The sequence below is a fragment of the Tachypleus tridentatus genome, chromosome 6 (assembly GCF_004210375.1).
Source record: "Tachypleus tridentatus isolate NWPU-2018 chromosome 6, ASM421037v1, whole genome shotgun sequence".
NCBI classification, from domain to species: Eukaryota; Metazoa; Arthropoda; class Merostomata; order Xiphosura; family Limulidae; genus Tachypleus; species Tachypleus tridentatus.
Window position 1 is genome coordinate 94,268,939 of NC_134830.1, and position 132,268 is coordinate 94,401,206.

General features: G+C 35.5%; 3 protein-coding genes and 1 pseudogene across 7 annotated transcripts; 2 read left to right on the top strand and 2 right to left on the bottom strand.

The window, feature by feature from the left end:
* Window positions 1–11,098: 11,098 nt before the first annotated feature.
* On the bottom strand, window positions 11,099–83,355 carry LOC143253072 (uncharacterized). 4 transcript variants are annotated; one of them, XM_076506269.1, is made up of 7 exons: window positions 82,053–83,355; window positions 55,305–55,425; window positions 50,589–50,740; window positions 48,025–48,090; window positions 45,793–45,912; window positions 43,009–43,141; window positions 11,099–20,701 (listed from the first exon to the last, which is right to left on the bottom strand). In XM_076506269.1, the coding sequence occupies exons 1-7, from the start codon at window positions 82,209–82,211 to the stop codon at window positions 14,805–14,807; spliced, it is 6,648 nt and encodes a 2,215-aa protein (XP_076362384.1). In that variant the 5' UTR covers window positions 82,212–83,355; the 3' UTR covers window positions 11,099–14,804. The 4 variants fall into 4 exon arrangements, with proteins under 4 accessions (XP_076362384.1, XP_076362383.1, XP_076362385.1 ...); XM_076506268.1 differs by having other exon boundaries at window positions 11,099–20,704; window positions 82,053–83,354; XM_076506270.1 differs by lacking the exon at window positions 82,053–83,355 and adding an exon at window positions 80,915–81,801 and having other exon boundaries at window positions 11,099–20,704.
* A 4,371-nt stretch (window positions 83,356–87,726) lies between these two features.
* LOC143253073 (uncharacterized) lies at window positions 87,727–94,700 on the bottom strand. 2 transcript variants are annotated; one of them, XM_076506274.1, is made up of 2 exons: window positions 94,286–94,700; window positions 87,727–93,164 (listed from the first exon to the last, which is right to left on the bottom strand). In XM_076506274.1, the coding sequence occupies exon 2, from the start codon at window positions 93,060–93,062 to the stop codon at window positions 92,487–92,489; it is 576 nt and encodes a 191-aa protein (XP_076362389.1). In that variant the 5' UTR covers window positions 93,063–93,164; window positions 94,286–94,700; the 3' UTR covers window positions 87,727–92,486. The 2 variants fall into 2 exon arrangements, with proteins under 2 accessions (XP_076362389.1, XP_076362388.1); XM_076506273.1 differs by having other exon boundaries at window positions 94,011–94,700.
* A 10,553-nt stretch (window positions 94,701–105,253) lies between these two features.
* Window positions 105,254–106,519, top strand: LOC143251669 (glutamate--cysteine ligase catalytic subunit-like). The gene has a single exon (XM_076502925.1). The coding sequence runs from the start codon at window positions 105,254–105,256 to the stop codon at window positions 106,517–106,519; it is 1,266 nt and encodes a 421-aa protein (XP_076359040.1).
* LOC143251670 (glutamate--cysteine ligase catalytic subunit pseudogene) lies at window positions 106,519–107,121 on the top strand (annotated as a pseudogene).
* Window positions 107,122–132,268: the final 25,147 nt, after the last annotated feature.

Here is a 132,268-nt window from a genome sequence, read left to right on the forward strand (position 1 = left end):
ATGAAGTTATTTTTCAAAGGATTTAGTTTACTGAATATGGGGGTGGATATGACACCCCAAATGGATTAAAAGGCCCCTTTTTGTTCTTCACTCTTTTGTGAAAGCAAGTGGGATTCATTCGTACCTATGTATTAGAGTGTGGAATTTATGAAACTAATGGCTTGTTAAATATAAATTTCTTTTCTTTTCACCTAAGGTTGAATATAAAATATGATTTTTGACGTATAATATCGAATAATAAATTAGGTGCTATAGCATAATATTATTTACACACCTAATTTAAGTTTGTTACTATAAAGTGAATAAAAAGAGACTCAAAATCCATGTAATTGTAATGTCTTTGTAACATTTTCTCGTTGTAATTGAGTTAAGCCTTCCGAGTACGTATGTTTTCAAACAATACTCAAACTAAAAACTGCCTAATTTTCAGTTTTAAAATACACACATTTCAATATTAATGAACAATTAAATTTCTTTGCAAATGATTTAATGCCCAGTTTTTCTTTAAAATATAAAAGTTATATTGAATTGCTAGAAGAGGTCTAAATATTGCCTCTAGAATGCTTTACAGTTTGAATGAGATTTTATTTATTTGTTCCAAAGACATATATTCTAGCCTAAAGTAAAAATGAAAAACAAAGCCTCACACATTGAATTTGTACAGTACCATTAATACACCTGATCACAGTACTTCATTTGTGTCTTTCCAAAATATGATATATGTTTTGCGCTTTAAGTCAAATCTCTTTGTTTTCATTGCACTGAAGAAGAAGCTTTCAGCTTAAAAATCATACTTTATCTTTGAAATACCCTATGAAATGAAATTAACTTAATCTTTTATTATATTTTTCAGCATATTTGTATGTTAAAAGTACTCCAAAAAATGCCGTTACCTTATTCTTGAATTTGTTCCAAAATATCAGTGGCATTACAGTTATTTACAATCATTTTAGTATGTAACTTCAGTATTTCTCTTTAGAAGCGGTCTGGCATAGGTGGTTAAGACGTTCGACTCGTAATCTGAGAATCATAGGCTCGAATCCCTGTCACACCAAACATGTTCGCCCTTTCAGTCGTGGTGACGTTATAATGTTACGGTCAATCCCACTATTCGTTTGTAAAAGAGTAGCCCAAGAGTTGGCGGTGAGTGGTGATGACTAGCTGCCTTCCCTCTAGTCTTACACTGCTAAATTAGTGACGGCTAGCTTAGATAGCCCTCAAGTAGCTTTGCGCGAAGTTCAAAACAAACCAAACTCTTTAGAAACATTATGATAAATATGCACAATAATTCCGACATGTAAGTAAACTGAAATAAAAATTTATTTAAAATTAAAATCTATACTGTATATGATCAATAAATAAAGTAAAACCTTTTAAACTGGAAAAGTTATAAATATTCTTTTACAGTTTGTTAATGAATTATAATCCTAGTCGTTTAATATTTGTGTCATTTATACGATTTTGGGAGGAAAGTTATTACACCTTATTTTTATGTAAAGAACATAAATTAATTTCTCGAAACTCTTCCATTTGTAATGTAAACAAATCTATCGCAAATCTTTAATTTTCACTTTTTTCGAAATCGTAAAAGATGCAAGTATTTGAATTCAAAACCAAACGCCTAAAAACTTTGATGTGTGTGTTTTCTTACAGCAAAACCACATCGAGCTATCTACTGAGTCCACCGACGAGAATAGAACCGCTGATTTTAGCGTTGTAAATCTGTAGACTTACTGCTGTACCAGCGGGGGACAAAAACTGTACTATTATAGTTTACAAAAATATTTTGACATCATTTTCCCCATATCTAACGATCTAATTTGAATGTGAAACCTAAAACACTTTAATGTTCTCGTTTTACAAACTCTGAAGTTTTGTTTCCTACTCTCTAGTTCAGGTGAAAATTCTTCTGATTTTAAGTTGGTCACTTATTCATTTTGTTACTTATAATTCCTTTAGTAAAAACCCTTTATCAAACTTCATTTTTTAACTCAAATGTTTTAAATAACTTAATGCTGTCTACTTTTTTCCTTTTTACGTACTTTATATTTTCAAGTTGTATTATGAACATATTGAATTATTGACAGATTTACTGATATTGTAGAATTTCAGGCCAAAGTGATTTACCTACAAGTGTCAGGTAGGTAAACCTGTGTGTGTGTTTTTTTATAGCAAAGCCACATCGGGCTATCTGCTGAGCCCACCTAGGGGAATCAAACCCCTGATTTCAGCGTTGTAAATCCTTAGGGGTACAAACCTGTAAACAATAGCAGATTCGATCAGGAAATAAGGATAATTATCGGTATTGGATAATTCAATTGTGTCTTCTTAGTGTGTGTAAAATGATAAAACTGGACAAAGTTAGTAAAAGAATGAGAGTAATCTAATCTTTACTATAGAACAGACAAAACGAAAACAATCCCTTTATGATTCTATGTTTAGCTTCAAAGCTTTCTGACTATCAGGATTAATCTTTGTAAAACTAAAACACAATGTAATTGATGCATATCTCGTTGACTGTCATGTACAAACAAGTGCTTTAAAAAAGTGCACCGGAATTTAACAGGTAATTTCGTGTTCTTTGTTCAGTCGATTGCGTCGCTTTGTAATCTTTGTTCTTATAACATTGGTCAGCTGTTACATTTTTTCAAAATTAAATTTATCTGACAAAGGATTGACACTTTTATTCGGATGTTATAAGTTACTGCAATATCCTTTCAGACAGAATATATTTTATTTACTACAGAGAACAAATGAACAAACAGCTAGAACAAGATAATCTTAACGGCTTTTTGGACCTCGTGCATGAAAACGAAATAACAGAAACATTTTGCAATTTCTGTATTACTAAAACAGGTATAATTATAGCGAATCGTTTGTGAATGCGTTTCTTTAAAGAATGAAAAAAGTCGTGTACACAATAAAAACACGCCAGCTCAATATTTCAACCTTTAATCTCTCCGAAATGTTTTTATTTCATTAGGAAGGAGCACAACTCATCGACCTAACCATGCTAATAATGGGTAAAAAAAATATTCTTTTTTAGCTGGTGAGAAATTGGTTTTCTTGCATGTCGTGAACTTCTGACGTCCGGGTTGTATAACAAATTGCATAACTACCACTTACTGTCTATGCAGCACGCTATTTCTGGGGTACCGGCCAGAAACACCATTCCACTTTTAATAGAAACTGGGTTTTGATATCCGTGATGGGCAGAGCACTAATAACCCATTGTGTAGCTTTGTGCTTGATTTCAAAGAAAAATATTTGGTGTTTATATGTTCAGTTTAACTGAATATTAATTTATTTTACGTAAAGACGTAGTTTAGAAGTAACCTTAAATGTTTTATTAAATTCCTGAGCCGGACAACTCTAGCAAAAAAAATTCTTGGTTAACATGATTCACTTGATAATACAAGATATTTATATGAATCAATTAGTTTATATTTGATGTTGGATAATTAGTTAAGAAGATCCCAGACATGCACATAAGTATAAACTGCGTTTTATTATATGCATATGTGATAATATCATCTCATATATATTAATATAATGATGCATTATTATTATTGACATAATAAATAATATATATTTATGTTATTATATGTTTATTTTAATATATAATAGTCTTATGTAATTTTGTATTTTGTATTCTGTATAATATATCGTATATAATTATTTTTACATTGCATTTTGCTTACGGAAAAATAGTTAAACATGTTACATGATGCAGTTGCTCATGTAAACTTCTTGCATCACGACTGAACTTGTTCTCTATGGCAGCCAGATGTCATTTCGTTACTTCTCCTTACTCCCGTTTTTCATCCTGTCAAAACAACTTTTAGAATGGTTTGGTTTTTGGAATTTCGCACAAAGCTACTCGAGGGCTATCTGTGCTAGCCGTCCATAATTTAGCAGTGTAAGACTAGAGGGAAACCAGCTAGTCATCACCACCCACCGCCAACTCTTGGGCTACTCTTTTACCAACGAATAGTGGGATTGATCGTAACATTATAACGCCCCCACGGCTGGGAGGGCGGGAATGTTTGGCGCGATTCGGGCGCGAACCCGCGACCCTCAGATTACGAAGCGCACGCCTTAACGCGCTAGGCCATGCCAGGCCCACCAACTTTTAGGAAGAGGTCGCATCGCACGTTCATTAGTTAGTGTCGTAAAATTCGATTTAATAAAGAACAAACAAACGACGTTTCTGTTTAAGAAGCTTTTAAAAGTGAGTCTAATCGGGGAAGTAGATATACTTGGCTTTACATAAGAGATTGTTTTGAATTTGTTGGAAGTGAAAGTACAAGATCTCTCTCTCTTATCGTTGTTTGAGTATTTGTGTACCCAGGAGGGTCAGTTTTCGTCGACCTCTTCTTCCTTCCTTTGCATTAGTATTATCAACTGTCAACCATATTTATAAATGTTACACGAGGGCCAGAGTAACCCGCACTTACTCAGTCCCCTATCAGGGCAATCAATGCCTCTGCTCTAACTACGTATACACTTTGGTATCAAACTGTAGATTATAATCCAGATTTTAGTATTAAAAAGTAGGTAATTTCATTATTTATATGTAAATATTAAGAAAACATACGAAAATATCAATTTGTGAGATATGTGGTTTCATGAATGCAGCAATTATTCAAATTAGATGTTTGTGATGTCAAAATACAAAGCATGTACAAAATAGGAACTCGTGTCACCAACATTGGCAAGGTAGGATATAAAATAAGGACCTCGTATATTTTCTATTTCTTGCAATATGGCTTATTTTCTAAATCAAACACAATGGCCCCATTCATCTTTTTCTATTTTTGGAATTAGTCTCTTATATACACTTATTTCAATACATGACATCTAAATAAATAATTTATTTATTTATTAAAGTGTTTTTGTTTTTTTTTTTGTTTGGTTTTTCGCACAAAGCTACTCGAGGGCTATCTGTGCTAGCCGTCCCTAATTTCGCAATGTAAGACTAGAGGGAAGGCAGCTAGTCATCACCACCCACCGTCAACTCTTGGGCTACTCTTTTACCAACGAATAGTGGGATTGACCGTCACTTTATAAATCCCCTACGGCTGGGAGGGCGAGCATGTTTGGCGCGATGCGGGCGCGAACCCACGACCCTCGGATTACGAGTCGCACGCCTTACGCGCTTGGTAAAATATTAGCGGTGTTGTTTCTACGTATTTATAAATATAGCGATGCTGTTTCTACATATTTATAAATATAGCGGTGCTGTTTCTACATATTTATAAATATAGCGGTGCTGTTCCTACGTATTTGTAAATATAGCAGTGCTGTTTCTACGTATTTATGAACATAGCGGTGCTGTTTCTACACATTTCTAAATATAGCGGTGTTGGTTTTACATATTCATAAGTATAGCGGAGTTGTTCCTACGTGTTTATAAATATGGTGGATAAGGCACTCAACTCGTAATCTGAAGGTCGCGGGTTCGAATCATCGTCACACCAAACATTCCTTTCAGCCATGGAAGTGTTATAATGTTACGGTCAATCCACTCTTCGTTGGTAAAAGAGTAGCCCAAGAGTTGGCAGTTGATGGTGATGACTATCTCCCTTCCTTGTAGTTTTCAAAACAAACCAAACTGTTTTAGAAATGCTGAAGTCCGAAGTTAATTCTTCGTAGTTGAACGGTTCGTCGTGTTGGAAATCTTTAAACATCTCTGGTCAAATATTTGTAGTTTTCCTATCAACAAACGTTTATCATAATTATGGTTTCCTAGATTTCTAGTATAATAATTGTAGCAGACCAACAATATTACTAAACTGTCTCTTGTCGCGTCGGTTTATAGTCTTTACGCGAAATTTTCGAGTAGGCAACAATGAAAAATATATATTGTTGATTTTACCACATGAACATGAACAAGAAAATAAACAATTATATTAAAATAAACATGAATTAGTACATATTTTTCAGTAGCAATAATCAAATAATGTTGTTCCCGAGCGAAGAAATATCTACTTCAAAATATATAGAATCAAGTTTGTTCCCTGCACCGGTTTATTTACTACAGTACCCTCATGCCATTGAGTACAAATGTATAGGGAAAGAAAATCTAATGCCAAAAAGAGATGGATTGAGAGAGAACAATTTCACGAAACTGATGATACTGAAATTAAATATCAAATTCAAACAATAGTAAAACTGAATAACTAATAAACGACATAATATATTCCAACATTATATACTTATTATTTCATGTTAGCTTATTAGATGAGCTATTATTATTACTATCATCATATTTAAGAATTTTTTGATATATTTTTTTTGAGTACTATCATTGAATGTGTCGGAGGCCGTATGGTTATTAGCTGCTTTTTTATCATCATTCACAAATACTGATAGTTTGTTTTGAGAAGTCTGTGCTCTGTTATTGTAATAATATAATATTAACTTTTATCAATGAATTTGCGTTTTTCATTGTTATATTATCTATTAGCAAAAACAATTATAGTGAAAATTTCAGTTTCAAAAGTAGAAACAGCACCTCTATATTTATAAATATGTAGAAACAGCACCTCTATATTTATAAATATGTAGAAACAGCACCATTATATTTATAAATACGTAGAAACAACACCGCTAATATGTTACCAAGAAATAGTAGAAATGACCGTCACATTAAACGCTCCCCACGGCTGAAAGGGCGAACATGTTAGGTGTTACAGGGATTCGAAGCTTCGACCCTCAGATTTTGAGTCTAGTGCCTATATCACTTGGCCATGCCAGGCCAACTGTAAAAAGAAACATTACGTATGATACGATCCTTTCAGAACGTATAATTGCCAAAGTATGTAAACTAATATTTATCTATTGTATAAAAGTTGCCTCATGCAAATAATAGAGAAATGTAGATAGCATGTGTGATAAAAACTGTCAGGTGTAACAGTGTTATAATATCTGTCTTGTTAAAATAATGTCTTCTTAATAACATTATCTGGCTATAGAACCTTAGTAACACATTCCACTATAGAAGCTTAATAACACTTCCTGCCCTGAGTCAGTAGAGTTCTCTGGTGCCACTGTGTTGGACTATAACGTAATCGTCTATACTCTTTTTCCCTTTTCTCTAAGGTAACCGATCAGCGAGTGAGTCCATGTAATCTGATAACTACTATTCTAGCATCTTAAGTCGTAATTTTTGCCGAGAGTAAGAAATGACGAAAAAAACTGGAGACGGATACAACATCACATCCACTTATACAGAGGTTGGTGATACTACTGGTGTTATAGGTTTCAAGGTTACAACGTTCATTTATTCTTTTGCAGATTCTTCTATATTTCATTCATAATATCCTTGATTACTCCTCATTAACTCGTATACCACCAGCAAGATATTCGGTGGATGTTGTTTGTCTTTAAAGAGCCCTTTAACTCCGATTTTGTTTTGAAAGGCTCGTTTTAATTTTAATTGAGCTTTTGGATACAACTCTGTGATATATTTTTAATTATGCATGAAGTAGAGACTGAGTAGGATATAACTAAAGTAATAGTTTCTTCGGGAGACCATACATTAAAACAAATGGTTAGTGTGTTTTTTCAGTATTATGGTGGATTATTCTATCTAAGAAAGACAGTGGAAAACACTTTTTTTTAAGCATTTGTTTAATATACTGATCTTTTTTTCAAAAACGGTTTGATTTCCTGTTATTGCAAACACTCTATACAAAAGGGTTTTAACCAGATTTTATCTAAAACCTGAAAAATCTCAAAATGTGAATAAAGGTCAGTGAAGGTGAGGTTATGATGAACTTTACTAGTGAATATATTCTGGTTGTTTAAGATCTGAATATTTAAGAAAACGAATTTGTCATTTTATTGATTTTCAAATATTTACAGTTTTGGTATATTTGTAAACAATGATTCAATATTATAATTAATACAATAAACGTTATATCTGTCTCTTCTAAGGTACTGTGATTAATATAATATTCATTCTGTAGAATTTCTTTCAAATATTGCTAATGGTTGATTGTTGGTGCCTACGCTAGAAATAGTGGGTATAACTGGCCACCCTTGTTTGTGAACCTTATAGATTTTTTTATAGGCTTTTGATATATATCATCCGTTATTTCGTCCTTTTTTTAACTTTGAAAATGTAACTTGCGAACTTGGCTCCCCTGGTTGTTTTGGGATCACTTTTAATTTGAAGAAACGTATCCGCATTACTTAGAATAACTTCCACTTTTTTATGTAACCCATTTTATTTAAACTAACTGACGAATTAAAAATTGTAAAAAAGAACATTTTCCTTATTATATTTATTTCGCATAGTGATTGCAATGTCCTTAAACTTTTTTAAAAATAAAATAAAATAAAAATAAATCATACACAATAATCCACGTAACTTTATAATTTTTTTTTTTTTTGAAAAGATTGCTTCAGTAAATTCTCTGAATACATATAATTTTTGTGTTTAAGATTAGATACCAAAAAAAATCCAACACCGAATACGAATAACTAGATCAGTTACTTTTCAACACCACGCAATGTTATTTTTTATGACATTCTTCATGAATTTTATTCTTGTGCTAAAATGTGATATCTGAAAATTTTTATAATCTTAGATTCAGTTAGCTTTGTTTTTAACAACTCCTAGTTGCAACGTTTGAAATTCTAAACTTTTGCTTTCAGCTATTCAATTAGTTTTATATATTGGTCCAAGAATTAACGCGTGTCGGAGACAAGGATATATTGTGCTCATTCCTTCCTGATTGGCCAAGCAGTTAAATGCAACGTGTTTGTTGCAAGTCTAGTTTTGGAGGAAAAGTTTACTTTTAATATTTTTCAACAATTATTTACTCCTTGGTCTTGTAGTAAGTATCAGGCTAGGAGAAAACAAGGAATTATTTTTGGTCTCTTAGCTTTAAAGTTCCAAAGATCAGACCCGCTATAAACTGATCATTTAGTGGTTACCATACAAGAGAAAAGCAGCTGCAGTGTTTATGATGTAACACACACAACTTCTTCTGTATGTTGTCAAAGCTAGACAGCTTAACCACTTTTCAAAAATAAATAAAGGTTTTACGCCTGTATTCATGTATGATGGTTCCTTTATCATCAACAATGTGTTACCTTTCATTGCCTAGGGATTATTATCCAGTACTCATGTAATAAAGAAATTATATAGAACATATTTCTTCCTTATTGGCTTTGTTTGAGACTATGTACATATAACAGTTCTCAAGCTAAGTTTGTTGGCCAAGTGTTTTGATTTTGAGACTTAACATAAGATAGAATATTTAACTTTTTATCTCTTAGTTTGCGAGCAAGGTAGAAAACATATGATTTTCTTTTGCTTTTTATGAGAATATAGTTTCAAGGCAATATTGAAATGGAATATCCGCTTACATTGAAAGAGTAAACATTTGTATCTAAGTTATTTGCAGTAAATATCCAAATTCTTTGTGTTCAAGCCAGGATGTCACATTATAAATTTCTTCACCAACATATGTTTTATATGCTATACTTAAACACCTGGTTTTTACTCTTAACATTTTACATTCTGTTATTAGGACATCAAGATTTACACAAAATACTACACTAGCAAAAACTTCTTTGATCCAATTTGTCGTAAACTTCAAAAAATTAATTTTGTTGTATAATATTATTTTACCATGAAAAACAGATGTTATTGTAGAATTTGAAAGATCAAATGTTTTGTTTCTCCTGATTATTATATTTATACGAGTACTTATATTATTCAGTTTCTATTAAACAATGTTGTATTGTTGATTGTGTACTGTCAATTTTAATATTTGATATTTAGTTTGTTTCATATGAATAGCAGACGGAAGAATATAATATCTAAGGAAACAAAAACGAAAATCGATGAACACCTAGGAAACAAGAACTTTATAAAAATATTTTACTCTGAAATAATGAAACAACTATATGTTTCAAAAACTTTATAATGCATAAGTTTATTTGTCTAGAAGGTTAATAAATATCTAAGGAAAATAATAATCAAATAATTTCATAAAATAGAGTTGACAACGTTCTTTGTACTCGAAGCAAAATTCCGTAATGCAAAATAACTTCTGCTTTCTTGCATATGAGGGCTGTTCAAAAAATACGCGGACTGTTTGAATTGCGCGGCTCTAGTTGGTTCCAGGGGAATCCACTTGGTGTCGCTAGGTTCGCACAGATCAGCTGATTACGACGCCATTTCTCGATTGCAGATATCTTCATTTGTGTATTAGCTACGCGGTTTTAAGTGAAGTGCGATTTTTTCGTTTGGCGGATTTCAGAATCAATGACCTGAAGGAGCAACGACTTGCTGTGAAATTTTGTGTTAAACTTGGAAAATCTGCGACTGAAACTTTTGCTATGCTTAACACGGCTTACGGTGATGTTGCTATGAAGCGTACGGCATGTTTCAAGTAACATGAACGTTTTAAGGATGGTCGACAGTCCATTGAAGATGATGAGCGTCCTGGACGTCCTTCCACGTCAACTGACGACCCACACGTCGACAAAATCAACACCCTGGTGCGGGCAAATCGACGTCTGACTGTCAGGGAGCTTGCTGAAGAGTGTGGGATATCAGTTGGATCTTGTTACGAGATTTTGACCGAAAAATTGAAGATGCACCGCGTTGCTGCGAAATTCAGCCCTCAGAACTCGTGAGTTTTTGGCCAAATACTCGATCACTGTTCTTCCCCCCCCCCACACTCACCTGACCTTGCTCCTTACGATTTTTTCTTGTTCCCCAAACTCAAAAGACCCTTGAAAGGAAGAAGATTTGAGACTATTCCCGAGATTAAGGCAAATGCGACGAAGGAGCTGGAGGACATTACAAAAGAAGCGTATCAGGACTGTTTCAACAAGTGGAAACACCGTTGGGATAAGTGTGTGCGTTGGGGAGGAGAGTACTTTGAAGGAATCCCAGACCTGCAACTTCTAAATAAAGTACATTTTGTTCTATGACGTCAGTCCGCGTATTTTTTGAACAGCCCTCGTATTTCGCTTTCCTTTATCTTGCTCTACTTGAATTTTCATTTGCTGTTTATTGTTTGTCAAGCATTAGAGCTTAAAATTTATTTAAATTAACTTTAAAGTTTTGAACTTATTATTTTGTTTATGTATAAGGAGTGTTAACTAGCTTAGCATTTATTCTGTTCAATGCTATTCCCACGTTGAGTTATTTTGTGATCAAAGACACTAAGTTGCAGATGTTGTTAAGTGCTTCTGTGTTTTTAGATTCATACACAGGGAAGATAATGGTCGTTACTTGAGTTTCACATGTATGACATGTCATTTTTAAGCGAAAATAATTATTATAAACAGGGTTTTTATTTCTTATTTTGTACAGAGCTAATTGTCGTAATTATCAGGGCCGTTTAAGTTCATGAATAACTAATGTCGTTGGATAAAAAATTGTCTTCAAAATCTTTCACATAATTTGAAATGAAAGTTTAGAAATCACTAATTAGGTTCGAGTTATTGATATTTCATCGTAATCAAAATACCTGGGACAATTAAAATGTTCCTCGGGGGAACAGCGGTAAATTTACGAACTTGCATCACTGAAATCCGGGGTTTGATTGCTAGTGGTAGACATAGTAGATAGTCTAATGTGTCTTTGCTCTATAAAAATAAAAACAATAATTTGATAACTACAGTCTATAGTACTGTTTAGGTTAGAATCACGAAAAAAAATGGCCTGGTTTGTAACAAGCATTTGTCACTCAGGAAGACTCATGCTTTCTATTTCCAAGATATGTGATATTCTAGGCTCATAAAGTGCATACCACATTTATTTCTATATTTTCGTTTCTCCTCGTTGCTAAATATGACGCTTTATCGTGATTTTCAGGAACAAAATGCAGCAGTATTAGTATTCGAATGCTTTTATACAGTACTTGATCATTGGTGTTAAGAATAAATATTTTTTTTTTGACAAGTTTTGGGAGAGTGGACCCTCTATGTAGCCTTCTAATGAACTGGTGGCATTGTTTATTCTCTGTTGTTTTCTCGATCTTTTTTCAAAAAAGTTTCATAAAGACCCGATTGTTATCCAGATACAGTCTAAACGAAGCATGTCATCGGCGTAGAATAGACTATGCACGCTTTCTGACTGGCCAGTAGGGTGCGTCAGCGGATAAAGGATAAAAATTAAAATGTCCCAATTTTTTTTTTGCTCAGTTGTGCTACTGCATGAGAAAAGAACATAGACAAAGTTTCATTTCAATCGCGAAGTATTTAGGGGTCGCGCATCCCTCGCAAAGTTCACTATTTTCCTTAAATTTACCCTACATTACATTGTTAATGGTAATTAAATTATTTAATATTTATTGATTATACAATTAGCAAAAACATAAAAACTTGAAAGAAAAATTTATTTCATTGAAGTTTTATCTTGCCTGTCCCCTTCGCATTATGTTCGCCGATGTTCTTCTGCCACCTGAATCATATACTGAAATTGATCTTCGTTCTTGGTGCGGCCCTTTACCGTAAACTGTTGAATTAAAGCTACTCCTCTTTCAGCTGCGTCATTTGTCACAAAAAGTTTCTTTACTCTGTCCTTTCCTTGTTTGTACTCTTCGGAGGCGTTCCACTCTTTCGGTGGTAATGATAAAAATGCGCTACTAATATCCAGATGGTAGAAAATTTTCTTCATTGCCAAGGTAAAAAAAACCTGGAAGTTTTCTGGAAACAGCATTGCTTGCAGCATCAACTGTTAAACGTGAAGTTGTCCTAGGAGATCCTTTCACGGTATTCATATTTGAGACCATCTTGAGTTTGTCGCTATTCGTTACATCGTCATCAAAGAGCGCAAACCCAACTGCAACCTCAGATAAATACCATAAATGCCGATTCATTGTCTTTGTACCAACTTCCTTAATCATATGATTTTCATGCAATGCAAGTTCCTTGAGTAGTGTAAGGTCCCTTCGAGCTCCCACGGAAGCATCCTTAGCTGTAAACCATAAGAGCAATAATGTTTAGTTATAAAGACACACAAATCGCCAAGTTTGCTGCAGAAATGTGCGTCAAATGAAACACGAGATGAAGCAGGCCGTGGTTGCAGTCTACCAAACTCCTCTTGGAACATCCAAATTTTTAGAGAATATATTGCTCGAGCCATCCAGAAGTACGGAAAGAAACTGAAGAACGTCCGTGTGGAAGAGAGCCAAGAAAAATGACAGCTAATTCCAAGATCTCTTTATAATCGTCCCGTGGTTGATGAGATTGAAGGAGATTCTGACAAAATTGAATAATATCATCCTTCCAAGGCTGTATTCGGAGTGGCATTGCTTCTACTGCTGTTATGTACTTAGTTTTATTAATTTTAGGCCAACAATCTCTAAAGTTTAAAAACAAAGTAATATCTGGACTTTTTGATGTCTCTATCACGAGAGTAGAGAATACAGCGCTCAGAAGAATCTTCAAAATGTGATGTGTACAGGCAAGGTGCAAGAGCTCACGTTCAAGTAACATTTCAATCCTCAGACAGACGCCAGATTTGGATCCTGTATTGGTCGCCGTGGTGTCAAAGCAAAGCGATTTAATTCTGTCTTTTACATTCCATTCTACTAAAACTGATCCGATCTCAGAAGCTACTGAATTTGCATCCCCACTATCAATCTTGGGCACTGAAAGAATCTTCTCTACACCTTCACCTGAAACTAAAATTGCCAAACGTTCGATCTTCTCTCTGCCAACCAAGTCAGGCATCAGCTTACCATCCCAATGTAATGTCAAAGGAACGTTTGGAGAAAGACTTTCCTTCAATTCAGCTGCTAGAAGAGTACGGTTAGTAATTCGTTTCCTCCTTATGGAACTTGAGCTAATGGCAAGATCCTCGATATTATGTCCAATATGAGCTGCAAAAGGAAGCAAAATTTGCGCGGCTTTTCGGTCACTGATCTGGGTTCTGTCTAAAGCCGAAGCTAGCCTGTCACTAATGCCAACTTTTCGTTTGGTTCCGGAAGCACGTTGTTATTTTGTGCGCATTGCGCAACCCCTAAATATTAATGTATTGTATTGATTTTTACGCTAGCATATTTTTTTCATTGAATGGAATCAAATTATAAGCGAGCGACTGAGTGTCACAACTTTTTGTATTTTGACGCACCCTACTGGCCAGTCTTTAACAGATCTTGAGAAAGGTTAACATCTCTGAAGCTATATAGACATATTTTGCCTTGACAGTTGTCCCTGAACCTAGCATAGAAGTTCTTTGGAAGTATTTTTTCAGTAATAGAATATTCTTCGTTTCTCATAGTTTTTGTTCTTTTTCTTAGCTTGTTAAACTTTATGATATTCATCTGCAAAAGTATTACAAAGTATCTTACTTAATTGATGAATTCATCCTGTTCTGTGTCTTCACTGTGTAGGAACAAACTCAGTGAGACACCACCACTGGAAGTAGAATAATCTGATATCGTTGTTTATTTTCTGTCAAACTAAAGTTTTCTAGTACGGTCTTTTTTATGGAGTGTCTTTTATAGTGCAAATTTCAACGCATGCAAAACATTATTTTTGAAAAGCCTTTGAAGTTTGAGAGTGATTACAATAGGTGAACCAGAACCGGTATTTTGTTTGTATTCTTCCTTTAACTGGTAAAGTCTGAGTTTTCTTTTGTGATTTTCCTGTAATTGAGAGGATCTATCATTTTTTTTGTAAATTTATTTTGATTGAGAGAGCAAGATGTTTTGTTTCACGTTTTTCTCAAAACTTATCATTACTTGGCATGTTTTATGTGATAATCTTGCAAATAATATTGTCACTTTTATTATTTCTCTATGAGATCCACTAAGCAGTCTTTGTTAAATCACATGATGATATCCACTTTGTAGCTGCCAGATTTTACCAAGTGGTTCTTGATTCCTGTTACATTTTGGTGTAAATATTTGATGATCCAACTTTTGCCTCCTGGAAGGAAAGTTCATGAGAAAGATTGGCCTTTCTTGATTCCTGACTAGCAAATGCTCTTCAGTATGATGTTCTTCCTCGTCTGATGCAGTATCTTTATTTACATTTATACTAAGTGGACGTGTATAATGAATATGCTGGTGATTTTTTTGGCAAGATTCTGAAGCAATATTTGAACGTTCCCAAATGAGTGGTTCAAAATTTAAACCTAGAGGGTGATCTGGATAATCATAAACAGACTGGTCTCTATTCAATGTGCTCTTACTCACGTGGTATTCACTTTCTTTTGGAACATTTGATGTTGAAATTTGAAATGTTGTTAGTACCTCATTTTCGTTTTGAAAGTTGCTGCTCTTTTCTGCTTTCTGTTGAATGTCACATAACAGTGTGTTGTTAATGTCCTTACTACAACACTTAACATTCTTGTCATCTTCTCTATTAGTGTTATTATCTTCTTGCCCCGAAGCTGTTCTAGAAAGCCAATCTTCGACTATTTGTCGCCGATATTTTGGCATTTTTAGAGAAGCAAATGGTTGAATGTTATTTTTCTGTAATGATTGGGTAGCGTTGCTGCCAACAGGTAGTTGTACATACGCACCTCTTGAAGAATTTGAATCCAGCTGGTTGGTTTTATGTGTAGCAGATCCATACACTGATGCATTTTTAATAATAATATTATCTTGATTTCTACTTGTTTCTTCTTGAACTTCATCTGGAATATTAATCACTTCCCTGGAAGGTCTCCAGCCGTCTTGAAAATTATTCTCAGTCACATTCTTAACAGTACTGTTATCATTTTGATTTGTTGGATTATCTATATGAGAACTTTTCCTTCCTGACTGATTTTTTCGATGTAATGTCCATAAACTAGGACCGGATTTAAGAGGTCCTGATTCAGCAATGCTAATTATGTGGAAGGGTGCTTGATGACTTCTGCCCATAAAGAGAGTTTCATCAGGTGCTTCTTGATTAACAGAACGTGCTGTACAATTGACTTTAGTATTCGTTTGCTGACATGTTGATGGTACATTAACATAATGTTGCTGGTTGAGTGAAGGGAGACAAATTTCGGAATGATGTTTGAAAGACTCCAAATGATTGGCTGAATCCTTATTTGTTGTCTGTAAAAACTGCCATAAACCTTGCGATCTATACATTACAGCCTTAGTATCTTCAAAGTGAATATCCAAGCAGTCTTCACTGTCTGAAGATTCTTTGTCTTTAGACTGATCACCCAAATGTTTCACACAAAGCAATTGCTTTGCTCCGAGATTATTATCTTTACACGTATGTTTATACTGATCTTTTGTTTTCTTCCAAAGAAATTTATTTTCTACACGCGTCTTTGCTGAAACACTTTTCCAGTTGCCGAATTCTTCTTCAAAAGTATCATTAGAGCTAAAGGAACTTTGACTCTCAAAATTTCGAATATCAGTTGAAACATCTTTTAGTTTGACATGTTCTATATTTTCGAAGCTATCATTACTATTGATTATTTGTTTTTTACTCTTACTTTCTTTTTCCACTTTATTCCAGGTTCTGCCTCCATCTGGTACTTCATGTGTATTAGCTGTTTCTGTAACACAAGAGTCATCGCTGTTGAAGGTTATCTTTCTAAAGCTTCTAGTTACAGACAATGGTCCTTCGTATTCTTTATTGGCATTTCCATTGTCAGTAAATAGGACAACGGATTTTAATAGATTTTCAGAAGCATCTTTTGGACACAAGTTTTTATTGTCTGCGTGAATGGTTTTCTTCCTTGCGTTTATACTTAACACACTGTTAGAAGACAAACTAATACAATTCCTAGGAACCAACAGTTTTGTATTGTTTAAATATTTAGAATTTTCATTAAACTGCGTGTCAACATTTTCTGTTAGTGACTGTTTGCTTGTAACACAATTTGGATTTGTATAGTATGTCTTACGCAACAATTGAGGTGTTACAGGAGTTGAATGGGATATTGGTTTTAATACAACCCCTGTTTTAACTTTAGAAGCCATCCCTGATTCTTCCCGGTAAAACTCAGGGGTGCTGTAGTTGCGTGAAGAAGCTATGTATTTAGATGGTACCTGTTGTTTGCTGATTCCAATTACGTCCTTTTCATTTTTGCAATCAGATATTACTTTCATGCCTGTTACATCGTTTTCTAAATGTTTGTTTTTCAGTGTTTCATTTATAATTCTCTGTTTTCTCTGATTAAGTTCACGTGATGAAAGACCTTCACATAAAACATAAGCCAGCTGTTCTTTCACCGTCGCTTCCATACTTTGAAATGACTCTTGTTGCTCATAGGTTTGTATGTTTTCAACGGGAGAACCTTCAGAAGACAAAGAAGCTTTAATATTTTCCTCGTGATGAAGAATATTGTTTTCTTGTGCTTGAGTGTTCATTGAACATGTTTTTGTTTCTACAAATGTATTATACTTGTCTCCATTAGACGTGGCTTCATCTCGAATTACTTTCGATATCTCTGCATCAATGATGTTTTTTGTTTCTTGTGCAATGCCTGGTATTATCAAATCATTAGAATTATTTCTTCGAATAATCTGAATGTCCATATTTTTTTGAATATCTGTTGAATCATTTGAGTCGACTTCATTTTGTGCCGTTTTTTTAATTATACCTTCTTTATTTTTGTGGGTAATTTTAGCTTCTTGTTTGGTACTATCATTACCAGAAAATAGTAATGTATTTTTCTGACAATTCAACTCAGCAATTTTTTTTTCTCTTGCTTCATTTGTGCTTTTGGTAGAGGTTTTATCACAATGCCTTGCTATGAAATCGCCTTTTTTATGTAAATCCTCAGAAATCTCTATTTTACGTTCCAAGTTTTCGTTAGATTTATATGAATACACAGGAGAAATTTGTTTATTTTTCAGTTGTTCACATGAGTTACTTGATTTTTTAAAAAATATATCTGCATTATCTGATTCTTCGTTTACTTTAAATTCAACACAAAGTTTATCTTTTTCATTTTTCAATACTTCTTTCAAGTGACTTACATTTTGAACAGTATTTTCTGTATATTTCATTTCTTTCTTTGACTGGTTTTCAAAATCATTATCGGTATGTTTTTGAGAGATTTTTATAGTCTGCTTACCTTCATTGATAACACGGGTCTCATGAGTTGATCCCTTATTTTTTTTTGAAAGTTGAGAATTTTGTTTACTTTCAGAAGAACAAGACATCTCAGACCTACTACATCTTTGAAAAGCAGTTTTGAGAGAAGATATATTTTTTGGATATCTACGCGTATGTGAGGATCCATTTGATATAGATCCTCTAATAGGCTTTTCAAAAGATGGTGAAATACTTTTTTTGGTTTTGACAGATAAAGGTTGCGGTAAATTTGAAGATATGGAATATTTCATTCGCGATGGAGATCTAAATGAAGAAGAATCCTTTACTTTTAAAGAACTAGTTTTCACTTCAGCAATATTGGTTGCAATTGTTGAAGGAGTGGAACATTGTTTAATGGAAGTAGTTGTGGATTTATTAGTGGTACTATTAGAGGAAGCAGTTTTTGGATTATTTGTTTTTTTTAAATTATACGTTGGATTCATAATTGGAGAAGTCACTTTTTTCTCAAAGGCCTTCTTTGCATTAGAAATATTCCTGAGAGATGACAATATTTTCGACTCCTGTCCTTGTGGTAAAGAATTTGGCGATTCAAAGTGGGTAGGAGTCATAATTTTACCTGGTCCTCGAACACTGGAAAGCACAGTTTGTCTTTTTATTACAATTGTTTTGTTCTTCACTGAAGGTTTTTGAGTGAAACCTTCAACATTTTGAACAGCTGGTATTTTACTTGAATGTTTTTTTCTAGTTTTTTCTTGTTTAATTGGTTTTTGAAGAGAATAATCGATGCTATTGTTGAGTTGTATAAACAGTTGTTTTTCATGACTATCTATGTGTGATGAATTGTTTTCATTTGACAGTTTTTGCTTATATGATGTGTTTGTATGAGCTATATTGCTGTTACAGCGCCTTGTTGCATGCTTTGTATTCTGGCTACATAAGGCACTCTCATTTTTCGTATTTTTTTCACGTGATACGTCATGTCGAGTAATTATCTGATTTTGTACTTTGCTTTGTATTGCAGTGCTAATTTGATCAGATAGCCTACCTTCATTCTGTATGATCTGCTCAAAAGAGTTGCTGTTTAGTGATATTTCGTTGCTGTGCAAAACGTTTATACGATCCATTGAAGTTTTTGGTCTTGAATTAATGGACGATTTTTCCTTCTTAAAAGTACTTTTAAGAGGTGAATTATCTATTTCTAACTTACCTTTTGAAGGAAAACTATCCCGTTTTGCAAAAGATTTAGTTGAAGTAGGTTTGATGTTTGAACGTTTATGTTTGGAAGGTTTCTTACGTAAAATGTATTCATGTGCCATTTTACAGAAAGTTGGTTTTATAGACCAAGAGGAACTTTTAGTAGGGCTTGTAGAAGTTGTAACATTGTTCTTGGTACTTTGTGTGGATGTGGTAGATAAACTGAAAATTCTAGGGTATTGAAGTGAATTTTTTTTAGTGAATATCATTTCTGTGGGAAAGTCACTTTTTGATGAAGTCATACTCTTTGAATCAGGTTGTTGTTTATAAGTAATAGTTGAAGAACTATCATCAGGTGACGAAACATTCATATTTGAGACTTCTTCACTTACAAGGTCGTTATTAAGTCCAGTTTTATCTACTGTAACTGTGGAAACGTTATTTTCCTCATCAGAAAAATTACTAGATCTCTCAAAATGTGAGGTATTTTCTGAAAGAAAATTTTCACCCTGAAAATTTGCAGGATTTTCAGTTCGATGTTCCTTGTTTGAAAGGTCAAGTTTAACTTTACTTTCCATTATACATTTGTAAATATCTTGTTGTTGTAGTGCCATCATAGGTATTTTTGATAAATTGTCCTTACTATAATTTGCATTTACTTTGCAATTGTTATTCAATGAGGTAGCAATTAAAGCTTCATCTATCTCTTTAGTCGTGATTTCATTTTCAAAAGTTTCGTAAAAATTTGGTTCATTCTGGCAAGATTCTTTACTATCTGATACCCCCTTTTCTGTTTCAATCTTAAATTCTTTGTGAAATATTCCTTGATTTAAATTTTCAGTTTTCCATATTCCATTTTCAGTTGTCTCTGTTGTTGACACCAATTCCTGAGAAGGCATTTTTGTGCAACATTCCCCAAAATATGCACAAGTGAAAGGTGGTTTGTTTTTCATGTTCATAGTTTTCAGTAACATTTGAGGTTCATTGGTGTCAACTACCAAGATGTTTTGTAAACTGTTATTATATGATTCTTCTGACCTTCGTTTCGATCCTACAGTTTCCATGGCAGAAACTTTATGAATGTTTTCGAAAATCTGAGATGGTATGAGATTTCCCTCGGCATCTTTAAAAATATTTTCAGTTGTTTCTGTAGTAACAAAGGCAAAACTGTCAGTTGTGGTCTCACCATCTTCTCCTTCAAACAATTTTTCTGAGTTATCGTCTTCTGAAACAGAAGTGTCACTGGAAGAAGAATAGTCATCTAATCTTTCCCTTGCTGACTGCACATGAATCACAGGAAAGTCTTCTTTCTTGAGTGAATTAGTTGCAGAAGAAGAAGGCACCAGAGCAAGAAGACTGTCAAGTCGCACGGGCATCAGGTTGGACAGATCTTCTGCAATCTGAAGGAGGGAATGGTCATATCCAAGGTTTACCCACGAATCTGTGCAGATATCTACAATAGTTGCTCGTTTAGCAGGACTAACTGTTAGGAGTTGTCGAATTAATCCGGTTGCTTCTGTGAACAAAAATATATATGTGAATGTATACGTAACATTTTCAAGTAACAAAAACGTATTATCAGACAAATATCATGTATATTTTCTGAAGAAGTGATAACTAAGACAATATGGTTTTTAACCATCACTGCTGCTTACTTTACACAACTCAGATGTCAATATCAAATATTGCAAAGCACAGTATTTATTTCATTGTTCTATTAAGTCAATATAACATTACTTCGTTTAGTATTTATTTAGGCACAATCTCAATATATCTTTGCAATAAAGAGTAATATTTTATTTTCGTTATACATTCAGAAGAAACTTTCCAGTAACAGAATATTCATTTCATTCCAAAATTTAAGTTTTTATATGTCAAAGTTTCTTTGATTCTTAAAACATAACCATTTTCGGCATTTTTAATAATTCTAAACTGTTCGAGAATTACTGGGTTATTGCTACAAACTAATGCCTCAGAACCTGCTTAAACCTATCATTAGAATAAGAAAGGAACTATTTTTGTGTTTAAAAACCAGCTATGTAAACCAAACCACTCCAACGTTATCTACGTGTAAAAATTGTCCGATTGTTCTACACTATTTGTAAGATCTGCTTCAAGAAGACTGCTGGATCGAATAAAGGAACAAAGTTTACCAAGGTATGTTAAAGTGTCGAACATTTTAATGCATGTGCAAGTTTGAAGCACTCTACGTGCTTCCTATTATTTAACCTATTAAATTTTTTATTCAAAATATCTGTTCATACAGTATATTTTACTAGTGAAGAAAGCTTGGTAAACAGTTCTCTTTGATTCTATCCACCAGTCTTCTTGAAGTAAATTCTATAGATACTCTAGAACGCTCAGACCACTTGGTTTACTTTTGCTGTATGTAAACACCAAACTGTTTTTAAATATTCTGGCAATTAGTACTTCATGATCAGAATTTAATTCTTGCAAGTTATTATGGAACCCGAAATTTTCTTTCAAGGTCATTTAAACCATTGCTCAAAAGTTTTGCTGATTTATAATTATAACCTTCGATCACGACGTAGTAACTGCTAGTGTTGATGTAACATTGTTAGTCAGTAATATACTATTGGATGAGACCGCTGAACAATACGTAAGTTTGATTTATAATAATGAAGGTGGTTTTGAGGGTATATTAAAAGAAATATTTTGTTCATGTGTGAGAAATAACAACAAAAATCACATGTTTTCTTCATGTTGATGCAGTTAGTGTGGAGCTCAGTTCGGTCTTATACTTGCAAATGTGTTTTGTGTTGCATTTGACTACAGTAATGTCCTAGATGGTTTAAAGCATTAATGTATAAAAGATTTATGAATGATACATTTATTGTACTTAAGAATGAAGCGCAGGTAAACAAATGTCTTGATTATTTAAATAAATAACGTGGAAGTATTAAAGAATGAGAAGTTTGATACTGGAATGTATCATAAACCAATGCAAAGAAAACCACGAGGGAACTCAGAAATATATAATATTACAAACAAAAAACTGGAGAAAGAAAGAAAGAGTGAATAAAACAGCATCAAAATATAAAGTTATAATACATAATATTCCTGGAATGTATAAGGAACCACACCTGACTAAGGAAATACAAAGGTGAAAACCCAAAACAAAATATGTATAAAAAGCGATTAGCCTGAGGAGGCACTTTCACTGTACGGCTGAGGCTTCATATTGTAACTCAGTGTTAAAATTATGGTTACAAGATTCATTTCAGCCATGATATATTAAAATCAACATTCCTGGAAGGGGGTCATAGGTAAAGGCCTTTGTAATAAGAGCATTCACCAGCAAATATAGGTCAAGCAAGTTACGGTGGAACTGATTCTCTCCAAGTAAAATATTCAAAGAAAGAAAAAAAACAGTATTATCACTAACTAAAACAGACACAAATTTCACCAAAACTAAATCAGACAATAAAGAAACTATACATACAGAATGGTATCATACTGTGGTACCTGCATATCACAGGGAAGATGTGTAGGTTGTGGAAGAAATCATAAGATTACCTACATACCAACAACAAATCTAAGTACTGAAACTGTAGTGAAGAATACTGTGCGAAACATAAAGAATAAAAAAATATAAAGTAATAAAAACAACAGAATGTAGCAGTATAAATAACACACAACTACAAAACAGTACAACTAACGATCGCAAATACTATTATACAGGAAACATAAAAATCCAACTACTATCGACAATCAACAACACGCTAGCATAATAACAAAACTGATCCAAACACAATTGCACCTTTTCACTAGTAGCAAGTCATGAAAAGAACAAGGACAACCAAATAAGTAAAAAAAACAACAACAGGAAGCAACACACAACAAGTGAAGATGCTATAGAATATCATTCATGAACAGTAAAAGTATTGAGTAGCATTTTATCTTTAAAAATAAGCAGATCTAACAATACTCAGAACATAATATCATCATAATAACTTAAGAAAAAAAAGGTAAAATTATACAACTTCTTCCAAACATCATCTCTCAAGTTATGAACTACCTACCTCTTCACATAATGAATAATACACACAGTTCTTCACATCATAATGCAAAATGATCTTGTTTCCATGGGATCGAAAACATCATACATTAGAGATAATCTGTTACCAGAGTAGAGAGAAAAACGAGTGAACGGGATATTATGGTTCTTTATAAACAAACTTTGTCAAGTCCAATTCAACACTATCAACGAAAATATATTTATTGATGTATATATCTGGTGATTATATAATATGTGCTAGATTATACCGTTCATCATACATGCAACTACTAGATACAAAGTTATTGTACAGCATTAAAAACATAATAACAAACATATATTAATAAGAGATATAAATAGTATATATGGAATATTTGGATGAGGAACAGCTAGTAACAATGACAAATTATATTCTGAATATCCGGAAGAAACAAAAATGAATCAACCCAAACACATACAAGCGACTGTTATCACATAAAAGATATCCTAGACTTTTCTACGCGTTCATCACTTATTTATAACAACTTTATATCTTTTAATGTAGGGAAAGATTGTAATGACCATTATAATCCGATATGGGATGTCTTCTATTTCAAACCAAAACCAACCTTCCAATTTAAAATACAAAAAATGCATTAGATACGAATTTGACAAAAAGTCACCATAGAAGTAAACAAAATATCACAAATAAAACAAATTTTAGTGCAGATACTGAGTTCCTGATAAACTCAGCTAACACTTGTATACAACTTAAAACACACAATTCAGTTCACCAAAAGTGTGAATCACATAAACAGTTTCTCAACAAAATAGTGGAACGTAGAAAACTGAGAAAATTTTATATAAATACACGAAGCTCGAATTACAAAATTGAAATCAATACACTAAAAATTAAATAACAAACGAAATCAAACACCTAAAATTAGAATATATTTTGTGCACAACAGAAACGGATACAAGAGACCATTGAAACCACTTTATGTACTCCAGGTAACAGCATATATCTGAGGTAACAACACAAATATTCAAGTTTGAAATGTAACAATAAAGTAGCTCAGAGAAGCCCACAGTAACAATTCGAGAAACAATTTAAAACATGGAATGACAATAATATGGACAATAATTTCCTAAACGAAGTTAATAGCTGCATCAAAAACGATAAGCACTTACCTATTCATTCACAAAAGGAAACATAATAATCAAAAATAATAATAAAGACGAATACAAAAAGGATTCACAAATATTATTACAGTCCATCACTTTACCAAAAGCACAGAAAACAATAAGTAAAACACATAGAAATAACGTACCAGGAGAAGACATAATACAAAGCATGATAATAAAAAAGGGCCTTAAATATTGTACGAATATCTCATAGCTTTATCTGGCTTATCTCTAGAATTAGGTTATATACCTAATTGGAGGCATGCAAGTGTTTTTACGTTCCCAAAAAGGAACAAAAATTGACGAATAATTTACAAAATTACAAAGTTATTAGCTTAACCAGTTGCTTGGAAAAGGTATTAGAAAAAATTACCACTAAACTACTTCTGGCATTTGTTGAAACCACATCAAAATTAATAACAGTTCAAAAGGGCTTTCAAAAATCAAGACAAACAACTGACTACCAAATTCGATTTACTGAAACAATAACAGACAGCGTCAACATAAAAAGAGTTTACTGTAGGTTACATTCTCGATGTTGAAAAAGCATCAAATGGTGTATGGCAAAATGGGCTGAAATATCAAGTGTTCAAAACTGGACTTCCACTAGAAGTTATTCGCTAATTATCCTATTTCTTGGATAATAAAAAGACAGGATAAATAAATAAAAAGATTATTCCAAAAAACCTAAAAATATGAATCGTAAAAAAGTAAGGAAACAACGCTGAACATAATGTATACATTATTTATTCAAACTACAAACCCTATTTTGGTCCCATGCTATTACCTAGAATTACATTTGGTTGAGTCAAAATAGGGATTTGTAGTTTGGGTAAATAATGTCTACAGTATCTTCAGTCTTGTTTCGATGTAGAAAACTATAAGTTATCCATATAAAATGGTTTGAATGTTAATTTCTTCAATATTCAACACATTTTAACAATAAAGGATGCTCAGTTAAATATTTATCTTAAAGTTTTTAAGTTTCGGTGTCAGTTTATACGTTACTTTATGATCTGTAGTACATTTTCGGTTACCCTGGATTCAAATAACTGTGACTAGAAGCTCAACTGTATTGTGATTAACAATAGTCATGAGTTTGTTCAGGATGCCCCCAGTAGCGCAGAGGACTTACAACGCTAAAAACTGAGTTTTAATACTTGTGGTGAGAGAACACAAATAGAACTTTGCGCTTAAAAACAAACAAAATTAGTCAGGATTTTAAAAACATAATAATAAACCTTCATAAACTGTTTAAAAGACAAACACATAGAATGCTCTTAATATTAATTTAAGTATCCGATAAAATGACAGTCCTAAGCGTTTGTTAGACTCGTTTCCATCTTCAATGATAAAGAAAAAAGAAAAGACATATTTTTGAGTAAAGTAAAATATCATTTAATGTATTTTATTTCGCAAAATGTTATAATAATGTTCAAATACATAAGCTAACATATATTTCACCTTTCCAAAAATATAACTAATTTATTTTTGTCAATTTATTATTTGTAATACGAGGAAAACCAATACGTAATATAACTATTTGGGCCTGGCATGGCCAAGCGCGTAAGGCGTGCGACTCGTAATCCGAGAGTCGCGGGTTCGCGCCCGCGTCGCGCCAAACATGCTCGCCCTCCCAGCCGTGGGGGCGTTATAATGTTACGGTCAATCCCACTATTCGTTGGTAAAAGAGTAGCCCAAGAGTTGGCGGTGGGTGGTGATGACTAGCTGCCTTCCCTCTAGTCTTACACTACTAAATTAGGGACGGCTCGGTGCAGTGGGCTAACAACCTACTCACTGAAATACCTGTTGAAGAATCCGCAAGCGATTGCGGCCCTATGTTCCGTGATGGAATCAAATAGTGATAACTAACTAATATAACTATTTACTGTACCTTTTTGCATGCTTTGCGTAATGACTAAATGACATTCAATGTTGACGCATAAACGAATAATTAGTCTAAGTTAATTAGTCTGAAGCATCAAATTTAACATAACTAGATAGTAATTATCTCACTCTATTTTATATATGAAATTTATTCATGATGCAAATTTTATAATTTGCTCTAAACTAAATACACGCCATGTTTAATCTAAACATTCGTTGAGGTCAGTTGAGAAGTCCCTATTGCCTAAACGATTGCTCGCAAGGAAGGCAAGTACAACGTACAACCAAGTAATGAAACACGCTGCACAAACAACACTACTTACGTACACACAGACATGGTCACATCTTTCATTAGCGTATTTGTAGATTTACTGATAAAAGTCATTAAGCCAGTCAACACAACGGACCTACTGACTATAAAAAGCTCTCTTATTATAAACACCATAGGTACCCACAAAAAGTATGAATCACTTACTCAGACAATGAACATGTTAACCGTTCTACATACTAGCATACAAAGAATCTTAGTTTTCAAGTGACATGAGATCAAAGACATCCTACGATATCCAAAAGCGGGTTTACTATTTAAATTAGAGAGTGTATTATATAAACACTATAAACGTAACATACCAGATTACCTAAATGAAGCTTCTTTTGGTATATAAATAATGCTTATCAGTTAAGCATTGCAACATATATCGAAATCATTGGCTACAACGTTTTCCAAATGAATAATCAAGTTATGACAATACGTGACTTGTACTGTCCACCAAACAGCCCTCTTGATATAACATTTCTAAATAATATATAACACAACAATAAATACATAATTATACGTGACCTAAATAGTAAAAATACAATATTTGTCTGTAAAATCAATAGTGGACGACAACTTCTTCGCTTTTTTAAAGATTCTAATACCATCTTACTAAATGACAGTACAGTGTGCTAGCTCAGGATACCAAAGTTGCAATATTTTATATATCTGTTTGTGTTCTCTTGCAATATTAAACTCTTTCACTTCATTTGACGTTGGATAGGCCACCGACAGCAGTCATTTTCTAATGTGTGTCTTACCAACTTACAATCATCCAGTATATTCCGAGAACTTCAACTACCAAAACGCTAACTGATCGAATATTTTGTAGATATAGTCTTTTACCAAACATACTAATTAGCACTGTGTAGCTCAGATATCGAGTCTGATAAATACAGCAGACGCACGTATACCAAATTTGCCACTCAGCACAATCCACAATATGTGAAGACCTCATACAAAATTAATACACAGGAACGATGGAAAACAAGAAATCCAAGCCTAAAATCTAAAATAAATTTACCCAAAAAGAAATATAAAATGAAATTAAGAAACTAAAGTATAAAAATTGGGAAAACTTACATACAAAAGTTAAATACAAAAACAGATGCAAAGTATTTTTAGTGTGACCTAAAATGTTCTCTAAAAAATCAGTAAACGCGACTGTCCAATGTTAAAAACACAATTATAAAGAACGATACGCAAATTTACAGGAAACAAAAACTCTCAAAGAACAGTTACACAAAACGTTCAATATACATGGATTGCATATGGACAATTATTTTATAAATAAAGTCAGCTAATACGTTAAAACAAATAAACTCACATACATCATTCTTTAATACTGAAACTACGTAAAGAAAATTTGAACAAGTTCATTTATCACACATCTAATTAAACTCATCACAACATCAGAGGTGAAGCAAACAAAAGACAATTGGAAAACAAAGCTCCTGGGCAGGATAGAATACAACGCATACTTCTCAAAAAAGGGCCTCTGATATTGTACGCACATTTAATAGAGTTATTCAATCTATCATTTAAAATACGCTACAGGCCTGGCATGGCCAAGCGCATAAGGCGTGCGACTCGTAATCCGAGGGTCGCGGGTTCGCGCCCGCGTCGCGCTAAACATGCTCGCCCTCCCAGCAGTGGGGGCGTATAATGTGACGGTCAATCCCACTATTCGTTGGTAAAAGAGTAGCCCAAGAGTTGGCGGTGGGTGGTGATGACTAGCTGCCTTCCCTCTAGTCTTACACTGCTAAATTAGGGACGGCTAGCACAGATAGCCCTCGAGTAGCTTTGTGCGAAATTCCAAAACAAAAAACAAAAACAAAAAAAATACGCTACATACCTATCACTTGAAAACAAGCTGAAGTTCTTACGTTCTTAAAGGAAGAGAAATTGGTAAATAATTCGGAAAACTACAGACCGGTCAGCTTGATCAGTAGTATAGACAAGTTTTAGAAAAAAAATCATAAATAGGAGATGATTAGCTTATCTTGAAAACCCAACAAACTATGGGAAATCTAAGTCGTAAATCAAAACAAACTACAAACAACAGAGCACTTAATTCAGTTCCCAGAAGATATAATTTATAATTTCAACAACAACGAAAAGAAATGCACTGTTGCAATCTTTCTCAACGTCGAGAATGAACTTTACAGTGCTTGGTACAACGGTTTTGCTCCCAGCGGCATAGCTGTATGTCTCCGAACTTACAACGCTACAAATCGGGTTTAGATACCCGTGGTTGGGAGTGAACAGATAATCTGTTATGAAGCTCTGTGCTTAACTACAAACGCAAAACGGTCTAACATACCAAATATCCCAAACAGGTCTTCCGCGCGGAATTATTCGTTGGTTATTCAACTTTTTAGAAGATAGGAATGTTACTGTTAATGTCGTAGACACATACTCGGAGTACTTTACTCCAGAAGGAGGTGCCACATAGGAAGAGTTAGTTAGTCCTATACTGTTCGTCATGAATGCCAGCACCATGACTCTAAAAGATTCAAACGTTAGTTTATTCTCACAATTTGCAGATGATGTTACTATCTCTAAGAGTTCCTTAAAATCAACAACAGCAGCCTGTAAACATAAACCTCTTTTAAAAGAAATTGAAAAATATTGTAACAAATAGGGAATAAAAATCAATACACACAAAATGTAAGTAATATTATTCATCAAATCAACCAAAATTCGAAAGATCATACCAGACTTATACCTAGATTAAACATTTCTCCAAGTAACAACATCCTCAAAATTCCTAGGACTGATATATAACTTAAAAGTAACCTGGTTCCATCATATGAAAATTATTATAAAATCTAGCAACGAGCATGTCATCATAGAAGTTTTACTAACAATAATAAGGTGATATAATTAGAAAACCTACCAAAAATATATAAAATCTAAATACAACCAATGATTCAATACGTTTACTCAGCGTGGATAAATGTAACATAAAACGCCAATATCAAAATTACAAAAGAAAAAAACAGTAACAACACAAAATTACATGCTAATAAAAACGCACAGAGTTAGGAAATCTACGAATACATCATTCTTACACACTTAAGTATCTTATTTGGGTCAGTTAGGTTTCTAACCAACACATTTGAAGGTTTTAAGAAAAACCTGAGTAAAAACGCATTGCTCAGCAGCTTAGACAACTATATCACATATCACGAAAGTAACCCTAAGCAGGCCTTATATGGCGAGATGGTTAGAATGATTAATTACTAATATAAGGGTCGCGAGTTCGAATATCCGCCACACATTTTGCTTATTAGCTTTAACAGTATTCACTCATTAGTACTAATGTTGTATTTAGCTTTGAGAAGATACCCTCTAAACTTAAAATCTCTTTGTTTACAATAAATTCTTTTTTCAATTTAACAGTAACATCGTTTAACAATAACTGTTGGACAGTGAGTTGGTATTAAATGAAGAAACGGTTTATTATACCTATTTCCAATAATTACGTCAGTGCCATGTTATCATTAACGTAATTATATGATGAATATTACGTGTTTCTAATATTTTTATCACTTTTCTGGGTATAATTAGTATCCTTGTTTTACTTTCTTGAGCATTTTGATACAAGGAATGTTGTATATTTTCTTTTAGTTTATCATTTTGTGTTTCAGATAGTTAAAAAGTTTGACTAATACTGGTGACATTTTTCCTAATGTTATGCTATCTTTAGTTGTTTAAGATGTTTTATAACCTCTAGACACGTTTTACAAGTTAATGTGTTAATTTGTTTAACCCAAAATATTTTATAATATATGAAACGACATATTAAGCAAAAAACTGGTGTTTTTGTCACGTCTACATACTTTTCTTTAATTGTCTCTTTTCTATTTAATCTTAAATTACAGAATATTACTCGATCACCGGAACAAATGGACAACAAGTGACTAGAATAGGGACATGAAAATAGTTATACTGATATTTGTTTGTTTTTTGAAATGCTCGAGTATTTAGAAAATAGCAGGTATACATAACTTTATTTTTCCGGTGCAATCTACACCTTGCTAAAAATACAGAAGAAAACAGAATATTTTTATAAGCATTGTTGGAATACTTTTATGAAGGACGTGCTTACAATAACATTATTACATTTTCAGGGTATACGGTTTTGATGGTGTGGCTGTGCAGATATATCTCAACAGTAATATATCAGCACCCTTTCTCATCCAGGCTCATCCAATCCACAGGGGTTCAGTGGCAGACATCATACTATTCCAAAAGAACACCAACGGAAGGTATCGATAGCAGGATAAAATATCTGTTACAATACACCAAGTGATGTGGTGGTGTGTAAGTGAATGTATGGTAACATACAATATTCATTTAACAAGATAAAAGTAAACCCAAAACGAGAAAGATGAAGAGTGAACTAATATCATCGAGCTCAATCCCTACTGGTAAGTCTATTTAGATGACCGTAGTATAATACTAAGTTCTCTCATTAATGTAAGTAAGTAAGAGATGTTTAAATTTAAAGCATAAATAATCCTGTTCAAGTATCTACTAGAAATCCAGATAATGTAAATGCCGGAGATATAAAAAACCTGGATAAAGATCAATATAAAAAACGGTCTTAAAAGAGAGTATTTTGATCATTAGTATACCTATTAATGACAGTGATTTTCAAATGTTGAAATCTGACATGAAGCACACTCGAGACACACAAACACTACAGAACACAAGTACATAAAAAAGTACAAACATGGAAGCATTGTATTGTTTTTTGAATTTCGTGCAAAGCTACACGAGGACTATCTGCACTAGTCGTCCCTAATTTAGCAATGTTAGACTAAAAGGAAGGCAGCTAGTCATCACCACTCACCGCCAACTGTTGGATTAGTATTTTACCAACGAATAGTTGGATTGACCGTCACATAACACCCCCCATGTTTGGTGTGATGGGGATTCGAACCCGCGATCCCCAGATTACGAGTCGAACGCTTTAACCCACCTGTTCATGGTGGGCCGACATGGAAACAAGTGACGATAATAGCCACACGAAAAAATAACAACAAAACTTACTTACAAAAAGGAATGCGCATACAAAAGAACCAGGCACTAACGCACAAACGTCAACATCACTCCAAAACGTTATTATTATAAAAGGCATAGCAAACACCTACAGAGACCCAGAAATGGTTAAAGAAATCATACACTGTAAATAAAATAAATACATACTTTCAGTTGAATGCTTGGCAACAGAGTCCTTATTAAGGAGGGTGAACCCAAAAACGTAAACATTTGTTACAAGAATGGCCTCAGGATGCTTTGAAACCGGGAAACACATGAATCCATCTTCACAGAAGCAACCCTCTGTCTAGAACCTGTCACAAGAGGGATTAATTACTCCATCTAGGTGCATAAGGTAAAAGAGACAGAGACCAAAACTGATAGACACTACACGAAGGTCGAAAGAATCATATCACAAAGATCATAAACGTCACAAATCTAATAAAAGTGGTAGTAAAAAACCAAACATAACGAAGGGCTAAGCCTTTTGTACCAACTATACCACGTGGGAGAAGATAAAATTCTTGCAATCATGGTAAGATGGTGTTACAACTGCCAACGCTATGGACATGTAGCAATGACATTTAAACCACAGCCATGTTATTAAGCCTGAGGTTTAAATCACAACGTAAAACAAAGCTATACTGTTATTATAAATGCTGCAAATGGGAAGAAAGCCAAAATGCTACATCAGTAAAGAAAACTGCTTTACAAGTTGCAAAATTTGCATAAAATAAAACTAATATTTATAACAAAAGACAAAATACAAACACACAAACACAGACAACTAATGCACAAAACCATCAGCCAACAAATACGCACAAAAACTATTGCAAACATAAATGACCACAGTACAATCACCAGTGCAAACTACCAAAAACTACTTCTTCCAACATCTATAATGGTAGAACACAAACAAATTTATAAATCAGTTACTGCAAAAGTAAAAAAAAAAAAGCAGCCAGAGACTAAGAAGTGACGAAACACTGAAAACAACACAAGAAGAATATATAGTCTAATTTGTTAAAATCATAAAAATATATACTACCTAATTTCCTAGAATAAATGAGTAAATCAGAACGTACGGAGAACTTTCTAACTACTATATTCGAAATAACAAGAAAACACTTAACATCAACTATACCAATAGTTTTAATTTCTAATTAGTCAAGATTCATAATCTCACTTTGTTTCATGTCAACATCCAGGGTGACTTAGCTTCCAAATAGCACAAGATCTACAATCTTGTAAACACACCAAATCAGATGTTACATTTATCATAAAAGAAACACCATTACATAAGACACACAGATTTAAATACAAGTTTACAGAACCATTAGAAATGGTAGAAAACTAAAACATATAACATCAACTACTATTTGTTTAAAAAATGGCAGTACTCAAATTCCTAGCAATAAAACCTAATTCGTGTAGCTTGAGAATCCTCACGTGACAATAAACCTAACAAATGGAGAACAGAATTTATGGCATTTATGCTCACAGGCTGTTTGCTAGAAACGATACAAATTAATTGGTAAATAATGTTCTGAATTCGGTCTCAATTTTCCTTCTTCATGATTTGTTTGTTTGTTTGAAATTAAGCAAACCAATCGGCTATCTGTACTTTGCCTACGACTGGTGTCGAAACCTGGTTTCTAGCGGGGTGCTGCTGGGGTTCCTTTTACATGAAATTAATAAATATAGCACATGTTTTCGAAATAGTTCTGTTTTAACTTTTTTATTTTTGAGTGTAGAATCAAATTACAACTTTAAGAGACTCATGAAACAATTTCATGCATTGCAGTTAGATCTTTATATATTTATCATCTTTGTAACAATTTTTTTAATATTCATTCTCATATTGTAAAATGCAAGCACAACACTTGATTTCCATCTCTTTAGTTGATATATATTTTTTCAAAATATATTTAAATTATTGTATGTTTTACTAACTGTTTAAACAAAGTCTAGGTTAAGATAACTGAGATCGTACTTTGCAAAACCTTTTCTGTGAGCCTTCATATACTCTGCAGTTCCCACCTGATTGCTTTTTGGGAAGTTGATTAACTTAAGAATATCACATAGTAAGTTGAAAGGAGAAGATTTGGTGACATTACAACATGATTTGTTTCTTAGAAGTGTCTATTTTCTGTGGATGAATGTATCAGGTCATCCATTAAGTAATGTACGATTTTAGGTTCCGAAAAAGAGATTTCAAACCCTTTTAATGTTATTTAATCAATAATGTATGTTCCATTGTTATTAATAACTTCCTGCTAACGATTCACAAGCTTCTAAATGCCACTTCTATAAAAAATTTTGGGGTTTGGAGGAAAAGAATGTAGAGAGGGTAGTTTTGACATCTTTATGTGTTCCAAGCTCTTTTCCATCTAGATAGTTCTGCAGACTTCATAATAAATGATAATCAGATAGGGCAAAGTCTGGAGAATAAGGAGGACGTGTAAGTTTTCCCAGTCTAGCTCTTCACTCTTTGCACGTGTGATCCTTGCTGTATGGGGCTGTGCATTATCCTGGTGTAACACAACACCTTTGCTACTGATCAAAGCAGACCTATATTCTTTCAGTGCAATATTCATGTGCTCTAACTGTTTACAATAGGAGTCTGATGTAATCGTTACATTGAGTAGCAACAACTCAAAGTGAATCACATTAACAATATTTCACCAACTGCTTAACAAGACTTTCCTTGGGTGGAGGTCCATTTTTGGTTGTGCTTTAGCCATTTTACCTGCACTGACCGATTGTTTGCGGCGCTTAACGTTTTTATAATATATCAATTTTTCATCTATAGTCACTAACCTGTCCAAAAAAGTGAGTTACATTCACGAGAGTGCAGAGAAGTGCAAATGTCTACTCTTGCTTTGAGGTTGGCTTCTGTCAAATTATGGGGGTTCCATTTTCCAAGTTTTTGACCAAGATGCACTATTGTCTTTTTTAAACTCATAAAGTATTAATGCCTAAAGTGATTATCAGACACATCCACCTTCATAAGGGTTTATTTGATTAATGATATGAAAACGTGGAGGTGGGATAGTTTCTTTTATTTGTCTGAACATTTTTATACACGTCCTACTACATATTTCAATCATTAAAGCCTTCTACAAAGACAGAAAGAATGATGCACTTTTTGTATTTAATTTCCTCACATTACATATATCAAATGCAAGGAAGCTACATTTTTCACAAGTTATGGGACTCATAAACAGGTATAAAAGTTAGATATTGAAGAAAATTGGTTGTCAGATAATTATCAGATCTATAAAAGTCCTTTTTTTCCTTTGAAAATTTGACTATCATTGTCTGATGTGTGTGAGATTTGATGAATAAGTACTTACAAAAATCTTAGACAATAGCTGACTAATTTATTTTAACCTTTTATCTGGTTATCGCTACCTGTGATGGCCAATAGATTAAAATTTCTACAGGTGGATAATGTCCACGAGCCAGAACTGTTTTGCTATGAACTTGTGAATATAGTGACCTGTGATTGAGCTTTTATGGTCGTGAGATATATTACAAGAACAGTCACTGGTCAAGGAAAAGCCTGAAGTTGTATTGATGAGTTACCCCCAGTAACTCATCCTTCTGTGGTGAGGGGAAGAGATTTGACAATAATGTAAGTGTTGAGGTCCCTTTGCAAGACTACTGTATTGCCCCTCAATGTTTAATGTATCTCTGTTTGCTGTTAGCCATGAGAAGTTTATATTTAAACTATAGGTAGTTTTGATAAAGTCTAAATAAATATCATCCCGTATATTTATATGCTTCGTAAAACAGAATCTAGATCATTTTCGGAAGCATTTCAGGGAGTTTACTGCTTTCAATGGATTAACTTGGGAACAGACAGTGCAGCATCTAACCTTGCGATTGAACAGTCAAATGCTATTGAGGACTTGAGCAAAGCAGAACCACACGAATAGGATACTGTTGTAACCACATTGCAAAACAGTTTGACTCAGTAGAGAACTTAACAGTCCATCATGTCATATTCAAGGTTCGAAAGAGGAGTCTTCAGAGAACTTAGCCAGTTATGTGGATGATCTGTGCCATTTACATGCAAAATCATCGCATTTGCAGATTGTGAGGATAGCCTCATTGACAAATTTATAGAGGGAGTTCACTGTAAGATATTAAAGCATCACTTGGTTGTAAGATATCATTTTACCTTAATGGAAATAGTTTTTGTGGTGGTAAAGTAAAAAATTATGACTTCAGATAGATTGCAAGAGAAAAAAACCTGTAGTAGCAGATGCTGTGATTGTCCTTCAGACAGACTGCTCTCTTCAAGTGAGTAATAAATGTCTCATATTGATTTCAATATTTGCTGAAAGCAAGAAAGCAGTCAACACATCCTAGTACTATGACTCCTCCCCCGTGATTCTCAATGAATAGGCAGGACCTCCTTAGTTTGCCTGTGATATTTATATTATCTTAAACGTTGATAGCGCCTTTACTCACTGATACCTTTGGAAGAGAGAAATAATGCATTTGTACTGGATGTGGGAAGAAGAGCTACTTCATAATAAATTGAACTTTACATTGTCATTTAGCAAGATAGACGAAACTACCATTATCATTGAAATTAGCATCAGATGGAAGAAAGTCAGCAAGAAGCTGTAACTGTTACTGTTTTCACTGTAGGAAACTAATGGAAACTGAGTTAGGACTGATCAACAATTTTATGGAATGCAGCAGACACTGCCAGGCAACTTGCAGTAAACGTTTGGTGGTCAGCTGGATGGTGCTTGCGAAGATAAATGAAGGAAAGATAGAGTTCTTGGTTGTTATAGGAGATGCCATGATACTGACTTATCGCACCATATATCAGACATAATGAGTGAAATCATCACTTTGACCAATCAATTACGGAGAGACAAGTCTTCAAATTCTAAGTAAAGTCAGCCACAGACAAAGATAATCATCTCTAACCTTTGCATTCTAAGGATGGACATATTGTAGAAGTATTATCAGTCACTTTCCACTATGTAATAAGTTGGCTGTGTTTCCATGAGAAAATCATCTCATGTCAGGTAGACCAGGTTCAGAAACAGGGACTGCATGGTTGCATGTAGTGAAGGGAGTAACAGTACCTAGTACATTGGTACTACATAACGCACTGACAGAGTCAAACACATAATGCATTATTTCCTGTCCATAAAGTAGACATTGTTGTCACAGACACTAATCTACTTAAGGTGTGACAATGTTTTAGTGCTTTTCTGTAATTTTATATAGTTATCCATCTGGATTTTCAATGGAACTTCAACTGACGTGGCAGGCAAAGGAGGAGATGTAACGGAAACTAGTATTACTTTTATCATGGTTGACAAATGAACAGTAACAGTAACTTGTTGGTTGTTTATGCCAATATATTTGTTGGTCTAGGTTTCAGACTAGTTCAAACAGAAATAACTTGCCTTCACATTGACACAAATAATATATTAAACAACTAGTGAACAGGCTTTCTTGGAACACTGTGGATGTAACTAGCATCGAAATTCAGTGGATGTTAAAGGACCAAATTATATAGTCTCCATAGAATGTGTGGTCATCTTTAGTAGTGAATCTCCAAGAGAAAACTATTTATTCTCCTTTCCTAAGAATAAAACTAGCTAATCAATGTATGCTGTTTTTATTAAGCACTGCACCAAATGGGCGGAGTCATATACATTGAACAAAACTTCAGTACAGTCCTTTGCTAATGTTTCGAAACACTACTGAATAACTTGCCTGCTTCAGCACACTTGAAGTGATTCACAGAGCAGAGACCTAATTTCAATAATTAGCTATTCTCTTAGTAGTGCAAAATGTTGTACATGGTAAAAACACCCACTATCCCCTTTTACCTAAGTTTGATATGAATTGCAGAGTGTGTAATTCAAATTATCAACTAGATGTGTACCAAGAAATAAAACAAGGATTGGCTATTTGTTCTCCAAACATAGTCACGTTTGGTTTGAAACTACTGCCTTCTGTAAAATGTATAACTCCCCACGAAAGGTATTGAGCAATGTTATAAAACAAAATGTCATCTGATATTCTTTTAAAGTCTCATACCCTCTCCAGCTGAGTAGAAACCGAATTTCAGTGGAGTAAGCCACACAGAGTTCAATGAACTCATAAGTACAGTTGAAGTAAATATAACGTCTCAACAGGCAGCAAGAATGTGTTTTTTTCTCAGCATACAATATATATCAGACTGCTATGGCTTTAAGTGAAATAGTGTATTTTCACTGGCCTTGTTTCAATTTATTTTTTCTGCAAAGCCAACTAAGGTGAATGGATTGGCTTGCAAATGGTGACATAATACTTTATAAGTTTGGCTATTGGTTTGGGTGGATATATCAAAGAGTGAAAGTATGTTTACTGTGAATTATTCTGTTTAACCTGACTTGGTCTGAGTTCGTATTGATATATGCCATAGTGATAAAGTAAATATTAATTCTGGTAGCAATTATTTTAGGTGAAAAGTATAAGTATGGCTGAATTCTGCTCACAAAAAGTGATCATTTTGTGACGCTAAAAAAAACAGTTATATTCACATCATTGAGCCATCAAACTTTTTATGGCACTCTAGGCTACAATGTTAATAACATACGAGCTATTGGTAGTCTGTCTACACTTTCTACGTATATGCCATTACATATATATATAAAAAAATATGTGTCTAATGGTACACAATTGTATATGAAATTTTACATATTTATGCCATTATATAGGTATGAATGAATATGTATTTGGTTTTGTATCTTTGTGAACTTAAATATTATGCAAAATACCAATAAAAAGTAAATAATTTGATTTACATGTTAAGACTTGAAGATCTGTAATTAATTTTGATAACTGGCTTGAAATCACAGTGTACTGAATATTTTCATTAATGCTTATGGAAGAATATTTCAGTTGTTACATTGAAATATTTGAAGGACAGTGAACTTTTGTGGAGGAGAAAAAATAATGGCTACATTATATTTTCTCCTCCACGAAAATTGGTAGAATTAGCTGCAGACAGTGAATTTAATAAATAATACCTTATGTATCATACCAAAGGTAATATTGATACAGTCAGTACTTTATTTGGTTATGATCAAATATGTCCAATCACATAGGATGAAATATTTTCATAAATACATAGCTTTATAGAATATTTTCTTAATATAATTTCAGTAGAAATTGCAGCTACAATGCATTAAAATGCAGACTGTGATCATGTTGTTAGAGGCAAGAGTGTCGTAAACACGTATCTAAGGCAGTCTAAAAGGTGGTGGTGTTAATAACTTTATATGATCAGAAGACTAAAAGTAGTGCCAATGCAATGGCCGACCAAGTTTTATTTCTTGTGCAGGAGAGTTTGCAGCTCTCCTCCCATTGGACTCAGGGTTCTTTTTGTATAACAACCAGAGAGTAGTGAAAAGAATGTGACTGAGTTTAAAGGTACTATTGTCATGGCACTGGCAACACTGTAATGCCCAGCTGGATCTAGGACAAGCATGAGACCTGATGATGCTGGGAGACTGGGACATCCACAAGCAGAAGATACATTCCCTGAAGACAATATACAGATTGGTAATACGAACGTGCTAAAATGTTTGTTAACTATGACAATAGTTTTAAACTCTACTTCTGCAGAAAATTTAGGGCTGAACATTGTTGTAACTAGATCATTACAGTTTTATTCCACATTTTTAATGAAACATTTGATCAAATAGAATTTGGTTGAATATATGTATTATATAATTACTTTTCTATTTAAGTTGCAGTTCTTATCCCTCCTGTTTGTCGTTACTTAAAAAGCCATTAGGTGTGACTTTCAGTTTCTGAGCCAAATCCATATTCAGATGTATGCAGAAAGCTACCTGTTTAGAGACTTTGCACAGCCGTTGAATTACACTGTAGTCCCAAAATTTTAAGGGGTGACCTGACATTTGAGTAGGTTGAGTAAAAAAACCAATGGATGAAGCCAAGTTACTTGTTGGCTCATAAGACATGTGGGCTTTGACTTAGGACATGGACAGATTAGCACTGTTGTTTTCTAGGGAACTAACACCTCAAACTACCAGCGATTAGATTGTGATCACAACTCCAAGAAACAAAAGACTCATGAGGATTGTGCTACTAACACTGCACAACAATTTGTTTGAAAAGTTTTTGCTAATTGTGACAGGTAGCTGGTGGGTATGCGCAAATATAGTTTTGATTTTGCTTCATCGCTTAGAAACTCTGAGAAATAGACAGTTAACTGTTTACCGGCAATAACGTATTTAATTGCGTTTATGTTTCTAATACGCTATTAAGTTCAACATAATTAAAAGTGTCTTGCTCCTGATTTTCGTTTGTATTCAATGTCCGGTGCATCACGTTGCAGTGTCTAACAGTAGTCAGCAAGCATTAACGGATTCCAGTTGCCCTGATATCGTTTTTCCATTGTAGCAATGTCCTGGTGAAACTAAAGATTTCGATGAAACGGTACGTGATGGGCAAATTTGGATGTGATTTTCGTGATCAGCAGCCAAAAATCTACAAGGAACACCCAACAGTGTTCAAAAAATTAAAATGTTGTTGTGCAGTGTAATCATTGACACTACCACAGTCAAGCCCAACAGCTTACTTGAGGAAAACTAGTATAGAACCTACATTGACCCTCAGTAACCCGATGCCAGCCAAACCCATAAGACTCATATCCATAATTGTCCTGTTGGTGGTTGTCAGGTACAGAAACATCATTGATGCCAATATGCATCTATCTGTTCTGGAGACATAATATTTTAAAGACATCTTCCTAGAACACAGATCATCACAGATGTCTTTCAAATATTGGGAAGGTTAAACTACAGCAGAGACCACTCATCAGGTAATGATATCTCAATCATTGACAGAGATAACTATCACAATGTTGTAGATCAATTGTGGAACATATACATCAATTGTCGTACTCCACCAAAAAGTCCAGGATGGTAGATTTGCCAAAAGTGCCTTCAAATACAATCAAAGAATCACATATGCTTCAGCATTAAATTGGCATTCTAAAGAAGAAATAGCCATGTGAATAAAGATCGGATGCTTTATAGCAGGAAGACCCTCTCTTAAAGTGTAAAAATCCTCCTTTAGATGGAGGAAAAGATACACTGTTTGTGGTTAAATATAGTGCACCCTAAGAAGGCTTTTGTGATAACTTAAGAGTTTATATGTTACACAACCATATTTCACCCAAAATCAACAGTTGCTTTGGTGAATCTGTTGCAAGGGCTCTAGTGAAGTTAGAATGTTCTGATTTTTTATAAGCGTGTTTATTTATTATTTTCTTAATCTTTTTATTTTTAGTGTGAATATGTTAAGTAAGTAAACATTTCTTGTGCATACATTTTGCATTTTTTTATCATTATTCATTGGATTTCGTTTTTTAATTAGCTTTATTGCGTATTTGCACATACTCAGTTATGCTTTTACAGGTATTTTGTACATGTTTTTTATTACATATTTTAGTTTTAAATAGGTGAGATTTTCTTGTATTATTTATAAAAGTTTTTGCTCTTATTTGGTTGTTTTTTAATACTTCTGTATGATTTAATTTATGCTTTATGTAATTTCATACTTTTATGGTAGAATCTTTCAACTGTTTTATGTTATTTTCTGTTTTAGTATTTGTTGCTTAAATAAAAAGTTTTTATTTTGTACTTTTGAGTATATTTCAGTTTACTTTTATTTTTATTGTTTCTTATATGTATTTTGTAAAGGATTTGTTAAAATATTTTCTAGTATCTATTTGCTTTTTATGCAGTGGTTCTGCATTTTTTCTTCAAAAAATTTTTATGCTCTGGTTTTTACTTTTGCGCATGTTTTATTTTCATTTTTATTTTATTATATTTTTGTGAGATGATAAAAAATTAATTTAACTTAGATTACTCTATGCCATTATTGTATACTAATAAGTTTGTTTACTTTTGTGTTTTAATGTGTTGTATCTTGTATTATTTAAAGTTGTATTTTCGGCTATATTTCTTTGTATTGTTGGGCAGTTTTTTTTTGTAGGTGAGAATAAATTACACAAACTTTCTTGATTGATACACAAGATATATTTTGTTTTTAAAGTCTAAAGTTATGGTCAGTCTGAAAATAAAGAAGAGAAGAGAACTGTGTGCTGCAAGCATACCGTTTGTTTCGTAATCCTTACTTATACTCAAATTGTTCACAACATTATTTTCGTATTATACGAGATCCTTTCGTTCACTTAGTTAACGAACGAAGTCAGCCAATTAGTATGTCGCGTGTCCTTTCTCATGGGATAGAATGTTGTAAACGGTGATATTTTCCATTCGTAAGTCATATAATACTCCAGGGATACAATATCCTTGATTGACAGTGAGAACTACCGTCAGAAGACCGCGATTCTTTTTTCTAATATAAAATGTATGTTTTTTTTTCAACATGTAACAATGTGATTTAATCTAAACAAAATGATGTTTTGTGATCACACTGAGAACCACATAAGGTACTACTAACTGCATTTTGCCTTCACATTTCGATTGCGTGTTGAAACAAAGATTGTTTCAATTGTAACAGTCTCCTACAAAATATGGTGAAGTCAATATTCGACCTCGCATTTTGATAAATTGTCTTTAGTGGATAACGATTTCCAAGATCAAGTTTACGCAGACGAAAAGCCCAAAAATCCATTAAAGCTATATCATGGGAGTAGGTGGGGGAATTAAATTTCTGTGCTTCAGTTTCGAAGTCTGTCTTTCTTCAAAACAGCCATGAGGTTGAAGGCTTGCTACATTGTTAACAATATCAGAGATATGTTCAGCTTTCTAAAAGCATATTTTATAGTTACAGAGTTATGGCGCTTCAGGTAAATTTGGGACACGGATTCAGAGTTCACTGCTGTTCTAAATATTCTCTTATATGAATTTCTTCAATTTCTTGGGAAAAACTGACGGATATCTTCTTTAAAATGTTGTTAACAATCTCGTTATACTAATATTTCTTTTTCTGCAAAGGCTTTTATTTCTCCTAATATGAACAGTTTTATAAAACCGTCTTGTTTAATAGAAATTTTTCTATAATCAAATGAAGTAGTTCATGCCATAATTCACAGGAAAACCAAGAGCAAAAAAATCACACTGCCACTTTTCCTTTGTAACATAAGCTTCTGAACAAGTTTGAATGAAGCTGTATTGGTACTGGACTACAAAGTATTGATGTTAATGTAATAATATTTGGTTGTTTTATTGGTGAATATGTTTCTCTTAAACAAATAATTCCATATAAAAACAACTAATGGATATTAACAATTATTACATAAATAACATAGTACTCGTGGTTCACTGTGTTACAGAATAGATTGCTTTAGCTGAAAAGTACATACCAGATTTCTTTATGGGTTCATGATAATCACCCTCACAAATCTGTCGAACAAGGCGTTTGAAATTACCACCATCAAAAGGCATGGTTCCGTATACTAATGTGTACAGTAGAACACCCAGACTCCAACAGTCTACCTGAAAGACAAAATATTTTTTAATTCATTCTGAGCACCACTCTAATGAAACCATGTAAGATAATCAGAGCATTATTATAAATAAACAATAATATTAACTTTATAAATCACATAAAACATTGTAACTAATTTTGGTCGTCATTCTTAACAAATAACATAAAATAATATGATCACAATTATAAACGCACGCTACTATTCGTTACAAATATAATTTTGTTTGTTTGTAGTTTAAGCACAAAGCTACATAATAGGCTATTTGTACTCTGCTCATTGCGGTAGGCCTGGCATGGCCAAGCGAGTAAGGAGTGCGACTCGTAATCCGAGGGTCGCGGGTTCGCGCCCGCGTCGCGCTAAACATGCTCGCCCTCTCAGCCGTGGGGGTGTATAATGTGACGGTCAATCCCACTATTCGTTGGTAAAAGAGTAGCCCAAGAATTGGCGGTGGGTGGTGATGACTAGCTGCCTTCCCTCTAGTCTTACACTGCTAAATTAGGGACGGCTAGCATAGATAGCCCTCGAGTAGCTTTGTGCGAAATTCCAAAACAAACAAACTCATTACGGTATCGAAACCTGGTTTCCATACTTCTGTACCACTGGGGGCCCTTCTAAATAAACTCAAATGGGCGTTCACATGTCAAACACGTTTTTACTGAGGGTTGTGGAAAATTTTCCCTATATATGACTATACTGATGTTACACGTTTTTAACGAACATTAAATCTATGGTAGTAACTGAAGCTAACAGCAAGTGTTTGAGTGTTCCGTAACTAAGAGATTTTCTATTCTTTCTTTAGTGATACTTTCATTTACAATAAAGGTTAGAATGTTCACATATCTAGTTTCATTATGCTGATTGTTTTATCCATTCTAATAACGTCTGAGAGAAACACTACAGAGATTGTTCTGTACTGTTATCTAAGTATAAAGATTTAGTATTACCCTAAATCTCCTAAGCTGGCCAAATTTTGTGAGCTGTTATTAAGATTACAGGCAAAAATATTGTCAACAGGAGGGTACACAACTTGTGAAACAGTGGCTTGTAGGCTTTATAAGCAAGAAAATACACTCAATTAACTATTCTTATTACCATATGATTTTTAGTTTGTATATAAGTAAGTTGCTTGATCTATTCGGTAGTTAACATTACTGTAGAAACTATATTTTATCCTGAAAACCACTGTCAATACACTTTACAGAGGTTGAACATGTTGTATTAAAACAAATTTGGAGCTTCACCACAGCCTTATAGTCTATTTCACCACTTGGGGTTATACACTTGGTGATTGCCTTATGTAAGGCTTACATGTTCAAAACATGCCAATACTCTCTGCATCGTTTTCGTAATCTATCTAGTGTATGAGGACAATGGCTTTACAATGCTCATTTTGACAGTCCGATCATACGGAAGGAAATCTAAAATCTGTAGACTTGACCAACACGTTTTCGTATGGAATGGTATCAGTACCCATTTCATTTTTTAGCTCTTTTAAGTGGGCAATGTTTTGTTGGACAGATATATCGCGAAAGTAGCTTATTTACAAGTGACCTGAATGGCTTTTCCAAGAGCTCTTTCTTGGGGCACGTGGACGGCTTTTGATGCTGACCGCATTATTTGCGAAATCTCACCGGTTACAAGACGCCGTACCATGCCTGCAGGCCTGTTTCAGAATATTCCTGATGCCTCAAGTGAAATTCCTTTGTTTGCCAGTACAAGATACAAGGTATGTAAAAAGTCCCAGAATTGAACACAAAAGCAATCGCGGTAATTACGCAACTCCAAACAATGTTGAAATATATTCTTAACTTTGTTTAACGTAAAATGGAATTTATTGTGAGAAATTCTATAAACGTAAATAAAATCACGAACTATATATTCAAAACGTAACTTTATTAGCTCAGTATTTCGTTGTTACAGTTTTTAGAATATCGGTAGCTCCTGATGAAGCTGTAATAACGAAATATTGAGCTAGTAAAATTACACTTAGAAATATAAGTCGAGATTTTGTTTACTTATACAGAAATGTTAAATTGTTAAGACACATTTACAATTCGTTCCATTTTATCACAATTTTATTGAGGTTGTGGGTGTCACATGACTTGCTGATTTGCATGTCAAAAATCTTTTTAATTTAACGTCCTGCACCCTTCGTACACCTGAAAACATCATGAAGGAATTATGTTTCTTCTTCGTCAGTATCATAAACTATCTATATAACATAATCATCATGTTACTGTAATTACATCTTAAACTATCTTTGTATGCCACTTTAACAAACTCTCTGGTTCAATCTGGGAATGATTTTATATCTAAAACTCTTAAAAAGTGGGTAAGTTAGGTATAAAAGCACTATAATATATCATTGGAAATAGAACGTTAAACAGCCATTTCTTTAGTATAATGCACAATGTGTGTTTGGGTGCATTTCGCCTGGAGTCCGTGAGAGGTTTTTTTTTTTTTAAATCATGTGTTTATTTTGAAGCACAATCTGTACACCACAGGGAACCACAGGGAACAAATATAAAATTTAGTGTTATGTGCCTTCTCGTTTACCTTTGAGTTACCGGTTGCTTTATAACATAGAGCAAATACAACATAATCGAAGGATGTTTAAAATTAGTTCGAAATGTTTAGAGGGTAAATATAGTAACTTACTTCTGGCCCACAGTACGGTGTTCCTTTGACAATTTCAGGTGATGCATAGAGTGGACTGCCACAGAAAGTGTTCAGTAAATATTGCTTACTGAATATATTTGACAATCCAAAATCTCCAATCTAAAAGATAAAAAGTATACTATAAAAAGAAAGCGTGTTAACATTATGTTCTTTCACAATAAATCATGTTCCAAAAACAGTTTTGTATGAACTACAACGTAAGTGATTGTTATAGCGGTGTATATATAATCATACCTGGTTTTTGCTTTCCAATAACACAAATGATTTCAGTTCAACCTTGTGTTTATTTAAGTACATCGATGTGCTAAATTACATTTTCTTGACTAATTCCGGTTTGAACAATTCAAGTGTAGCACGAGGTTAGAACGAACCACTATTCGTCGGAGGTAATTTATAAAATATTGTTTTTATGCAATGTTTAATTTTAATTTATACCATTAAATGCCTAGATTTAAAATTAACTTACCAATGTTATTAGCAGTTTGTAGATTGTATAAAAAGCAACATAAAACTATGTACTAGCTAACATGCGTTTTTGTTTTGTTAGTCCATTATTATTGTATTCTTTTTAAGTTTAGCTTGTATTATATCCATTCAAATCATCAGATTTATGTTATTCAAAACACGGACTGTGATGTTTTTTTGTTTTTAACAACATACAAAACACAAAGAACTTAATTTTACAATGATTATTTGCTTTAGTTAACGTATGATTCTATGTTTGTTTTTTAAGCACAATGCTACACAATGAGCTACGTATATGTGATGCGTAAAAACAGAGGTATCGAAACGTTTCAGCTTTGCAAGTCCAGACATTTACCACTGTTGTCTAGCTGTCTTCCTTTTAGTCTATCGCTTTTAAATAAGGAGGGCTGACGCATTTAACTCTCGAGTAGCTTTGCACAAAATTCAACAAAACAAATAAATAAGCTCTAATATTATAAATTTGTTTTGGGAAAAAAGATAATGAAAATAAATTATCAGATTTTATATGATAATTAGTAGATATAGTTCACTTCTAAATATCTATTGCAAGAATGTAGTGTATTGTCTTAGTAAAATTAAAAACATTAACTGCAATTTTTGCACTGAGTAAGCTTTAACAGTATAAATATAACTTCTTGCCAGAATACGAATGGCAAAAATGGATGGGAACAGGCAAAGCCACTTTGGAACAGCAGTGTATAACAACAGACATTTATACAATGTAAAACCTGGTTACAAACAAGCAAACATGTAATCTAAAACACATAGAATTTTAATTAACCTGTAAGAAATTCGAATTAAACGGCTATGTTAAGCTTTATCAAAATTCAACACATAAATATTAATACAGGAAAATGAAATAAACTTCAACACATGAATAATGTAACAAAATCGTTCATCCACTAAACATATACTCACCTTCAATTTTGAGCCAAAATATGTGTATGTGTGTATATTCAGTTTATCCTTACATAAGACTAACTTACTGGACAAAATTTGAGAGGCAGACTCATGATGGCCAGTGAGAGTTATCTTGATATATATATATATATGGCGTTGTTGCCTAATCAAGGGGGACTAAAATGTCTCCGGAAGGTAATCTACGCATGATGAGGGTGTCGGAGAAGATATTCAGGGTCAATGAGTTCGAAATGGACACCAAATTTTGTGTTCCTGGTTCATCTAGGGATCTCGGGGACACCTTGTTTGAAACAATCGGAACCAAAGTTGGTACACACTCTCAGGTGTCACGAGTGGGTGTTCTAATGTGTGTTATTTTGAGTACCAACTCTCCGTGAGCCAGCTGTAGAAGTACCTGTGGATAATGGAGAGGCTTGATCGCACATTGGGGTCTCTGTGAGTCATAAACCTCGCAGTGGAATACGAAAAATTTTATAGTAATTCTAATAAATACTCTCCTACAGTACCAATTAAGCTTTATTGTACCTGTGATAATACCATTCATTTTTGTTCGTTTACATCTATCTGTTTTAAGGCTAACATTACATTTCTATACCACATCTAGACTATAACCATTAAGAATTTTTTACGTAGAAAACTGAATAGAAACATGACAGTTAAAAGTCTAACAGAAAAAGTGTTTTGCTGCCAATACTGTTGTGTTAATGCGTTGGAAATATTTCCCTAAAAAAAGTGTTAAACTTTGTTATTTTTTAAACAGGTAGTTTAAGATAATTGAAAGTTAATTCTTCAGTAGCTTCATACCTTCGCATTGCCTTTCTCATCGAGAAGGATGTTTTCTAGTTTTAGGTCTCTGTGGCAAATTTGGTTCTGAAAAACAACAACAAAGTCATAAATAAATTTTGAATATAAAGTATAATAATATACATTCATGTTGACTTTTACGTAATTGAGGTTTATTATACAACAGTAAATATTCTCAAGTTAGCACATGGTAACAGTTCAAGTCACATAAGTTTCGTGCTTTACGTTCCAGTTTCACTAAAGGAAAACAGTACAGTATAAGACCTGATATACTGCTTTGAATAAAAAAAAATGCTTATAATTTCAAAGGTTTTCCTTTTTTTGTGAATAATATGATTTGTGTGTGAACCTGTATTAAACCAGTGATAGACTCTGAAGACTTAATCTTGTAATAATAGCACGCAGTAGTAATAATCTGGTAGAATACTTAACTTGTGACAAAAAATATATAGAGATACTAATAACAGTGTGTTTAACTAGTAAAAGTAATATAATACAAAGCTCTAATAATTTTTCAGAGTTGCTAGCTTGTTGACACTAAAAATATATATATAATAATCTGACAGCTTACTTGTAACAACAAGACACTGTTTTATAGTATATTATATACTTAACTAGAAACAATAATACATAGTTTTAATAGTCTATCAAAAACAATAATGTAGCAATATGGCGGAGCAATTAAATCATTACAAAACTACAGAGCTATAATAATCTGTCAGAGTACTTAATTTTTAACAGTAACACGGGCTCTGACAATTTGTTTTGTTTTGGTTTTTTTTCATAGCAAAGCCACATCGGGCTGTCTGCTGTGTTCACCGAGAAGAATCCAACCAAGCCTTGATTTTAGCGTTATAAATCAAAAGACTTACCGCTATCCCAGCGGGGGATCTCTGACAATCTGGAAAAGCACTAACGTTATAGTAATATTACAAAGTTGTAACAATTTGACAGAATGTTTGCATTGTGACAATGGTGCACAGCTTATTCGATCTGAGAGCATATTTACCTTGTAATATTTGTACACATTAGAATAGGAACAGGCATAAACGAGTGGTTAGCGTGCTAAACCATGAATCCGAGGATTTATGGTTTGCGTCGTCTTCTAGGCAAAATATTGTTCCACTGTTTGGGGTCAGGTACATTATAAGAGTGACTTTAAATCCCACTATTTAATTGGATTAGTCTGATAATTGGTAGTGGGGGCTGTTCATTCTAGTCTACAAGTTCAAAATTAGGAATGATTAGCGCAGGTATACATTGTGTAAATTTGAGATACTATCCCAAATAAACCAAACTAACAAAATTCTTACATTGTGCCGCCAATACACGAAATACATTGACAACATCACAAAGTTGAAACAAGCTGACAAAATACAGAGGTTGAAAACGTCATATATGAACGGATTTGGAGCCTCACTACATCGTTTTAGTTCCATGTCGTCACATTCGGTTATGATTTGTCTAACGACCTTGCACCATGATAACAGTTTTGAAGTATAGTTTTTATACGGCTTATTTGTATAAATGTCATATCCAAAACACACCTATCCTCTGTGCAGACTTTCTATAATCTACCTAATGAGCAAGGACGAGGGTTTCATAGTGCATGTTTCAATAGTCTGACCACGCAGAAATGAACAGGCGCTGCATCCAGCGGACTCGACCAGTAGGTCTCTTCGTATGAAAGAGAATGAAATACCCATGCTATTTTACAACTGTTCGAGGTTTACGATGACTGATTGGATATATCGTGGAAGTAACTAATGAAAACATGGCTTGTGCCTTTTTTCCATGCGATCTTTCTTGATTTACATTGCAAATTGTTACCCGAGATACGTGGTTGGCTTTTGCCACTAGCCTTTGTACTCGTAAGTTCTTGTTACACGATGCTACATTTTGCTTATTACGCCTGGAGTACAACTTGTTGAAGGTCTTTTCTTTTATGGTCCTGGTGTCCAGAGTTGATCTACATTCCTTTATTTTCCAATGCAGTTACGCCTAAGATATGCCATTACCTAGTAAATTCTAAATCTTCGATCTCAACACATCTTTTATATTATCTGCTTTGGAATGGTTGTTAGATATCTTCCCCTAGAGTGACCAGTTTTCAGTGACATCACATGAAACACCAAACAATGTCCTATCGTATGTAGTTCTTATACAATTTATACCATCGCCACTTGAACTTGACTGACTGAAAATTACGGTGTACATATGATAGTATATTTGAAATATAAAGCCTTAGAAACTGGTTATGTGTTTATTATGTGTTAGTAATAATGTTTAATACAATGAAGTGGCATATTTAGGTAGGAGCTAGAGAGGGCTTAGTTCCAAGGCCCATGGTTTTAATAGGGGCTTATTGATAATTTTATTCTAGATAAAATTACATGGAATGAAATGCCTACAAAGAATATTAGCGCCTGGACCCAACCTTAAATTCGCCACTTATATAATGTACTCAACTTTCTACTTACCTTTTTACACAAATGCATCAGCCTCACTGAATAAACTCTTGGTGACAAATGTGCAAGCCAGCAACATTCTAAGAGCATACATACCTTGTGACAATAATATACAGCTGTAGAGATCTGTCGGAAGAGTCTTCGAGCAGCCGAGTCTGAGAACACTTTCTTCTCCGTTAGAAGATCGTACAACTCTCCCCCACTGGCGTACTGCATGACAAGAACAAGTTTTTCCGCGTTTTCGAATACTGAAATATTCGCATATTTCTTTAATTAGTTGTTCAGAGATCATTTTGTCTTGACATGTATTCAGATTTGTCGATTTTTTGGTTATTTATGGGATCTTTAATATAATCATAAGACTTTTCTTTACGAATATAATACATATTTTTGCTATTAAATATACTCTTCAAAAAAAAAACGCAAAAGGCAAATTTTGAGACATATTGTTAACAAGTTTATTCCGGGTAGTTATGTATGACATGTGTGAAACTTTGCACTTTCACTGCTGAACATCCAAAGTTTGTAAAGGCGAAGTCCACGCTCACTAGTTGAAGTTTAACGTCACTCAACGTCAATAACGAGTATGCCCCCCGTGAGCATCAATAACTGCTTGGTATCTCCTGCCCATGGAAGCGATGAGATGACGAATCACATCCTGTGGAATGGTTGTCCACTCAGCCTGCAAAGCAGCTGCAAGCTGAGGTAGAGTCTGCGGTTGAGGTTGTCGCCGTCGCAGACGTCAGTCCAACTCGTCCCAAAGATGTTCGATGGGGTTTAAATCTGGTGATCTGGAGGGCCAGGGAAGAACGTTGATGTTGTGGTGTCTCAAGAAGACAGTGATGAGTCGGGCTGTATGAGGACGGGCGTTGTCATGTTGAAAAATGTCGTTGACGTTCACCATGATGAGTTGCACATGGGGCCTAAGAATCTCGTCGACGGTTGCGTACGGTCTGATCGGAAATCCTATGCAGCCCTGGTATGGTTGAGGCAATAGACGTCGCAGTGGTGGTTCTATCCCGAAGGTGACGTAACCGGATGTAGCGATCTTGTGCGGGCGTGGTCACACGAGGTCTGCCAGATCGTGGACGGTCACAAGTTGATCCATGATCTGGTAACTGTATTGCGTGTCGGTGGCTTAACACTGAGCTATGGAAACCGAGAACCCGTCACTTTTATAGGGATTTTGCACATGTTGCACTTGCAGAACATGCAGATCTCTCAAACAAATTTATTGGACACGAATGCGTTTTGGCGAAAAATCCGATGTTTTCCTCTGTTTTCGAAGTGCACAACTTTTATTGTCATTTTTGTCTGACAATCAGTGCCTTAACACGTGTAACATCACATACTCTGAGCTTGTAACGTAACGTTATTAGATATATTTCTCTTTAAAATAACAAAAATATCCCTTTTGCGTTTTGTTTTTTTTGAAGAGTATATTTAAAATTCACTAACAAATCATTACAGATATGGGGCTCAGAAAATTTTCTCAAACAACACAAGATATGTTAAAAACAAGATTTAACTACAAAAACTCAGTGAAAATTAGAGTTAACTGATGATATTAGAATTTCATAGAACCATGTTATATGTTACGGAATCCATGGAGTCAATTTCTATTTGCTTATATTTTGCTCTACGTGACGTATGTTCTACAAATTAATACATTAATTTCTAGTCAAGTTACACTTTACAAAGCCTTTCAAGCTCACTTTAGAGTTGCACGTCACACATACTAATATATTTGAAATAACAAAATATTAGAGATGACAAAATCATTAAATATATTACTAAAAATGAGGGTGCGATCTAACAGTTTCTTTGTGTAAGTTTTAAAACAGCAGGTGCTTTTAAGTATCGACGAGAGTTTTGCCGATCCCACCCACATATTCAGAATAGGGTTTGTGTTACAGTATTGGCTAAAATATTTGCATACTATTCTATTTTATTGTCTACACGCATATTGTTGTTACTGAATAAATGCCCAAGTAGTAACAGAGAAGGTAACGTATGTTTAGGTATACATGTACGAGTTGCTATTCTGATCTGATTTTGAATATTTGTTCGTCAAAACAAACATACACACCTGCGTTTGGTATAATATTTTTCAAAATAGATCAACTTTTTATTTAGACAGTTTCTCTGTAGTTGTTGTCGAGCCATGCCTTGTCATGTGCCAGAAGTTATAGGGCATCAGATTGTTTGACTGTCCAGAAATCGTATAAAGCAAAGTGCCATTACCAGAACAGTAGCGTACTTCCCTTTCAATATACTGTATCCAGAAGCCTAAAACGTCATCAGACTACAGGAAAGAACGTTTACTAGCAGACGCCGAAAAACTACTGCCCAATCAGGTTAACATGTTAAGGTCGAAAAAAAGTCTTGTAGCATATTATAACAAGAATAGCATGAACACATTCGTTTCAAAGTATACAGAAGAACAGTGAATAAGATACTGACCAAACAGGGTTATTTTGCAAGAAAGTTTATCTGCATACTGATATTAATCAAAATTGACTGCTGTCACCATGATACTTGGGCAAGACAGCATGCCAACGTACAGTTAGAACATATTTTCAGATTAGTTCTGTTTCCAGCTTGTTAAAGCTGATGGAAGCGTTCATGTTTGTCGTTTGCCTGGAGAATATATGAAGGAAGACTATCTTTCCCACAGGAGGTGGTGCAGTACATGTTTCGGCAGCCATTTATCATGGTGGAAAAACAGCTCTTCATATCCTACAGGGAAACGTCAATTACTCCTCCAACAAACATCACATAGAAATAATATTTCTGATATATGCTAGAGCAATATTTTGGCAATAATTTTGTCTTTCAGGATGACAGTGCCACTACCCACAGTACGCATATTGTGCAAAATTATCGTAGCATTAAGATATTAGAAGATTGCCATGGTCAGAAAAGTCTTCAGATTATAATCCAATTGTGAACTGTTAGAAAAAATTGAGCCGAAAAATTGTTAACCACGACTCTGAACGAGCTACTCTGACTGAATTGCAACGCCTTCTAGCGACATGTTAGGGTGAACTAATTGTGGATTACATCACTAACATCATCATCCCATGTTACCTTTATATGAAGATTAACAAAATACTGAATATTTAACATGAACTGATTTAAGGTTATCGACGCTATTTATAATAAATTGATGCTATATTTATTATACATGTTTTGGTAAGATTTTGTTGTAATAGATGAAATGCTAAATTATACATCTATCTGCAAGTGTCAGATAAAATTGTTTGATGTTCTAATAAAGCATTCATGATGCTCATAAGATCTGTCTCATTATACATGTAAATGTTTAGTATAGTACGCATTGCTTAGTTTGCCAGCGCTAAGTTTATTTTTATTTTGTGTTAATAATAATGAACTTTTTGTTACAAAATATGTAAACATTCTGGTCAAGGGCGCGTTTTACTCTTAGACTATTAGTTTCTTCTACGTTCAGTAACAATATCATTCGCTCAGTGGAACTCTACCAAAACCGTTTTTAAACACTATGTAGATATAGGCATATGCTCAATACATACTTCAAAAGAGAAACTTTTCATGGCTTCTGGTAGGCTTTAATTATGATGGATGTTATTTTGGGTTCGACTGAAGAAAAAAATCAAACCTAACCTTATTCCAAAATTATAGTTTAAACATTGACATTAAACACAAGCAATGAGCGAGTGCAGTAATATACTTTCTCTTTACTGTTAACATCTCTATAAGGTTTCCAAAACTCAACAAATATAAACATGAAAAACAGAAATTAAATAAGTGCGATGACGCACCAAAGTTTTGGGTTTTGAACACTATAAGTTCTCTCAATGCCACCGAGTAATTACATATGAAGGTAATATTACCAGTTCCGTTTCTACAAATATCACTAAGCATTACCTCATTACCACTCTACGTAAAATTTATTTAGCATAAATGAGAATATGTTTTATTCATCCACGTACAGTACTACAATTATCTTTAACTTTACAAGAAACGTAAATAAAACAACAAATGTGTAAGTATAAACCAAAACACATCCTTACAAAAATATCTACACTGCTAAGATCAGCAGAAAGTATGTCCTTCATTTACATAGTTACAACACAACAGATCCTGCTAATATTAACAAACCAGCGGCCAAATCAGTATCTTTATTCCAACTGTACTTCTTTAAATTTAAGGTTTCAAGAATAATGCAAAAGACGTGTAATCGCAGACACCGAAATCTTATAAGCCCATTTGTCTTAGGCCTAACTGCAGTTAAGCTATTAAGTACAGCCTATATTCGATAATGAGATAAATTAACATTGTAACTTGTTAGCTTTTATTTAGTTTCATTAAGGATAAACTTTATCGTACTTAATAATTCTATTTTACGACCATCTTTGATAAGCTTTGTTGTCGTACTAAATTTTTACATTCGTGCATGCGTATTTAGATGATAGTAAGAAGAAAGAAAATCTTCGTCAAGTGCTTACTTAAGATTAGTGTGCGCTATATTGATTGCTAATTTTATAACTGGCCGTAATAAGCCCTCCAAAACGTAACGTATGGAGATAGAAATAAGAACTGTGAGCACAACCTTGAATGTATTTGTTGTGTGCAGGAATCTTTATGCCTTTTCTTTGTCAACTGCAAATAATGCAAGGTTATTAAGAAATAAAAAAAGTATTTTTTGTGTTCAAACTTTGAATTATTAATATTGTTTCCTTTAACTGAAAATTTTAAAATGAAAACTATGTCTTGATGAATTGTTATAGTGTTTGAAGAGATATGAATTTTATTCAAGAGTTTTCTTACCTTCGTAGATGTGAATAATGTGTGGATGTTGAATGGACGACATAACTTGGATTTCTCGACGAATCCTTATCAGGTCTTGTTCATTATCGATTTTCGACTTTTTGATAGTTTTAATGGCAACCTAGAGTGAGGTGAAGAAAAACGCAATACACGTAGAATATATATAATATAATATAAATCACATGAAAACAGCTAGTTTTGTTTCTTCTACTTTTCATCTTCAAATGTAATTTTTTTAATTTGTCAGAGAAATAAGTAGTGTTAACTAGGCATATGTCATAATTCTTTATTTTTTCTAATATCTAGATATTTTTCCTAAGAATATTTTTTTAAGTACCGTACTTCTGGCACTTCAAGTTTACTGTATATTAACTAAAATATTTAACTCTTATGCTTCATTTTAGAAGCATGAGATAACTTAATGCCAGTTTCAATCACTTAATTGGGTGAAAAATGTTTTTTTCAATAGAAAACACTTAAATACAACACTTGAATGTAGTTTAATGACTTACACGAATTATATTTTGAGAAATACTAAATTTCTTTACAGGAAAACGAAGATATAAATCGAAATTTTAATACCATTTCCCCCCCCTCCCACATGTGTTTGTGTTTTTTTTTCTTATAGCAAAGCCACATATAGCTATCGGCTGTGTCTACCGAGGAGAATCGAACCCCTCATTTCAACATTGTAAATCCCAAGACTTACCGTTGTCCCACCGCAGAACTGGAGGTGTTAATATTAGGAAAATGTATATAATACCACACTTCTCTGTTAAAAGGTAACGCACATTAAACACAGCCTTTATAACGGTCTCAAAATATAACATCATCCAGTATTTATGCATAGAGTATTTTCATGTTTAGTCCTCCGGTTGGCCAGCGATAAGTTTAGAGATTTACATTGCTAAAATCCAGTGTTCGATTCCTCATGGTAGTCAGAATGGAGACAGTGTAACTTTGTACCGAAAAAACAACAACAACAACAAATGATTTCATGTTCGGCTGAGCGAAGACATTGTTGAGTACAAATCGGAATACAGGTGTTCTTTACATATGGGTTAAATGTATTAAGAGGTACCGGTGCGGTAAATATCCAATATCGAGGAAAGTTTTCTGCCTGTCTGTGGACGCACTTTGCCTTAAACGAGTTGAATATATCTGGCATGCTAACCTAGTACTCCAAAATCAAATCAAATTCATATTAAATATTCCCATATATTGAAAAATTGAAATATTTTATAGAATTCCCTATATCATTACTGCAGTAACTATTGCAAGTAGTTGAATTTGAACAAATTTCTCACTGCAAAGAAATTCTATTAGTCAAAAATTGTAAAAGAGCTTTAGGTCATTTTGGCTTATTTCCTATAATAACCAAAATATACAGTAACAGAATATCTATCCACAACGCGGAGAATTAAGATATTGTTGCTGTTTCAGTTTCTCGTTCCTTTCTGGTTCACATCATTTAACTTCAGCAGAAATCTTGACCACGTCTCTACTGTGAAATAGACTGCTTGAAAGAAGTGACGCAACTGCTTTACCATTTCTACCAAGTTTTTCGACTCGACTGCAACATCTATTTACTTTCGAATAACCTACTGTGTTGACTTACTTAGAGAATGAATATTACTAAGAGTCCAGTCTACTTAACAAAAGTTTTAACTTTAGAGATTTAAGGTGTACTAAAGATACCCCATTATAAAAGGAGAGTTCACTTTTACTTGTAGACTTTCACCACATCTGTCGGGTTTTTATCAAGAGCAGAGGTAGATATGCAAGTTACTGCTAAAAAATAGTCATATTACACATCTACTTAACTAAAATCTCAACATCATTTGAGTCTTAATACGCCAACTAAGTTTTTTTATAATTTTTTAACGTTTAGAATTCATTTAATTAACGAATGCCATTATATTAACTGGAAACATTAGAATATAACTGATTGAATGTTAGATTATCAACCTTATAGTTGAAACTGTTCAACTTCGCTCATAACATATCGAAAAGTATAGCTTGATAAGGTCGCCAACGTTAGAGTTTATACTATGCAGAAAGGTGGCAAGATGTGTTTCATTATTGTTTAAAATAATATTGTACTTTGGTCAGGGCCCTGCACGGCCAGGTGAGTTAAGGCGTTCGACTCGTAATCTGGGGTTCGAATCCCCGTCGCACCAAACATGCTCGCCCTTTCAGTCGTGGGGCGTTATAATGTTACGGTCAATCCAACTATTCGTTGGTAAAAGAGTAGCCCAAGAGTTGGCAGTGAGTGGTGATGACTAGCTGTCTTCTCTCTAGCCTTACACTGCTAAATTCGGGATGGCTAGTGCAGATAGCCCTCATGTAGCTTTGCGCGAAATTCCAAAAAACAAACAAACTTTGGTCAGCCAGAACGTTTAATAAGTTGTAAAAATACCTCACTATCAACAAAATTTATACCTCTGTACTTAGTTTTTCATACTAATTTCTAGGATATATATAAACAAATGTGCTCAAAGCGCTTGAGCTGTATCAACCAACAGAAACCTGCCAGCGATTAAAGTTTTTAAAAACAAAGAGAGTTTTCCTCCAAAGAATATATACCTTTTAATTTGCCTTACATGGTAGCATGATAATGAACCATGACCCTAACACTAGGTGCAATTGTTTCATAAGCTTTGCAACAGCTAGGAACATGGTACATCAACATCTTTTATAATGTGGTCAACAACAAACGCTCTGTCATTAGAACATCTAGAGATGTGGTAATTAAAAACAAATGAATCAAAACTTGTTCCTATGTTTAAATGACGCTACATTCTGAACCTACTTCTCTATGTTTACATTTAAACTATGAATTTTTAAAAATACTCTCCTTCACTGACATCTTGAGATTTGTCTTTAAATATTTGCATGTGAACTGTGTTTTTATATATATTTACCTGTGTTTTTACGCAAGGTATCTTTTTACGTTTCGCTATATGTGTGTATGCGGGCTGAACGCTACCCATGGTTCGATCTGATGAGAGTAGCCCACGACAGATGTTGCAGATAACCCTCGAGTAACACTGGGCGCAGTTCAGTAAACTTTTACTTACATTCAGGGATATTTTGAAATTCCTTTTCAATGTTTACATGTGAATTATATGTTCATGCTCTTCCTGTGGCTGTATATAAACTACATATGCAGTCATCTAGAATAGATTGAATAACACATACTCCAAACATGCAAAACTTAAAAAATTGAAAACCCCAATTCTTGATAACGAGAAACCCATTTTGTTAATCCGAAGATGACCTAGTAAGGTCGAAACGTTGTTCTCTGTTTATTAATAAAAGTGTTATTACCCATACCAACCATTTTGAGATACACGAAAACCCTAATTCAGGTATAAGTATTGATGAAACATTATCGAAAAGTTTTATCGAAATCGGATAGTCTGCTGAAGTTTCTGACCAAATAATTTATCATATTTATTCCCATTTTTGTAAGATAAACTTTGATCGAGCTGTACCTGTACTTGTGTCACTTAAAAGAAAAATACTGAAAAATGTTTCTTTCTTAACAAAAGTTAAAAATATACTGTTTATAAGAAGAGTGTTATATTACTTTTCCAGAAGAGGAAGGATTTCCCTTCTAGACTTCAAAATTATCTAGAGAACTACAACTGAAATGCACAATGACCTAACTGATTCCTCGAGTATAACAGGAAGTGTATTTGAATGCCTAGCTTATAATGCGGTCCCTTTCATCAAGGTTTATACTGGAGCTTAATATTTAAAAGAAAGAAACGTTAAAAATGTATTTTTTCTTACAATAGTGTTAAACTTTATAATAACGTTTTAGAAAATACAAATCAACTATCCACGTCTATAAGAATTTCTGAAAATTGTTGGTTATTTTAAATTCTACTGTGTTCATCAAGACAGATTCTATGAACAGCAACTATTTAACAACTGTTATTAACTTCTGGGACAAAACCAGCTTTGTAATCCTTCAAGGTTGATGTGAAATAAAAGTAAAGACCGGCTATTTAAATATATTATAGCCTACACATAAAACCAGGCAACTGCAGAGAGGGAGGAGTGTTTGAAACTACTACAGCTTGACTATACAAAGTCTTACTGACAGAAAGGTCAAATATTATTTACACTCAACTGACAGGCGAATACTTTCACAATATGGTTGTACCTTGATCGAATTTTAAATGTTTATATTTTAGATATCACATTCAGAGCAATGCGTAACTTTTGACTGTTAAGGTAATGATAACAATAAAGTTAATGATGCTGTTCAGTAGGTCAGTGGTAAACAGAGTTTAAATACCAGCGTTAAGCAGAGCCAGGAAAGCTTAGTCTATTATGTAGCTTTGTACCAAATCAAGAAAGTTATTGACTGAGTATATTATGGCAGCTCTGTAATATATATATGTATACATAACAAACTCAGAAAGTTATCATGTAAAACCGTTGGCTATGAAGCGATACAATTAATGTGCGATTTTATTTTTATGGGATCTCAAAAGTACCCGAGCTACTCGAGGGCTATCTGCGCTAGCCGTCTATAAGTTAGCAGTGTAAGACTAGAGGGAAGGCAGCTAGTCATCACCACCCACCGCAAACTCTTGGGCTACTCTTTTACCAACGAATACTAGGATTGACCGTCATATTATAATGTCCTCCCGGCTGAAAGGGTGAGCATATTTGGTGCGAAAGGGATGCGAACCCGCGACCCTCAGATTACGAGTCGAACGCCTTAACCCACCTGGCCATGCCGGGCCTTATTTGTAGTTACTCTTTTAAATGTGTAGAGAGTCAAAGTTCAGTTACCAGATGTCGCTAATAAGTTAAAGTAACCAGAGATCGACTTTAACCTTTTTTTTTTAAATGTAAAAATCAAATATCAAAGCTGTTTAAAGAAATAACTGAATTTGTACTGTATTATACTTTTGACGTCAAGTAAAAGGCACTGCTTTATATTAACAATACTTATCAATATTAGATAGCACAAGCACTAAATATCACCACATGTAATTATCTTCAATGACCCAATTTACTGGTATAGCTCAGTTATAATAATCGGTAAAACATTTCCATGTTCTAGTTGCTTCGTTTCTTTATTCTCGTTTTTTTTTATTAAATGGTGTATTCTCTGTCTATAAAGTTATTTCAGTATTGTATTAAGCATTCGGGTTGAACGGGTTGACTTTGGAATATTCTTTACTTACCAGAGGTTAGGAGGTTATGCTGCCTATCGTACAAAGAAAACGAATTTACCCACTGAATTCGAGCACGCTTTCTTATTTCTATTAACTGTTTTACGATCTACGAGGACGACTTGATATTTGTAAATCAGTGTGTATAGTTAAACATCAATAAATCTCAAGAGAAAAAAGCTGCAAGATTAGACAAATCCAAAAGAAAGGAAATATCCAGGCATCTGCGTATGTACATGCACTGCATTTGTTTTATTTGTAAAATAAAGATTTTATAATTGTCATTTAACATTCAGACTTTTTAATTGCACAAACCTATTGTTATTTGTAAACCTATCTATCTCATAATCGTAAAGAAAACAGGTTACCTGAGAATACTAAACAGGTTCAACTACGATTTTACTGGTATAGCTAATAGTGGTAAAATAAAAATAAATTAACACATTTCAATAGTGGTATGTAAAGCTTCTAAGCGAAAGGTTTAAAATATCATATAAAAATACAAATTAGGTAACGATAGCTGTAAAATAAGGAAAATGTTTTTATCTTTAATACAACTTTTTTACCACTTTGATATTTCTAGATGTTTGTAAACATATATCTTGTTATTTATACTAGGAGAAAACGTAAAACTTTATCACGTAAGTTATATATAATTTCATAGTTTAATTTATTAAGCGCTGAAAAGAATGATGTTGCACGTTTGAAAATAATTATCTAACATTACTGACTATACCATTCACAACTGTTGTGTTTCACATGTTACTTAATGTCGAATATGTTTCTACCTGTCAAAAGACTCAGTGTAGAAAACCGATCAAAAACGATTCAGTGTAATCACTAATTTTCTTCATAAAATGCAGTAGTAGTTAGTGAGATTAATTGTAGTGTTAATTGTACTTTTTATTTCAATGTCTTTGTGTAATTCGTATAAGATTAGGGAACATAACTGAGATTTACGAGCTTAGTAAAATGTATTTCAAAAGAGGAAGTGACCTAACCGATCATTCCAAGGGTTAGAGTTTTACATTTTCATCGATAACTTTTGTATACGGGAAAATACTATCATCACTTCGCAGATAAGTTGAATCTCACATTATCAATGCTGTACCATATCTTATTAAACACAATAAAACAAACTATTTAAACATAATTCTAGTGAAACGTTTCAGTGAGGACGACGTTAACAAGAAGAGATAGTTTTAGTGTTTCAGAATGCAATATTTTATTTAGTTCTTTTCTTCGTTTTCCAAATAAAAAGGTAAAAACGCGTCTAACCTTTCATCCACTTTTCTCGAAACGAAAATCGTGCGAAAAGAGAAATCAAACCACGATAATGCGAAATTTACAGAGTAATAATTTGTTTTCAAAAACTAGCGTTAAATTTCTTCCCATAAGTACTATATAACCACCAAACATCATCGAGTTATAGTACAGTGTAATCAAGAAACGTAGCTAAATTAAAGTATTGTGTAACTACTAGATATCCTTGAGTTAAATTGATATTCTGGTCATTACCAAAACTATGAAACAGCAAAAAATATATCAATTCTAATATATGAAACGTGCGATGTTAGAAACGTGGGCTACTAGTTGAGCTTGTAGGATGTTTGTCTTTAATCGTAATATGCTAACCAAAGGGTTTGGCTAAAAATTAGAGAGCCAAATCAACCGTGGGTGACGGTGGTTAGGGCGTTGTATGATTCTCACACTCTGTTAAATAGTTACATAGTTTCTGAAGTGGGTAGTTGTAGTGGGCAGATGAACAATCAAACAATTAGAGGTCGTTGAATATGGAGGCACAGTAAACACTTTATGTTACAAAGTTCCTGTACATTTAGCAATTTAATAGAGAAGATGAACAAACGCAGTTAACATCTTCACTCTCAACAATTTTTCTTTTTGAATACTGAACAACTAACTATATGTTGGTTAGTCAGATATCAGAAACGACAGAATGTTAATTTATATTAATGAAGGTTACCCTAGAGATATTTCAATTTGTTTTTGTCGGAGAGTATAAACATTCAGCGTATATTTATCAAAACTGGAACACAGTATTTTTATTCATTATTGTGAGGTTAAATCCTCAGGTATTAATTAAGAGAGACAATAAAGTACAGAAAATGTAAGTCTTATATAAGATTACGAACACTACAAATTTGTGAAATACAAAAAATAAATAAATATATAAATAAAATAATCGACACATGATATATATTTCAAGTACACATCGAAAAATAGACAATTCACATTCAAATACGATTCTTATTTAATGCTCAAGTTGACAACTCCCTGAAAGATAATAGAATTTTGTTCCAATATCTGTTTTCTGTTTTACTTGGAGTGTGTTTCTGTGTCACATTCGTACAAACTGTTTTTCGTTATTTACTAACCCAGGTGGCTGGCTCAGCGATCAGTCTGAGAACTCATAACGCTGAACACATCAACTTTCGGCATCAGCGGTGGATTAAACACAGCTATTGTGCTTAACTACCCTCTGTTTTCTGTGTTTTATTATGACCTGGTTATTCTTATTTCTTTTTTTATTGCCTTGTGTGTTTTATATTTCTCGGTGAGTGTTATTATTTCTCTTATTTATATGAGTGGTTTATTATACTTTTTTTCCCAGAAAAAAAGTACATTAAAACTTTTAAAGCAAATGGAACTAAAACTAACTCGATTAGGCTTTTGTTTTAACTGAACAAAGAGGAAAAGAAATTATGTATTGGTCTTTCATTGTATCTTTTATTTTTGTTAATATCGGGGACTAATTACCAGTGAAGGCACTACAGTAAGTCAATTGGTTTGCAATGCAAGAGAAAGGGTTTCGTTATTGGAGGTAGGTAGCTTTGCACATAACAACAAAAAAACGAAAATGCCAATTGATAACGAACGATTCTAAAAATAATCAGCGATCTCTATTTTCCATTGAAATTTTACCTATTTATTTATATTTATGCTAGTCGTCCCTAATTTAGCAGTGTAAGACTAGAGGGAAGGCAGCTAGTCATCACCACCCACCGCCAACTCTTGGGCTACTCTTTTACCAACGAATAGTGGGATTGACCATCTCATTATAACATCCCCATGGCTGAAAGGGGGAGCATGTCTGGCGCGACGGGGATGCGAACCCGCGACCCTCAGATTACGAGTCGCACGCCTTAACACACTTGACCATGCCGGGCCCATTTATATGTGAATGCGTGCCATATCGGTATTGAAAGAGAATGAACATCAATAAATATAAAACCAATCTCCTTCCTCAGAAAGAGTTTATCATCTGGTGTCACATAACCTGAAAGTGCAAAGAAACGGCCAAAGGAAAGAAATCGTTAAAATTTTGGTGCCATTTGTTAGACCGTACAGGTGATCACAATTTTCTTTTCCTTTGAAATGTGTTTTCCTAACGTATTTTCAACGTTGAGCTGATTGGGCGGTTTCTACAGTAAAATGCATGATTCCAATCTTTACATTTTAACATTCATCAGACTTGTATCAGCTATGCACACAACTTCCAGAATTCGTTTATTTTAATCAGAATATCTATTAGGCTATCAAAACAGCGAAGCAAGTTAAAAATGATTAAGCACATGACGTAAACAAAACAATTTCTTTTTCATACCCCTAATTTAAAAAAGTATTTTATGTTATATTTAAATGAAACTTATTTCAAGGTCTGCTGTAAATAAAGCACTTGCTCCAAGAAAACAATACAACAACAAAAAAACAGCTTTAAATACTATTTGTTCTGCTCAGGTAATTATGTCTCTCTAGGTAGTTGGACTTCTGTTACTTGTGCAATACTGGATAAAAATGACAAATGCGACATTAATCAATGCCAAAGAACGCGTAATGTATTGCATTAGTAACTGAAGCACCAAAGCTGCATAATCTAATTTTTGTTATATGTCAGTATGAAGATGTGATTATTCCGAACATGTTCTACTGTTACTACATTATCAAGGCCATAGTATAGCGAAGGTCAGTTCTAAACACTTCTTCCAACTTGTTTTGACATAAAGCACCATAAAGTTGTTTAAGAAAGTCGTAAGTTTCGGTTCCTTACGCCTGTTCTATAAAGCTAATTCTAAACCAATCTTTAAACATTTATTTGTACAAAAATGAATTATTTTACATATAAGTCGCGCTTAGTCAGATAAACAGAATTGTACTAATAGATAACATAAATTAGGTGAGACTGTTTCGAGATTGTAAATTTTTCCTTCTTCTCTGTCCTGTACAATTTTAGGTAAAGAAGTGAAAAAAGGTTCAGGTATTTTTAATTTGTAAGAAACAGCGATAAAAACAAAGAACTGCATTTAGAAAAAATAACAGGCTATCGTTCTCACCTGTGCAGCAAGCTATAACAAATATAAACACTATCAGTTCTTTATCTTGACCTTCGAAGAATTCAATATGAACTGAGATGTTTAGAAATCCATCAATATAGTGCACCCCAGTACCACAACAGTATATTTGTGGACTCATACCGCTAGGAACCGGCTTTCAATACTAATAGTGATCAAAGCACAAACAGCCGATTGTGTAGCATTGTGCTTAATTCCACACAAACAAAAACATTAACATATTCTGGCTTATCTCTTCAAGCACTAAAACTTTCCAAACCCTTGACATATAGAAATGAAAATACTCAAACAATAATTTGATATTATTTCTAATATATCAATAAGGAGAGGATTTGTAATCGCTTGGTTTAAGATATTTCAAGTTCTATTAATTACGTCTTTTAACAGTGATTTTTAGTTGATAAATCACTTTTGACAAATTAACTTTTACATATGATTAAGATAAGAAACAAACCACACAAATTTCACAAATACAACAAAGGCCTAGAGACACTTTCACAAATATTCTCAGTGGCATTACTTTAAAATATAGAAGAATTGTTTACAGTGAACCAGACAAATATGACACATAAGTACTTTCATCAGAATTCAAAGTATGATTGTGGTAATTTATAGTGTATTCTGAGTTACATTAAGCACTCTGGTTGTTTCGTAGTTATAAAATTATTAACAGTATCACTCCTTCCAAGCATAGGTGAAAAAGAAGTAATCGTTTCTGATAAGAAAAAGACCCACCAGAAATCTTGTAGGTTTGTTTGTTTTTTAATTTTGCTCAAAGCTACATGAGGGCTATCTGTGCTGGCCGTCTCTGATTTAACTGTGCAGATAGCCTACTTGCTTTGCGCCATAAAACGCCAAACCCACCCACCCTCATTTAACAGTGTAAGACTAGAATGAAGGCAGCTAGTCATCACCACCCACTGACTACTCTTGGACTGCTTTTTTACCAACGAATAGTGAGATTAATCATATTTTATAACGCCAACATGATTGAAAGGGCTACTATGTTTGGTGTGATGGGGGATTCGAACCCGTGAACCTCAGAATACGAGTCGAGCGCCCTAACCACCTGGCCATGCCGGGCAATCTTGTAGGAATAGAGGAGGCTGACAGATGTAAGTCAGTTACGACACACTTGTTAAATGAATCGAAATATTATTATTAATTGTTTATGAGTGAAATTAGGAACGAAATTTTCAAAAAAACAAAGAGTAGGGGTACTCATCTGGGTGAAGCGTATCTAATTTTGAAAAACAAAATTATTTTTAAACATGAAAAACGATTTGTGAGACAGCAGGTGTTTTTCATGATTGATGGCTTGTTTGTTTTTCGTTTATTATTTCCTTAAACTGCTTAGTTTATTTATAAGTGTTTAGTTGCATTAAAAGACTAACTCACCTTTTAGATAATCGTTTATATTTTGAGTAAATATATGTGTGTATGATGAAACTAATAGCAGATTCTCTAATGGTTACGTACAGATACTATTAATGTAGTGTGTGTATACTGATGATCACGGGAGGTTATAGTCACGTGACCTGCTGTGTAAATAAATACCCTGCATCATTCATGTACATGTTGAAATATACAATTATTGTTGTTTATCGTTCTATAGTGCAAGGTATTGTTTGAATACCAAATATACTGAATTTTTATTTTTGTTTTTTTCATGATTTTTTAATATTGTTACAAGTCCTGGCAAGGTACTTGTTTTACTAGGTGTTGAATTCATTTCTAACTGTTGTTATTGTGAATAAATTACGTTTTTATTGTTGAACCATAATTGTAGTGGCGTATTAATTTTAGAACGTTAAAGACAGCCTCCCAAATAAGGCACGTTACTAGTACCGCCTTAAAAATAAGTTCTGATACTAAGTACCACTCTACCAGTGAGTACCATTATAATGTTGTCACCGAACGAAACTGTGTAAAAAATGTTTCAATCATTCGGTGTATTTAGTGCCGACAAGACCTCTTGTACAGTAGCAGTGATCTTCAATCCAGCTAGAATATGACAAACATAGAAGTGGTTGAAAACAAAATTAGCAAAAACTACCCGCCAACGACTGTTATGATGTAAGGTTTATAGAGTTGGCGAATTGTAATTTTTATGTTCAATTTTGTTTGGGTTACAGCATTTCAGAATTAATGTAGAGTTTTCAACACTATTTATTATAACACCACATTATTAACGTGTGTTTTTTTAATTACCCTCTCATTATTCGGGAAAACTGCTCAACCATCACACTCCTAGTAAGACGATTTAGTGGATCTAGTTATCCAAATTAATTAACAACACTTTACTATCTTCAACAATAATTGTCTAATTGTTCTATAAACTCTCTCGCTTCGTATGGTACTAGAATTTACGATAATTTCTTTTTTCCGACAAATATCACTTTTTCAAACGATTAACATCATTATTCGCGAAGAAAAGCTAGTACCAGTTTTTCTGGCTGTCTGTTGATGGCATGATGACCAGTGAAAATAAAATTATTTAAGATGAATGTAACGAACGACACTAAATAAATAAGAAACGTGTATACAAGTGAAATTTCTCGTGATTTACTCGAATACATTTAACAAACTAGAGTTTCGACCTTTGAATAGTTCAGCAACTGGCATTTTGTTCATGTTTTTCAGAACATGAAGTAATGTTTATACTGTGTAGAATAAGAAATTATTTTCATATTAACCAGTACCTGAAGATTGGTTAATGAAGTTCAACGTATATTTTTCATACATTGGATCCATTTGTTCAGAAAGTGAAATTTAATGCATATTGTTCAAAAGCTGAAGTTGTGCATACATTGTTTAAAATGTCAATATTTGCATGTCAATCTCGAGCACATTAAGTACTTCAAGTCATTTGCATATTATTGAAGACGTACAGGTCCTCATATTATTAATGTTAGCTTTTGTTTTGGTGTGTTTGTTTTAGAATTTCGCACAAAGCTACTCGAGGGCTATCTGTGCTAGCCATCCCTAATTTAGTAGTGTAAGACTAGAGGGAAGGCAGCTAGTCATCACCACCCACCGCCAACTCTTGGGCTACTCTTTTACCAACGAATAGTGGGATTTACCGTCACATTATAACGCCCCCACGGCTGGGAGGGCGAGCATGATTGGCGCGACGCGGGCGCGAACCAGCGACCCTCGGATTACGAGTCGCACGCCTTACGTGCATGGCCATGCCAGGCTAATGTTAGCCTCCATCAGAGTTATTAACCCGTCATTTGGGTGGCATTGGTGCCTTCATTACGTTACACTGGCTTTGCAGCTTTTAAGAGGTATGTCTACCTCTAGTGTAGGGATGGATAACGTTCAGTCTCTATGCTGAAACCTTCATTTAGTACAATCAACTATAATTACAACAAGCTACATTAAGTTCTGTGTAAACTGCTCAGGAAGTTTGGTTTTTTGTAACATATTTATTCTTAACATTTTTATTTTATGCCGTTCAGACATTTAAGTGAGAAAGCTAGTATGGTTTAGTTTATGAAGTTTAGTTTTTGTAACATATATTATATTTGTTATTGGATTGTTTGTTTGTTTTGAATTTCGCTCAAAGCTACTCGAAGACTATCTGCACTAGTCGTCCCTAATTTAGAGGCGTAAGCCCAAAGGGAACCAGCTAGTTATCACCACCTACCGCCAACTCTTGGGCTACTCTTTTACCAACGAATAGTGGGATTGGCCGTCAAATTATAACGCCCCCACGGCTGAAAGGCGAGCATGTTTGGTACGACGGGGATGCGAACCCGCGACCCTCAGATTACGAGTCGCACGCCTTAACACGCTTGACCATGCCGGGCCCACCCCTTTTTTTTTAAGACTTGGCAGTATTTTTGGTTTTAAAGACCTTATGGAGACCCCAAACCAGGGGCGCTCAGAAACGTTTGTTTCTCTTCAGCCCCGCACATGGTTGAAGGTTAAAGACCTCTCGATGAGCAAATTGGATATTTGGATAGTTTCTGAAAAATGTCTTGCGGTTGGTTGGTAAAAGTCGTGTAGAAGACAAACGAAGTCGGAGGAGAAAGGGAGGGACGACGCATGAAGTAAAGGAGTGTAGAAAGATATAAGAATAGTACAAGACAGGATAACGTACCTCTTTTCAGGGCTTGGGTATAGACATACCCAATAATTTTGCTGTGGGGTGAAAGGGGAGTGCCCCGAGAAAACCCACTTTCACGGTCAGGGCGCCGAATAAGCTATCCTAACCGTGTCTTAGATAGCAGGGAAATTTGCATCAAATGATTAAATGACAAGAGGGGCTGCTCGTGTTGGAGCCTAGCAGACAACTTTCTAAGTTCGGGTGAGCAACTTTGGCTCTCTAGTCTATCAGCGAGTTTCGAATGAAACATTCTTGCCAAAGGGGACTGACGTATTTCTTCATACCATGAACTGAAGTCTTGGTCAATTTCTTGGTCAATTTCATAGGTCTGCGATGAACATGGTTGCGGCGAATGAGGTGTCTGAACTTGTATAGGTAGGTTATCAGGGTGTTCCTCTATTGTTTGGGAAAATTTATTTCTTCTGGGCACTTTGACTTGAGTAGCTTGCGAGATGGCAGAGGGCTTGTCTGTTGTGGTTGATTTGTCCGCATAGGTAACTTGAGTAGTTTGTATCTGGGACAGCGTTTTCGGACGAATTGGAATAGATAACGTCAGAGTGAGTTTGGTGAGATATTGTGGTTATTCGTTGCTTGGACAGCGGAAATATCATCGGTTGTCTTAGTGTGGTTATGGATCTTCTTGGTGGAGATTTGGGTTGAGTGGGAAGGCGGTTTTACAGGAAACGAACTGACAATAGGCTGTGGAGGATGGATGCGAAGTTTAGGTGAAACAATGGGCGGCACAACAGGTTCTGGTTGCTTGGGTAGTCTAGGATTATATGAGCGACGTGTCAATGAAATATGACACGTAACATATAAAATTCCAAGGAGAAACGCCTATTTTAAGTCAGTTATGTAAAATCTAAAGAGCAAATAACTACTGATGCTCATGGCCAGGTGACTAAACCACTTGACTCGTAATCTCAAAATCTCTGGTTTGAATCCCTGTCACACTAAACATGCTCACCCTTTCATCCGTGGGAGCGTTATAATGTAACGGTCAGTCCCACTATTCGTTGGTAAAAGAGTAGCCCAAGAGTTGGCGGTGGGTGATGATGACTAGTTGCCTTCCCTCTAGTCTTACACTGCTAAATTATAGACGGCTAGCGCAGATAGCCCTCGTGTAGCTTTGCGCGAAATTCAAAACAAACCACAACTACTAATGCTTACCAGTATAATAACTCACTGCACGACAATTTTTTTGAAAAGTTTTGCTTCCTGAAAAGTTTAGCTGATTGTGACAGGTATCTGGTGGGTATGCACAAATATAGTTTTGGTTTTGCTACATCACATAGGAACTATGAGAAATAGAGAGTTAACTGTTTACCGGCAATAACGTATTTAATTGCGTTTATGTTTCTAATACGCTATTAAGTTCAACATAATTAAAAATGTTTTGCTCCTGATTTTCGTTTGTATTCATGTCCGGTGCATCACGTTGCAGTGTCCAACAGTAGTCAACAAGCATTGACGGATTCCAGTTGCCCTAATATCGTTTTTCCATTGTAGCAACGTCCTGGTGAAACCTTTCACCGTGTTCATCACTGACAGCACCGAGATTTGCGGGGAAGAAGTCCAAGTGTGAGTGGAGGAAATGAACCTTGAATGACATGTTGCACTTCATTGTTTTGTATGCTTTGTGAAGTTTGTGTACCAGCTGAATGTAATGTGGGGCTCTGTAATTGCCAAGGAAAATTGTCAACAACGTCTTTGAAGGCTTTCCAGGCAATCTTTTCTGGCCCAACTAACAGATCTTTGATCCACTTGTCACTCATAGCATGTCTGATTTGAGGGCAAACAAAAATGCCCTCTTTGATCTTGACCTCAGTTATTTTTTGGAACATCTGTTTTAAATAACGAAAACCTTCGTCTTCTTTGTTCATTGCTTTCGCGAAATTTTTCATAAGTCCCAATTTTGTGTGAAGAGGAGGCAAAAAAAATATTTACCTGGTCGACAAGCGGTTCATGCACCATATTTTTCTGTCCTGGAACTAACTTTTTACGGAGTGGCCAGCTCTGTCTAGAATAATGTGACTCTTTAGCACGACTGTCCCATTCACAAATGAAACAACAGTACTTTGTATAGCAGAGCTGCAGTCTCAGTAACAGAGCAACGACTTTCAGATCTCTACAGATATTCCAGTTGTACTTGCTGTACTGGATGTACTTCAGCAACATTTACATGTTCTCGTAGGTTTCTTTCATGTGTGCTGCATAGCCAACAGGTATTGAAGGGTGAACGTTGTCAATGTGTAACAGAACAGCTTTGAGACTTAACATTAATGAATTAACAAAGAAAAGCCACTCTTGCGAGTCATGATCACAACCCAAAGCAGAGAACAATCTTTCGATGTCAACACAGAAACAAATACTGTGAATTTGTGCAAAGAATTTGGTTATATCATCTTGGCGGCTTCAAGAAACAGAAATTTTTGTACCTGGTGACAGCAAACACCATTCCTGCAGTCTCGAATCTAGCAATTCGGCTGTTGCTTTTGACAGACCCAAATCTCTGACCAGATCGTTTAATTCTGACTATATTATAAGATGTGCATACTGAATTGTACATATGAGAGAACATATATGTTTCATCATTTGGTTCGTCTAAGGTCCATTCCTCTGGTGGTTTTGGAATTGGAAGACGGTCGTCATGTGGCACGAGTCTCATTGCTGAAGGCATATTAGGGTATTCAATTGACTTCTTGTTTTTGGCAGAGAAACCAGACACATTAGTCAAGCAGAAGTAACAGTCCGTCACATGGTCTTTCCGTTCTCGCCATATCATCGGGACAGCAAACGGCATTGTCTTTCGAGTGCCTCTGAGCCAAGCTCTCAGACAGACAGCACAAGTCGCACAACAAATGTGAGGCGCCCATTCCTGGTCTTGATCACCAATTTTACAGCCGAAGTACAGATGATATGCTTTCTTCACAAGAGCAGTCATTGAGCGTCTCTGATGAACAAACGTATACTCGCCACAAATATAGCAGAATGTATCGCGGCTGTTACGACATTGACGAGACATATTGACCGACACCAATCGTCTTGTAAAACGTCTATAACATCTAACTTACTTGTTACAGTGCTACTGAGGCAATGTTGTATTCTGAAACAATACGTACACACTATAAGATTTATATTAATCCAATAAGCAGCATCTGTGTATGCAAGCCACTTTTATAGCCTGCTGAGACAGTGTCAAGGTGGCTCAGGCATGCCCGGGTTGCATACTTTCACAGAACAGCTTCCAACCTGGCGTGATTTCATGTCTGGACATGCCGTGACTCTCAGATTACGAGTCGCACGCCTTAACACGCTTGGCCATTCCGGGCCAGTACAGAACGAGAGAAGGGTGTGTGTGTGTGTGTTTTTCTATGGGAGGCCACCTGCTGAGTCCATAGAAGAGAATCGAACCCCTGATTTTAGCGTTGTAAGTCCATAGACTTACCGCTGTACCAGTAATAGTAGAGCATCTACAGAAAAAATACTTGAATGAAAGTTAATAGTATATCATCTAGAGAAAATATCCTTAATATCAAAGAAATAAACCTGAACTTCATAATCAGTAGTATAAAATTTATAAAACAAAACTACTATTAATAAAACTGTGTAGTTTGTAATCAGTAGCACTAAAATTATAGAAGAAAATCCGTACAATTTAGTGTGAGTTTTCTTATGGCAAAGTCACCTCAGGCTATCTACTGAGTTAACCAAGGGGAATCGAACCTCTGAATTTAGCGTTTTAAATCTGTAGACTTACCGCTCTAGCAGCAAGGGACCTGCAATTTAATAGACCAACATATAAAGAAAACTCTACTTCCTAACCAGTAGCACTAAATAAACCTCTACTGTTTAATATTCTAACAGCTATAGAAAAATATTTATAATGAATAACAATAAATATATATAAATCCATACTATAACTTTTGTAGTGTAATATCAACAAAATTCTAAACTAAGTAATTTGGTAAGATATTGTCAACAAAATAAACCCTTAGAGAAGACAAACTTTGTTAAAACTTGCTAATAAAATGATAAGAAAAAAACCCTTCAAACTTTAGGGTCAGTTGTATAAACTGTGCAGAAGGAACTTCTAGAAAAGTGAATAAGGACACCCTTTGTTTAAAGTTAGTTGCAAAACAATAGCGGAATAAACTCTTACATCATATTTAGTAGTATGGTATTGAGAGAACATATATGAATGATAATAGAGTTAGCATTACAGATATAAATACTAACTGAATTGTTAATAGTACAAGTATTAAAAAGCCAATTTTCAAACGTTCAGTATGATATAGGGATTGTAGTGAAAAAATGTACTGAAACAAAGTATATACACAAAACTATACACAAATATCTGTATAAATGTATAAAGTACTGGATCAATCTTATGGTTATTAGCCGCTGTTAGACTGTATAGCACTATTCAGCTTAAATATTTTTACTCAAACCTTGATTACTGCAACTGACAGGAATTCAATTTTTAAATGTAAATAAGTTATACTTGAAAAGTTTAGCTCTTTTTATAGTGACTTTTCTATGTATATTTATCCATATCTTGTTTTCAATGTGTTTTGGCATTATCATCTCCACATCGTGCTTAAAGTTTTGCAAAATCTTTTATTAATTGTTTTTCCTTTTTGAACTATTTCAGTGAAGTATGTTGATCAGTGAGCAGTTTTCATACTCATAATTTAGTGGTAATATATATTGTTAAAATAATATCAGTTTTGTCAGTTTCTTTATTGCATTTATAGAATGACCACGGATACTGATATCATACAGTTGGCTGAAATAGATTATTACTCGTCACTGGTCATAATATTAGCTACTTAGAACTTAATGTTACGAAATCCACAGTAAGGAAAGAACGTATGAGAAAATATATAGCTGTATCATCTCATCTACACATTCATGTTTGGCTGTATCATTACATACACATATTCATGTTTGTATTATTTTTGACACTGTCATCCCTACAACAGTTTATATTTACGAGATGTTTTTTTTATTATTTATTTTGTAATTTTTTCCTGACTGTAATTTGGTGCATCCTATGAATGTGTGTAGTAAAATATATCATTATGTGTGTTGATTATTTATTTTTACTCTTTCATTTCATACATAATATAGGAATTGACTCACTAAAGACACTGATAATATAGTTCACAAAGTATCGAGTATTCTACATATTGCAGTCATATATTGTTTGTCTGTTATCGAATCGTAATTCCTGTTTCACCCTATACTTCTTTTAAAAGAAATCCCACAATTATGTAAGAAAGTTTACTTCAACAGGTAGTGCCATCATAATCTATACTAAAATTATATTTTCTTTTGCTCATACCGTGCTTAATGATAGCATATTTACAATTGCTCTAAAATGCCTTTCTGCCGTATTCAAGCCATTGAGAAAATAACAGTTTTTTGGTTTTTTTTTTGGTTAGCGTGAGAAAAAGAAAAAGAAACACTGGCTCTTCATCTCCTTCTCTGTTCTCCACTTTAGCAAAACTTTTCAATGATATTAGGAGTCACAAATCATGAAACAATTTACAATGGAAATTAGGTGCTCAACTAAGACATTTTAGCAGCTATTTGCTAGCGTTATAAAGTTGAATGTCGCAGCGGTTTCCCGCTAAGACAACGTTAAATCTTCAGCTTTATAACTCTAAGATCATTGGTTCGATTTCTCTCAGTAGACACAGCAGAGAGCCTGGTGTGGCTTTGCTGTAAGAAAACACACATGCGGCAGCTATTTTTTTTTCGACCATCCCTACATACTAAGCACTACTGTGCATAGTTAGAGTTTATATTCATCTCGTTACATCTTTATAATATCAAGAGAAGAAACTTGTTAATTTATGTAATTGTAATCACAAAAGACACTCAATATTTTACATCACTGATGGTAATAACATTGAAAAGTTAATGTGTTTCAGTTTATCGAAAATTTAAGTAGATGATTCCAGACTAAGAAAGTTTACGAAATGAAACCATATGATGATAAATTATTCACAGTTATTAATCTTATTTTTATACTTTTATGTTTTCTCAAGGAGTGAACACACTTTTGAAAACTACTAGATCAACGTATATAAGAGCCAGCTTGGTAAGAAATATAAACGACATGTGTAGAGTAACATTTTTTGTTTATGAGAAATGTACTTAAACAGATCGTACTTGCATTTATGAACTATTATGATACATAAACACATTATCAAAAAATATAATATAGTTCGCTGTCTCGGCTAGGAGTTCTGATTGGGCCCGGCATGGCCAAGCGTATTAAGGCGTGCGACTCGTAATCTGAGGGTCGTGGGTTCGCATCACCGTCGCGCCAAACATGCTCGCCCTCCCAGCCGTGGGGGCGTTATAATGTGATGGTCAATCCCACTATTCGTTGGTAAAAGAGTAGCCCAAGAGTTGGCGATGGGTGGTGATGACTAGCTGCCTTCCCTCTAGTCTTACACTGCTAAATTAGGGACGGCTAGCACAGATAGCCCTCGAGTAGCTTTGTGCGAAATTCAAAAACAAACAAACAAGGCGTTCTGATTTATAAAATACTTGCACAATACAGGTAGGAGGCGATGACGTTCCACGTGAACGTTCATTCACGGAATCAACACGTGCATGTTTGCTGAGGCTGAGCACAACTCAAGGCCACAGATGTTAGTTTAATATGTTAGAAAAGTCTCAAATAATTTAAAATTTACTATTTAACATCTTCATAATTTATTTGATGCATGTGAATACCCGAGTTTTATAATTAATTATTTTCTTAACGCATTCAAAGATTGTTTATTTGTTGGATTTCTCAGAAAGTTACACGAGGGTTATGAGTGAGCGCTGGCCGTCCATAGTTATGAAATCACAGATTAGAGGGAAGCCAGATAACAACTTCTTCGCCCATCGTCAACTCACGTAATACTATCGTCAGAGTGAATAGTGGTATTTGTTCGTCTCATTTATGGCTCAAAAGTGTAGAGTACGATGTTTCTGGCTAGCTAGTAACGGGATCCTCAGCTCTAAATTATTGCATACTGGGCTGCGCTGGACTCATGTTTGGAGAGATCTAAGTAGTTTACACTTGGAAATTACAGCATTTTATACATAAAGAAAAAAGAACAAGTTCGTTTGATACTTATACAAAAAAAGTGGTTAAAAATATGAGATGCTAAATAAACACATTCTTGATGACGAGAAACCCACTTGAAATTGAAATGTATCTCAGAACAGCTGGTATGGATATTAACACTTTCATTGATAAAGAGAGAACAACGTTTCAACATTCCTAGGTCATCTTCAAATTAAGAAGGTCGAAACGTTGTTCTCTCTTTATCAATGAAAGTGTTAATACCCATACCAGCCGTTCTGGGATACATAGATACACATTCTTGATAAGTTACTTCAGTCACTAGGGGTATAACACACATACCTCTACACTTAATAAACTCGTTTTCTTTAACATATTTGGGGACATTTGTAACACGATGTTTATTTTTATGCTGCAGTTCAATGAAAAACAGAATTCTACTTTACAAAATGGGGAAATGCAGCTTATAAAAATGAAAAATGTAAGTAGTTAACAAATTTAACACTAGTTACTAAACTTTAACGTGATGAATAATGAGGTATTTTATTATTACAGATAATAATCAATTTAAAAAAAATACATAAAAAACATACGTAGTGAAACTTATAAAATAATAACTTGTCAGACAGTCTTAATCTGTAAATGAAGTTATAAGAGTTCGTACATCAGAATTATGCATTATATAAAAACGATCCACTGGTATATAGTAAATAAAACAGAATTTCCTAAGTTGGTCCCTGAAACATTGATCTACTTTCAAGTTTTGTATCCCAGGAGTTACTTGTATGAAATAGGTTGAAGTATATAATGGTTAGAATTCAATCCTGAGAGTGAGTCAAGATTCCACCTGTAAGATCTCTCATAGGTTTCAAGATAATTTTTTTCCTTATTTAATACAGTCGATATATGTAGATGAAACTGGTATTACGTGAAGCTTGGAGAAACTATGTTAGAGTATGGCTCTGGTGGGTCAAGTAATTCATTTAGTTTTAATTCGGTGTATAATGAGAAAAACAGCAAGAAAACTTACCAAAATCACAGTATTAAAACCATTATACGAATTGATAAAACACTAACATCACACAGTTTTATGAAATAAATTATAAAGAGCAAACATGAATTATTACTGGCTATATACACATAATATATTTTTATTTATAGTGTTATTCTACTTTTCAATGACATAATACAGAAACACAATTCTGCTTGAAATAAAAGCTCTAAATGTACAAGAGATCTTCGCAACATTTTGTGTCAGAAATTTGATTAATAAATAGTAATTATTCCATAAGTAAAACAAATACTACTTATACTTGAAAAACATTGTATAATGTTACATTTGTAATAAAAATAAAAGTTATCCACTGATTAAATATAATTAAAGAAAAACAACAATGTTCACGGTAATACTATAAAAAAGATCTACGCTTATAATTAATAGAAAAAAGACCACAAAACTAAAGAGATAGGCAGATAGTATACGTAAGTACATTACTAACACCAATACCTTCAGAGTTAGTTATATTCACTATTCTATTAGATGTGAATTTTGACACAAGAACTCAGTGCAATATACATGCACATAGTGCAAAGGGTAACCGTGCAAACGCATAAAAATAACAAAGATCCATTCTACATTTCAAACATATATATATATGCGTTTTTGTAACTATGTAAGAAAATTATCATTTCTAAACCATAAGCATAATAAAAATTAATAAGTAGACATTAAATGAAATATCTTTTGTTTTGTTTTGTTTTGGAGGCGGGTTATAAGAGAGAGAGATGGCTTTATTTTCTCAGACAAATAAAAAATCATTGAATTTACTTTTGTTTCGAATTAAGCAAATTAATGAGATATAAAATAACACCTGTTCAAGTAAACATCTTTTATCTAACTTATGACCCAGAATTAATAGGTTAGGCATCCCTTAAACAGAAATGCCTCTAGCGTTTTAAGACCTGGTTTAAGACTAGAACGGCACAACTCAGCTATCCTTAAGCTATCGGGCAAATAGAAATGCAAGCAATAGGGTCAGTTTGCTGGCCGCGAATGATGAATCAATTCGGTCACTGAAATTACGATAAACTTACGACATTTTATTTTTCTTCTCACTACGAACACTTATAAACAATATTTTTTATTGTGTCTTCTTCCTTTCCTTAAGTATAAGGACAACTTTTATATATTGTATATGTTTAGGTTTTGGTCTCATTATTAGAGGTAATATGTCATACGTTTTGATTAATATAAACGTAAAAAATAGAGCGAAACTAAATTAAATATTTAAATCTTTTACTTCCAAGTTTCACACCAGTATGCTTTATAGCTAAACAAGCTTCAACTTGACATAACATTATTTACGCTACTCTTACTGAATTAAAAATGTGACCTGAATTTAATATTGAAGACGTTTGCAAAAGAGATTAGAATTTGCAACTGATTCATGAGGTGGAAAATGAAGTTTTGTAATAGATATTAAGAACGTGGTAATACTAAAAACATCTTTAATAAGGTTTTTGTGTTTTCTTAAAGCAAAGCCACATCATGCTATCAACTAAGTCCACTCAGGAGAATCAAACTCCTGATTTTAGCATTGTAAATCCGTGTACTTACCGCTGTACCAGTGGAGGGCCTTTAATACGAACGTACAAGAATTTCTTTAAATAAATAAACGTTTATGCCGCACGTTTTATTTATTGAATTACAATATATTATAACCATTTAAATCTTCTGTCTAAACTTCTGATTAAATATAAAAATGCCCTCCGCTGGGACAGCAGTAAATCTACGGATTTACAATGCTAAAATAAGGGGTTTGTCGGACACAGAAGGTAGCCCAATGTGGCTTTGCTATAAGAAAAACGCACAGAAACACGAAAAATCGCTTATTGCTAATGTTTGTTTTTTTGTTATATTTTTGTAGTTCGAACTATTGTTTATATTTTTTAAATATTAACGCCGATGATGGAATTTAAAAAGTTCCAAAATATCGTACTAAAGATTAGAACTTAGTATGAAAATGTAGAATTACTTGGGCATTTCCCCTTTACAACAACAAAACATTCAGTTAGTTCTCATTATGGACCTTTCCATAAATTATAATACAGTTTTTGAAACTCTTTCCTTATACACCAACATTAAATTAGGCGACTCTTGTTGAAACATGAAGTTTTTTTAAATCAATGGAACACAGTTGGACAAACATTATAATAATATTTTCTTCGTAAACATGAAATTGATACGTATCAATTAAACAATTCTCAGAATATTGTTGAAAAGTTATCATACTTTCAATATTATTGAACACAAAAATGTTGCTACCTGAGAAAAATTTTCAAATTTTATAAAATAGATGTAAACCCATCATATCCTAGACGATAATATAGTGTGGGTTTGGAATTATAAAATTTGGTCAGGCAAGTACTAATTCTTTGTGGTTTATTAATTGAAAAGAATTAGACCAACATTTCTTGTCTCAATAAATCACTCTTAGAACCAAATAACGTTTTTTTTTTTTTCTGGCATCCTTGTATGTATTATTGCTAAATCTCCACACATTTCAAGAAATTAAAATAATAAAACTAAAAGTGCTTTATCAAGGTTTTATTATCATTTATTAAGAACTGCTAGGACTTTTTTAGGAAACCAAGAAATAGTAAGAAATAACAAAGGTAAATTAATATGTATAGTTATATCTTGACTCTATGAACAATCACTTATGTAATAGTATTAATACCTATAATTGTATTTTCCGTGTGTTATAGATTTCAACTAATTATTTTATCGTAAATATTGTTAAGCAACACTATTTAATAATTTATCTAGTGTTATACAAGTAACGAAACCGAGGTATTTTGATTATTTAATTTATGTGAAAGTTTTAACCCTTGACTGTTAATTCGATATTCGTCATAATTTCTGTATTGTTAATAACTTTAATATTAGATGCCAGCTATTGTCATGATTATTACCCAGATACTTGTTTTAAATCAGTGTTCCATAGACAAATGAATTTGGATTGTCCAGTACATTAATGGCAGAAATAAACGACCTTATAACACTAAAATGTTTTTATTTAATTACACTCTCAATGTTTCGCTTTACAGCTTCTTCAGGAACGTTCACTAAAACTCAAACCGAAACTGACAGTACAAAGCTTCAAATAGTTTCAATAAAGTTTCGTGATGACGAAACACACATTTAAAGTAAAAATGTATTCCCAAGACGGCACTTTAATTAAAATAAAGTACAGAACAACGTTTCGACCTTCTTAGGTCATCTCGAGAATACATAAATAAAACTTTGTACTGTCAGTTTCGGTTTGTATATTAGTGAACGTTCATGAAGAAGCTGTAAGCGAAACGTTTTGAGTCTAATTAAACACAAACAACATTTTGGTGTTATAAGTATTAATGTCTTCTACACACCACTATTCACTTCAGAAGTTAAATAATAAGTGCTCAGTACATTGTTGCTAGGTGAAGGCTCCGGTAAGAGTGCCAAAGCTCAAAATAAATGTAATTTAGCATAAATAATATTCCACGTATAATTATAAAAACAGTAAAATTGTGGCATCTAATATTAGATATTTAAGTAAAGAAACCCACAAGTGAAAGAGACTCTGGAACTCGAGCTCGTGATCTTTGATGAGTTCCTATAACCTCTTCTCACATAAAATATCTAACATTACTATAAATTACTTCCTTACGTTATCTCATTAAACAACTATAAGTCTATGTTAAATTTCTATTATTTGATTTTTGTATCTATCATAATGTAGTAACATGAGAAGCTTTATAAGTTAATACTGACGAATACCGCTTACACTCACTCAAGATTTGCTCAGTGATTAGAGAACTGGTCCTGTTAGTTAAGGGTCTCGAGTTGAAATTTCGATCCTATAGTTGGTTTTCACTTAAAGTATCTGGTAAATATATAGTAGCGATAGAACAGCGGTGTCCAACAGTTTTCGTGTGTTTTTTTTCATAATCGCGAAAACTGTGGAGAATAATTTAACATTTTTGCCACATGAAAAAAAGGACACAAAAACTGTGTTTTTTATAAATATAGAGGGGTAGAGGTCGAAAAATGCGCAATGATGTTTTCACTTATTTATGATTGAATTAATTATATTTAAAAAGTAGGTGGTAGAAGTAAAGCCCTCTTTTGCCACAGGCCAATAGCCGTTTCTCTACATAGGGCTAGAGGTGACCGTGTGGGACACAATGGCGATAGAGCTTTGCTAGAAAATGACTGTATTAGCAAAACTTTGTTAAACAACTTGTTTCAACAAAACACCTTTAAACAGCACACAAAAACAATACAAATTTGGTATGTTAAATATATCTTTCACATTTCTCATGAAACATTAATATTAGGCCCACTACATTTTAAAACATTTTAAATCTAGGCCCTTATTAATTTTCAAGAATTAGAAGGGTGTATAATATTAGTATTCCAACACACACTTTTTATCAATCCATCGCTGAAGACGCGTTTCGCTCAATCTTGAGTTCTCCAGACTGACGTGAACACAACAAGCACAGCAGTTATCAGAACATCATTTATACAAGTTAGTTGTTGCAACAACAATAGTTATAGTGTTTACGACTTTTACAAACCGGCGAAAAACGGTTAGAATTACATTTGTCATAAGTTCAATTTCAGTTTTAAACATTACATTCTTTATCCAGTTCCTTAAGGATTTTCAAGAATCAGAAATGTGTCTAGTAATAGTATTTCAACCATACTATATACTGTAATAGTATTTCAACCATACTATATCTGTCATATTCATTGTTGTTTATTACTTATTGCTTGTTCAAATCTCGAAATATGAGAGTAGTAACCAATCACTAACTAGTACAACGTCTATCTCAAGTGCTAACGAAACCAAGTGAGTTAAACTATTGCACAATGTTACATCAGATAAATGTCTTAAGATGTGGATTTTGAGTTTAATTACGAACCTTTTGACAATTTCCTTTGTTAACGGCTAGTTGTACTTTACCATAGGTTCCTTGTCCTAGTCTTTTGATTATTTCGAAACGTTGCTTCAGTTGGTGCTTGTGTTCGTGTCTTGATGAAGCAGGCATGCCTTTTTCAAACACGTTTTCTTCAACTTCCATTTTAAACGTTCAATACTTAACTGGGTTGATTCACGAAATGTAATAACAGTTAGTAGAAAATAATGCAAATATAATTTCGGAGGTTTAAATCTAAACTATAAAAATGCCGCATAAATTAAATGGATCTTTCACAAAAACTGAGCATTTCATTTAATGTTAAATCTCGCGAACAAATCTCGAAATCAGTTTTAAAGGAAAAGCATAGGCCACTATAAATATGTCAAACAAATACATGGAAAAAAGTTGATAAACAAAACAATGGTCACATACGGTAAGGCGAAAGTATAATAAAAAGAGGCAAACCCTCAGCTACGCACTAAAAACTTGTTATACAACGGTGTTACTAGTAGCCGGACTGAAGGAGTTTGTGTTAGTTACCGTCTGAGGTCTACTTATCGCTCCTACCTTAGTCGTTACGGTCCTTAGTGGCAACCTTTTAACCTAACTCGGTAACGTATAATCCATAATTGAACACCTTTCTCGCATCTGATACGTTTATTAGATATAAAAACAGCTGCATACTTGTATTTAAAACCATATCATTCATCCCGGCACGTTGAAAAGACACATCGGGCCTGGCGTGGCCTAGTGCGTTAAGGCGTGCGCTTCGTAATCTGAGGGTCGCGGGTTCGCGCCCGAGTCGCGCCAAACATTCTCGCCTCCCAGACGTGGGGGCGTTATAATGTGACGGTCAATCCCACTATTCGTTGGTAAAAACGTAGCCAAGGAGTTGGCGGTGGGTGGTGATGACTAACTGCCTTCCCTCTAGTCTTACACTGCTAAATTAGGGATGGCTAGCACATATAGCCCTCGAGTAGCTTTGTGCGAAATTCCAAACAAAAAGACACGTTTGCAACAGTGTTCTAAACAGAATGAATGACGTGACTCATTCTCGTTATTATGTGCTTTCATGTGTCAGTTGTTAGCGGAACTCGACAAAACTTTGGTTCGTGAGAAACGAAAGAGAAATACTAAACTAAATAGTTTACACAACACACACACAAGTGTGTATTCACCTGATTACTAGTTTGTGTTGTTAAAAAACTTACAGCACATGTACAAAAGCATCATTGATAGACTTTTTAACCCTTCATCATTATGTTGTATTTAAAATAGTAATTTTCTCTATCATTTCATCATTGTGTGAAATAACACACAAGCTGATCAAATATTGGTTTGTTTGACATATTTTCAGCCACAAGAATCCCCAGGACACCTTAAATTAGTATTATCTTAACTAATGTTGACACTGCCCTCTAGTGACGATTTTAAGAGTTTCAAACTTATATTTCTTAAAATTAAACCATACGAACTGATTATTAATATTGCCTTATAATTTTCATTTTCATAACGTATTTTAATGTATTAAAATATATTAGAAAGGGCATGAACGCTCTTTGTTTGCTGAAGAGGAAGCTGTAGCGAAACACTGCTATAAATGTTTTCAAAGTATTTTCTTACAAGGTCAAGTCATATATTTTTAAAGGAAAAGGAACGTGTTTTAACCGATTTCTAGGTTGAAATGTTGTATTGTATTTTGTACGTTTACAGTGTCTGAATCACTTTTGCAATTATGGATGTTAGCAGTATTAACTGTTAACTATGCAATTATTTGTGTTAGTGCTATTATACATTGCAAAACTAATATGTATGTGTTTGTCTGAACTATTAAGTTAACCTGGAAATAACCTACAGACAGATGTATTAAAGCAATAAAACCAACGTTTAATACTACATGATCAATTTAAAATGAAACTGTATCCAGTCTCAAAATAAAATACAAGTTGTTTAGTTAATAAATTTACTGTATAAAAAAAATAGCGTGAGACTGCAAACAGTCTCACACACTTTACAGCTTTCGACATATTAATAAGTGTAATATAGAATTTCTATATAACGCCTATATACAATTTCAAAAATCACATGATAAAATTTACATTCAATTCAGTTTAAAGAATTTCACGTCATCTATTAACAGCATTTTCCTCTAGTTTATCATCCTATTTAATACTTTAAAATTATTTTTGTTATATTTGATTAGGTCGATAGGTTGACGGCCAAGTGGTTAGGGCCGCTTGACACTCAATCTTAGGGTCGCGGGTTCGTAATCCCATCACATCAAATATGCTCGCCCTTTCAACCGAAGGAGCATTATGATATGATGGTCAATCTTACTATTCGTTGGTAAAAGTTGGTGGTAGGTGATAATGACTATTTTCCTTCACTTTAGACTTACACTTCTAAATTAGGAAGGGTTAGCATAGATTGCCCTCATGTAGTTTTGCGCGAAATTCAAAACAAAGAAACAGTAGATTGACGGATATAATATTACCATTGATTTTTGGGCCATTGACTCAAGTGTTTGGTTTCATTAGTAACGTTCAGGTAAAAGAGAATTCTTTGTATTATTATCTCTAACTTTTTTTTTTTTTTTTGCTTAGTTATTCCGTACTTTAAATTTGTTCTGAGAATGGTTTTCCATAAATAGCAGTGTCCAATTTTTCCATATTTTTACTTACTAAAACATCCAGAAAAGGTAAAGAACCATTTTTCTCAAGTTTATAAGTAAATTGAATAAGATTGGCAATGCTACTAAGGCAATTGGTAAAATCAGATAAATCCTCTTCACCATGCTGCCGTATGAAAAACGTGTCATTAGTATATGTCAAACTAACTTTTGTTTTTTTATTTGCTTTTGTTAAGCTTTAGTTTTAACTGTCCATGAATAAATCACATAATAACAGAAGTAAAGGAATATAATAGCTAAATCTTCATTCTGTTTATAAAGTTTATTTGTAATACAAAAACATGAATTTTAAACATATTTCAACAACGTTAATCGTGACAATTGTTTGTAAAACCGAATTCTTATTTTCTTTCGGCCAGGTAGTTAAGGCACTCGACTCGTCATCCAAGGATCGCGGATTCGCATCCCCGTTGAACCAAACATGATGGCTCTTTCAGCGGTGGCGGCGTTATAATGTTACGGTCAATCCTACTATTCTTCGGTAAAATAATAGCCCGAGCGTTGGCGGTGATGACTAGCTGCCTTCCCTCTAGTCTTACACTGCTAAATTAGTGATGGCTAGCTCAGATAGCCCTCGAGTAGCTTTCCGCAAAATTAAAAACAATGATTTTTCTTTAATTTATTCCCAAAACATGCAGCGACTTTTTCCCCAGGTAATTTAGTGAAGAATGGTTTGGGGTGTGTGGCTACCTGGACCGATTGGGGCGTTTCTTGTCGCCTTGATAGGTTCTATGTGACACCTGGCCTTTGACAAAGCCTAGGCGGGGCTGCTGTTCATCGGGTTGGGGATGTCTCGTTTTACGTGTCTGACCATCGTGCGTTTCTCACCATATTCCAGGATTTTGTCCCCGTTTATCGGGGCCCTGGTGTGTGGAGGCTCATTGTCTCCCTCCTTGCCGAGGATGAGGTTGGAGACGCTTTGCTTGCCTTTGTTCGGGAGCTTTGTTCTGTTGAGTCTGTCACCGGGTCTTGGTGGCCGGGTCTCAAGGAAGCCTGTGCCTCCTTGCTACGGCAAGCTGGCATGCGGCTTTCGCGGGCCCGCCGCCTGGCCTTGCGGGGCAAGCAGAGCACCCTGGCTTCGTGGCGGGCCGAAGGATCGCTGGGTCCTCTTGAACATTGAGACACTCTGTCGGGATATCGATTTGGATTATTCCAAACTGTTCCGTGCGGCGAGCGTCTATAGTCTGATCGAGTCACTCGATCCCAGAACTGCCACCAGAGTTCCGTTGTGCAAGGCACGGAAGATGGTTAAGACCAGACACATCTCCAGTCTGGTGTTGGAGAATGGTCAATCGTCATCTGACATCTCCGACATTTCTGGACGCGTGCCTCGGCTACTATCGCCGTTTATTTTCGACTTCATCCGTGGACGAGGGGTTGTGGGACGACATCACTGGGTTTTTGCCCTCCCTCGACCCTTCCTTTCACGAACAGCTGGTGAAACCAGTCTCCTTGGGTGAGTGTTTGTCAACCATTCGGTCCATGCCGCTTGGTAAGTGTCCTGGGCCGGATGGGCTGCAGGTGGAATGTTACAGCCATGTGCCTGCTCTCTCATCTGTACCACTCGGTCTCCGTGCGTGGCTTCCAGATGCTGGGGGGTTTGTGCGTGACGTATGTTGCGCACGTTGCGATGTGATCCTGTTCCTCGAGAACCTCGCATCGTTAGGTTCAGCGCTGGCCGTTGTCTATCGCTACTCTCGGGCCAGTGCCGCCCAGCTGAATATCCTTAAGTCTCGTGCGCGGGGATTTGGCAAATGGGCCTCGTCTACCGACTCCCCGTTTAGTCTGGATTGGACCCCTTCCCCAATCACCGGCTTGGAGAGTCGTTTTCTCGCGGGCCATGAGCCTGCTTGGGAGGGAGTGGTTCAGCGTGTTGGTTCAGTGGCGCACGATTACCGCTACTGCCTTGTTAACCCGTTTGACAGGACGGAGGTGGTGAGGAGGAGGATCCTCCCCTTGGTCTAGTATTTGGGGGCTGTCCTTCCTCTGGATGACTGCACTGCACGAGCCATCGAGCACTGTGTCTATGCCTTCCTGTGGGGTGACAAGCCTGAGGTGGTGTCTCGGCAATCCTTGACGCTGCCGCCTCGCAAGGGTGGTCTGGGCATCTCATGTGTCCGTACCTAGTGTCTTTCCCCTCTTCTGTCTGTTACCTTTCGCTGTCTCGCTTTAGAGGGTCACCCCTGTTGCCACCTCGCGAGATCCATGTTGCCACGGGGCGCAGGCTCTTTGGTGTTCCTTTGAGCCTGTGGACACCTATGTGTTTTGACCCTCCTACTTGGTACGTTGACGCTGGTGCGGCGATCCGGCGGTGTCGTACCGTGTCTGCCGTCGTACCGACGGACTCCCGTTCCCTCTGCCGCCTGCTGGTCCACGAATGTACCCACATGATTGAGCGACACCACCCTGCTCTGCTGTGGGACGTTGTTTGGGGCCGCGTTGCACTGCACCACGTTGATAGCTATCTCCAGGCTTTCAATTGGCGTGTTGTACATAACATCCTGCCAGTGAGGGTGGGTTCGTACCTCTGGAGCTCTAGTGCGAGTTGTGTCCAGTGTGTCACACTCAGGTGGAATCTGTCCTGCACAGGTTGGTCTTCCGTCCGACGTCGGCGAAATTCTGGGAGAGAGTTGCTCGCCTTTTTCGGGTTTCGCCACTCTCGGCGGAAACCATCCTGTACCGGTCCCTGTTCCCAGCCATCCGGCTTTTTCTTTTCAATGCACTCCAATCATCTTTAAATACGTCATCTGGCTTGCTCGTAACAATTTCGTTTTCGAGCAGACGCCGGTGTCGTGCTTTTCGATGATGGGAATTGCCAGATATCGGCTGTTGCTCCGTCTTGAGGCGGACTATCAGCGCATGGGTTCCAGGACGTTTCACCACCTCTGGGGGATCGGGTGTAGGTCGGCTTTTGAGCCGCCCTGCCTCCACTCTCGCTTTGTATATATTTGCTGTTTTTGGTTTTTTATATATTTACTGTTGTCTATATTTCTTTTTTTTTGTATCTTAATGTTGTATATATTTAATGTTTGTGTTTTTGTACATATAACTGCTGTCTATATTTAATGTTTGTTTTTGTATATATTAATGTTGTATATATTTACTCTTTTTTGTATATATTTCATGTTTTTTTCAATTGTAAATATTCATATTTGTATCTATTTCATTTTTGTCCATATTACTGTTTGTATATGTTTCATGTTTTTTTGGTTTTTTCATTTGTAAATATTCATGTTTGTATCTATTTACGGTTTTTTAATGTTTGTATATATATTTACTGTTTTTTTCCATTTGTAAATATTAATGTTTGTATATATTTAATGTTTTTTGCTTGTATATATTTCTGTCTTGTCTTCTTGTCCTGTTTTCTTTGTTGTATAAATTCAAAATGAGAGCAAAAGAGCTGTCTGAGGCCTTTAGAAAGAAAATTGTAGCAGCTTCCGAGTCTGGTAAGTGATTTAAAAAGACCCCAATATATTTTGAAATCAGCCATTCCACTGTCCGGAAAGTAGTCAAAAAGTGGAGGGCTTTCAAAACAACTCCCAACATGCCCAGGTCTGGTCGTCCAAGCAAGTTCACCCCGAAAGAAGATCGCAAGATGCTAAAGGAGGTCTCCAAACACCCTAACATGTCATCACGGGACCTACAGCAGGCTCTGGCTACTGTCGATGTGAAAGTGCATGCCTCTACAATCAGAAAGAGACTACACATGTTTAACTTGCATGGGAGGTGCGCAAGGAGGAAACCTTTGCTCTCTAAGAGAAACATCAAGGCCAGACTGAAGTTTCCCAGAGAGAATGTAAACAAAAACCAGGACTACTGGAATAACGTTCTTTGGACAGATGAGTCCAAAATTGAATTATTTGGACACCAGAACAGAGAACATGTTTGGCGTAAACCAAATACACCATTCCAGGAAAAGAACCTCATACCAACTGTGAAGCATGGAGGTGGAAGTGTCATGGTTTGGGGCTGCTTTCCTGCAGCAGGACCTGGACAGCTCACAATCATAGAATCCACCAGGAATTCTACTGTGTATCAGAGGGTGCTTAAGGATCATGTAAAACCATCTGTACGAAAATTAAAGCTGAAGTGGAACTGGACCCTGCAACACGACAATGACCCAAAACATACCAGTAAATCCACCAAGGACTGGCTGAAAACTAAGAAATGGAGAGTCCTGGAATGGCCGAGTCAAAGCCCAGATCTTAACCCCATTGAGATGCTGTGGGATGACTTCAAATGGGTTGTACATGCAAGAAACGCCTCAAACAAATTGAATTATTTGGACACCAGAACAGAGAACATGTTTGGCGTAAACCAAATACACCATTCCAGGAAAAGAACCTCATACCAACTGTGAAGCATGGAGATGGAAGTGTCATGGTTTGGGGCTGATTTCCTGCAGCAGGACCTGGACAGCTCACAATCATAGAATCCACCAGGAATTCTACTGTGTATCAGAGGGTGCTTAAGGATCATGTAAAACCATCTGTACGAAAATTAAAGCTGAAGTGGAACTGGACCCTGCAACACGACAATGACCCAAAACATACCAGTAAATCCACCAAGGACTGGCTGAAAACTAAGAAATGGAGAGTCCTGGAATGGCCGAGTCAAAGCCCAGATCTTAACCCCATTGAGATGCTGTGGGATGACTTCAAATGGGTTGTACATGCAAGAAACGCCTCAAACATCTCACAGCTGAAAGAATTCTGCATTGAGGAGTGGAGCAAACTTTCTTCAGACCGATGTCAGAGACTGGTAGATGGCTACAAGAAGTGTCTCACTACAGTTATTTTAGCCAAAGGGGGTAACACTAGCTATTAGGGGGTAGGGTGTCCTAACTTTTTCCTCAGTAAGAATATGCATTTTTGTAGAATTACATTTACAGAAGATCTTGAAAAGTCTTTTCTTCAGTTTTGTTTAGTTATATTCCTATAATCTCTCACTGTTGTTTAAATTAAGATTAAATATCTATATATCCAAAAATGTTACACAAATACACAGGATTTCATAGTGTATCCTAACTTTTTCACATAACTGTATTACTTTAAATTGTTTAAAAACCTGTTATAGTATTGTGATAATATATCGATTTTGAGCTGTTTTAGATTTTCTTTTCCAATAAGATGTAAAATTTTTTGTCCAGTGTAACTTTAGATCAATGATTTCCCGTGTTTTTCCCCAATTCTGTCCAATATTCCAACATTAAAAGAACAGATTATTTGACCTGAGGAAAAGTAATGCTTGTTTTAAGTATTGAACAACGTGTAACTTACTTATCAAAAACTAATTGTTGTACCTAAATGAAATACTGTAAAACGCATGTTTGTGTTAAGAAAGCGAAATATACGTTTCATGTAAACTAAAGTTTGGTACTGTATAACTTTTTTTCATCATGTAACTCTGCTTTAGAAGGATGGATATTTGTCATAGGGAGGGCCAGGTTAAGGGCAGCTGATGCCCTAAGCATAACCCAACAATGGTGCCCTCCTCAGCCCATCCATTGCTTAACTGACAAGACATTGAGACTCAATAAGTGCTGAAAGTGAAATAAAAGTTTCAAAATTTATAACCCTTCTTCAGTTTTCTTCCAGGTCAGACCCCAGAACTATATTAAACAAAAACTTTATTTTATTTATTTAACAGATTATGCATTGATCAAAATCAAGCAATGACTAAGGCCTTTTATTTAGAAATGATGAGGGAAATCAATGATAATTAAACAGAATTGTTTTTACTGTATATTTGTTTTCACTATGAGTTAACAATTCTCACTTTTATGTTAACAATTTTTTACTTTGAACTTAAAACCTTGGAAGCAAATTATTTACTTATACCTTAATATTTATTTACATGTTAAAAAGTTTTCTTCTAGATTTTTTAATTGCAAAGTCTTTGATCAAGTCCTCCAAACTAATTTGGCATAACAAATCTTCTATACTTAGCAGAGACAAGACATACAGCCTGTCTTGTCGCATAGTTGTTCTGTTGGGATTTTTAATATGCTTGAGTTGAGAAAGTGAACACTGAACTGTGCAATTTGTGACCATTAATGTTAAAAATTATGCAATGCGATGTCTACGTTTGGAAATGCACACTCAATTTTGTCTTCTGAACTTATTTTATAAAGTTCAGCATGACTAAATCTGGTTTTCACAGTTTTTGTTGCATTTAGCTTATGGCACATGAATGAAACTGTTAAAGCTCGGCAGAGAGATTAGTGTCCAAGTCCTCTGGGTAAGCATCAATTAGGTTTTGGGAACACTAAGAGTACTTTTCAGTTTCAGCAGATGAAGTGACATCATTTGTCACATCACTTAGAAAAGAAAATCTGTTTACTATTTCTTTGTACACCTCTCCTCTTCTTCTCATCTGAGTTTCTAGTTTGTCAAGAATTGTGTTGAAGGTGGTGATATGAAATGTATCTCTGGCATTCAGATCTACCTCTTATCTACCACGTTTGAGAGTTTGAGCTGCATTGTAATCAACATCTAGTAGTATTTCCTTTGCAAATGCTTCAAATCTTTCAAAGTCATCCCTTAAAGTTCGCAGTTGGTCAGTTAATGACCCGCTTAGATCTGCACGTTTATAAGTTCGCATCCTGATTTTGGAGAATTTGACTTGCTTTATGAAACTTTTGCAAAATCTCATCCCACATGATCAACATAAAAACAAATTTTAGCTCTTGCATCTTATTTGCAAAATTGCCTGCTTCTCTTCTAGTGTCTCTCTTTTGTGACTGGTCTTCAACTAGACATTCTAAAGCTTCCAAATTCTTAAAGAAAGACTTCAAAATTGCTGTTGTTGCCAAAGCATGTGCCTCCCTTCTGATATCAGAGAAGGATTTTAACACACTTTCATTTCCAAGACGCTTCCCGCTAGTACAGCAGTAAGATTACGGATTTACAATGCTAAAATCAGGGGTTCAATTCCCTCGGTGGGATCAGCAGATAGCTCGATGTTGATTTGCTATAAGTAAACACACACACATTTCCAGGACAAGCTTTAAGAATTTTCCACTGGCTGGTTGAGAATGAAAAAAAATGTATAGAGCAAATGCATTGTAGAGAAAAAAATTAACTGCTACTTGACAGCAGTCAACAGCACTTCGGCCTACCAGATTTAGTGAATGGGCTGCACAGGGCACATACATGGCAAACTTATTTTCTAAGATCTTTTGCTGCATCCCCTCATAATGCCTAGACATGTTAGCAGCATTGTCATAAGACTAGCCCCTACATTTTGAAAAATTAAGTTTGCAAACTTCATGTAAGTACTGCAATAACTGGTTTGCCATTTCCTTACCAGTATGGCTTTTCAGTTCCAGAAAGGTTAAAAAGCATTCAATAGGCTGCCCATCTTTTAAGTATCAAAGTATAACACTTAACTGATCTATATGTAATAGATCTTGCATTGAGTCAACTGACAAGCTAAAATAACCAAAAGAATTTACTTCATCTACAATGAACGCGTGGACCTTCTGATCCATTGATTCAATGAGTTCTTCACAGGAGGCTTTGGACAAGTAAAAAGGATTTCCTTTTCCAGAATTTCCATATTTCAAAATGTGCCCTACTAAAAATGGATCAAACTGACTTATGAGCTCAAGCATCCCTAAAAAATTCCCATTCTGCAGTAATCCAAATTTTTCATCTGTTCCTCGAAAAGCCAGACCACGTTCAGCTAACATACAAATAACAGCTATTACACGCTCCAGTACATGTTCCCAGTAATTGCACTCTTTAATTTGTTTTTCCAACTCTTGTCTCAAGCCTAAACCTTGTCTGCAAGTTAAGTAGGTTAGCTAGAGAAAAGAATAGTTTTTGCAAACAGTAACTCACTGGTTTGCCACTATTGAAAGTCCAGCAAAATTTGTCAAATGGCCTGTTGTGGTGTTGACAATCAGTGGGTCCACAAGCAACCCAATAAGCTACATCATCAGCAGAGTAATCGAGCCACAACCCTTGATCTTTTGCTTTAGTTTCTTCATCTTTTGTACACTGAAGCATTTTACCATAATCCAACAGATTTTCATTTTCAGCAGCTATTTCAACTTCAGACTGTCTTATAGAGCAACTTGCATCAATATTAACACTAGAAATATTAGAAGAATTTACAGGCAAAGTGAGATCAGTTGTGACACTTGTGCCAGTTGAGCCAGCCTGTGACACCTCAATGTAATCATCATGTTCTGACCTTGATGTGGACAAAGTGGTACTTGTAGGTGTGGAGCTTGGCTCCACTTCAATCTTGTCAGAGTCAGATGCAATAGTAAGTGACTTCTGATGGCAGAGATGGGTTTTGATTTGGAAGATCATGTTGTTGAGTGAAAAATTAGTCAGCTTTCCAGTACTAAATCCAAAGCCTTTTGTTGGTTCTTTTTTGTGCAGCACTTAATTGAACATATTTCATCTTAGAGTCTGAAAAATACAGAAAAAATAAAAAAACACAAAAGAATATGGATCATATATAGTTATAATGAATAGAAAAACACTGAAGTGAATAAAGAAAAACGTTGGTAGATAGTCAAACACAGTAAACTCTAGGTCTACATTTAGACAAAGACTGTCAGAAAGTTATCCTAGGACCTAGGTCCATCAGCACATAAACATGAATTCATAAATACCTTTATTGATTTGCTTCATTCTGATTTAGGATAATTTGTTTTTAGTCATTGCAAGTCTCAATAAGGTTGTTGCTATGACAGCTGTATGCAAGAAGCAATGCCAATGGTAACATGGAAACCCATTGTGAGCCAAAAAGTATTTCAAAACAATTTGTGATCAACAACACATACTGTAGTAGCCTATATACACAGTGATCATTCTGTACTGGTACACATATATAACATATAATCAATTGTAAACTGTACTGCATATTGAACTTCTAAATACTGGGTTAGGCCTAGGCTAGAGTACTTTAATCCTAATCAAATATCTGAAGAATGACTTGTAACTTCAACTTTGAGCTTAGTTTTGACCTGGGGACTTTAGACGAGCCAACAAATCATACATCAACAAAACAGGCATATGTCTGAAACTTCATCTGCATGCCTGAATGCGAAGGCAAATTCAAAACGACGGCCTTAAATTGTGAATGGTCCACTTTATTATTCCAGGTTACAGTAGCGTTTCTATTGTACTTACACTAAACTAGTTACAGTATCTAGGCCTAACGTTATTGTCACTCAAGTAACAACGCTAACGTTAGGTCTAATAACATAGCAATTGAGACCATTAACATTACGCCTAGTACTCAGTACTAACCTTGCTCACATGAACTTTTTCAATTCAAGCACTTTTCAGACAATCCTAAATTGATTTTGTTGATTTGTCAGTTCTTTACAGTATCTTTGTATAACCACCGTGCCACGATACTGTATTACCTACTAGTAGTATAGTATATAGTGTATGCATAACGTTAAGAATCATGTTGTCGCAGTCTCACGCAATTTGACCTAAAAGGTCGAATTATCGCCTTTAGACTGCTTCGATCAGTCAATTGTTTTCCCAGCTTTTTAGAAAAGTAATAGAATACATACTGATTTGAATTTATAGTCGCAAAGTAGTTGAATTACACCTAAAGGTCTGTCGTCGTAGTCTCTGTGTTTCTGTCTAGGATTGTTCGTTCGTCTCTTAAAAATATTACCGGAGGCCCTGCCGGGTCGGGACATTACGACGTCAGGGTAGGAACAAGGAAGAAGTGAGAAGAATATAATTGTGATCTCCATTTTTGGGTCTAAAAATGGCATATTTGACAAAATTTTCTTGACTATTATTTATGAATGGGAATAAAAACAAGGGTGCCCGGTCTTAAATCATATTTATCCCCTAAGTAAATTTCAGCTTCAGATCTGTTTGTGTTATTACATAATCACAAGGGAATACATACATGCCCAAATACTCTTAAAGGTTACATGTAATCTATGAACGGTGGCATAGCTACAGTGGCATTCCTTTCTTATTTTTTTCTTAGTATGATAAATTTCAAAACATGTACTCACACAGAAAGGAGGGTTTTTTTTTTACAGCAAGTTGTTTGAAACAAAAGAAATTACAGCTCAGAAAAGCTTCAGTGAGAAACACACTTATGAAAATATTTGAAAATATTCATGAATAATACAATACTAACGCAAATAAAACTAAAACAAACAAGACAATAACCCAAATGTAACGTACCAATACAGACGCAGAAAAACATAAAACTAGCCACATCTCTTTACATATCTGTCACCATTTCGTTTGACTTATGTTTCTGTTGTATTATATTCTTATTTTTCTGCAGATATGACAGAATAAAGCAGTAAAAGGTAAAACAAAACAGTTACACTGCCTATAATTTTTTATAAATAGCCACAACAGAAGGAATTATTGAGAAAAATATTTCATCTTCAAGGTCAGACATCATAATATTCGATTACCTTTTACCTGAAGTTTCATCAACATTTGGTTTGTTTTGTTTTGTTTTGGAATTTCGCACAAAGCTACTCGAGGGCTATCTGTGCTAGCCGTCCCTAATTTAGCAGTGTAAGATTAGAGGGAAGGCAGCTAGTCATCACCACCCACCGCCAACTCTTGGGCTACTCTTTTACCAACGAATAGTGGGATTGACCGTCACATTATACACCCCCACGGCTGGGAGGGCGAGCATGTTTAGCGCGACGCGAACGCGAACCCGCGACCCTCGGATTACGAGTCGCACGCCTTACGCGCTTGGCCATGCCAGGCCTTCAACATTTGGTACTGCTCTTTTTAGTAATACATATTTCGCAAATCAATGACTTTTTAACTTCAGATACATAATTTAGCAGTTTCTCGAAACTTTAGTCTTCGCCAAGATTAAAGTCCAACACGGCAGATAAGGACGAAAATAAACAAAAAAACAAAAAATCGACTAAAGTTCAGTAGGGAGGTAGGGAAGGGCATGATAGCTATTGGAAAGACTCTGTGGTTCCACCCTTCCCTTGTTGCCCTAAGCATGCGCTTATTTTGCGTAATGGTTAATTCAGGGCTGGATGTAGGAGAAATTATAACTATGTTTTTCGTGAAATATTGCACAAGGTACAATTATACCTCAAGAAGGTAGTATATTTAACACAAGGATAAATAAACAGTTGGTCTAGATAAATTACTGTGGAAAGAAAATGAATGAAATATTTCCCTAAATAATATGAAGTTTAAAGCGTAATTCCGCCTCAGAATGGAAGATGTTTAAAATGAGGAAAATCAAAGCTTGAGTTTAGATGATATGCTGTTTTAAATTTCATGGGCCTGGCATGGCCAAGCGCGTAAGACGTGCGACTCGTAATCCGAGGGTCGCGGGTTCGCGCCCGCGTCGCGCCAAACATGCTCGCCCTCTGAGCCGTGGGGGCGTATAATGTGACGGTCAATCCCACTATTCGTTGGTAAAAGAGTAGCCCAATAGTTGGCGGTGGGTGGTGATGACTACCTGCCTTCCCTCTAGTCTTACACTGCAAAATTAGCGACGGCTAGCACAGATAGCCCTCGAGTAGCTTTGTGCGAAATTCCAAAACAAAAAAATTTAAATTTCATTTTGTGTAAGAGGGTGGAAAAGTTAACCTAAAAAAATAGACATTGTCTGTATAAAAAACACTGAATGAAGAGTGGAATAATGAGATAAGAATAACTGAAGTTACATTTGTATGATACACTATAGAAATACGAACTTGGCGTTAACAGAGGAAACATGATTTTAAAAGACTTGGATCCAAATAAGATACGGTACAATATGTAATTCTGTGTTTAAAATGTGGGATATTTGACTTGAGAAAGTTGGGGTATTTGACAAAGAAATACCACAAGCTAGGTCTGTATTCTGCGTTAATAGGCTGAATTAGTTTAACTGAGGCAAATTGAAACTTTGCTCTAGGTATAATACTGAAAATAGTGTAATTCTACATTAAGAATGTGGAATATTTGGCACAATAAATATGAAATGTTGAGTCTACATAAAATATTCCCCGTTGCAACAGTGGTAAGTCTACAAACTAACAATACTAAAATCCGGGATTCAATTTCCCGTGATAAACACAGGATAAAACATTATATAAAGTGTAATTCTCTAGAAATGTAACAGTGTATTTGATATAGGAAAACTAAAGCGTGGATGTAGATGAAATAATGTAATATATTAGTTTTTATATTAAGATGGCGTTAAATAAAACATAGATTTATAAAAGAAAGTCAAAATATTAATTTTATGTTATAGAAAGAAACATTAACCCTTAAAAATATAAGTCTAGATAAAATAGATTACAAAGTGTAGTTATGGTTTAAGAGAGTGGGATATTTGGCATAAGGAAAACTAAAAGTTGGGTCTGGGTGAAATACTCTAGAAAATGTGATTCTTCGTTAAAATTAGGATATTTGGTCTGAGTATAACTAAAGTTTGTGTTTAGCCAAATAGTATAGAAAGTATGATACTGCGTTCAAAGTGCTCGATAATTGACAGGAGATAATTAAAAATTGAATCTACAGGAGTTACGGCAGTACTTGGGCACCCAAAGGATGATGCTACCTGGGGTTACATCTAAGAATTAAGTAATATACAAAGAGTGCCGACAGCTGAAGATTGTTTAACTTTTATGCGGTAAGTAAAATCGTTTGTTTGTTTTGAATTTCGCTCAAAGCTACATGAGGGCTATCTGTGCTAGCCGTTCCTAATTTAGCACTGTAAAACTAGAGAGAAGGCAATTAGTCATCACCACTCACCGCTAACTCTTGGGCCACTATTTTACCAACAAATAGTGGGATTGACTGTTACATTATAACTTCTCTCCCACCATGGCTGAAAGGGGCGAGCATGTTTGGTGTGACGGAGATTCGAGCCCGCGACCCTCGGATTACGAGTCAAGTGCCTTGACCACCTGGCCATGCTGGGCCGAAGTAAAATTCAATAACATTTTTGAGGATGGCTAGTTATTACAGAAAATTTTGTAAAACTTTTGCTAACATTACTGTACCATTAACCTATTGAAGGAAAATAAAAACTCCCAGTGGTCTGAAATATGCCAACCTGCTTTTGAAAAGGTCAAATCTTTATTATTCACTCACCCTGTATTGATGGTATCTGATTTCGATAAACCATTTGCATTAGCTGTTGATGTAAGTGATTGTGGTTCTAGTGCCATTCTATTAGAATAAGATAACAGTGGTATTGAACACCCTATCTGTTATATTTCTAAAAGGTTTAACTGCCACTAAAAATTTGATATTAAGTTTAAAACATTTTAATGTGTATGTATTTGCATCTCAACAGCCTATTGTCATTTACACTGATCACGAGCCACTGACGTTTTTGAACCAAATGAAGGGCAAGAACATAGTGCTGTTAAATAGTAGTTTCACATTATAAGAATATGATTTGAAAATAATCCATTTCAAATGGACTGATAACATTTGTGCTGATGCAGTTTCATGTGCTATGTAATTTTATTATCATAATGTTATTTGTCATGATTATTGAGGTTGTATAATTCTTTAACAATGCATTGTTATCATTGTGTGTGTGTATATACGTATAAATATATGGTATCTTAGTTAAAAGTTGGCGTTAGAATTTTTTAGATCTATGAGGAGCAAAGTGTAATGGATTTATCATTGGACTTTTATTTTAGTACCAACACTGTTAGTTTTGTATTTGCTTGCAACGTATATTTTTGGCTGTGTATTGCGCAAGTCCCGCCTAGTCTCGAAATTTGTTAAAGAATCTTGAGATTAAGAATCAATAATATTTATTTTTCGAAAATCCACAAGAATATTGTTGAAACTTTGAGAAAATCGCGCGATTTGTATAAAAACGGTTAACCGAGAGACAGCAGGAGAATATTATTAATCAGCTACAGTTTGTATGCTCTAGGTCTCAGAAGCTATAATAACGACTATTAATCGGAAAACTACACAATTGGATCACGAACGTTTGTAGATTTGGAACATTATGAGCCATTAAACTTCAGTGAATTAACTTTGGACGTTATTATTTCTACGACATATTGTTGTCGGTGAATTTTAATGGAAGCTCCAAGATAGCTAGCCATCAAAAGAAGTGTACAGGTGTATCAACAAAGAATTAATTTGCGTTCTGTGAACGTCGATAAAATATTAAGTTCCTTATTGGATATAAGATTAATTATTGTCTGTAAGATTAAAAAATTGTTGTATATAAATCATCATTTATAATAATTATTAGTAATAACCGTTATTATAAATTTTATTGTTTTTTTGTATATTTAAATATATTTGTACTAAAAATGAAAATTATGGTTATCAATCTTTTGAATAAAAATAATAAATTTGATACATATTAATATGTAATTAACTTCTAAATTAAAATGTCCACTTATTTGAAATAGTAATACTAACATAATATTGGACTAGCATGGCCAGGTGGCTAGGGCGCTCGACTCATAACCTGAGGGTTGCTGGTTCGAATCGCTGTCACACCTAACATGCTCGTTATAAAGTGACGGTCAGTCCCACTATTCATTGGTAAAAGAATAGCCTAAGAGATGGTGGTAGATGATGGTGACTAGCTGCCTTTCCTCTGGTCTTACACTGCTAAATAGCGCAGATAATTCTCGTGTTGCTTTGCGTAAAATTAAAACAAACAATATTTGTGACACACCAAGAGTCACAAAGTGTGAAACATGTTTCTTGCTACAACGAACATGGTAATCATTGAATCATTTCTGAACGGCTTTTGCTTTTTAAATATAATTCATACGCGGACTGTTTGAATTGCGCGGCTCCAGTTGGTTCCAGGGGAATCCGCTTGGTGTCGCTAGGTTCGCACAGATCAGCTGATTACGACGCCATTTCCTGATTGCAGATATCTTCATTTGTGTATTAGCTACGCGGTTTTAAGTGAAGTGCGATTTTTTCGTTTGGCGGATTTCAGAATGAATGACCTGAAGGAGCAACGACTTGCTGTGAAATTTTGTGTTAAACTTGGAAAATCTGCGACTGAAACTTTTGCTATGCTTAACACGGCTTACGGTGATGTTGCTATGAAGCGTACAGCATGTTTCAAGTGGCATGAACGTTTTAAGGATGGTCGACAGTCCATTGAAGATGATGAGCGTCCTGGACGTCCTTCCACGTCAACTGACGACCCACACGACGACAAAATCAACACCCTGGTGCAGGCAAATCGACGTCTGACTGTCAGGGAGCTTGCTGAAGAGTGTGGGATATCAGTTGGATCTTGTTACGAGATTTTGACCGAAAAATTGAAGATGCACCGCGTTGCTGCGAAATTCAGCCCTCAGAACTCGTGAGTTTTTGGCCAAACACTCGATCACTGTTCTTCCCCACCCCCCCCCCCCCTACTCACCTGACCTTGCTCCTTACGATTTTTCTTGTTCCCCAAACTCAAAAGACCCTTGAAAGGAAGAAGATTTCAGACGATTCCCCAAATTAAGGCAAATGCGACGAAGGAGCTGGAGGACATTACAAAGAAGCGTACCAGGACTGTTTCAACAAGTGGAAACACCGTTGGGATAAGTGTGTGCGTTGGGGAGGAGAGTACTTTGAAGGAGTCCCAGACCTGTAATTTCTAAATAAAGTACATTTTGTTTTATGACGTCAGTCCGCGTATTTTGAACAGCCCTCGTATAGATATAGTAAGAACTGGTATTTACTACGCATTTGGACAATGACAATTCAATTCTCGAAGAAATTTAAATATTTGTTATTCTGTTGCTAGGCGCATATGATTAGTACTTTTGAACGTCTGTTCCAAGTGCCACAAGTGGACAAGACGCCTATCGAAAGTTGGCCCCCAGCTAACGGCAGGCGCTTATAATTCAGCTGAGCTGAAACGAATGAAAAACTATTTGTGACGTATCTTACTCAAGGACAGAAATACAGGACGCCTGCCTGCTCCCATCTCGCAACCATCGGACAAGTACAAAGTCGATGAAATTCAGGAACTAAATTGAGATTAAAAAAATATTTGAGCTTGTCCTTGTTTGTTTAGGCAGAGGCTTGTTTTTTTTTTTTTTTTTTTTTGAATTTCGCACAAAGCTACTCGAGTGCTATCTGTGCACGCCTTAACACGCTTGGCCATGCCCGGCCGAGGCAGAAGTAAGATTAAAATCTTATTTGGCCATGAGCAATCAGATTATAAAACCCCGCGCTTTTATACAGAATATGCCTTATGATAAATATTTGTTTCTCTCTGTTACCATTTTAAAGCATCATCGGAAATCGTGCAAATTATTTTTCATTATAAATCAATTTTTTCATAGTTTTCTCCACGTTGTCAACAATATTTTATGCATTAAAATAATCCATAATTCCTGAATATAAAATCTTTAAAATAATTTTTAACCTGATTTAAGTTTGTTTGGTTTATTTTTTATTGTTTGTTTGTTCATTTTTTGAATTTCGCGCAAAGCTATACGAGAGCTATCTGCGCTAGCCGTCCCTAAGTTGACAGTGTAAGACTAGAGGGAAGGCAGCCAATCATCACCACCCACCGCCAACTCTTGGGCTACTCTTTTACTAACGAATAGTGGGATTGATTGTTACATTTTAACGCCCCCACGGCTGAAAGGGCGAGCATATTTGGTGCGACAGGGATTCGAACCCACGACCCTCATATTACGAGTCGAGAGCCGTTTAATTCATATTTCTCATCTTAATCCAACACAATTGCTCGTTATCCGTGTTCGATGGACTCAGCAGATAGCCCAATGTGGCTTTGCTAAAAGAAAACACACACTCGTTATCCGTGACGATGGCCGAAGAAGGTCAAAACGTTGTTCGCTCCTCTACATAGAGTTTTTTCGATCCATACCAGCCGTTTCTACATATATAATTAATCGTTATACATATTTGCATAACCATGTTTGTGATTTTATATGTATATATAATATTAATTTTAAATTTCTTCACTTTTGCATATTATAATAGTTATATTTATCATATATTTGATTCTCTAAACTTATTACCGGCCCGGCATGGCCAGGTGGGTTAAGGCGTTCTGAGGGTCGCGGGTTCCAATACCCATCGCACCAAGCATGTTCGCCCTTTTAGCCGTGGAGACGTTATAATGTTTTAGTCAATCCCACTATTCATTGATAAAAGAGTAGCCCAAGAGTTGGCGGTGGGTGATGATGACTAGCTGCCTTCCCTCTAGTCTTACACTGCTAAATTAGGGATGGCTAGCGTAGATAGCCCTCGTGTAGCTTTGAGCGAAATTCAAAAACAAACAAACCGATTACACATATTCAGTTGAACGAACAGCGACCTCGTCATTAGTGGTATTTAAGGGGTCATTGGCAAAATACGAATTACGTAACTCACAGACAGTAAAAATTTTTGGGAGTGTAAAAAAATTTTACATTTTGAATGTTTTAAAAAACACAAAACTCAGGAGAAAGCATAATGTTACGTCGTTATTTAGACAACAGATGTTGTCTAAGACCAATTCTTCACTAAATTGTCATCTCTAAGAATTTGGATAAGCAAGAATTCGATAAAACTTTAATTTTCTGAAACCAAAATACTCCTGTTTTATTTCTAGTCATGAAGACTTCACAATGAGGATGAAAGTCTGGGTTTCTTTTCTGCAGCTGTTATTTTTATTCTAAATATCCTCAACGTTTACATTTATTTTCCGCATATGTTTGGTGATAAGCACGCGTGGGCCTCGTGATCTATAACAGCATGAAATTTATCTCGATGTTTAAAATGACTCGAAAATTTAAACATAGTAGAGCGAAAACACTGAATAGCAGTGTTTTAATTATTACTTAAACAGAAACAGTAGTGCAAAAAAAAAATGAAACAGCGACCTTTCACGTACGATATAAATACAAATAATCATTTCTTGAGTTTCCTTTCCAACCATTAGTTCAGAACAAGTGTTTCGTATTTAATTTATCCCGGATGACCCCAGTTTATTATGTTACGTATTATATTTTATCTCGGAAGAGTATGCGACTTATTGTATTACGTACGTTACATATTACTATGTCAACCGGAAATTTGAATTTATAAGTTAATTAAATGTTAATATGTATGAAATTTATGATATTTGCAAACAAATTTAAAACACTAATTTTTTTAACACAAATATATGGCACAGTGCGGACTTAAAACGCTAGAATCCGAGTTTCGATACCCGTATGGGGCAGAGTACACTTAGCCCATTGTGAAACTTTGTGCTTTTAAACAACAACACAATATATCTTAATATACAAGAAAAGAAACAATACAAATTATAATAACGCTTATTACTACTGCTTATTACAAATGATTTATATACAACAATTTTACAAACTTGCAGACAATACAGAATCTTATATTTTACTTAGAACTTAATATTTAAGGCCCGGCATGGCCAGGTGGGTTAAGGCGTTCGACTCGTAATCTGAGGGTCGCGGGTTCGAATCCCGGTCGCAACAAACATTCTCGCCCTTTCAACCGTGGGGGTGTTATTATATGACGGTCAAGCCCACTATTCGTTGGTAAAAAGAGTAGCCCAGGAGTACGGTGGGTGGTGATGACTAGCTGCCTTTCCTCTAGTCTTACACTGCTGAATTAGAGACGGCTAGTGCAGATAGCCCTCAAGTAGCTTTGCGCAAAATTAAAAAACAAACTTAATATTTTTCGACGATCCAGGTCCACTAGGCGCATATTACTTTTATGTTAAAACACAGGTGTACCTCACTTGAAGAGAATACTAATCCGGGATGCCTTTTCTACCCATACCAGCCGTTTTTAAATATATAATGAAGAGAATATTATTTAGTTCTATTCTTGTTTCTTCTCACACCCTTACAAGCTGACTTTTCCCCCTGAATAATTTAATTTATTCATAAATATAATAACATCCGATGTAATTCACTGTAGTTGAATGGTTTGCAATCTTCGAAATCTATAAATGTTTCTGGTCAAATTGTGGTAAATTATAGCTTCCAAGGTCTAGAGCGCATTGACTACAGCTGTCCAATAATAATAATAATAGTCTGTCGAGCGGCGTGTCGGTTTTATATACCAATCACTCGAGTTTCTAGAAATTTCAACAATGTTTGCTCGTTTTCGTAATATAAATATTGTTAATTCTTACTCTCAAGAATCTTTTATAAATTTCGAGAAGAGGCGGGGGTTGCGCAATACACAGTCAAGAATATACCTCACATGCAAAAAAAGAAAACTATACAGAAACAAGTGTTGGTGCCAAAATAAACCTATAACGGTAAACCCTTCACAACTGGATCTTCCCAAAGAAATACGATGAATCATATGTTGGTTCTCTGGCTATATTAACATACAAGTTATTCACACTGTAAAGTACATTGTTTTGTCACAATTAACGAGATTGGTGTCCTTTATAATTTTAAGGTTCTTGTTCACTTTGATTAAAGTTCCTTTCAGGCTTAAGATTTCGAAAAGTAAGAAAAGTTTTCTGAGAATCTTTGGAGCATATTGTTGTGCTTTTGATTTCCCCCCTTTATCGAGTTGTCATGTAATTATACTAAGAATTAGTCATGAAAGAAGCCAACTATGATGCGATCACTTTATTTAATTTTTTGCTAAACAAAAATATTTTTATTAAAAGTTTATAATGATATGTTAAACAGAGTTGGTAAATAATCAGTTCATAAATAAGAAAGCACGAGTTTCAATTGATTTATAATATCATTCACCGTAAATGGTATAGAAAATTGTAACGCCTATTACAGTCCGGAGATTTTAATCATTTAGGAGAAATAACATAAAACACTTTTTCTTATATGCAAAAACGGCTCGTTTGGGTTGAGAAAATATTTTACATAGAAGGTCGAAACGTTGTTCGTTTTTGCATATAAATTTCTCAACAAGTGGGTTTCTCGACATCACTGATAAAAAAAAAAAACACTATTATTACTCTAGCTAAGAGAAAAAAGTTGTGAAAATATCTATTTATATGTGTATAACAGGTATTTAAGGGTTGACTTGATCTATTTAGACCAATGAACCCATAGCGACAAAACGTGTATTGTTATGATTATGCCTTTTGAAAGCTGTCGAAGAATGATTACAATTATACTTTTCATAAGGTGTTGTATTAGGCCTAGTATATCTTCGAACACTACATTTTAAATTCATTTTCTTAGTGGTTTTCAAAAGTCAGAATAGTAGATAATAATACTATTCAAACAACACAATATTTGTCATATCCATTGTTGACGACAGCTGAAACACAATACACACTGTAAGGAACACTAGTGATTTAAGCCACTTGTCTTTCACAAGCTCAAACAAAATGTTATAAACGCAGTCAATAGTATTGTGGCTCTCGGTGATTGCACAAGTTAATTAAACTGAACGAGTGATATTTCATTTCATAGGCTACTAACTCTGTGATGTAAGCATGTTGTCACTACGGGGTTAGGTTACTCTTAGAGCAAGCGTTGTTATAAAATCTCTGATTTGTGTCCAAGTGTCAAATAATTTACGATTGACAGAAGTTGATTACGTATCTGCTATAAGAATCAACTATGAAGTTACTAGAAAATCCGCATGTTTTGAGTTGGGACGAACTGCTGAAACATGCAGACAAAGCACGAATGTTGGCTTGTAAACAATTTATTTACCATTACAATCAACACAAGTATAGAAGCGGTGATCCATTTAAATGGGGAGATGAGACTGAAGGACATATAGTAAAATTCAATCATGAAACTAAAACTGTGAGATTATGTCTACGTGCATCCAGTGTTTTAAAGAAGTTAAAAGAAAAACATTCTCTTGTTGGCATGTGGACTGATGAGTGTACCGAGTCTATGCTAGAATGTTGTCCACAAGAGCCTTTCGGGGATGTTTTGAATTGTTTTCATCTAATAGAAGAAAATATGTCAAAGAGGAAGAAAGAAGTACTAGCCAGTTTGGAATGTGATGAAACTTACATAAACATGGGAATGTTTCCACGACTTGGTACTAAGCAATTTACTGAACCAGCTTATAAGCCTACACCCAATTTTGGCCTCTGTAAGTCACTGTTTATTCCAGATGGGTTTATCTGTGTAGAAAATGAAGCATACAGAGCTCTAGCTATTCTAAATGACACAAGAAAAGGGAAACGAGCCGTTGTGAATATACCTATTTTTAAAGATGAACATACACTTGACCCTTTTATTGAAGATTTGCAAGCACTGGGCGATGATGGACAATCTGAAGAAGTAGCTAAACTGAATCATGTTTACGAAGATTGTTCTATGTTTGGACTTAGCAGCTGTTCTCTTCAGATTACAGTACAAGCACCATCTCTGGAAAACGTTAAGTTTTTACATGACCAGCTATGCGTTTTATCTCCAATACTAATGGCTTTAAGTGCTAATGCTCCAGTTAGAAGAGGATTCCTAACAGAGCTTGACTGTAGATGGCAGGCACTTGCTGAAGGGTTTGATGACAGAACAAGAAAAGAGATCAATCATCCCGAAGCACTAGATTACAAGATTCCTAATAGTTCTCGCTGGGAATCAAATTACTTGTATTTCTCACCAAGTGGATCAGAGTTAAATGACATACAAATTGTTTATGACGAACAATATTATGAAAAACTTACTTCCGAAGGAATAGATTCACAGCTTGCTCTTCAGGTGTCATGTGCCCTCTTAAGAACACCAATGATATTATGTAAGGAACAGCTGGAAGAAGATGAAACTGGTTTAAGCAACATCTTAACACTTTTCCGTGAACCAGCGGTTAATATAAAAATTCCTGATTCTAGTATTTCAGCATTCTGGCGTCTGGGTGCAAAGTAATGGATGCTCAATTAACAGACTTTGAAAATTCGGCTTTAGCGATATTCGTTGCACTTTTTTCCAAAGTTGTAATAAACAAAAAATTAAATTGGCTCATTCCAATAAGCAAACTTCAAGAAAATTTCCGGACAGCACAGAAACGAGATGCTGTTCGCGAACAAAAGTTTTGGGTTAAAAAAGATATCAGTTTCTTTGCAGAATCGGATTCAGACAAATCTTCTATCACGTTTTTGACACTGAATGAAATACTAAATGGATCAACAAACGGATATCATGGGATAATTCCTGTGATAAAGGATTATATCAGTGAAAATGTTAACCCCGATGCTGCCGTTGGTCTAGATCGATATTTAAAACTCATTGAACAACGAGCATCTGGAGAAACTATGACTGGTGCTAAATGGATCCGCGAGTTCATTTTGAACCATGAAAATTATAAACATGATTCTGTGGTGACGGAAGAAATAACCTATGACCTGCTGATAACCATTGATCAGATTCAAAAAGGTATTCTTCAGTGTCCGAAATTATTGGGTCGAAAGAAGTTATCTAAGTATGACATGGACAATTTCAGTACAGAAAAAAACTTTAGTTTTTGTTGAAAGAGCAGATTTGTTGATATTTTAAAATTAGTGTGCATCGTTTTACAAGAAACTTAAAACAATATTCTAAAGTTCTACCGCTAAATATTATATTCATGATGTTAGAAGAACAGGTAGGTTTAAGAAGTCGAATTAGTTATTGAAATAAAAACCCTATAACCCGAACACTTTCGAAAGGTGGACCTTTATAAGGTTTTTATTATAAGTATTGTTATTAATCATTATACTTTTCTTATCCAGTATAATATTTTCTGTACGTTTAAATGATTCTGATTTTTTAAAAAATTTTAAATGTTACAATAAAGTTTAATTTTGCAAATACTTTTTTGTTTGTTATTAAACACAAAACTACTGAATGTGGGTATTAAAACCTGATTGTTTCGACGTTTTAAGCGCTCAAACCAACCGAGCGTGTGCTTTTGAAAGAATACTTTTTTACTTGTCAATAGATTTCTTAGTTTCTCAACTAATTACTCTATAGTGGGTTTTAATGATACGAAACGTATTTCATCAGTATATTAAATCATATGTTTGCTACAGAAACATTATTTAAACAATCTTTCACTGAAATTTCGTTTTCAGCAAATAACCTTTATTTGTTATCTTGGTTTGTATTGAATAAAGTCAATTTGTATAAATAAAGTGACCAGTCAATTAGAACCAAGTACTTCAGCTACCGTTTAGAAGCATTCAGAAACACTAACTTTCAAATTGGACAAGGAAAAGTGAAAACATATCAGACGATGGGAAAATAAAGTTCGTGTTTTACAAAGCTAGATTTAGTTGTCAAAACGGTGGCTTTTTTATTGCTATTGAATGTAGTTCAATACATGTATGTTTCTCTCTTAAAATAATAATATAAAAGCTAATTAAAATCATTACTAAAAATGTATTTATATGTGTTTGTAGTCAAGGGCAAAGCTACACAATGGGCTATCTGTGATTTTCCTACAACGGGTATCGAAGCCCGATTTCTAGCTTTGTAAGTCTTTGTGCCACTGAGAATGTAATGACAAAGGGATGGTAAAAATATTTCACTCTTCAAAAGTAATTTCATCGTTTATATATCCTACATAGAAATATGGTTATTAATGTTCTACATTGGAACTGCAACACTGCTAGTACCTCATTTTCCGAACCTAATAATTTCACTCGAGTATAGTATGATTTGTACATAAAACGTACGAACTATTCATAAATTTTATTTGAATAGTAATAATATTAGTTCTTATCGCCTATATATTTACGAAACATCATACTGTCTGCCTGAGAATGTTCTTCCTGTGTTTACTGCTAGTTATTTATTCTGCTAGAGATTATTAAATGATTCATTTCCCTAGAGTTGTTCTATTAACACCTCGAGACTAGGTGTTTTCTAATTAGTCTATTAAATCCCAGTTATTGTTTAATCCATATACAAACAAATTGTATATCCTTGTGCCAAATTGATTATCAACGACTAACACAAAGTTGCTTTCAAATGACATAAGACATACTTAAACATACGGCTTCTTGTAAAGTTTACGTAGACACTGACGAACATGCACGAAAAGAACACGTCTCTAAAGTAGTAATAGAAAAAATTAGGTTTCTTGCTCTTCCCTGTCTATTGGATGATTAAGGATAGAGGACCGTTTGTTTGTTGGTTTTTTATGTTGAAAAAAACATGTTTTTATGTTTCGCACAAAGCTACTCGAGGGCTCTCTGCGCTAGCCGTCCCTGATTTAACAGTGTAAGAATAGAGGGAAAGCAGCTAGTCATCACCATCCACCGTCAACTCTTGGGCTACTCTTTTACCAACGAATAGTGGGATTGACCATCACATTATAACGCCCCCACGGCTGGGAGGGCGAGCATGTTTAGTACAACGGGAATTCGAACTCACGACCCTTAGATTACGAGTCGAACACCTTAACCCACCTGGTCATGCCGGGTTTTAGAGGGCTGTTGCGTGTTTGTATGTTTTCTTATAGCAAAGCCACATCGAGCTGTCTACTGGGTTTACAGAAGGAAATTGTACGCCTGATTTTAGCGTAGTAAATCCAAAGACTTACCGCTGTACCAACGGAGGTCAGAGGGCCGTTACTATCATAAATCTTTACACTAAATTAATTGATTGCTTACGTTAATATTTCAAAATAATTTCATGAACGTTTTACATTTATTAGCTTGTAAAATATAACAAACTTGAATCTATGTTTCTTCTTCTGTAACTCTACACGGTTCTGACACATCAGCTCCTGTTCCATTCACTCTTGTAACTGTCATTTCAGCAAGAACTTGACTTGTGGGCCTCACATCTGTACAAATTCCATTCTCTGATGACCTTGACACCATCCTGTAGGGGGCCCGGCATGGCCAAGCGTGTTAAGGCGTGCGACTCGCAATCTGAGGGTCGCGGGTTCGCATCCCCGTCGCGCCAAACATGCTCGCCCTTTCAGCCGTGGGGGCGTTATAATGTCACGATCAATTCCACTATTCGTTGGTAAAAGAGTAGCCCAAGAGTTGGCTGTGAGTGGTGATGACTAGCTGCCTTCCCCCTAGTCTTACACTGCTAAATTAGGGACGGCTAGCACAGATAGCCCTCGAGTAGCTTTGTGCGAAATTCAAAAAACAAACAAACAAACCATCCTGTAAACATTCTTTGAATCATTTTCATTGTTATGCTAGCCTGGACAAATCAGAAGAAGCAATATTACACAAATAATGACATTATACTCTCTGGTATCTGTAAGATTTAAACTACTGAAAACGTAATATGTAAACGTATATTATACAATTTATCAAATAACATTAATTTTGTTATAGCAAAATATAAGGTAATAAAAAATAAAGACCAATTTCATTCTTAACTATCTGTTCATTAAAGTGCGATACTTTCTTTTCTGTAACTCTTACTTCAAAATTTATAAAATGCTATACATACAGTCTTTAACTTCCTTGTGAATTAATTAAATACTGGTTAGTAGCAACAAATTGAATCTACCTACTCTTGAGAAAATAAGGTCTACGGTTTTTCCTGCCTTATTTACTTCTTTTTTTTTTTTACAATATTATTTGCAGGTCTTTTAACTTCCAATTTTTTTATTCATCTTGTTTTCCAATTGCAAGTTTTAAAATACAACACAATGTTTCAAATGACACTGATGTTTATAGAAACTTGTCGCTAAGATATAAACCCACTGAATCTTAAACTCAAAATTTATACTTATGGATTTCGTTGCCATAGTAGCCTCGTACCAACAGTCAAAACAGTCTAGTCTTTTACTAACAAACACTTATTGTTTTTTGTTTTTTATGATACTAATGTTTTCAAACAACATATAAGTTCTATCTCCAGTTCAAAACTGTCAGTTCTTTTGAATTTTGCATTTGACCAATTACTGACCTTTACAGGGATCATTTTGGAAAAAAAAAAAAAGAAGAAAGGATTCATTTTAATAACCATTTAAAATTCTGATCCATTTCTTATGATAAATTTCATTAGACACATTTACCAAATCACAAGGGAGCCGGTTTATAGTTGTGTCCTTTTTCTACAGTAAATCAGTTTTAATTCTCTTGTTATATTTTCTCTAGTCAACTAGTAATACGATGTAACGGTGATTTGCTTAACCGTTCATTAATAAATCTTTTTTTGTAAAATATACATTCCCAATTATTAACAGCCCCACCACTAGCATAGCGGTAAGTCTCCGTATTTACAACGCTAAAATAAGGGGTTCGATTCCCCTCAGCTAGTCATCGCCAACCACCGCCAACTCTTGGGTTATTGTTTTATCAGCGGATAATGGTATTGACTGCACATTATGACACCCCCACGGCTGAAAGGGCGAGCATATTTGGTGTGACGGGAATTCGAACCCACGATCCTCAGATTACGAGTCGAGTACCTTAACCACCTGGTTATGCTGGGCCTATCTTGAATAACTATTTAGATCAACGCACTTATTGTTTATAAAACACCCCTCGTCTTATAATGCTAAAAATCGAGTTTCGATACATGTGTTGAGCAAAGCACTTAGTTCACTGTGTAGCTTTGTTCTTTACAGCAAAAAACATAGAAAAATATGTAAAACTATTGCTTCATGCATAGAAAATACCTCAGGGCTCTTTTAAAGGATTTGAAAATGCAAATCAACAAGTCTCGAGACAGCATTCAGTATAAACTTGGAATGACGTGTATCACAATTAAATTTTAATATTGGTTCGTGATCGTTAACAATATGATGCCACCAGAAATTTATTACTTTTAGGCAAGATATGTAGCATCCATATGCCATACAAAATAATCATAAATTTAAATTAAGGAGAGTTGACTTGGTTTAAAGGCGGTGACAGCCTGAGTGTTGGCTAGATGCTGTATGAATGACGGTAGAGACCAAGAGTGTGGTAAGGTAGCGAGTTATTGAATTACGGATTTACAGGTATGGAACTGTAATGAAAAATTATTAACTATAGCAAGGTTTTATATATAAATGTTGACTTAGACATTGGTTTTAACCTTACATGAGATGGCACTTTTTTAGAGCAGGGATCACAGGATCCAACGGTTCAAGGCTGATAATTCTGTTATGGAGGAAATGGGAGCACCCTGAGAAAACCAACTTTCACAGCCAGGGCACAGAATAAAAACCCTGGCTGGAAGAGGCTGTAAAGGAAGAAATACAAATGTTATTAAATGATAGGAACTGTACAAAAATAGTAATAAAATAAAACATTGATATATTCTGAAACAACGATGAGATAACTGGTTGTCAAGATGATTGAGTAGAATGGATCAGTTTGACGATTGATGTTTAGACGTAGGGATTTATGGAAGCTGACGGTTTGTTCAGTGATGGTCTGGAATAATTTGTTGGACATGAAGTTAGGGGTTGGCTGAAAGTTGTATGCGACCGTTATAAAACTGATTGTAGTGCATGTTGATGTCTAAGTCATGACTGTAGATGTCGACTTCTTCTTGGTTAGTGGTGTCTCGGTGAAGTTGGTTCAGACAGTTGTCATTAACGGTTGCTGGCTTTCTTATACGTCGGTCTGGGTGGAGTTGTCTATGACTGGTGGAATGGATAAAGCAACATTAGTTTTGTTTGTTTTCTTTTGAATTTCGCGCAAAGCTACTCGAGCGCTATCTGCGCTAGCCGTCCCTAATTTGGCAGTGTAAGACTAGAGGGAAGGCAGCTAGTCATCGCCACCCACTGCCAACTCTTGGACTACTTTTTAATCAACGAATAGTGGTATTGACCGTAACATTATAACACCCCCACGGCTGAAAGGACGAGCATGTTTGGTGTGACGGGGATTCGAAACAACGACCCTCAGATTGCGAGTCGAATGCTTTAACCACCTGATTATGCCTGGCCAAAGCAACATTAGTATTTGTTGGCGCTGTAGTCGGCATGTGGATTCTTAGAGCTGAAGCTAGTGGTACAGTGGGCAAACATTCCTCAAAGATTCAGCTGACGATCGCTGCATCTTACTTCAGCTCAGGAGAACTTTCTTCAAGCTCAAAGGAACTGGCTTTGAGTTCAGGGAACTGATTTTGAGCTTTAAACACGAATATTTATAGAAACTCTTTCTGGTATTCTTGCGATTCTTTCAAATAATATATACAACTACCCATATATACCATTAAGTATCCATTGACACTTAATTTGTCAATTTTCTTGATTGTTTTGCAATATTCAACAACAAAAACAAAACTTTGCCATAGCTTCTCCTGTTCTGCGATGACACCAGTCTGTCGGGAACAATCTCAGTTCCGTTTCTCTGATGAAACTTTAGTAACTATTCTTATGACCTTGATAGTGTCGTTCTCATTAGCATAAACAGACAAGTGGAGACATTTTTCAATATGTCTCCCTTCTTAGGCAATTGCCGTTATATAACTATTTTTATGCTTCAGTGAATATACATCACACTTCTCCTTAATACTCATAATTACTCCATACTTGAAGTATTTGAAATGTCCAAAATGCCTCAAAAGACTTCACTCGGAAGACATCGTAGCAGGCATCAAACCACACGTCTGGTCAACTTGGCTACTAGCCTGGATTGCTAGAGAAGGTAATGTTATCAGGAATTTATATATGAATGGGCTGAGGATTATTCTACAGTAGATGTCTATGATTTGTTGGCGATAAATGTCAACAATAAGTAGATAGCACATCATCCACTTGTTTTAAAATAATATGTTTGAAACACGCAAAACGAATATACAAAAATTACTTACACTATAGGAAATCATAGTTTTATCCAAAACTCTAAATAATTATGATACTTTTGATACCCTGTGAATTACCACAGTTGTATCCTGAACTTCAAACAATTGCTCCTTTATGTTAAAGTCACCACAGACGGGCTCAATTACTTTAGAGCACCCTTTGACAAAACAAAGTATTCTCCTTATTTCTACTAAACTGTGAAACTCAGTTTCAGATATCACCGTTACAGCTGGCTCGTGAGCCACCTATGTATATATATATATATATATATATATATATTATTCATTAAGGTCAAGCCCGGCATAGCCAGATGGGTTAAGGCGTACGACTAGTAATCTGAGGGTCGCGGGCTCGATTCCCGTTCGCACCAAATATGCTCGCCCTTTCAGCTATGGGGGCGTTATAATGTGCGGCCAATCCCACTATTATTTGGTAAAAGAGTAGCCCAAGAGTTGGCCGTGGGTGGCGATGACTAGCTGCCTTCCCTCTAGTCTTACACTGCTAAATTAGGGACAGCTAGCGCAGATAGTTCTCGTGTAGCTTTGCGCGAAATTCAAAAACAAACAAACAAACAATCATTTAGGTCTCGAATTTTCGACAAATTGCGCAAGTGACGTTATAATATAACAATATTAAAGAACGAGAAAAGTACCGAAGATTCGAGTAACGTGGTGTTAAAATATTAGTAAAACCGAGAAAACAGCATAATTCCAGATACAACGTAGGATTCGTACAGAGTTACATAACGAAATTTGTCACAACTGGCAGTCTTAAAACAATACATTTTCAACACTTCTGTCTTAAAAATGTAAACATTAATTGAATATTAAATCACAAAATAAACTAAATAACAGCACATACGCTAAACAGTCTTATAAATCCAACACATGCACATTTATGTTTGTATGTTTGTGTTTTCTTATAGTAGCGCCACCTTGGGTTATGTTCTGAAGCCATCGAGGGGAATCAAACCCCCGATTTTAGCGTTGTAAATCCGTAGACTTACCGCTGTACCAGCGGGAGACACACACACTCCCTTTATTCCACATGAAGACATAACAATTCAATTGCTGGGTGTTGTACTTATAGATTTTTATGTGATAAGACACTTAAAATATACATTGAGAAACCACAATATTTCCACAATAGACAGATTATGGAAAGCAACAGAGAGGATAGTTTTTTGTTTTTTATTACATGACAACATTATGATTAAATCTTTTGCAATGGTAATTGCAATGCAGAGCTTTTCTCAAAATGCATAGTCGTCTGACGGATCAGGATTGGCCATGGTGAAATGAACTGTACCGACGTGGTGAGGCTATAACATTGTTTAGCTTTGTGTTTAATTTCAAATACTGCAACTTACAAAATTTAAGCTCAAATATCATTTAAACGCGAAAAGCTTTTAAGCGTGTGTTTTCTTATAGCAAAGCCACATTGAGCTATATGCTGAGTCTACCGAGGGGAAATCGAACCTCTGATCTTAGGGGTTGTAAATCCGAAGACTTACCGCTGTAACAGGGGTGACAAGTTTTTATCACTCAGCAAATCAATAAGAAAGGCACAAGATGGCGTACGTACTCCATGTCATGTGTCTGCTCAAACATAAATAACAATATGGCGCGTAAAAGTACTCGATCTGTATTGGAACAAATGTTATGCGAAATTACGTATCACAGAAGTAGAGAATCAAAACACTGCGGCGGAGAAAGTAAGATTTTATTTTTCCTTCAATGTAATTACTCTTTGTACTGTTATAAAGTATATTATATTTAATTTTACGTGTTTACACTTGAAAGTCTAAATACAAATTTTGAATTCAATTTTAAAGTGTAGAAAAACGTTTTCGTAAATTGTACGTATATGTCTCACTAATTAGCTTACCACGATGTAGGACTCAATAGAACGTTAATAATGATTTTATATTAACTCATATTTAACAAGGGATGTTCAATAATGCAAGAATAATTATTTAACGTTTAAGATTTTACGTACAATTTGTTTAAAAATAAAGATTTATTCATTTGAATGAGTGATTTACTGTTGGCTTTTTAACGTAACTAACTTTTAAGTTGCATTATTGCAGCGAGGGATCTATTGGCTCAGCCATTCTGCCCTATCTACTAAATTAAACCATATAAGCCAGCCCTTATAATTCAAAAATTATTAACTACCCTCCGATACTCGTTTAAATTTACTTTTTTTTTACCTCATTTGAAAGTAACTCATTCCAAAGACTAATTACCCTGTCAGAAAAATAAAACTATCTTATATAAGATGATTCTTACTCTCTAAAAATTTGTATTTGTTTCCCATAGTCCAAGCATTCTCACCACTAAAAAAGAAAAGTATGATACAGCAAAACTGTCAATTTCTCTAACAATTGTAAACACCTCAATAAGATCCCTTCTAACTTTGTTTTCAAATGAAAACAATCTCGAGATCTCAACCTGTCCTCATGTGATAACTTTTCCATCCTAGATATCATCCTAGCAGGCTTTCTGTATGTTCTTATCAACAGCTCAATGTTTTTCCTCAGGTGTATCACATAAGATTATATACAGTATTCCAAATAAGACCAAACAAGTGATGTATATGATGAAAATGTACCATCTTTAAATTTGTATACAATATTTTTGAAGATGAGACTTAAAATCATACATATTCTCCCAGTAATAACAGTACATTATTTGGATGGCATAAGAGACTAATTAGTTAGAACACCAAGATCCTTCTTTTCATAACTGTAAAGATTATTCTATTCAGAGTTATAGTAATAATTTAAATTATGACATCACTCATGCATTACCCTTCATTTATTTATCAAAAATCTTATTTTATGGGTTGGTGATTAGGTTAAGTATCTTTTCTTCAACATGTAACATTACATACGTGTTTACTTTACTACACAATTTTTTGACATTTTCACTGTGTCAACTATTTTATTTTCTTCTTTCTTTATGATTTATACTTCTTGCCTTTAGTTTCATTTTTGAGAGTCCCTGGGTGTCAGTGTCCAACCTACTTGCTCCCAATAATGCTTACCTTCTTCGTATAACAGTTAAACCCATTTTCAGGTGACTTGGGTTTTGTTAGTTTCCCTATCTCTTTTCATGGATTGCTTTCCAGGTCTTTACTTTCCAGGTCGATTTTTATTTGACTCATTTGAAGACCCTTTCTCACAACATGGTTTCATTATTATTGTTTTGTTTCTCCTTTGAGAGTGGGTCCTTGTAGATCTCACCTTATACATGTTTTAGTTCATTTTTGCCTTAGCTACCCATCAGGAAGATTTTCTTTCTGATTTTGTCTTTTTGCATTTCTGTTAATGTTATCCATTTTATCCTTTACCTAATTTTTAGCTTTGTTTTACCCTATCAACTCTTTTGGTTACTTTCCATGTCCTTTTTTTATCATTGTTTTCACAGTTGCTTTCTGTTGAATCAATTTTACATGCTTCCTCCCCTTACCCACTAGGTTTTAAGTGTGATTTAATTGGCCTTTTATTCTTTGCCTTTACTTTGAGTTTTCTTCTTAATTTTAATCCTTCCCATTTAAATTTATGTGTTGATAGTTGAACGTGCTACCCATAATTCTCTTCCATCATACTAATCTCCAAAGGTGGGGGTGTATGGTTCAATCAGTAGGATGCTTTAGGACTGGTTTACAGGTGTGAAAGGTCTTACCTCCTTCACACCCAGGCATCCTGTCGGTTCATTCTCTTCCTCTTGTCTGGATTTACTAATTGTGTTTCATTTTGACATTTTGATGGTGGTGGCTTATACCATTTAACAAGGTGACATTCATTGTTTCTTTTATGATAAACAGTAGATTTTCCTTCTTCTTTTTTGAACTTACACACTTGCCATACATCTCCTCAAATGTTGTTTTCCTTATGCTTTGTCCTCATTACCAATTGACTTTCCAGTCTCAACACACTTTCTTATCATAAGTATCTTCTCAATCCTCCTAATTTTTATGCTTACTTTCCACCTCCTTTCTTTTATCATTGTTTTCACGTCTTTTTTTCTGTTGAATTTATTTCTCATGTTTCCTTCCCCTACCCATTGGGTTTAGAGTGTGATTCAATTGGCCTTTTATTCTATTTCTTTTTTCTGTCATCACTTCCTGGGGCCTTCACTTAGGTCATACACCTTTCTTTTACCTGCTTATCAACCCTGTTGTCTATTTAAAGTACTTCATCTTTCGAGCACTGGGGCTACATCTCATACATTCATATCCCATTCTGTGCTTTGGGTAATTGTTCTTCCCATCCTTCCTCTCAATTGGAAACCAGTGCTTCCATTTTCTGGCAAAATTCAACATGATAGTTTGGAAGAATTGAATAGAGAGAGTCGCATGCATTAAGAGTATATTGCAATATTATTGGTGGAGGGTTGTTACACGATTTGTATAAGATGCATTGGATTAAGTCAATTCCAGTGGAGTGGAGATAGAAGGCTTATGGCATACATAATTTTTTTTTTCATATAGTAGCAGTGCTGAATTAATATATAGCTATTTATGTGAAAGTACCTATTAGAAATACATCTACTTTGATGCAGCTATGACACTGCATAAAACCTTTATTAATGATTTCTTTATTTGTAGAAGCCCTTGCTTCAGTTTTCTTTTCTTTGATTCTGCTCTGTGATTAGTGGTGCTTAAACTGGTATTCTTTTGTCAACACATATCTTTGCAGTGAGTCATGTTGATTCATGTGCTCTATCCATGGCTCTATATGCTTATCTTTTTGGTGGAATTTTTCACAAGATCACTTGTAGATGAAATATCTTTTGATATTTTGCTTTATAAGTATACCCATCATAGACTGTAATACCCAGAGACAGCATGGGTGAAGCAGAAGGTTACTGCTCATCCCTGCCATGCCATGATTGAATGAGTTATTATGGTCTGCTTTTCAAAAGATCGTTGTATGATCAACCATTGCACTGTGCTGGATGTAGCAGTCTTTCCAGATTCTCTGATGCATCCCCTCCCACCCATCTTACAGTGGAAAATGGGGAGTCCTTGCCAGTTCAAAGTTGCATGGGGTGGTTGACCATGTAGGCATACTGCCGTATGGGTTCCACACAGATGGCTATAACCATTCAGTTCAGAGTAGGTAAGTGGTGGTCTGCTGGTGTAGAAGGCATACTATCCTCTTGATTTAATGATACATGTGACAGAGAGAGGCATCACAATGCAGCTTAGCCCTTCAATTTGGTCCCCTCATCCTACCCTTGCGTCAATGTTGGTGTCCTGTAGGCTGATTTTGGATATTGAGTGAACCAATCAACACAAGTCTTAACACACGTGTGGGGTTGTCTATTTATCTTCCTCATTTCTTCCCTCTGCATCCCTTTTGTCTTTTTTCCTCTCCCTTATTTGCTATTTTCGCAAGCTATAGGACAAAATCTGTTACTTGCTTAGTACAATTAAATACTCTGCTTAAAGCTCTGATACTGTTTTTAAGTTATTAAAAGCTAAAAGTCATTTTTAACTGCTGTATCCCTTGTGTGTAAAAGCTTAAGTTCTGTATTAATTCCTGCTACTGTTTCCTACAGTTTGTACTTTTGTATCTATTCCTCTACCCTGTTTAGGATAGTCTCCAATTTCTCCACCAAGCTTCAAATTTTACCAACTTGCATATCTTCACTAATAGCTTCTTTAAAAGTCATTCTCATATAATACATGTTCTTTGCTCCTGTCACACCCTACAAGCTAAGAGTGCTTCACACCTATATTATTCTTAACTGTTATAGGCTGGGAATGAATAATCAACATTACAAAAGCTACAAATACAAGTAACCTAATGTTTGTGACCTAAGTATCTTGCATTATTTCATTGTTACTATATCTTCATATAAGTTGATCCATAAAGTATATAGCTTAACTCTCCAACATATTCACTCTCACCAAGGTTTTGTAATTATTTGTAAAGCTGTCATTTTTTTGGCCCGGCATGGCCAGGTGGGTTAAGGCGTTCGACTCATAATCTGGGGGTTGTGGGTTCAAATCCCCATCATACCAAACATGCTCGCCCTTTCAGCTGTGGGGGCATTATAATGTGACAGTCAATTCGACTATTCGTTGGTAAAGAATTGGCAGTGGGTGGTGATGACTAGCTGCCTTCCCTCTAGTATTACACTGCTAAATTGAGGACAGCTAGCACAGATAGCCCATGAGTAGCTTTGCTCAAAATTTAAAAGCCAACAAAACAAACATTTTTATAGGCTTTTAGTCGTTACATTACTGTTGATACTGTAAAATAATTTAACCTCTAAATATTGGCTTTATTTAAACATTTACTGAATTGAAGAAAGTATCTGAAAATTTAAATTACTTTTTTATGTAAATTGAATAAGTTATCAACTATAACTGTACTGGTTTTTATTTTGATTTATACATGCTTTGTGTTTTGTTTTACAGAAAGTGGGATTACCCTTCTGAATCCAACAACATTTTGGATTGACTTGTTTATCAGACACTTTCTCTACCAAGCTGAAGAACAAGTAAAAGATGATATGCTCTTTTTTATACGAAAACAACCTAAAGAAAAAACTTTCTGTTTTATTCCACAGTTTGAGGTAAGTTTAGTATATTGTAACTATGGTTATTTAAATTTTGTGTAATATTTAATATAGTATTGATGTGAAGAAATTGATATTGGAAGCTGAAATTACAGCCAATTTAACCTTAATGGTAGTATTTTTAAACAAGTTAATAAATGCCTGCAAGTAATAAACATTTTTATACACTCGCACTGTTGGCTCAGAAATAAGTATCATTGGTTGTGCATTTAGCTTAGTGTTTATTGTGAGTACAACTCCTTGCCACAAAAGCACAGTCTACATTATGGAGCCATTGATGCTTTGTAAGTGAGGCAGTTAAATCCCTCTTTTTGGTCAAATAATAATAACCTTAAGGTTGAAAGTAGATTTTGCTTGCTATCTGCCTTCATTCCATTCTGTCGGTTTAAATTAAGAACGACCATGTGCAGGTAATCTTTTGTTTAGTTTTTCTGGATTCTAGAACAAATATTATTGAATACACTTTTATTCTAATTAAGGCTACCAAGATGCCTGTAATGCTAAATGTGCTTTCATTTTATCAAAACTAGTAAAACTTTAAAGATTTATGTATACTTACTGTTCTTAAAATATAATGTGCACCAATTGATGTTTTGTTGAATTAATGGATGTTAATGCTGTGCTCAGCAATTATTTTTGTAACAAAACTCCTATGGATTATTACCTAATTAACTAATTTAAAGATGGTAATTCATTTTATACACAGTTTAACTATTTCTTCATGTGTCTTTGCATGTCTCTAGCTTTAAGGAACGTCGCCTAATTTCATAAATTTTGATGTGAACTGTATTAGTGCTTAATTATGTCATTGTGCAACAAAAGCCCTGAAGTAGAAGGAGGATGACACGACTTCCATTTCCAGTAACACACCCTATGCACAAGCACTCGTAATAATGTCATTTTTTTTTTTTTGGTATTGTATAGCACAAAAGTATTGAAAATTATCCATCTTCAATGTGATGAAATTTGAACTGGTTGATGAAACTTAAATTGTACTTTACTAAATCAGAATTAGTTCTTATTGTTTTGTTTTGTTATTATTAATTCAAAAGATACTCTGACTTCTACTTATTTTTTGTGAGTAAAGGAAATTCATTCTCAGGACCAAACTCAGCTGTGGCATTGCACATCAGGTTGTGATGTCCATTACACATTCCGGGCTTTTTATTCTCATCCATTTTTCCGATATCCCTTCTCTTGAATTTGACAAAAAAAAATTATTTTTTTTCACTTTTTTTCTCCTCTTGGTTTTGCTTTAAGTACTCCACTAGCAGTCGAGGTAATTTCAAGGCTTGTTCTTGCAGTTTTGTTCCATTCTTTCCCTCAGTGTGGATTCCTGTAGGTGGTGAGGGGACCTCCCAGGGGAGGTTCTGTTCTTTCAGTTTACCTCTGGGATCTAAACATCCACCCACGTGTCTTTAGACACGTGAAGGGGAGGAGAGGATCCTAGTGGTTGAGGGGTTCAACCCTTACATGCCACTTTGGCCTTGAATTTCTGTAGATGAGTGACCTTGGGGTGGCACCCCTAGGGTCAATCAGCTGGTCCACTTGGGCTAGGGTCAACCAAGTACCAGTGTTGGATGTTCTCAACATGTGTTGAGGACACTGTATCTGATGCTGGTGTTTGGGTATAGTGCTCACGAAATTCTGGCATTGCTGCAGTGTTCTTGTTTGGCATTGTAGTGTGTCCCCTCATAGGGCTCCATGGTAGGTGGGGTCAACATGTGTTGAGGACACTGTATCTGATGCTGGTGTTTGGGTATAGTGCTCACGAAATTCTGGCATTGCTGCAGTGTTCTTGTTTGGCATTGTAGTGTGTCCCCTCATAGGGCTCCATGGTAGGTGGGGTCAGTGGACACCAAAATATTCTTTTTTTATTATGAATCCTCCAAATAGAAACTTAAATAGTGAAAAAACAGCTATACTTAAACGACCACGTCTTGAAGATTCTGAGCAGCAACCTTCAGCATCTGTAACACCTGTACCTCATTTTCTTACACTACATTCTCTTTCAGACAAACCTTTAGGGCAGATGTCTCCCTTTTGCACTTAGAAGGTACTAGAGGGAATTGCTGGCTCTCCAAAGTCAATAAAGGAGCTTTGCTGTGGTGACATATTGGTGGAAACATCCACATCTCAACACAGTGAACTCCTCTTGCGTTCAAAGGCAATTGGGGATATACCTATTGAGGTTACATCTCATGCTACTTTGAATATGTCACGAGGAGTTTCTGCAGTGAAGCTTATCTCCACTCTCCAAGATGGAATTATGATGTCGACCAATGTTCTCTTTCTAATATATATACAACACTGTGTCCACCTGCTACCATCAAGGCATATTGTCTTAATTGCAAGGTATGGCCATCCAATCCAAACCCTTTCAAATGTTTCCAGTGTCAGCGGTTCAGTCACTCAAAGATGTGTCGTGGTTCCTTAACGTGTGCTCATTGCAATTGCAAGGACCGCGATGCCTATGAGTGTGAAACAGACCCTCATTGTGTCAATTGCAATGGCTATCACCTGTCGTACTATCATTTTTGCCCTAAATGGCTGGAAGAAAAAGAAGTGCAGCATTTTAAAATGATTCATAACATTACCTATCCTGAGGCTCAAAAACTGCTGTCCAACACCTCATCTCGGACATATGCTCCTGCACTTTGTTCAACAGCTACTTTGGGAGTGCAGACAGATCTCTCTATGCCTCCTAAAGAATCGTTCTCCAAACAAATGAAAAGTCTTTTGACCTTCATGGTTAAAAAAGTTGATGAATCAACTTCAGTACCTATCTCTGTCTCTTACATACATTCCACCAGACCCTAAGATCCACATTTTTTGGTTCCATGTACAGGCATTTCCTCAGATTCATATTCCTCTCTCACCCCAATATGCAAAACAATCATTCGTTCATGTCCTTAGTCTTTGGAATCCCTTTCCAACAGCAAACACCTGCCCAATCCACCCAGGGCAGGATTCATGGAAGTTGATAGATCTTCCTCGAATAAGGAAAGTAAGGAAAAAAAGGCGTGGTCATAAACAGAAGGGTTCTCCACTCATTTTGCCTACACATAAATAAAAAATGGCCACCCTGATACAATGGAACTATCAAGGTTTACGTTCTAATTTGGATGACATCAAAACACTGATTGCTTCCTATCATCCTGTTTGTCTTTCCTTACAGGACACATTTCTAAAACCTGCCAATATAGTCACCTTTCGACAGTTTTCTTTCTACAGAAATGACAGGCTGTGTGATGGACCAGTGGATGGAGGGGTGGCATTGTTGGTTGATCAGCATGTGCCCACCCTGTCTTTGCCCTCGCCACACCCTTGGAGGCCATAGCCATCCGTGTTTCCTTGGGTCGTACCATCGCTGTTTGTTCTCTCTACCTGTTACCTGGAGAGACATATGATCAATCAGACTTTGATGCTCTCATTGAACAGTTGCAATCTCCCTTTTTCATCTTGGGGACCTTTAATGAACATCATCTCCTCTGAGGTAGTGCTGATATTAATAGAGTGGTAGCTCTGTAGGCGTATGCTCTCTGATCACAACTTTTCTCTTTTCAATACTGGTTCTCCTACTTATTTCCATGTGCCTAGTCAGTCCTTTACTGTTATTGATCTCTCAATTTGCTCCCCTTCATTATTTTCTCATTTTTCATGGAGGGTTGATAATAATTCATGAGACAGTGATCATTTTCCTATAATCTTGAAAGAAACTGGCTGTGGTCGATGCCACGAACTCGCATGCTCCAGTGGAAGTCGGATCAGGCAAACTGGCCCTCTTTCACTGCTCTCACAGAACTTGATCCTGTCATTGTCTGTAAGCCATCAAGAGATGAGTGTGTGGCAGCAGTAACTGACTATATTATACAAGCAGCTGCTCAATGTATTCCTAAAACCTCGACGTGTTTTTCACTATATCCTCGTCCATGGTGGAATCCCGCCTGCCACATGGCACAGAAGGCTTAAAAATGAGCCGAGGATACTTTTTGTAGATATCCCACACTCTCAAACCACATCTCTTTCCAATAGGCCCATGCACATGCTCGGTGGGTAAGACGTCAAAGCCAGAAGGATTCTTGGATTAAGTTCACAACCAGCATATCCTCTACCACCAGTTCCAAAGTCATGTGGGACAAGATTTGAAAGGTCAGTGGGCAATATAATTCTGTCCCTCTCTCAATCATGCTCTCTGATGGCCAGGAATTAGCTGATACCTGGAGCATTGCTGATAGTCTAGGTGAAAGCTTTTGCCAGATATCTAGCTTACTTTGCTTCTTCTTCCACCCGTAGCCATTAAGACTTCGGGAAGAGCAATCGCCTCTTTCCTTTCAAGCTGATTGTGTCTATGACTATAATCGTCCCTTAACACTGGTGGAACTGAAACTGGCCATTCATCAGTCTGGCAGTACATCAGTTGGACCTGATGATATACACTATGAGATGATGCGCCATCTGTCTCCTGATTCTCTTGCTATTCTTCTGGTTGTTTTTAACCAGATCTGTCAGGAGAATGTTTTTATTGTCCTGCCTTTCTCTAAGCCTGGGAAGGATCCCAAGATTTCATCAAACTATCGTCCAATTGCTTTGATGAATTGTCTCTCATGCCTTAGAGAGAGGATAGTTAATGCTAGTCTTGTTTGGTTCCTCAAATGAAACAATCTCCTCTCACCCACCCAGTGTGTGTTCTGATGACAACGCTCCACTATGGACCACCTGATTTGACTTGAAAGCGTCAGTCAGAGAGCCTTTCTCAAACAACAATTTGTATCAGTATTCTTTGACATTTAGAAGGCTTATGATACAACATGGAGGTATGGCATTTTGCAACCTCTTGATCTATATGGGTTACATGGCCACTTGCCTATTTTTATTTATTTTTAATGGACAGGCATTTCCAAGTTCGTATGGGTTCAACACTTTTTTGTTCTCTTCTGCTGGAACTTGGAGTCCCTCCGGACTGTGTTTTGAGTGTCACACTTTTCAGTACAAATATTAATGCCATTACTGAACACCTCCCTCTTACTCTTGCAAACGGGCTCCATGTCGACGAATTTCACATCTCGTCAATCGTCAAACATGAGGTATATCGAGCTGCAGCTACAGACTGCCCTCAATTGTTTATTGAAGTCGACCACAACAAATGGTTTTAACTTCTCTCTCTCTAAAACCATTTGCATGCACTTTTGCTGCCAATGGGGTATTCACCCTGATCCTTAACTCCATATAGGTGAAGTTATGCTACCTGTGGTCCCTGAGAGAAAGTTCTTGGGGCTTATTTTTTACCATAGGTTGACTTTATACCACACATGAAGCAGCTACAGGTCAAATGTACAAGAGCACTGAACATCCTTTGTGTCCTCTCTTCCACCACTTGGGGAGCGGATTGATGTTTTATGCTAAAGATATATTGTTCTCTTATTTAATCAAAACTAGACAATGGATCACTGGTCTATGGCTGTGCCAGGACTTTGGCCTCAAAGTTGCTGGACTCCGTTCATCAACAGGGACTTCAACTGTGCACTGGGGCTTTCTGCACTTTCCGGTTCAGAGCTTATACACAGATCTCATGAACCTTCCTTTGCTCCTCCCACCTTTTTCAACTGTATATGCTTGAACCTTATTCCTCACCAAAGCATCCCACTTGGGGTTGTGTTTTCCTTCCTTGGTGGGCCATGCTTTTCAGAATAGACGATCTGCCATTGCTCCTTTTGGCCTTTATATCCAGGAACCATTGGATGAATTGGGTCTGTCCTTGGATAACAGTGCTGTATTCACTGGTCAGCCCATCCCACCATGGCTTATTACAGTCTCCAAATACCAACCTATCACTGCAGACAGTCTGTCTGCTCTGACACTGTCACTGCTGTACCTGTTCAATACATGGACTATGACCCTGTATTCAAGGCTGGCTCCATGCCAGTTGGCAGTTAAGTTGTAGCGAGCAATATGAAAACAGACTTTTCCAAATAAAATCTTCTTTTTTTTTTGGCCTTGCTTTCATAAGGATCAGAAAGATGAAGTTTTCTAACTGGACTATACATTGGTCATAGTTTTTAACTCATCATTTTCTTTCATTTGGGACTGATGCACTGTGTTTGTGTAACACTCAGGTCACAATAAGCCACATTTTACTGTCTTGCCATCGTTATGACTCTCAGCGGCACCATTTTAAACATGTTTTGTCCCGGTTTATCCGTAACATTAGACAGTGTTATTGGTGATGATGACTGTCCACCTTAAAATGCTTTTAGTTTTTTAAAGGCCACTAATCTTTTTAATGCTATTTTTTGATTTATAAATTATACCTTTTTTAATGTGATTTCCTTTTAAGAATCAAAGTACATGTAGTTTGATTTGAAATTAGAAAATGGCTGTAATGTCAAATAACTTGAAACAACGACTGGAAAGGCCAACTTCAGGTGACTAATGCTGCTATTTAAATTACCCAATAGTTATCATGGCAAGTTATGATAATTACAGTAATGCTAAAGAAAGACCTTTACAACTTGTATTACTTTAGTTTTTGTCTTACTGCTGTAGACTAGATGTAAATATTGGATTTAATGCTATTTATGTTTTTAATTCAAAAATTAAACTTTGCCTTGTTTTACCTTAATTTCCTGTTGTGAATTTTAATAATTTTACTTTTACTGGATGTTTGGCACAGATAGCCGAGTTGCTTTGCACCATAAAACACCAAACCAACCAACCAACTGTTCTGTTCTTTCACTTTCATCCATGTGTTATGCAAGTTCATGTTTTTTTACTTCACTATCCTAAGTCTTGTAATGATTCTACTGTTTTTTCCTTTCCTGACATTGCATTTCATGCTGATGCCCTTCTGGGTCAATTGCCTTTCTGTACCAATAACTTTATGCCTGCCCATCCTCCTTTATCAGTTTCTCATGTCTTGACTAAAAGTCATTCTGATTTTCACTTTCTCAATTTCCAGTCTTCAGAATCACTTTTAAAGGAATGGACTCCTGGTCATCTGTTTCACTGTTCAGTACTCAATTTTCTCATCTTAATGTTTTTATTACTACCATTTTTATTACTTCTCCCTCCCTCCCCTCGGTGTGGATTCCTGTGCGTGGTGAGGACCTCCCAGGGAAGGTTCTGTTCTATCTGGTTACCTTCTCTGGGATCTAAACATCCACCCACGTGTTTGCGTGCATGGCGACCCGTGAAGGGGTGGAGATGATCCTGGTGGTTGAGGGGTCCAACCCTAACACACCACTTTGGCCTCAATTCCTGTAGGCAGGCGGCCTTTGGGTGGCCCCTTGGGTCGATTGGCTGGTCCACTTGGGCTAGAGTCAATCAAATGCAGTGTTGGAAGTTCTCAACAGGTGTTTCGGACATTGTGCCTGATGCTGGTGTTTGGGTATAGTGCTCACGAAACCCTGGCGTTGCTGCATTGTCCTTGCATGACTTTGTAGTGCGTCCTTGTAGGGCTCCATGGTGGGTGGGTCAGTGGGTACCGAAATTTTTCTTTTTTCCTATGGATCCTCTAAAATATTTAAATAAAATTGTAAAAAAAGTCAATGGGTAATCGACCACATCTGGAATACTCAGAACAGCAATCTTCAACATCAGTAACACATTACCTCATTTTCTTATATTACATTCTCTTCGGAAAAACCTTTAGGGCAAATGTCCCTTTTTTTTATTCAAAAGGGACTAGAGGGACTTGCTGGCTCTCCAAAGTCAGTAAAGAAACTTCAATCTGGTGACCTATTGGTTGAAACATCCACATCCCAACACAGTGAACTCCTCTTGAATTCAAAGGCAATTGGGGATATACCTATCGAGGTTACACCCCATGCTACCTTGAATTCTTCACGAGGGTTATTGTTGAAAGACATTTGAAGAACGTTCTCGAGTCAGAGATTCTCGCTGGTCTCTCCACTCAAGAGTTTCTGCAGTGAGCATCTCCACTCATAAGATGGAGTTACACTGACAACAAATACCCTCATTTTAACACTTACTCCACCACCTGCCACCATCAAGGCAGGTTATCTCATTGCAGGGTTTGGTCATACATACCAAACCCTCTTGATGTTTCAATGTCAGAGATTGCCACTCAAAGACATCTTGTCGTGGTTCCCTGACATGTGCTCATTGTGGAGGCAAGGACCACGATGCCTATGACTGTGACATGAACCCACATTGCGTAAACTGCAATGGTTCTCACCCTCTTACTTTCATTCTTGCCCAAAATGGTTGGAGGAAAAGAGGTGCAGCATTTGAAAGCGACACATAACATTAGATATCCTGAGGCTCGGAAATTGCTGTCCACAACTCCATCTCGGACATATGCTGCTGCACTTCATTCCACAACTACAGTGGGAGTGCAGACAGATCTCTCTGTGCCTCCAAGAGAATCGTTTTCAAAACAAATGAAAAGCCTTTTGACCTCCGTAGTTAAAAAGTTGATGAATGACTTCCACCCATCTCTGTTCCTCCCATACCTTCCAACAAACCTCAAGATCCACGTCCTTCAGTTTCAAATACAGCCATTTCTTCTGATACATCTTTTCTCCCACCACAAGAGACAAAACAATTATTCGTTAAGTCCTCAGTCACTGGATTCCCCTTCCACAAAACCTGCCCACCCGACCCAGAGCAGGATCATATGGAGGTTGATAGACCTCCTCGACTAAAGACAGTAAAGAAAAAAAGACGTGGTCGTAAATTGAAGGGTTCTCCAGCCACTTCACCTACCCGTTCTTAAAATGGCCACCTTGATACAATGGAACTGTCGAGGTCTACGTTCTAATCTGGATGATATCAAAGCTGATTGCTTCCTACCATCCTGTTTGTCTTTCTTTACAAGAAACATTTCTCAAAACTGCTGATACTGTCTCCATTCGGCAGTTTTCTCTGTACAAAATGACAGGTTGTGTGATGGTCGAGTACATGGAGGGGTAGCACTGTTGGTTGATCAACACGCATGCCCACCCTGTCTTTGCCACTCAACACACCCTTGGAGACTGCAGCCATCCGTGTTTCCTTGGGTCATACCATCACTGTTTGTTCTCTGTACCTGTCCCTGGAGACATATGATTAATCAGATCTTGATGCTCTCGTTGAACAATTGCCATCTCCATTTCTAATCATAGGGATTTTGATGGACATCATCCCTCTGGGGAAGTGCTATTATTGATGGGAGGGGCGATCTGTAGAGCGGATGCTCTCTGATCACAGTCTTTCTCTTTTCAATACTGGTTCTTCCACTTACTTTCATGCACCTAGTCAGTCCTTTACTGCTATTGATCTCTCAGTTTGCTCCCCCATTATTCTCCCATTTTTCATGGAGGGTTGACAGTAATCCACTAGGCAGTGATCATTTTCCGATCCTTTTGGAGAGACTGGCGCGTGGTCGATGCCACCTACCAGCGTGCCCGGTGGAAGCTGGATCAGGCAGACTGGTCCACTTTCACTGCTCTCACAGAACTTGATCCTCCCATGTTAAATCAGCCATCAATAGACAACTGTGTAGCAGTGGTAACTGACTGTATTACACATGCAGCTGCTCAATGTATTCCTGAAACCTGACACGTTTTCTACGATATTCTCGTCCGTGGTGGAATCCTGCTTGCCACTTAGCACGGAGGAAGGCTCAAAGCGGGCCTGGGATACTTTTGTAGATATCCCACACTTTCAAACCGGGTTGCTTTCCAACGGGCCGTGCATATGCTAGGTGGGTAAGATGTCAAAGCCAGAAGGAATCTTGGATTAAGTTCACAACCAGCTTATCTTCTACCACCAGTTCCAAGATCATATGGGACAGGATTCGAAAGGTTAATGGGCACTACAATTCTATCCCCTCTCGATCTTACTCTGATGGTCAGGAGGTGACTGATGTTGAACATCGCTAACACTCTAGGTGAAAGCTTTTGCGGGTATCTAGCACTTCTGCTTGTTCCTCCACCTTCCTGGCCATCAAGACTGGGCAGAGCGATCACCTCTTTCTTTCGACTGACTGTTTCTTTGACTATAATTGTCCCTATACCCTGGTGGAACTAAAATGGCCCTTCATCGGCCTGCCAATGTATCTGTTAGACCTGATGATATTCATTATGACATGCTGCACCATCTATCTCCTGCTTCTCTTGATGTCCTTCTGATTATTTTCAACGGATCTGATGCCTGGTGCCAGGCTATTATTCTACCTTTTTCTAAGCCAGGGAAAGATCCCAAGATTCCTTCAAACTACCGTCCAACTGCATTGACGAGCTGTCTCTGTAAGACATTAGAAAGGATGGTTAATGCTCGTCTTGTTTGGTTCCTTGAATCAAACAACCTCCTCTCACATACCAGTGTGGGTTCCGTCGACAACACTCCACCACAGACCACCTAATTCGTCTTGAAACATCTATCAGAGAGCCTTTCTCAACCGCCAACATCTTGTATCAATATTCTTTGACATAGAGAAGGCTTACGACACAACATGGAGGTATGGCGTTTTGCGAGACCTCCATACATATGGGTTACGTGGCCATTTACCCATGTTTATTAAAAATTTTTTAATGGACAGGAGATTCCAAGTTTGTGTGGGTTCGACACTTTCCCGTTCTTTTGTACAGGAACTTGGAGTCCCTCAAGGCTGTGTATTGAGTGTTACACTCTTCAGTATAAAGATAAATGCCATCACTGAACAACTCCCTCTCACTGTTGCGAATGGGCTGTATGTCGGCGACTTTCACATCTCATGTCAGTCGTCAAACATGAGATATATTGAGCGGCAACTACAAACCGCCCTCAATTGTGTACGGAAGTGGACTCTGGAGAACGGCTTTAATTTCTCTCTCTCCAAAACTGTATGCATGCACTTTTGCCGTCGACGGGGTATTCATCCTGATCCTGAACTTCATATCGGTGAAGTTTTGCTGCCAGTGGTCCCGGAGACCAAGTTCTTGGGGCTTACCTTTGATCATAAACTGACCTTTATACCACACTTAAAGCAACTTCGGGTCAAATGCACAAGAGCACTGAACATCCTCCGTGTTCTCTCTTCTACCAGTTGGGGGGCAGATCGCTGTTCAATGTTAAAGGTATATCGTGCTCTTATTAGATCGAAACTTGATTATGGATCAATTGTCTATGGCTCTGCCAGACCCTCGGCCTTAAAGATGCTGGACCCTATTCATCACCAAGGACTTTGACTCTGCACTGGGGCTTTCCATACCTTTCCAGTTCAAAGTATATACATTGAATCTCATGAACCTTCTCTACACCTTCGCCGTTTGCAACTATCTTTACAATATACTTGAAACTTCATTTCTTACCAAAGCATCCCACCTGGAAATGTGTTTTCCTTCCTCGGTGGGCAGTACTTTTCAGAACAGGCGATCTGTCATTGCTCCGTTTGGCCTTAGCATCCGGCCTAATTGGATGAATTGGGTCTGTCATTGGATAACATTGCAGATTCCACAGGTTGGCCCATCCCACCATGGCTTATTACAGCCCCAAATGTGACCTTTCTTTCAGTCACCTAAAAGGCAGATACTCCAGATTGGAAGTACCGTCTTTTATTCAATGAATATCTTTCAAACAATCATTCAGTTCCCATTTATACAGATGGTTCCAAATCAGGTAATTCAGTGGGCTCTGCTATGGTTTGCTATGGGTCAGTAGTTGCGCAGAATCCCTTCTACAGCTTCTGTGTTCACTGCTGAACTGTATGCCATATCTCTTGCTCTGGATCATATTGCAGCTGAGTAGTACTCCAACTGCACTATTTATACTGATTAAGCTTAGTTCTATACTTGCCTTGGAATCGCTACACATTAGCTCACATCCTATTCTGCTGATATTGAAACCGACTGGCCCATTTCTCATTAGCAGCTACTTCAATCCAGTTTTCTGGATACCAGGCCATGTTGGTGGCGTGAACGAGCTTGCAGACATGGCAGCTAAATATGTCTGCTTCAGCACCATCACTCTATGCCTATTCCGTACATGGACTATGGTGTTGTCTTCAAGGCTCGGCTCCGTGCCAGCTGGCAGTCCACTTGGAGTGAGCAACGTGACAACAAACTTTTCAAATCAAACCCAAAATTGGACTTTGGCCATCTAGCTTCTGTAAAGTTCGGAAGGAGGAAGTTGTTCTAACTAGGCTACGCATTGGTCACAGTTTTTTAACTCATCATTTTCTTTTTTATCTGGAACTGCAGTGTAGTTTGTGTAACACTCAAATCACTATCAGCCACGTTTTACTTTCTTGACATACGTTACAATTCTCAAGGCGGCAATATTTTAAACATTAATTTTTCCCAGGTCAGTCTGTAACATTGGACAGAGTTATTGGTGATGGTGACC

Coding starts and splice junctions, on each gene's coding strand:
- LOC143251669 (XM_076502925.1), top strand. CDS start 105,254: ATGAAGTTACTAGAAAATCCGCATGTTTTGAGTTGGGACGAACTGCTG.
- LOC143253072 (XM_076506268.1), bottom strand. CDS start 82,211: ATGGAAGTTGAAGAAAACGTGTTTGAAAAAGGCATGCCTGCTTCATCA. Junction 50,741..55,304: donor CATTATTCACATCTACGAAG/GTAAGAAAACTC, acceptor CGAATATTTCAG/TATTCGAAAACGCGGAAAAA. Junction 20,705..43,008: donor TGAACCCATAAAGAAATCTG/GTATGTACTTTT, acceptor TTTTGTTCACAG/AAGCAACCGGATTAATTCGA.
- LOC143253073 (XM_076506274.1), bottom strand. CDS start 93,062: ATGATCTTCCAAATCAAAACCCATCTCTGCCATCAGAAGTCACTTACT.